Raw genomic sequence first — 129,993 nt, forward strand, 5'->3', positions numbered from 1 at the left:
GAACACATGGTTTTAAAAAGAAGAGACAAGCTATCAGTGATATGTTCAAAATCGTTAGTGTGAAGAAGTTCAAACAAAAACATTTGAGTTATTGTCTTACAGCTGTCAAGTTGGCAAAGATAGAGAACATAGAAAATTACAATCTTAGAGGAGTTGTGGGCAAAACAGGTTCACTAATTCATTGCTGGTGGAGTTGTGATTTGCTCTCACTATTTTGAACGGGGAGAAAGGATTTGATTCACCTCCCCTCCTAAAGCTCAGTTTAAGTAGTCACAGACAGATATGAGGTGTTGATGTGTTAACATAGTTTTAGTACTCAGTGGTTACTTTATGAAGTGTGAGCACCTCTCTCTAAATGAATCAGAAGGGACAACTCAAATAACTAGACTGAAAATTGGCCATGTTCCTAAGGGCTTTAAATAGCTGAGCCCTGGAAATCATTTTGGCAGGAGCTAGCAATAAGAAATGAATCCAGTCCCTGAAAGGAAATTGCTTTGAAGGGGAGGATTTTTTTCTTTTCCCCATTTCCATCAGCCATGGCATCTAGCCACAGAACTACTTGTCTAGAAGGAGACACCTTATTTAGCAGATTGAGGATTTGTCCCTTCAGGAAAATCCAGGCAAGAGACAGAAACTGGTAGTAGAGAGAATTACTCAAGGATGAAAAGCTTCTTAATGGAGTAGGACCCTTGGCAGTAGAGAAGAGAGCTAGCTATGGACTCAAGGGAGGACTAACCCTGCCAATCAAAGTTGGGAGTTTGGTGATAACTCTATGAGGAGAAAAAGGACATTGAATTCCTAAAGTACAAGAGGGGTGAGTTGCTTGTCCTTATGTTTTCTATACATGTGTACCGCTATACTATTGTACTTTAAGTTTGTACCTACTCTTCTCTGTATAATTTTTGATGCCAAGTCATTTCCACTAAGCTTATTATACTAGGCTATATCTATATAAAATTATAGTGGCACTATTAAAAGTAGCAGAAGGTAAGAAACAAACTATTCGTAATGATTGAGGAATGACTAAATCAAATTGTCATATGAATATAATGGAATATTGTTGAATGATAACAAATAATGAAAAATGAAGACTTCTAGGAAAGGAGAGAAGGCTTATGTAAAGCAATGCAGAATGAACAAGGAAGATCCAGATGAAAAACATATTTCACTGAATCTATGATCTTATCAATATGGATATTCCTTCCAATGATATCCATATTGTGTGTACTTGTTGTTTATCTCCAATGGACTATAAGCTTCTTGAGGGAAGGCATAATTTCTTTTTTGTCTTGGTATCCCTTTGTATATGACACATGATAAGCACTTAATAAATGTCTACTGAATAAATGAATGGCTGAATAAGTTAATGGTCTTTCCATATGTCTTCCAGAAGGAGTTCATTCAACATGTTGCAATATTCTCTTGTGGGATACCAATGCAAGGTGCTCTCTGTTTCTCATTTTCACAATACTGGCTAAAACAATGTATAATATCTCATTTCCCCCACCCCTTCATTTTGTACTAGTTCTGTATGAATGGGGTGAGCCCATCAAGGCTTACAGCTGTAAACATATAGGTAGGAGGAAGAATCTTGGCTTTGGAAAAGGAGAAAGGGAATTCATATGACACTTGATGGATGGAGATGCACCTAGGGGAATCAACCAATCAATGAAAAATTATTATTTTCCTTGTAAATGTCAGGCACAGTGTTGGTTGCTGGATATACAAAGACAAGAATCAAAGAAACAAAGAAACAGTCTCTACCTTCAAGGAGCATGGACTTGGGTGCCCATGAATAGGGGGACAACAAAATGACCATTATCAGCATGGAACCAGCTTGCCTCTTGTTCTCCAGTTGCTTCCCTGTGACCTTAACAACAAGCCTGTGTACTCTTTGGACAAGTAGAGAAAGCATGCAGAGAAGAGCTGAGAGTAAAGAGACCGATGGGGTTCTTCATGAGTAGGAATTGATACCTCATCCAGATTTCCAGCAGAGCTGAGCAAGAACCATCTGATGAGATTATTGGCTGGCCTGAATTCCTGAATCACCTCTCCTGGTGAGACCCTTACCTCAGGGGATTTTGTGGTGAGTGGAAAATTCCTGGTGTTGATAGATTCTCCATGGAAGTGACTATGATGAAGAACTGAGTTCTTGTAATTGGTCTTTCCTTGTGACAAAGGAGGCTGGTTACTTGGTTTTCAAAGAAATGCCAATGCTGATTGCCTCAATATATTTGCTTTTATTCCTTTCAATGTTAAGATTCAACAGCTATACTTTTGTGATTGATTTTTAATTAAAATGCAGAAGAAACAGAAAGAAGAACAGAGTTCCTAGTGGGTGGGGGCATCTTGAGTCATGAATCTGACTGCATAGAGTCAAGCCTCAGCTCACTAAATCAGTGGTTTTCAAATTTTATATAGTTATTGTTCTTTTTTGGGGGGAAAAAGATTGGGCCCATCTCATACTTCCATAAAAAAATCTATGAACAGTATTTTCTTAGCTTATATTTTATTAAAATAAAACTATCAATGCTTTGACAACACATGAACATATAATAAAAACACAACAGTTGGTTATTGATAAAATACTTCAGAAATTTCAGTATCTGTAACTTGTACAAATATGACCACTAGGTGGCACTGGCAAGCAAGGCAGGCTGAGCTGTCAATCACCCCCTAGCCCAGATTGCCTGTTTGAGCTCACCCTAGGAATGTGCTCCCCACCCTCTTTGCATGAATGGAGCTTCTCTGGCAGCTCACTCCCCTTCTCTTCTAGGAGATGTGGCTATCTTTTCAAATACAGAGTGCTTTGGAAAATGAATGCCTCACCATACTCCTCAGATTTTAAAAATTAAATATCTCTGTCATGCATTTTTGGGTCAAGTTTGTAAATGTTTATTTATTACTGGTACCCCCAATTTCGCCTAACAGCTTCAGCCCCCAGGTCGGACCTTGTATCTTAAACAGGGGATGCGACCTCTGGAAAAGAGATCCCACCCCCTTCTCTTCTATTTGTAATGGTTGCAAGACTCTGGACTCCCTTTTCCAGAGCAAGCCTGACTACACTGTCCCTTAAGGGTTCTAAGGGTATTCCTGAAGGATAATGTAGTCAGGCTTGCCTGGAAAAAGGTTAACTCTTCTGGAATGCTATTAGTTTGAGCCCCTGTTCCAGAGTGTTCCCCACAGTTAGCCACAAAGGGTCTAAGGGTACCCCTGAGGGGCCAATGGAGTCAGGCTTGCTCTGGGTAGTTTTTCTCTAATTCTCTTGGTTTGAGCTCTCATTCCAGAATATTCTCCTATAGTTAGCCACAAGTAATTAGCACTAAATTTTCACTTAGTCAATGTCAATTAGATTTTTTTAAAAGAATATTTATTGTGAAGATAGAGCAAGCCCAGAATTACAAACATTTCCCTCCAATATCTGTACCAACTTGGGTCCTAGGGAGAGTAGACTCAAACAAATGAAAGTAGTTTTTACATAGCATTGGTCCCATCAAGTTCACTTCCAAATATGGGAAAGCCACTGGATACATCCTTGTCTCAGCTGTTTCTGGTTTGGATTGCTCAGGTCATTTATCAGGGTCTTGCTACTGGGCTCCTCATGGCTTCACTTTGGGGCCGGTTGGCAGAAAAACTAGGCATGGACTCTGGTCCCTGGACATCTGGTCCATTCTGTTTTTTTTTGTTGTTCACTAGGTTGTAGCTGTTTTCCATGCTCTTTAATCTGAGAGCAAGAAAGAACAAAGAGACAAAGAACCAGAACTTGAATTCACAGGCCACATGTTGGTGTCAGATGGAGAGGGCCAGAAGCTTCACTTCTCCCAGCATTGTCTTTTGTGCCCAAACTGTAGCCAAGAAAATCACTCTGCCTGGTGAATACACCCCAGTTCTAGGTCCACAGCCAATCAGAAAGGTTCTTCTTCACCATATGGTCAGTGAAGTGGAAGCACTTATGAATGTTTGTGCATACTCCAAATCAAGGCTCAAGGCCCTTCCATTAGACATTATCATGTCTTCCTGGAAGCAAGCTCCCTAGCCTCTTCCACGTGGGGATTGCATTAACTAAATGCACTATGCTTGCCCATATTCCCTGTTACATTAACATTAAAAAAACCATGATTACAACCTATATCAAACTGCTTGCCTTCTTAATGAGGGGGGAGGGAGAGAATTTTGAATTCAAATTCAAAACTAGGACCAACAATTATCAGTTATCAGAGGCAGATTTAAACTTAATATGAAGTCAATTCTGACAATTAGACCTTTCCAAGAATTAAATGAACTTCCTCACAAAATTAGAGAATTCCTTCCTCTGGAAGTGTTCAAAGATACCACCAGCCAAAGATGTGCAGTGGTTAACCTGCAAGATTATGTCCAACTCTAAGGTTCATAATTATATGATTCTATCACTCAAAGATCCTTTCCTAAAAGATTTTGCCTGTGGGTTGGAGAGGGAGGAAGTAGTAAGACACTGAATGCTTGAAAATGGTGGGGAAAGGCAGAAGGATTTCACTAAGCGCAGCAAGAAAACAGAGACGAAGCTTGGTTTAACACCTTGTCTATTTAATAATTGTGTCTTGGGTCAGGTCTAATGTCAAGTAAATGGTTAAAACTTCTAGCGGTTGTGGACGTCCCTTAAAGTATTAGTAGGTGTGTGGTTTTAAGGGTAGAACGTTGCTCCTCCTTATTACTCTTCTTCTCCCCAACTCAATGCATTGTCTTCTTCCCTTCCTCCAACCTCAATTGAATTTTGGGCAGGATTCATGTTTCCAGCCTTTGGGAATTAGAGAATAATAGATTTAGAACTAAAAGGGACTTGAGGCCATCTGATCCACCCCCTCTTTACCTTTTTAGAAAAGGAAACAACCCCAGAGTGGTTATGTGAATTGTCCAATGTTATATAGATAGCTAACATAAAAGGCTGAAAGTTTTTTTTTAAATTAATCAACACACATTTATTAAATTCTTATGATGCCTTACACTTTAACAAGAACTGAGTATACAAAGAAAGTAAAAAAAAAAAAAGCCCTTGCCTTCATTCATTTCCCTGTTGAGTTGAATATATTTTTACACCATACTCTTTGTATGTATTTATTCTACCCTCCTTTTACTGATTCAAAAGATACTCATGCCCTTTCCCCTTTCCTTTTTATTTATATAGTCCTGAGCACCCAGGTTATATGAGATAGCAAATTCCCCTTTCTTTTCTTCTCCAGTCTATTTTCCCCTTCCTTCTGTTTGTTCTTTTAAAACCCTCAAAACATAACCACACTGGTCTCAGGATCTTTGTACTACTTAGTTCCTTCTATGACTTTTAATGACGTTAAAGTTCTGCAGGGATCTTTGTTTATTCTCTGCCTATTAGAATGTAAACACTCCATCCTTGCATAGTCCTTTCCAAGTGTTCAAATTTATTTACCTTTGTACATTCTTCCCCCCCTCCCCATTCCCATGCTTGCATTTCAATGTTTCTACTTAGCTCTGTCTTGTTTTTGTTTTTTTTTCATCAGGAATACTTGGAAGCCCTCTATTACATTAGCAATTCAGCTGTAGTATTATCCTAATATTGCCTGGGTAAGTTATTCTTGGCTGTAAGCTTGACTATTTTGTCTTTTGAAATACTGTGTTCCAAGATTTCCTATCCTTCATAGTGGTAGTAGCCAGATTTATGATCATAAATATGATACTCCTTGGTACTTGAACTTTTTTCTTTTTGCATACACTTTTAAAATTTGACCTGGTAGCTCTGGATTTTGGCTATGATGCTTTTCTGAGTTTTCATTTTTGAGCTCTTTTGGAAGGTGACGAATATATTCTATTTTTCACTTTGCCCTCTGGTTCCAATAGATCTGAGAAGGTTTTTATACATTATCTTTTCTTTCTTTTTTTTTTTTTTAGTGAGGCAATTGGGGTTAAGTGACTTGCCCAAGGTCACACAGCTAGTAAGTGTTAAGTGTCTGAGGCCGGATTTGAACTCAGGTACTCTCGACTCCAGGGCCAGTGCTCTATCCACTGCGCCACCTAGCTGCTCCATACATTATCTTTTGAAATATATCTATACCTTTTTTTTCCTCCAGCAAGTATAATGATTCTTAAGATTTAAAAAAAAAACATTAATTTCCAGGTCTATTGTTTTTGATATGTCTATCTTCTATTTCTTCTGCTTAATTTTTTTTAACTTTGTTTTTAATATTTCTTGTCATCTCATAGAGTCAACTTCTTTTTGGTACATTCTAATTTTCAGGGAATCCTGTTAAATTGGTGTGGTTTAGTACCTCTTAATCTAATCTCTTAATTTTCTTTCCAAGTTGTTCCTATACCTCCCATTTCTTTTTCAATTCTTCAAGAGATCTCATTTTCATTTATTATATGATTTAAAACTCTAGCTTTATTTCTTCAAGGATTTCTAGTTGATCTTATGACAGGCTGCATTTTGAGGCTTTCTTTGTAGATGTGAAGTGGTTCTCTTCCTCTGGGTTTGTGTTTTGGTTGTCTCTGGTGCTGGCTTCTTATTGTGTCTCTTTTTTTTGCTTACTCATTCATTAGGCCTTACTTTTCACTTTGGAACTGTCATAGGCCTAGTCTCTGTGCACCTCTGGAAGGAATGGTGAAGATTTTTTTTGTCTCAATTGGCATTTTCTGGGTTTTTGCTGCTGCTTCTTATTGGGTATTGTGGTAAAATATGAAAGTTTTTAACAGTCGGTTAGGATACTGAAAGACGCCAGTTTTTCAAGGACCACCCTTTTGGGGAGGAGATGAACAGTCCGCCTGCTTCGCATGTCAGACTGCCTGCCGGGTACAGTCCGCCTGCTGCGCATGTCAGACTGCCTGCCAGGTACAGTCCGCCTGCTGCGCATGTCAGACTGCCTGCCGGGTTTTTTGACTTCCGGGGTGGAGAGAACGAGTAGTAGCCTTTTTGCCTGCTTGGCGGGACTCCTGGCGGCGCGGCACAGACGGTCTCCCTCACTCCAAAGGTGGCCTTTTTGGTTTGGTGAGTTTTTATAAGGAATATAGACTAAGCCTAGATTTAAGACGATTTGTACTGTATTTCTATTTTCCTATCCTTCTAATCAACAACACCTTATATACAATAAAGGCTCTATCTAGAAAACCAGAAGCTTCTTCCATTTACTAGTCTGGGAGATAAATTAAGGGAAAAGTTAAGTAGGGGAGATTTATGATCTAATATCCAATTTTAAATCTCACAGTATCAAGTGCTATTTTTTCAATGATCTCAGAGGCAGTTCAGGCCAGGGAATTGGAAACTTTCAATTTACCCTAAGCAGTATTATCTAGGACAAAGTCTAATTGCTGGCCTACTGATCTGAGCTTTTTAAGCTCCTGACCCAACTGTAGACCTGCCTTGGGTTGGAATTCTAATAGACTGCTTCTGGATCCAGCCCGTCTAGAAGACCCTGCAGCTTCAAAGGGATAGAACTATAGGTACCCTTGGTATGAGCTCCTTGCCCTAGGCCTCAGCCTGGGTCTGTGGGCTGAATCCACAATTCTGACTTAGGGTCAGAGGCACACAGATGTTGATCAGCTTCAGACCAAGTTTGTGCTGGATAGCAAATGCCACCATTAGATACTTTGCCTTGGTCCATAGTTGCAAGCCCCTTTGAGACTTAGCTCAGGGATCAAAGAAACAGCTACAAGCTGATTCTTGTTGCAAAGGGTACATAGCTTCAGGCCCCACTTGTGCTAGATCTGGAACCCCGCTTCTTATTCTGGCACACAGTTCCACAGCCTCCCATAAAGTCCCTGTGCTGGAATTCTATGCCTGGTCCTTCCTGTCTGGAGTCCCTAGTACCTGAATGCCTCTGGCTATTTCTGGATATATGCTGATCTAGGCTGAAAAAATTCCTACACTGGTTTCTCCTTGTATTCCTCAATATTCACTTGGTCTGGTGTTCTTTTATTATTGTTGGAATAGTTGTGGGAGACAGCTAGGTTTTACTGCTTCTTTCTATTCTGCCATTGCCATCAGTCTCATTTATTCTCCTTGTAATTTTTTTCCTTCCCAAACTCTCATTTTATTTTTCATCTTTATTTTTTCCATCTCTCATAATCTTTGCTAAGCCATTTGAAACAAATCTCTTGACGGTCTGTTTGTAGTTATGGGATTTCTCTCTTCTGGGTTTACCTCTCGGATTTCTTTTCATTCATAGTACTAATTGTGTTTGGTGTTTTTTTCTGTTTATTCATGTTTTCAGCGTCAGTTCTTGGTTTAGGATTTTGTTTGGGTCAGTCCTCTCTGGCACACTTGGAAGGGTTGGATAGGACTCGTTTGGCCCTGTCTCCTTTGTAGTCTGCATACTGTAGCTGCTGCCAGTCTAGATGAGGTGGCTGGTATTAGGGCCCTACCACTGTGGCTCCATGCTTCAGTCAAGTCTCCTTCTCTGCACAATACTTAATCGGGAGTTGGTTCTGTCTTCTGCTGAGGATTTTCTAACAATTCTGAATGGTGTGTTGGAGATTGTCCTGCCTCCCATCATGGTTTCCAGTGTGACTGCATTGCCTGGGCCTTGGGCATATAACAGGTGTTTTTATCTCCTACTTGTGTTCTGATAAGACAGGATGGGCATCTGGCTTCTAGCACTTGCTCACTGGAGCTAGTATTGGCTTACAGCATCTCTAAATGGCTGTCATGTCTCTTTGTGGAAGTTTGTACTGGCTTCCCTCCTTTCTCCACCTCTGTTGGGTTCTAGCCAGATTGCTGGGATTTGCTTATGCTTCCCCAGTTTCATCCTCTTCGGTCCCGTCTTGCCCCTTCCTTGTTTACCTTAGCAGGTACCGACTTATCTAGTTTGATCTTTCACCTTTTCCCGATCATCTTTCTGTGCGATTATAGGCTGGAGAGAAGAGTTTATTTTTGTTTCCTTTTGGGTCCCTTTAGCATTGGTCTTTCTGGGGCCACATTCAGATATTTGTTGGAGCTTATATGGCAGAGTTGGGCTTCTCTACAGACCTTCACACCACCACCTTAATCAGAAAGCAGTCATAGTCTTAAAGCTTCCAAGTGATACTTGGGCAAATTGAATTTGGTTTTCATTCCTGCATTTTGTGGATTTGTTGTTTTTTCTTTTTCAACCTCTTGGAAATTTTCTATTTGGTCTTCAGAACTCTAGCAATCAAGTTTTACTTTTGTTGTCACAGAATCCAAAATCTTGTTCCTGGTGTGTAATTTCCTGTGCTCATTCTTTTCCTGCTTTTTGTCATTTTGTACTTTGATTAAATAATGGCTTTTCATTACCAATTATTTTATATTTCCCATCAATACTTAGATTGTTGTTTCTTATCTTTTTGACTAAAATTTCCTTAGCTGCATTCAGTCCCTTATTTCATCTCTTGATACTTTTTTTTTTTTTGCAGGGCAATGAGGTTTAAGTGACTTGCCCAGGGTCACACAGCTAGTAAGTGTCAAGTGTCTGAGGCTGGATTTGAACTCAGGTCCTCCTGAATCCAAGGCCGGTGCTTTATCCACTGCGCCACCTAGCTGCCCCCATTTCTTGATACTTCTGCTAATTATCTCCATTCTTTCTCATATCCATTATCCATGCCCTATGGAATTTGGTTTTTATTTCTGGTACTTCTGTGTTTGAATAATTTTCCTTCTGGTGTTTTTGCTGCCACATTCCATTATATTGGAACTTGTTATTCCTTTTCTTATTTACTTCCTTTCCTCATTTGTTTCTTATGTGTAATAATGTGATGCCAAGCTCTCCTTCAGCCTCTTGCTCTTCTATCTTTCCAGAAGTCCAATAACTCTATTATTTTTAAAAACAAGGTCAGAAAACTTATTAGCATTCATCTTAAAGAATCCACCTTTGTCCTTTAGAAAACTGGCACCACATTTACCCATCTCCAGTCCTGAGGCACTTTGCTTAAGCTGATTTAAAAAAAAAGTTTAATGCTTTTTTTTCTTTTTTTTAATTTTTAATTTTAATTTTAATTTTTTAGTGAGGCAATTGGGGTTAAGTGACTTGCCCAGGGTCACACAGCTAGTAAGTGTTAAGTGTCTGAGGCCGGATTTGAACTCAGGTCCTCCTGACTCCAGGGCTGGTGCTCTATCCACTGTGCCACCTAGCTGCCCCTTTTCTTTTTTTCCCCAAAGACCAGCTAAAGAATCACACACAGATTCTTTCAACTTAGAGGTTACACTTGGGATGTACTATACTAGGATATAACCTTATGTCAAATCCTTCAACAAGGGTTACAGCAGTAAACAATGAAGAGAACAATAGATTTGGAGTTAGAGGACCTAGGTCTGAAATTTGGCTCTGCCAGCTATGATCTCCGTAACCGTGGGCAAATAAGTCTCTTAACCTCCCTGCATCTTAGTATTGTCACATGGACTGGACCTGACCTCTAAGGTCCTTTCCATTTCTAAATCCATGATCCTAAGTATATATTGATGTATTTTTTTATATCTTCTCTGTGCTCAAGTGTATGCTGGGGGCACTGTGGAGGAAACAGATACTGAAGAGGTTCTAAGTCTATTTGAGTAAATGAGACACTTAGAAGCAGGAAACTGAATAAAAATACAAAATCATATGTGCTCACCCAGTGAGTAGAGGGAGAGTTCAGAAGGAAGGAAACAAGTATTTCTATCATGCCCACTATGTTCCAGGCAACATAAACACTTTACAAATATTATTTCATTTGATCCTCACAACATCCTGGGAAGGTAGGTGCTAGTATTGCATCTCCATTTTGCATTTGAAAAAAATAAGGCAGAGGTTAAGTGATTTGTCAAGGGTCAAAAAACTAGTATCTGAGGCTGGATTTGAATTCAGGTCTTCCTGACTTCAAGTCCAGCACTCTACACATTGTGACATGTAGCAGCTTCTAAGGGAGAGAGATCACTGTGGAGTAGAGTGATGAGGTTTCCTGGAGAAGTTTGAACTTGCGATGAACCTTGAAGTGTAGAGAGGAAGAGAAGGCCATTTAATGTTAAAGGAATAGCATGAGGAAAGGAGTGGAGGTAAGAGAAAAATATGCTATCTGAGGAGCACAGGATCTGTTTGGCAGAGCTACGCTAACAGAAAGGAGAGCATGAGGAGATAAACCTGGCTGGGATTGGATTGTACAGGCAAAGGAGTCTGTACCTTATTCTACAGGGGAAGAAGAGCTGCTGACAGCTTTAAGGTAGATTAAAAACAATTAATTTCACCTGTGTCAAAGCATTTAGGTCCATTTTTTGTTTTGTTTTGTTTTTTGTTTTTTTTAGTGAGGCAATTGGGGTTAAGTGACTTGCCCAGGGTCACACAGCTATTAAGTGTTAAGTGTCTGAGGCTGGATTTGAACTCAGGTACTTCTGACTCCAGGGCTGGTGCTCTATCCACTGTGCCATCTAGCTGTCCCCATTTAGGTCCATTTTAAAACAGGTTCTTCTAAGTCCCAACCCCCTAAATGACTTTCAATTTGCTGAACAAGGCCATCTGTCTCTTCAGGGCCAATGACCAAAGGTGTCGCCCTGCAGAGGAGGGGGAGGGTGTAAATCATTCACCAGCTCCCAGCTTACCTTTTGACCCTGCTCAGTCCCTCAGTTCACAAAGAGAACAGGGGATACCTTCAACTTATTCTATCTGACTGGGAAAGGGTTGGAGATAAGATCCAGCAGGGGAGGTAGAAGAGGCAGAAAGCACTAGGTCTGAGGGCCAACTTTGGCACTGAGCTAAATAGCCATTTGGAATCTATTTCATCTGTAAAATGATGCTTATAGGATGAAATAAATTCTCTCCTTAATTTTGTTCTTGGCTATCAGTCCCTTCTCTGTTGAAAGGGCTATTCACATTTGTGACATACTGGACACGAGATGGGTAATTGCGGCTGCGGCTGGTCTTGCTTACATTAAGAATGTGTGCTAGGTGGGGCTGTCCTAACTGAGGTAGATGTCCTGTGGCAGTTGCCCTCTCCACAGCCAAGGCCTGGTTTTTGCCTTAAACTCTTATCCATACTAGGAGTAACGCACAAACTTCCAAAGGGGTAACTTGAAAACAATAGAAACTCTGGGCTTTTCCTTGACTGCTTGATTTGCCAGCCAGCTCCACACTAGAGAGTCAGGGATCACACGCCACTGCCTGGTACCCTACCTGGATGCCCTGGCTGTAGCTGCCACCACTGCCCAACCATGCTTCTGACCTCCGAGGCTCAGGCACACATAAAACACCTGAGTAACAGATGATGGTGTCCTTGGTAAAAGGTGAGGTTCAAGAGGGAGAACCACAATTTTGCTTTATCAACCCAAACTTTGACCTCTCAGTTGGCTTTATGGCTGTTGTTCTTAGTTCATGGAAAGCTGGGCTCCAACAATCACCAGAGAGTAACAAAAGAAGAGAATAGAATCACAATGAATCAATCAACAAACACTCATTGAAACATTGATACCTATTTAGAGAAGCAGCTCAGTGTAATGGAATGACTACTTGACTGGGAGTCGGAAGACCTGGGTTCTAGACCCCAGTTTGCTCACTGAAAAATGGATATCCACGCTAATTGCTTTTTGGGCTGTTACGGGGCTCAAATGAGGTGAACAAAAGTTACATTAAAAATCTGTTATGACTTCTTAAAAGGAGACGACGGGAAATAAAGTCCATTAACTTTAAAATGAGCTTTAATTTCTTTTCCTTAAGTGCATTTATCAATGTAAACAGAGCATGTTAGAGATTCCAGTGAATAGCAGGATACTGTTGATATGTTTGTTTTAATTCAAAAACTATGGAACTATGCCAATGACTTGATTGAGACAGCAGCTTCTAAACAACTTAGTTGTTGACGTTACCTCCAACCTAGTAAACTACTTTCAACTGTACAGGCTCTAAGCTGAAAGCCACTAGCTGTCAAAGAGAACCTAATAATGATAATTAAAAAACAAAACAAACCCCCAACCCCAAACTGCTTTGCTGTTAGGATTTCACATTGGAATGTGTTGTGTGTCACTGTCACACATGGGGGTGGGAATGGAGCCTGTGGAGAGGACACTTTTCTTCCTGCCACAGGCATCTGGAATAAATAGCACAGACTCCCCAATTGTCTGTACCTGCTCTTGGAAATCGAAGACTGAATCACTTCATGGCACTAAGAATTTAAAAAATAAATCTCTGCTAAAAAGGACATCCCATTTGGAGATAAGGGTGACCTGCTGCCTGGCACGGGGCTGTTTGTGTTTGTATACATGAGGAAGACCATGTTTTAGCCACTTGATGTCCCCAACTGGAGGTGGGGGAGGAACATTGGCCATTCTGGTTTTTCAAAGTTAGAGAGGCAACCCTTTCCCCCAAATCCCAGGCAAAGAAGGAAATGGGTAGAAGTCCCTGGGGTGATCCTTGTTTCCTAAGTGACATGAGGATCACCATCAGGAGCTACTTATACCACAGCTGGAAAGGCATTACTTTAGACAGTGAAAGGTCAGAGATCACAGATGCCACTGAGGGGCCTGCAGATAACAAGAAACTTGAATGGATTATGGACAAGAGATGGAAACCCAGGCACCAAAGAGGAGAAAACCAGTATTTCCCCCTTGAAACACTCTCCAAAGAATTCAATAAATTCATGCTTCACTTTGGTTTATTTTTACAAAACATTTAAAAAATGGATTTGATTTGGTAGATTGTCCAGAACTATGAATGTAGCCTTGTGACCGAATAGTAAAGCGTAATTTGGAAAGGCCCAGGTTGGGGCTAACATGTTCCCCACACTCAATAGTCAGCTCTCTGCTGCTTAAATGAGCGACTTTTGCAGTGGGTCCTGAGACGGAAATGTCTGTCAGATAACTGCCTGAATCCATGACTCTGTACAGTGGGTGCATGGGGATCATGTATACAAACACCTTTAATCAGTATTGGCATTTTCAATGCCCTCATGAGGACTTTTGTGACCAGACTGGTTTTCTTGCTGGAGTTTAGACGTGTTCCAGATACAAAAAAAAAAGAAAAAAAAAAAGAAAAGAGACAAAACACACCAAAACACCAAACCACCCTCAGAGACTGAATCCTGTTAGAAAGGTGCTATTGTTGGTCAGTTTTCAACTCTTTCTCTTCACTGGTCATACAACGCTGGAGCCGATATGGCAAACATTACAGGAAAAATAGTAAATTCTTAACTTATTCCATCTCCAAAGTTGGAAAAATCAGACCGTTACTAAAATAAACAATTTCTCAATTTCGTTCCGGCAGCCGGGGTCCCGCAGCAGCCACAGAGCCATGGGGCGGGCGTGTTGGAAAGTGGGAAGTCCACAGATAGAGGAAAACTCACTCGGAACGGGTACAGTCCAGTTCAGCTGAGCATAGGCTCAGGTTAAGGCAGTGTTCCTCACAGAAGAACACATCGGAAAAAGCTGCTTTTCCTTTGTTGGTCGGGGGTGATTTTGACGCCCTGGTTGTTGCCTTGTGGACTATTACCCTCCTGAAAAATAGAAAGGATTTTTCCCACAGTGAAAAAGGTACCTGAATCAGTATAGATAAGAACACATCCCCTAGTACTAACAAACAATTCTTCTGAAACATCCCCATAAACAATTCACTCCCACCTCCCATCTTAGACCAACTCAACCTCCCTCCTCTCTTTGAAATCTCCAGGGGGCACACCAAAATAGAGTCCAACAAGTTGGGTGAGGGGAAGCCATGTTGGTATAGCACAGAGAATAACAAACTAAGCTGAACCAGGAGAAAAAGATAACAGATCAGGGATGGAGAATCAGGCTGAAATGGACCTGAGAGGCCATCCAGACCAGCTGTTCTTATTTTATACAGGAGGAAACTGAGGGCCAGCAAGGCTAAATGCTTTGAATTGGGCAAGCCTTTTCCTTTCTCTTTGCCTCACTTTCTTCATCTATAAAACAAGGGGTTTGGGCCACTGTATGGCTCGGACATCTTGTTTCCCAGCTTTATCATTCTGTGTTCTATATTGTGGGCAAGCAGCCTAGCAAGATGACACCGTATGGCTGAAAGTCAAATGGGAACCTTTTCCTCTGACTTACAGTAGTTGCATATGGAATTCAACACTGTTATTACTTTCAGGTTTCCCTACTAAACACAGCAAATACTAGTCCTAGCCCAGCTTTCCACAAGGACTTGGCAAGCCCCAGTCAACTTTTTAGACAGTAAGGAAACATCTGGCATAAGCAGCACTTTATTGAAGAGGGAATTTGTCCCCAGGGGGCAAATGGGAGGTCTGTCACTATTTTACTGCAAATATACTTCCCATGATTTGGAACGAATCATTACTCACCAATTTTTTGTCCATTTTTGCTTTGATGTCTCTTGCAAGAGTGAAAAATGCCTAGAGTAGGAAAGAAAAGTTACTATCCATATTGCACAAGCAGGAAGTTACAAATGACTTAAATCCCTCTGAAGACCTTCTGGCCAATTAATTAAATATTAACTATGTTCTTCCTTGGAGTGAAGCTTACATTCTTCTGGCAATGCAAAACAATTTGTGATAGTTTAGGGGATGTATATTTACATCCATTTCTTTCTAATCTCCCATCTCCTTACAGGATCAGGCCCAAACTCTCTGGTCTGGCATTCAAGATCCACCACAACTGGAGGCCAAACTAACTCTTTGGTCTTGACTCTTAAGACTCCTTACAATGCTCTGCCAAAACAGTCTCTTTATTAAGTGTGGTACATGAGCTACGATATTTTTCCTCTTTATATCCCCAACACCAAACAGAATATCTTAAATAGTAAGTCATCTGTTGAATTTATTTTCTGCGCTTATGCCTTTGTCTATGCCATTCTCTACAAAACACTGAATTTCTCAGGTCTGTCAGAATGGAAAGACACTCAAAACCCCATACAGTATAAATCATTTGGCTTGGACAAAGCTGGGAAGCAGTTCAATGTCATCTGTATCCACCACAATTTAACAGCTGTATTATTATTATTATTATTTTTTTTTTGGTGAGGCAATTGGGGTTAAGTGACTGGCCTAGGGTCACACAGCTAGTAATTGTTAAGTGCCTGAGGTCAGATTTGAACTCAGGTCCTCCTGAATCCAGGGCTAGTGCTCTATCCACTGCACCACCTAGTTGCCCCATTATTATTATTATTATTATTTAAGGGTGACAACAAAATGTTTTACACAGATTATTGCATTAGATCTCGCAAACGACCTTGAATTTGGTAAGAGGCATTGTCTAAGGGAAGTTAGCTGGCTTACTCAAGATCAGCCAGTTAGTAAGCCAAGTTTCTTCTGAATATCATCAAATATAGTATGTATTTTCTCTCCTAAAACAATGTAAGCTCTTTGAGATCAAGGACTATTTTGTTTTTATAATCCAGCCCCTAGCAGATTACTCAGCACATTATAGGCACTTAATATGTTGCTGATCAAAGTGCCAGAGGCCAGAAATGAAACCAAGTCTCCTACAGTCAAATTCAGGGCTTTTCCCAATATCCCCAAGCTGCCTCATAAGTCAAAGTGTGGAGTATTCCCCTAGAAAAAGACCTAAGGAAACAGGTCAGCTCTCTACCAAATAGTGTCCCAATTGGTGGCCGGAGCAAGGAGCTTTTATATACTTTTTCTGGCCCATAGAGGCAGATACATCCATGGAGATAAGACGGAACTCACTGATTTATCTATGGCTAGGTCAATTTAACTCCTTAACTTAATTTGTGTCATAGGAATAAGAGAATCACCCCATAACTCTATTCTTGACTCTGAAATTTGCTTGCCAGTGAAGAACAGTCTGACAACAAAGCTTGACTTTTGCAAATCCTATCTTCAGCTGATAGTACAGGAAACTGATTTTTGCCAAAACCCTAGGGTAAGCTAAATTCCTTGGCAAGCTCAGGGCCAATCTACAATACTAGCAAAAAGGGAGGGGGGCAGGTCAGGGGAATTGGGGGTGGGGTGACAGAAGATTGATGATAAGTGAAGATCAGGAACAGGGATTGAGCATTACATAACCTGAATTTAATTCCTGAACACATCCACTTAGTAGAAATCTCCTAAAAATATGTTTGTCACTTTTTAAAAAGCTATGATCATTAGTGATTAAAGGGGCTTTAGCTCCAGTGCAGGTGTTTGGGTAAAGTGGGACAAACTGTGGTGGATAGATTAACCTAAAGTATGACTATGTCACATACTTACATTCTCTACATTGATATTAGCCTTTGCGCTGGTCTCCATGAATTTAATTCCGTAATCAAGTGCTAGCTAGAAGAAAGCCACAGAACACAAGACAGGTCAGAAAGCAGTAGCCTATATTTCTATTAATGCTTTAAGATTTTTAGTGCTTTTCTCACAACTTTGTAAAGGATGAGGTACAGGTATTATTCAATACTTCAATTTGAGGTATTACAATATTCCTCATTTAACAGAAGAGAAAACAGAAGCTCTGAGAGGTATATAACAGAGATAGGATTCAAATCTAGGCTATGTGACTGCAGATCTGACTGTCCCTCAACAATGAAAGAAATAGTCTTATATATTAGAAACTAGATGAGAGTCAGTGCAAAATGCAACAAATGGAGTAGAGGGGTTACAACTTGGGCACAGATTTCCACCCCCCATCCCCCATTCTGGGCCATGGAAAGGACTTCAAAAAAGAAAGGGATATTTGGGAAGTGAAAAAAAAAATGGTATCTGAGAACAGGATTTAAACTTCTGATTCACAGTTTAAGATCCTGGCTAGCAATTAAAAGACACTATGTGTGTTCTAGCCAGATCAAGTGTGGCCACTCATTTACCACCTTGTTAAACAGACATTTCTGCTACCACCCAACTAGATATAGTGCTATGTAATTGAGCATGTTCTGGTAACAGACCATTTCTGTTAACCAAGAACCAACTATGTTAAGTGCTCATTGCCAGAAAGCTAGCCGCTAGATAAATTCCTTCTTTTTTTTGGTGAGGCAATTGGGGTTAAATGACTTGCCCAGGGTCACACAGCTAAGTAAGTGTTAAGTGTCTGAGGCCGGATTTGAACTCAGGTTCTCCTGACTCCAGGGCCAGTGCTTTATCCACTGCACCACCTAGCTGCCCCTAGATAAATTCTTTGATCATGGTTATCAAAGAAAAAAAGAGATGGCCTTCAGTCCTTCTTATATGGTCCTCTTCTGACCCTGTACAGCAAGGGTGGTAGAATAGGAAGAAAAGGGAATGCAGAGAGATGGTGCTAAGAATCCAAAGATTTTAGACCATGTATAAACATTAACTGTTGGTAAGTTCTTTAAATGTGAGATCCTTGCACAAAGAGCAATGAGCTGACATACTGACAGAGGAGCTGGATTACATCAATATTAACATTATCACTAAAAATGAAACCAGAAGATATAAGAAGTTGTAGCTACACGGAAGGATGGTTCAGAGGTTCTGCTAAGAGATGTGGCAAGTGAAGGTATTTATAGAACTGCTTTTATTGTGAATCCAAGGGCAACAAGAACTATTTCATGTGACACTTGATTAGCTTGCACTCCATTTCCTGTCTTTGTGTCTCCACACCGGCCAACCTCAGGCTCAGAATGCACCCCTTCTTCTCACCTTGGCCTCAGAGAAACAGTAGCTTCAAGATGCAGCTCAATTACCAACTACCTTCTAAATGAGTGAAGGCTTTTCCTGTTCCCAACTGCTAGTGTTCTACCTCCTTCAAACTATTTCACATTTAACTACCTTACATTTTATTTTGTGTTTGTCAAACACACACACACACACACACTCTCTCTCTCTCTCTCTCTCTCTCCCCCCCTCCCTCCCCCAACAGAATGAAAGCTTCTAGACAGCAAAGATTGGTTCATTCTTTCTTTGTAGCTCCAGCATCTAGCACATTCTGTTGTTGTTCAGTTGTTTTCAGTTGTGTCCAACTCTTTGTGCCCTCATTTTGGGGTTTTATTGGGAAAGATACTGACATTTCCTTTTCCAGCTCAATTTTAAAAATGAGAAAATGGAGGCAAAGAGGCTTAAGTGACTTGTCGGGTAACACAGCTAGTAAGTCTCTAGGCCAGATCTGAATTCATGAAGATGAGTCTCTGACTCTAGGCTTAGCGGTCTATCCTCTGCACCACCTAGCTGCCCGATATCTAGCACACAGTGGGTCCTTAATAAGTGCTGCTTGACTGGTAAATCTCTTTAAATTAAATGATAATTCACAGGATGGTGAAAAAAGTTAGATAATCTGGCTCAAGATCAGGTAAGGAAAAAAGGCCAAAGATTTGTAGACTACACAGAAGATATAAACCTAAACAAGAAAATAAGTAAGGAGGGCAGCCAGATGGCGCAGTGGATAGAGCACCAGCCCTGGAGTCAGGAGCACCTGAGTTCAAATCCGGCCTCAGACACTTAACACTTACTATCTGTGTGACCCTGGGCAAGTCACTTAACCCCAATTGCCTCACCAAAAAACAAAACAAAACAAAAAAACCCAAACAAACAAACAAAAAAGAAAATAAGTAAGGAGGTGCTAGATGGGGCAAGCACCAAATTAGCCCCCCCCCCCCAAAAAAGGGGAAAACCAACTATATCTTAGACAGGGAAAAAATGATTATTGGTGTGATCTCTGAATCTGTGTATTGCCAGATCATGACCTGTTTGATCAAAGATCAAAATTAACATCAAATCAGAAGACTCTGGAATGGAAGACATTAGAGCATGCTATCAAACCAGATCTAACTTGACTGATCTAAACAAGCTACTGACACGGAAAAAATGGGACAAGAATAAAGCATGAGATATGGACTGTCCATGTCTGAACTAAGGAAGTTTAGGCAATGTAAAGCAAAGCCAAAAGAGACTAGAAAGCCCTCTGAACACAATCTTGTCAAGCAGAGAGCTGTGGCAGCCAAAGATAACAATGATTTAAAAAATATAAATTCTTCTGCAAAATCTTATGGAAGATTAGGAAAAAACTGCTCAGACAAACACTGACGTACTAGAGGCTAAATCAAGTGTGCAGAAAACTTAGCATGATCTTCCCCAAAACATTTAAGGATGAAACTGAGAGGACAATATAAACTGATGAAAAATGAAAAAGATCCATCAGCATTTTGATGACAATGATAATTTTCTCCATAGATGGAGACACCATATCTGGATTATTAACTGCGGTCCATGCAGGAGGTGATAATTTTGAGGTTTCTAATCTCAAGGAATCTGAAAGTAGAAACTCTGGGCAACTTCCCCCCAGCCTCCATAGGTATTATTGCTATCAAAAAGGTCACCAAGAAGGCATTGGCAACTACCAATTCACATGTCTGCTTTCTAATTTTTCTTTTTTTTTTTAGTGAGGCAATTGGGGTCAAGTGACTTGCCCAGGGTCACACAGCTAGTAAGTGTTAAGTGTCTGAGGCCGGATTTGAACCCAGGTACTCCTGACTCCAAGGCCGGTGCTCTATCCACTGCGCCACCTAGCTGCCCCTGCTTTCTAATTTTTACATAAGCTTTGTAAGAATAATTTATACAGGTATTTAAGGCATTCTTGATGAAAATATGAGATGAAATTAGAATGAAATTTTATCTTAAAGGCTCTCCTCCAACAAGATGTCTTTCATGCATGTTAAAATCAGATTACTTTCAGGATTCATTGGCTAATTCCAGTAGGAGTAGGGATGGAAATAATGATCATTCAACTGAGAGGGGGTGTCCTGTGCCAGTGCTAACGGTCCTGTTCCACTGGGATCTGGGAAACTATGGGTGGGTGAGGGAGGATAAGGTCCTCCACGGGGATGCATGGTAGAATGCATAGGCTAAAGTGTATTATCAACAAGTAACTGTAAGAAAGAAGTGGTGCAAGATATTCAAGAGTTACATAATCTCCCCTTTTCTAAGGGGCTGGGCAGATAGCATAGAGATACCTTTTGCATAACATCAGGAGCCTTAAGAGTGTGCTTTGTGGACCACTTTGGCAGATTTATGGATGGAAGTTCATGGACAAGAACCGCAGAAGATAAGGAAGCGAGGATGGGCTGTGATCTGTGCCTTTGGTGTGAGATATCACAGTGATCCATTCAAGTACTAAAGATTTGCAAGGCAATGCTAGCCACTTGATATCCTTCCTAGGTCATTTTCTAGGTTGCACTGAAAAGCTTTAGGTATCATCCTTCCAGATGTTAGACTGCTGTTGTTCAGTTGTGTGGCCATGGGGTTTTCTTAGCAAAGATATTGGAGGGGCTTGCCATTTCCTTTCCCAGTGGATTAAGGCAAATAGAAATTAAGTGACTTGCCCAGGGTCACACAACTAGTGAGTGTCTGAGGCCAGGTTTGAACTCAGGTCTTCCTGATTCCAGACCCAGTGCTCTATCCACTGAGTCACCTAGCTGCCTCCAAAGCAAACAGAGGTTGAGTGACTTGCCCAGGGTCACACAGCTAGTCAGTTGTCTGGGGCCACATTTGAACAAGTCTTCTTGACTCCAGGCCCAGCATTTTTTCTACTGAGCTACTTATGCATCTCCTCTTAGGTTAGGTTAATTACCTCCTAATGCAGCAGCCCAGGGCAATGACAAAACTCTAACTTGTTTGGTGCAAGAACATAAACATGTTCAAGATTTTAAAACTGGGCAAAGTCAAAGGTGATTCTTGGGAAAAAGAGGTAATGACCTGAGAAAATACTGGGCAAAATGTGGGCAAAGAATAAGCTTGCGGAAGTTGAGACATAGGGAGAGATGAATGGCCAGGAAATGCCTCAATGCAGCAGGGCAATCCTTTATTTTTCCCCAATTGATTGCTTGGTTTGCTCCCCAAAAAATGCTTCTTTTTAAAATATATTTTTATTTATTTCATTGAATAATTCCCAATTACATTTTAATTTAGTCCAGGATATACTCAAGAATGTGTTTGACAACATAGCCAAACACATAATCTAGTCCGGACAATAGGCATTCTTTTTTTTTAATGTAAGAAACATTTTTATTTATAGTTTGAGGTTCCAATTTTGCCCCAAGGGGGAAGATAAGAGGACTACATAGGAAGCTATGAATCTCTATTAGGTAAGAGCTTAGCTTGCTTTTGAAGTATATAATAAATCCAATATATGACTTTCAAAGTTATCCTGCGCTTCTCTGTGATTCCTCCTTTTCTTCCTTCTGTTCTCTTCCTTTTGGGGGGGGGGGGAGGAGAGGAATTCTATTGCTTTTTTAAATCCCTCTTCCCAGTTTAAAAGAAATGAATATCACCTCACACTTTCCCAAACCTTCTCTTCTCAACCTCTCCTTACCTACATGCCCACAGAAAACCCCCTTTTCTCCTAGCTGAGCATCTCCACTTACTTTACTAAGAAAATTGAAGCTATTGACACATCTCCCCCTTCTATGGAATCACTGCCCCTAGTCTCTGACAATGAGGTGGACTTTATCCTGAGACGGCCAACGCCTCTACATGTGCTCTTGACCCCATCCCTCCCATTTCTTTCAGTAGATTACAACTTTAATCTCCTCCCATTCTTTAATACTCAACAGGTGTGCCTGACTGGTGGTAGAACCTTCTGAGCTTTTATTGTTCTGATCAGCCACAGCTGGACGCACAGTACCCTGACCCCAACATAGTGATGTCATTTTGATCCTCCTGGAGAATAAAGGACAACAACCAAAACTCATTGTCTCCTTCTCTACTGTTTTCTTCTCCATTGCCTTCAAAAATGCCCACATCTCGGGGCGGCTAGGTGGTGCAGTGGATAGAGCACCAGCCCTGGAGTCAGGAGGACCTGAGTTCAAATCTGGCCTCAGACACTTAACACTTACTAGCTGTGTGACCCTGGGCAAGTCACTTAACCCCAATTGTCTCACCAAAAACAAACAAAAAACAAAACAAAAAAAATGCCCAAATCTCCCTCAGCCTTAAAAACCTTCGTTAGGCCTTGCCCAATGTTAAACTATCATCCTCTAACTCCCCTCCCTTCCTGACACAAAACTCAGGAAAAAGCTGTCCACCTTTATTGCTTCCACTTCCTCTCCTCTTACTTGATTCTAAACCCCCAGCAATTTGGATTGTCACCTCATCACTCAACTGAAACTGCTGATTCCAAAGTTACCACTGATTTTTTAATTGCCAAATCTGACTGTCTTCTTTTTTAAAGTCCTCATTTTCCTTGACCCATCTGCTGCATTTGATACTGATGACCACCTTTTCTTCCCTCCTGAATACCATTTCTCAAAATGTCTGGGCTTTTGTGATGATCCACTCTCTTCATTCTTCTAACCACCCCTCATTTTCCTCTGGTTCATCACTCATATCATGTCCACTAAATGTGAGTATTACTCAAAGCTGTCTTAAGCCTCCTACTTTTCTCTTTCTACACATTCTCTTGGTGACCTGAACAGCTCCCATGGGCTAAATTATCATCTCTATGCAGGTGTTTCACAGACTTAAGCATCTAGTCACAGTATCTCCTATAACTTCAAAGTCCACATTACCAACTTCCTATTGTCATTTCAAAGTAGATGTCCTGGAGACATGTCCAAGTCCATGCCCATTATCTCTCTTCCCAAACCCGCATTCCTCTCCTACTACATGTAGGACAGAACTCGGCCTCAAACACATCTGGTAGGTCCATGGAGTATTTATGGTAGGAGATGGAAAAGAATCATACAGCATGTAATGGAGATAGATAACTTTCTATGTATCCAGATTGGCACAGCTAGGCAATTTGTTCAAAATGGAGTTGAAGCCCTAAAATTTTCTAAAGGACCCAACGGATGATAATTGTGAAGGTCAACACAAAGTAAATGGATGGCATTTTTGGGAATCATTTGAAAATGTACAAAATGAGGAAAAACGAAGTGATTTCTGCTTTGAGAGCAAAGGAAAGGGTTGCATTTTTACTTTTCTTTGCAGTTAATAACAATGAATACCATATGCTTGGCAGTACGCAGATGTTTTATCACTTTCAATTTGTCATTTGGGGCTCTTGTGAGGCAGGACAGGTATGAACCACATGTAAAGTACCAAATAAGTGCTGTTATTATTATTGTTATTGTCTTTCTGATCTCCCTTTTCCAAAGGGGGAATCTAAGGCTTAAACAAGTGAAGAAGTTTTTCTGTCTTCACATGGCTACTAAGTGGAGAGGTAGGGCTTGAGCTTAAGTCGGGTGCTTCCCCGACATGACTGCTTTAAAGACACACATGTTTGCACAAATACATGCCTGGACGAACACAAACACTTGGATAAAGCAGCCACCTTGCAAGCTTATGACTGAAGTCAATGGATGAGGACAATTTTTTTTATTTTTAGGAAGTGGAGAAGAAAAAATATCCTTTTAAACACATTTATAAAAAGTTAACACAGATCTACAAGAATGTCATTATTTTAAACATGACAGAACAAACCATCATTCCTACCTTTTCCCCTCGTTCTTTGGAAACTTGTCTTCTTTCATTCACATCACATTTGTTTCCAAGTATCATCTTTTCCACATCTGCAGAGGCATGCTAAAGGACAAAAGAGTCAACAGGATCAGGCAAATAGCAGAAAACTTCTTTCAAGAAGAATTCTAATTCTTCATAAAGGGTAAGCAAATTAGGGGAGTGTGGAATGGTTTACCTGTCAGATCTATGGATAAGGGAAGAATTTATTACCAAATGAGATAGAGAGCATTATGGGATATAAAATGGTTAATTTTGACTATATTAAATTTAAAAGTTTTGCACAAACAAAACCTGTGAAGCCAAGAATAGAAGGAAAATAGAAAACTGGGGAAAACATGTTTATGAGTTTTTCTGATAAAGGTCTCATCTTTCAACTATATAGAGAACTGAATCAAATCTGTAATAATGAGTTATTCAACTGATAAATGGTTAAAGGATATGAGTAAGCAGTTTTCATATGAAGAAATTAAAGCTATGTATAGTCATATGAAAAAGTGCTTTAAATCACTTTTGATAAAAGAAATGCAAATTAAGCAACTCTGAGGTACCACCTCACACCTATCAGATTGGCTAATATGACAGAAAAGGAAAATGACAAATGTTAAAGGGGATATAGGAAAATTGGGGCACTAATACATTGCTGGTAGAGTTGTTGTCCAACCATTCTGGAGAGCAATTTGGAATTTTGCCCAAAGGGCCATAAACCTATGCATACCCTATGATCTAGAATTGCCAATATTAGGTCTGTAACCCAAAAAGATTTTTTTAAAAAGAGGAAAAGGACCTGTATGTACAAAAATATTTATAGCAGTTCTTTTTGTGGTGGCAAAGAATTGGAAATCATGAGGATGCCCATCAATTGGGGAATGGCTAAACAAGCTGTGGTATATAATTGTGGTGGAATACTATTATGCTTTAAGAAATGATGAGCAGAGGGGCAGCTAGGTGGCTCAATGGATAGAGCACCGGCCCTGGAGTCAGGAGTACCTGAGTTCAAATCCGGCCTCAGACACTTAACACTTACTAGCTGTGTGACCCTGGGCAAGTCACTTAACCCCAACTGCCTCAAAAAAAAAAAAAAAAAAAAAAAAAAAAAAGAAATGATGAGCAGGATGCTTTTGGAAAAACCTGGAAAGATTTACATAAACTGATGCAAAGTGAAATGAGCAGAACCTGGAGAACATTGTACACCATAACAGCAATACTGTACAATGATCAACTGTGAATGACCTAGCTATATCCAGCAATACAAATATCCAAGACAATTCTGAAAGACATATTAAAAATGTAATCTATACCCAGAGAAAGAACTGACGGAATCTGAATGCAGATCAAAGTATACTGTTATTTTACTTTCTTCATGTTTCTTGTTTGTGTGTGTGTGTGTTTTCTTTTATAACATGATTATGGAAATATGTTTTGCATCACTGTACATGTATAACCTTTATCAAATTGCTTGCCTTTTCAATGATGGAGATAGGGGTAAAGGAGGGTGGGAGAGAATTTGGACTTCAAAATTGTCAAAAATGAAGGCAAGGGGCAGCTAGGTGGTGCAGTGGAAAGAGTACTGGCCCTGGAGTCAGGAGGACTTGAGTTCAAATCCAGCCTCAGATACTTAACACTTACTGGCTGTGTGACCCTGGGCAAGTCAACCCCAATTGCCTTACCAAAAAAAAAAAAAAAAGAAGAAGGTGAAAGTTTTTACATGTAATTGAGAAAAAAAATAAAATTTTAAAAATAAAAAAAAAAAGAATTCTAACTCTGAAGGGTGCTCCCAAAGCATAACTGACGGGGAAGGAATAAAGCTCTATTTATGTGCTCTTGACTGTATAAAATAGATTTGTAGAATCTAATCATGAACATTTGTCAGATGCTCACCACTAAGCCTAGTAAGTAGTATGCATGAGGTAACAGACAGAATTGGATTAAAACTAATTTTACTCTTGATTTGAATAAAAGGAATAAAAAAAGGAAGTAACTGAGTAATATGGAGGCACCAGACCCATATGAATGAAAGGCTGTTTAATTCAACATTCTATCAACTGGAAATTTCAGCCAACTCTGCTTCATCAGTACAGCGATGGTCAGGATAAAGATCTTGAGGCACTATAATGTAAAATCTCAAATGTATCTCAGCAAAGATAAATTTTGTTTAGTTAGTATTGAGCATATTCTCATTGTTTTAAAGACTGGTAATCCACGGAAGATATCTATGATTATGAAACGGATTGGAAAACTTTCAGAAAGGTGGTAAAAGGAGCCACCACACTTCAATTTGCTGCAACCACAACAGTAGCCTCCAACTATGGTACCAACAAAGAAGAAGAGAGGGGAGCAGGAAGCAGATACTATACCACCTAAATACTGAATCTGTAGAGAAACTTCCAACTCACAAAGTGCTTTCACAAACATTATTAAATTTTACCCTGGCAACCTGGTGAGATTAGGGTAGGAATCATTATCTATATGAGGAAACTTTAGTGCATTAAGAAGTTACTTGTCCAAAATCAAACTATCAGTAAGTGGCAGAAGTAGGATTTGAATCTAGGGGTTCTGATGCTGGGTTCAAGCTTAGTGACAAAACCAAGTACAGAAAATTAGTGCTAGCAACTTCCAAAGGTATCAAAGAATTATAGATTTAGTGATGGCGAGGCTCTCAGAAATCATTTGAGAACAGTCTCATTTTACAGATGATGAAACTGAGGCTCAGGAAGATTAAATTATTTGTCCAAGTTCACATAGAACATTTAATTCTACTCAACAAACACGTATTAAGCACTTGTGTCAGACAAAGTGCTAGGCACTAGGGATACGAGATAAAAACAATAGCTTTGTTCTCAGGAGCTTACAACATATACAAAAATAATACAAAGAGTGTTATATGAGCAAAATGCTCTAAGAAATAATTGAGGGGAGATTATTTTCATTAAGGTGGCAGAACTCAAAGAAGGCTTTAGGGAAGAAGTAGCATCCCAGCGAGACCTTGAAGGAAGAGAACAGGAAGAGCAAGTAGTCCATTTTGACTGGAAGGCAGAGTGTATAAAAGGGAGTAAGGTGAAAGAAGGATGGAGAGGTTAAGTGGAACTTTTAACAAAAGCTACAATAAAAAGTATATGAACAATGAGAAGCGGAGAAAATGGTGGCAGGGGTGGAAGCGGCTGTGGAGGTGGCGGCGACTGAATCCAAAATGGAGGAGGAGAGCGGTGCGCCTGGCATAGTAAGCGGGAACGGGACTCCGACCCCCAAAAGTGAAGGTGAACGATCAAGTCAAAATGAGAAGAGGAAGGAGAAAAATGTGAAAAGAGGAGGGAATCGATTTGAACCCTATGCCAACCCTACTAAAAGATACAGAGCCTTCATTACAAATATACCATTTGATGTGAAATGGCAGTCCCTTAAAGACCTGGTCAAAGAAAAAGTTGGTGAGGTAACATACGTGGAGCTCTTAATGGACGCTGAAGGAAAGTCAAGGGGATGTGCTGTTGTTGAATTCAAGATGGAAGAAAGCATGAAAAAAGCTGCTGAAGTTTTGAACAAGCATAGTCTGAGTGGAAGACCTCTGAAAGTCAAAGAAGATCCCGATGGCGAACATGCCAGGAGAGCAATGCAAAAGGTGATGGCTACAACTGGTGGGATGGGTATGGGACCAGGTGGCCCAGGAATGATTAATATCCCACCCAGTATCCTAAATAATCCTAACATCCCAAATGAGATTATCCATGCATTACAGGCCGGAAGACTTGGAAGCACAGTCTTTGTAGCAAATCTGGATTATAAAGTTGGCTGGAAGAAACTGAAGGAAGTGTTCTGTATGGCTGGCGTAGTGGTTAGAGCAGACATTCTTGAAGATAAAGACGGGAAAAGTCGTGGAATCGGCACTGTTACTTTTGAACAGTCAATTGAAGCAGTTCAGGCTATATCAATGTTCAATGGCCAGCTGCTATTCGACAGACCAATGCATGTGAAGATGGATGAGAGGGCCTTGCCAAAGGGTGACTTTTTCCCTCCTGAGCGCCCCCAACAACTCCCTCATGGACTTGGTGGCATTGGCATGGGGCTAGGACCAGGAGGACAGCCCATTGATGCTAATCATCTAAACAAAGGCATAGGAATGGGCAACATAGGACCTGCAGGAATGGGAATGGAAGGCATGGGATTTGGAATAAACAAAATGGGAGGCATGGAGGGCCCCTTTGGTGGTGGCGGCATGGAAAACATGGGTCGGTTTGGATCTGGCATGAACATGGGCCGAATGAGTGAGATGGATCGAGGAATGGGTGGAGGATTTGAGAGAGACTTTGCTCGGAATGAGATGGGAATGGCTCGGAGTTTTGGAGAACCTCTTGGCCGGGGAATGGGTGGTGGTGGTGGCAGTGTACCAGGAATCGAGAGAATGGGCCCTGGGATTGACCGTATAGGTGGTGCTGGGATGGAAAGAATGGGTTCTGGCCTAGGCCACGGAATGGATAGAGTAGGGTCTGAGATGGAGAGAATGGGCCTTGTCATGGATCGTATGGGGTCAACTGTGGAGAGAATGGGGTCAGGAATAGAACGAATGGGTCCCCTTGGCATAGATCACATGACTACAAGCATTGAAAGGATGGGCCAAACCATGGATAGGATAGGTTCAGGTGTGGAAAGAATGGGGGCTGGCATGGGCTTTGGTATTGAGAGAATGGCTGCTCCTATAGATCGAGTTGGCTCAACTATAGAGAGGATGGGATCAGGTGTAGATCGTATGGGCACCACCATGGATCGCATGGGGTTAAGTATGGATCGTATGGTACCTGCTGGCATGGGAACAGGTATAGATCGCATGGGTCCAGTTATGGATCGAATGTCTACCGGTTTGGACCAAATGGGTGCCAATAACATGGAGCGCATGGGATTGGACCGTATGGGTGTCAATAACATAGAGCACATGGGATTGGACCGTATGGGTGCCAATAACATAGAAAGAATGGGTCCTACTATGGGTCCAGCCCTAGGTTCAGGAATGGAGCATATGGGACTTGCCATGGGAGGTAGCTTTGACAGAGCTATGGAAATGGATAGGGGAAACTTTGGAGGCAGATTTGCAGGGTCTTTTGGAGGTGCTGGTGGCCATGTGCCTGGGGTTGCTCGAAAAGCCTGCCAGATATTTGTGAGAAATCTCCCTTTTGACTTTACATGGAAAATGCTAAAAGACAAATTCAATGAATGTGGCCATGTGTTGTATGCAGACATCAAGATGGAGAATGGCAAATCCAAGGGTTGTGGCGTGGTTAAGTTTGAATCTCCAGAGGTGGCAGAAAGAGCCTGCCGGATGATGAATGGGATAAAACTCAGTGGCAGAGAGATTGATGTGCGAATTGATAGAAATGCTTAAGCAGTTGCCTTTTTTAAACATCAATACCAGACTTCCAAATTTGTATTTTGTTTTCCTTGTTAACCATTTTAATTTGTTGGCTGGATGTATAAAGATGTTAAAATTCAGTTGCTTTCTGGGGTGATTTTAATTACTTTTTTAATGACTGGGATTCCATTTGACTGTTTGCATTGAGATTGCAATGTACGAAATTTTTTTTGTAGTTGTGGCATCTTGTTGACATTATGACTTTGATAATAAATACCAGTTACTGAAAGCCTCTTAAAAAAAAAAAGTATATGAACAATGTAAGAAGTGAAACCGAGGCAGCAGAACCTCAGCAGGGATGCTCAAAGCTACAACAGGTGACTGCAAAACTGGGTTATGGCCAGAACATAAAAACAGATGACAAGTTCTTGAGAGAAATTCAAGAACCTAGAAAATGGAACAAGGAGCTTCAAAATGATTCAGTAAGAGCACCAAAAGATATAGGACACAAATAAACATGGGAAGACATACACGGTGATAAGGGCGAAGAAAACAGGACCAAAAGAATGTATACACTGTCCATAATTATGTAAATAAAAGCAGCAATGAAGTCTGGGAAAAAAATAAACAGTAAAGTTCAAAGGGAACAAACATGATTTTTTGTTATTAATTTATTAAAATTAATTTACTTAAATTAAAATAAACAAACTACAGGGGGCAGCTAGGTGGCACAGTAGATAAAGCACCGACCCTGGATACAGGAGGACCTGAGTTGAAATCCGGCACCAAACACTTGACACTTACTAGCTGTGTGACCCTGGGCAAGTCACTTAAACCCTCATTGCCCCACAAAACCAAAAACGAACAAAAGAAACTACAAATATTGGAGGTTTATAGTTTTTTGTCTAACTTTTTTGTCTGATTCTTATTTGCATATTTATGTCTATTGATTGTGGTCAAATTTAATTTTTAAAAAGGAAAGAAAAAGATGGAAAAGGCTAGCACTGTAGAAACCACACTGTGGGAAATGATTAAAGAACATTTCCCAAAATGTATGGTCGGCCTCAGCTTGAACATGAAGAGGCTCACAGAGTCTTCCTCCATGAACCATCTGCAAAGATAGCGCTCCAGACACTCACCTGGCAAGTTTGCAAACTTTAAGAGACAAAGATGGCATTTTCCAAGCTGCCAAGAAGAAAGGAGAGAACATTTAAGAGATTAGAGGATAAGAAACGACTTGGGACATGCCCCAAAGACCTTCAAGAAGAGAACTGGGGCCAGGGGAGGGAGAGGGAGGAACCCGGAAAGAACAAAAGAGAAATAAGAGTTATCCCACAAGTATAGTGCCATGCCAGAAGACAAAAACAGATGACCCTATTTCAAGCTCATTTTTAGAATCAGAGAATTGCAAGCTGACTTTAGAAACTATTTTAGGACTTTGTGGAAATGAAGGAAATATTTTGTTAAAGTCTCCTATCTGCAAAGATCAATAAGACAAACTATGAAGACCTGAAAAAAAAAAAAGATGAGACATACTCAACACATAAAGAAAGGTAGCTAATGCAAAAAAAAAAAATTACCCAACAGTGTGAAAATGTCAAAGAATAGAAGAGTTGATGAGGGTTAGCTCCCAAAGCTAAATGCTCTATTATCCCTATATAAACCTCAAGGTTTTTCAAGTTAGCAATAAAAAGCAATGGTCAGAAACAAAATGTGTGCAAAATCATTGAGTCAAAAATGTGAGAAAGTGAGCAAAGATTGTTTTGATCTGATTTATGTGAAATAAAGAGTTTAAAATACACTATAGATGGGGCAGCTAGGTGGCGCAGTGGATAGAGCACCGGCCCTGGAGTCAGGAGTACCTGAGTTCAAGTCTGGCCTCTGACACTTAACACTTACTAGCTGTGTGACCCTGGGCAAGTCACTTAACCCCAATTGCCTCACTAAAAAAAAAATAAAAAAAAAAAATAAAATAAAATACACTATAGAAACTGTGTAAAAAGAAGAAAAAGCCCAGAACAATAAATATAAACTTACAGGGTGAGTAGAAACCAAACCTGACAGTAAATGGACTGAATTCCCCTATTAAAATAACAGGCAGGGGGAATTACTGCTAATTGTATTTTGTCTTTAACTTCAATCTGTTGCCTGTGAGAGCAATGGGTTTAGATTCAGAAAAGTTGGGTTTTATTTCTGGCTCAGCTACTCATTTGCTGGGTGACTACAGTCAAATCACTATCCTTTTCAAGGCCTCAGTTTCCTTATCTAAAAATGAGAGGTTTATAGTCAATCTTTTAAGAGCCCTTACAATAAAGGCAGCAAGGGTGACTAACAGGTGAAGTAGACTGCAGAGAAAAAAAAGCACTAAAATATATACTATGTAACCTTACACACTAAAGACCAAGCAATATTGCATCTCTCTGGTCCAGAAGACACAGAACGATAACAATAAACAGTCATGAAAGACTGCACTTTGGACAAAGAAACAGAGAGGAATATATCTGTAACTAGAGACCGTAATATTAACAAATAACTTACCAAGCAAAGAATTAATAAATGATTAAAGATCTGAATAACACAATAAATAAGGTGGAGCTAACTGACATGAGGAAGAGGTGGCTAGGTGAGGGAGTAGAAGGAATGCTGGATTGGCAGTTTGGAGACTTGGGTCCAGACTCTGCCTCTAACTTGCTGTGTGACCTTCAGCAATTACTTCCTTTCCCTTAGGCCTTAATCAGGGAGTTGAACCAGATGTTCTTTAAGGTATCAGCCACTTCTAAATTCTAAGATACTATACTAAGATATAAAAACATGCTTTGTACATGAAAAAAGGGACAGAAATTCTATACATTTGCAGACTACCCTACATTAAAAATAGAAACAACAAAACACACAACAGGTACTCATCCACATGAAAATGTTAAAAGTCTTAATTCCTGGTCAAAAAGCACAGCCAGAAAGGGGCAGCTAGGTGGTGCAGTAGATAAAGCACTGGCCCTGGATTCGGGAGGCCCTGAGTTCAAATCTGACCTCAGACACTTGACACTGGCTGTGTGACCCTGGGCAAATCACTTAACCTACATTGCCCGGGGGGGGGGGGGCACTTGACAAGTCAAAATAAAATAGCAAAGTAAAAATAATAAAACTAGGAACAACAATCTCTGCCCTTCTCTAGCTCTTAATTTTCTCATAGGGTAAAATAAAGGGGTTGGATTAGGCAGACTCTAAAAGAGCAGCAAGGTACAGTGAAAACAGCACTGGATTTGGAGTAAGAATACTTGGGCTCAATTCTCAACTCGGATGCTTCTTAGCTGTTTAGCCATGGCCAAGTCACTTAGTCTCTATGAGCCTTAGCTTCCTTATCGGTAAAATGGATGTCACACTTGCACTACCCACCTCCCAGGGTCCTCTGTAAATAGTAAGATCCAGGCAGCTCTACCAGTCTGGAAATGCTATGAAGAGGAGCACAGCGTTTTGGCCTTTCTTTGCATATCCAGGGCTCAGCATAGTGACTGGCAAATAGTAATTGCTTAAAAAATGCTCACTGACTGACTAAAGAAGCTCATTACCAGTTTGCCTGCAGGATGATAATTTTTTTGTTTTTAGTTTTTGTTTTGGCCACAGCAGTTCTCCAAGACAATCTACTAAGTCCGATATGGAGACTGTCATTAGTTAGTAGAATGTCCCTACCAAAAAAAACCCATAAATTTTTGAAGTAATGAAATACAAATAAAAATACCAATGGAATTTTGAGGGATGAGATTTATATTTTCATCACTACCTGCTTTAAGACTTATAGTCTTAATAATGCCCGGGGCATTTAAAGGTTAAGTGACTTGCACAGAGGCACACTGCCAGGATCTGTCCGAGGTGGCACTTGAACATAGGATTTCCTGACTCTGAAAAGCCAGCTCTCTATCCACTATCCTATGCTGTTTCTCTTTAATGGGTTGCTTCCTAGAATTAGACAGTGATGACAAAATATATACAGAAGAATAAGTGGACAATTAAGGGGACATCTGGGAGGAAAAATGAAGATGGGGGACTTGCACTGCCAGATATTGAATTGTACTAAAAAGTGGTAATTATTTTAAATAAACTATATGCTATTAGATAAAAAGAGAATGGAGAATCTGGAATTAGAACCAAAGGCATATAGAAATATTATATAGTACCTGTAAAATCCAAGGGCACAAAACACTGGGGAAGGATTCTTTACTTAAAAAACAAAGCAAAAGGGGCAGCTAGGTGGCACCGTGGATAAAGCACTGGCCCTGGAGTCAGGAGGACCTGAGTTCAAATCGGGCATCAGACTCTTGACACTAACTACCTGTGTGACCCTGGGCAAATCACTTAACCCTCATTGGCCCATCAAAAAAAAATAATAATAATAAAAAAGGCAAAAAATCAAAACAAAACAAAACAAAACTCCTGGGAAAACTGGATAGCAGTATGGTGAAAAATGGGATTATGCAATATCACAACATATACCAAAAGAAATTTGGAATGGATCAGTAATCTAAATACTAAAAAAATAAGAAAAGTGAATGGTGGTGTCTATTATAATTGTAAAGAGGAGGAAAATTCTTAGCCATTCAACAAATAGGATAAATTACAGGAAACAGAAAAGATGGATTTGATCATATTGATATTCAAACATTTATTAAGTAGCTACCTATGTTTTTATAGAATAAAGAGAAAGGTGTCCAGAATAGGAAGAAAACAAACAGAATGGGGAGAAAAAACCTTGCCATAAATATGGCTGATAAAAATCTGGTATTCCAATTTATAAAAACAAGATTCCTTCTTTAACAGGTCAAAATGCAGAAAAGGGTAGCTCTCCCAGGGAAATCCCCCTCCCCCAATAAATTATCAATAATCACCTGAAAATGCATTCAAATATTCTAATAACTTGAGCAAAGAAAATCTAAACAACTCTGAAATATCACTTTGCTCTTATTAAGTTTTTTTAAAAACTGATAAAAATAGTAAAATTCAGTGTTAGTGGGATTGTGATAGCATGGCTAGAGAGCTGGACTTGGGAATCTGAAGGCCTCCAATAAAATCCCACCTGAGATGTTATTAGTTAATGTATTTAGTGTAATATTAGACCTTGGGCAGTCTCAGTTTCCTCATCTGTAAAATGGAGATATCTATAATAGCACTTATGTCATAGAGCTGTGCTGAGAATAAATGAAACACACATAAAGCACTTTGCAAACCTTTAAGTACTATGTAAATGCCAGTTGTCACTAACAGGCACATGATTACACTGCTGCTGGAGGCTAAGAATTGCCACAGTCTTCTTTGCAAAGCTACAGAGCATTCCACAAAACTGTTTTGTTTATACTCTTGGATCTATTAATATTACGACTGGGACAAAATCTGAAGGAGGTTTTATTTTTACAGGAAGAAATCCTGCAAAACTGTGGAATATGAATGTGACAAAAATACTGTGCTATAAGCGATGATATTAATGAAGAATCCAAAGTAAAACGGGGGTGGGGGGAGTTATAAGACTAAACAGAAGTTTATAGCTTTACAATCTTTTATTATTATTTCTATGTCAAGAATGTTTGTTTTTCTTACTTAGCTTATATTTTTCTTGCTAAATTTAAACTAAAATAAAAAAAGAAATGATTATTTTTTTCTAAGGTCCCTTCCAGCTTTAACATTTTATGTTTCTAGGAAATAAACAAATGGAAAAGACCCCCCCCAATTGAAAAACAGCAACAACCTTAAATCAAAAGTTGATTCTTTGAGAATAAAAACGTAAACACAGCCCAATGAATCATTAGCCAAACTGATGAAGAAAAAGAAGAAAATGCAAATAAAATCAGTACATTATAGCAAAAACAAAAAAAAATTACAAAAATTAGAAAGCAGGATTCCCCCTAAAAACCAGCAACAAGCCAAAGATGTTCCAATTACCATTTGCATTTAATATAGTGGGAACAGCTGTAAGAGGTGAATAATGGGCACAATCTGAGTTAAATTGAAAAATTACTTTTTGCAAATGACTTCATTGTAAAGCTAAAAAAATTGGGGAAAAGTAAGCCAAAAAATGACTAGAAGTCAAAAGTGAGTTCAGCAAAGTTGCAGGGATAAAATAAATACACAAAACTCAGTTCCAATCTGTATTAGTGACATAAAACTAGAAAAATGCAATGAAAATATGAAATTCTACTTAAAAATAATAAAAAAACATTAGGGATGAAAACAATCGAGGACACAAACTTTTTTTTTTTTGGCGGGGCTATGGGGGTTAAGTGACTTGCCCAGGCTCACACAACTAGTAAGTGTCAAGTGTCTGAGACCGGATTTGAACTCAGGTACTCCTGAATCCAGGGCCGGTGCTTTATCCACTGCACCACCTAGTTGCCCCCACAAACTTTTTTATAAATTGGAATACCAGGCAACCTAGTTGCCCCCACAAACTTTTTTTTAAAAGAGAAATTATAATGATAAACAGCTATCAAGTTTTAGGATTATAAGGCACTTTATATACGTTATTTGATTCTCACAGAAATCTTGTGAAAGATATTAAATATTATCTCCATTTTACAGATGAGGAAAACTAAAGCTTAGTTAATGACTTGTCCATGGTGACAATTAGTTGGTTGCAGAGTTGGGATTCTAACTCAGGTTTCCTGACTCAAAGTACTATGCTCTTGCTACTTCCATAGCCTGTTTCTCTTAAAAAACAAAAGCAAAACTATGGAAGACTAACTGAAGAACTAAAAAGGAAGCTATGAATAAAAGGCAGCAGTATGGTCATATGTTCTGAGCTAGAAAGTCTTTGCATATGGGGACTGATGACAAACTGTGTTCTGTTTTCTGAGGACCAGACTAGCCCTACCTGGAGAGGTTCATCACTAGAAAGCCAGGTGATGAATTTCTGTTGGCCCACAACAATGCATGAAGCTGTCTCCTAAGGTGTGGAAGAATTGTCCTTGGTCTGAAGGAAGTACCAACACTAGGATGTGGTAAAGTATTAAAGTGTGAATAAAAGCAACAACACAAATCAGAACACATCATTACTTGGAAAACAGTCTTTACTGTAAATGCTAGGTTATGTTTTATATCTGGAAAGACAGATCTTCTAGTCAGCTTCTCACAGACTTAGATCAGAACCTATTTCATTTCCTGGAGCTACACTTATTCACCTGTCTAGTTTATGGTCTGATTGAGACAGACATAGCGTTATGGCTCATCTACTTTGAATGAATAGACTTTTGAAATTCAACTCTAAGTTAGGAGACATACTACCCCCTGTCTAGCTGCAATGTATTTCAGCAAACTCTGCATCCCATGAGTTTGGAGAAATGAGAATATGGGGGGGAGGGGGGGAGTAGGGGAAGCAGCAAGAATTTTCAGTTTTAAGGCTCTTATCAACACAGATGTAATGATACTTTCCAGTGGCTTTATGACTGACTGAAGTTCTCTTGCTGAACTTTAGGCCTGAAACACCTCCCAGTTAGTCATCAATGCTAGGTGATAGGGCCGTTCCAAGGTCCATTTCGATAGTATCCACAAGGCTTATTGTTCTGGGACACCAAATGAAAAATTCCCAAATTCTAGCTCTCCTTTTTTTGACTATTAAAGTTTTATTAGGAAAAGAAAAAAAGGCATCCTGTGGCTTTCCTCTTCCCAGCCCCACCTACACCAGGTAAGAATGGCAGTTTACATTTTGATAATTCTTTAAAATGTCAAATGCACAAATATTAGCCTCATTGTACAAATGAGGAGACCAAACGTCCAAGAGGTAAAGTGACTTGCTAGCTGGTAGTGGAGCTAGGATCTGAACCCAGATCTTCTTATTTCAAGCCCTGTGCAATTTCCACTATTTGGCGAAGCTTATTTCCTCATGACCACCACATAAAAGTACCAAAGCTAGGATCCTAGCTTAACTAAAATCAGATAAAACTGAATCACGCATTGACTTACAAACATTTAAAAATTTCCAAACAATTTAAATGTACCAGCAGTTAACTAACTACCTCTTCAATGTTCCGAATCCAGTTCCGGATATTATCAAAAGATTTCTCATTGGTGATGTCATAGACCAGCATGATGCCCTATAAAAAGATAAATGAATAAATGCCTCGGTTAAAAAAGCTAAGAAATCTTGAAAGCTGGACCCACATCCCAATGGTATCCCATGACCTCAACCTAGTACTTATAACCCTCACAGCCCTTTTGTAGGTGGCGATGAGAATCAGTGAGAAAAGAATAGTTAATGTGGGAGATCTGCATATTAAACTCAGCTCAAGCTAAAGCAGAAAGGACCAGAAAAACTGGCTGTAATGAAGTAACAGGGGCTTGAAAACAAGTCAAATGGCTGGAATAAATAGGATATGAGCAAGTTCAGCTTGGATTATCTGACACTGTACTTTTATTAAAGAACAAAAGGGGATCTCATCAACTGGGAAAAATCACTGTTTTGAATTGTTTTATTATGAATAAATCAATAATAGATAGGAACAGTAGAGTGTAGTGAAGAGGACAATGGAGTCAGGAGCACCAGGTTCTGGTCCCTGCTCTGTTATCTGTTAACCATATAACCACAGGCAAACCAGAACTAGAAGAGCTCTGAGTTTCCTCCCAGCCAAAAAGCTATGAGCCTATGATTTCTACTGAGATGAGGTTTCTTTCCTTATAAAATGGGAATAATAATTACCAGATATAATTTGCCTAACTTACTAACGGCTTGAATTTTAAATAACTGCTTTGTAGTTTACAAAGTATTTTAATCCTAAAAGCGCCATAAAGTAGATTGCATAAATATCATCACCCTCATGTTACAGATGATGAAACAGGTTCAGAGATAGGAAGTGACTTGTCTATGGTCACACAGTGTCAGAGGCAGGACCAGAATCCATTTCACAAGATCAGGGGTTTAGAGCTGGATGAGACCTTGGAGGCCATCTTGTCAATCCCCCCCCTTTTTCCTTTCTTTTTTTTTTTTATCGAGGCAATTGGGATTAAGTGACTTGCCCAGGGTCACACAGCTAGTAAATGTTAAGTGTCTGAGGCCAGATTTGAACTCAGGTACTCCTGACTCCAGGGCCGGTGCTTTATCCACTGCACCACCTAGCTGCCCCAATCCCCTTTTTAGGAGACGAAGAAACTAAGGCCCAGTGAGGTCCAATGGCTCGCCTGTAGGCAGTGGCTCAGGTGGCATCTGAATCATGGTCCCTCTGACGCTATAAATCCAGCCCTTTTAGTCTTGTACCATTCCAAGTCCAATATTCTTTCCTAATTCTCCTAAAAGTTTCTTTGCAGATTTAAAATGACTATATCCCTTTCAAATTTCTTCAAGGTTCTCTTTGTCAATCATCACCATACTCTTGACAGCACATGGAAAAAAATACCCATAACGCTCCATGGCTACATTATTCAAACAGCCAATTACTGTACAGCCAATTCTTTAGAAAGAGACTTTTCCTCCTAAGTATAAAATACCCTGTGGTTTTAAGGCCTGTACATTCAAAGATAAAGGATAATTACAATTAAAAAAAAATTCATACCATTGCACCTCTGTAGTATGCAGTTGTGATTGTTCGAAACCGTTCCTGACCAGCTGTGTCCCTAAAACAAAAAGATTTGAGTTTTTAAAAATGTACAATTATATTCACGCATATTCATTCAACAAACATCTATTAATGATCTGTCATGTACAGAGAACCATGTTAGTACTGGGAGCAAAAGAAATTTTAGCTAATAGCCCTTGCCCTCTAACAGAGGAATATGACACACAGCTAACTATAACACAAAACAATACAGAGAAGAGGGTGCTAATAAAGGCTAGCTAAGGTCCAAGACGGAAGCTAACATTATCCAGGGAAGGCTGGAAAATATTTTCATAGAGAATGCATTTGAACTGAGCCTTAAAAGACAGGTTGGATTTCAACAGGAAGGGTGGGGAGATGGTGCTTTTAATAAAAAAAAAAGGTGCAAGGCAGGAAAGTGAGGGGTGTGTAAAGGGGCAACAAATTGTCCAGTTTGGCTATGGCAAAGAGTGTGCTGAAGGAACTAGTATGAGGCAATACTGGAAGAGATAAAGCCCTGAATGTCAAGATAAGGAATTTAATCTTTATTTGGCAAAAGGAGAGCTACCAAAGGATTCTGAGGAGAGAAATGACATGACCAGGTCTATGCAGAAGGAAAATTAATCAGGCAAGAATGTGAAGGGCAGATTAGAGGAGAGAGGGAAAAGCTGGTGAAGGGACTGGGCTTGGGATATGAGAACTTTGCTGTCTCACAAGAACAATATATGAGTATTACTTAGTAGTGCAAACTTGAGATTGTCTAGTTAAAAAGACTCAACCATGTGTATCTAGCACAATGCAAATTTTTTTTTTTTAAATCCATTAATTTGAGTCAAACCAACCTGGGCAGTCTAAAACTAAACTTGATCTGTTTGCAGCATCTGTTCAGATGTTAAAATCTGAGTACCATTCCATCATAAATGTCCGTTATTGGCAGCAAAACAAAGTGTAGACATCATAGGTATATGTAAGTATGCCAAGAATTCATCTACAATATTCTTGGGTCCAAGGTTTAGAGTGCTGGCCAATTTGGCCCATTATATTATATTATGGGAATTCACTCCCAATGTCTTGAAAATGAAAACATGTATTGTATTCTAAACAAGACATGTCTGTGCCTAAACTCTGCTTTGGGATTTGGGGAAAACACGCAAAGTAATGTTTTCACTAGTGATATCCCTTTCCTTCGATCTTCAACAAGAGAATAAAGTGGAATATGAAAAAGTCAATCTATTACACACTGATATGATCCAAACACAATGTGAACTAGTGTTACTTCTCCACCCTGGTGAGAGGCAGATATAGGCTTTCCCACAAATTAAATGCAAGTAGACCGGCATGCCAGACCAAGCCCACATGGAAGGAAGGGTATATCTGGCCAGCTCTTGACAATATTGGAATGTTATATGATTACAAAAGTTCAGCTTAAAGAAAACCCAAATGGAGTGCTCAGAACGTCCCAACAACACAAAGCCTATGCCTGAGAGCCAAAAGGAAAATAGCTCCTTTGAGCTGGGTGTGAAACACAAAACTCTTTTGAAGGAAACCTGTTTGTTCAAGTGACTAGCCAGAGTTGTGTAAACAATTAGACATGGTCAGGATATTTAAGGGAGGGGGAGGAGGAAGAGGAGAAGCTTCAGAGTGGGTGCTTCTTCAAATCGATTCACTGTGGAAATCAAAGGTACTAGTAAAATGCCTCAATAAGAATAAGAGAATAGAAAAAACCCACTTCCAGTACAAAGACTCTTACCATATCTGTAGTTTAATTCTTTTGCCATCTAGCTCTATGGTTCTGATTTTGAAGTCAATGCCTGAAAGAAAGAAAAGCAACATTACTAGTTGATTTCAGAAGTTCACTATGGCTTTTGGAATGTGCTTTCATTACAGGGTCCAAGTCCCCTTTTCAGTTCACTGAAATCAACTGCACAGCCCTAACCGTACATTCCAAACTGTACATTCACACACAAGTCCCTATGGGGCTATCTGAAACGGAGCTGGAAGGATGAGAACTGACTCCAAGAGGACAGAGAGCCAAGCTTAAATGAGAAGAGTCTTAAGGATAACCAAAAGCAAGTATATATGGGAACACAATGACAAACAAAACCACAGCAGACGATTAGAGCAAAGCAACAGAAGAGAGGATCACATTAGATTGCTCAAAGCAAACTGCCCTCATACAGCTTGCCTTCCACTATAGTCTAGCTTTTGAATGCTAGATGCTGATTCCAATTAAACTCTTCCCTTTTCTGTGACAAGCATTTAAAGGGACATGTGATCAGAAGTGATGAATTTGTACCGCCCTTAAGGCAACACTTTGTTTCCTACTTTTCTTTGGTTTTGTTAATACCATAAGCTTAATTAAGAAGTATAATTTATGAGGCTTAAGAATCTGGCCAAATTATAAGGTAAAGAGACAAGATGGTGTAGTGGATAGAGCTGACTGTGGAGTCAGAAAGACTTGGGTGTGAGTCCCACCAAGGTTGGCCTGTCCCAGAGCAGCAGTGTGCCCCTGGGCAAGTCATTTAACTTCTTGGTGGCTGTGGCAACTCTCTAAGGCTATAAAATGCAGCATGCAGAGTGCTGAAATACATTGGTAGAAAGCCTTTGCTCTTAGGGAATTCCCCAAAACTCAAGAAATCACAGGTTCAAGTCTCTACTCTCTCCTCTTCCTTGAAATTACAAAGTAACAAACCTTCCTGCCAATACAGAGATTAAGGATGATAAACTAAACTTCATTGAGCTAGGAGTACTAACCAGATTAGTCTCTGTGGGGTCTAGGTTAGGCTTTGCCAATACTCTGAGTAACCTGAGCCTAAAGTTAGTCTCTGGGCTAGTTTTCCATCAATGAAACGAAGGGCTGGAACAAAATTATCTCAAGGCCTACTGCTGCTTGAAAATAATAGGCTTCCTAAATGAAAATCCCAGGGTGGATCTCAGTAGCATTGGTAAGGAGCTGGAAAACTTCTAAGCTGAAATCTTCAGGGAGTAAGTAGACTTGTGGTCTAGCTTAAGCACCAGCTGTGCTACAACCATACACTACTTTCTGATTTGCAGAGAAGTGAAGAAGCTTTAACTTCCACTTCTCCGAGGGTTTGAAAGAAACCAGGATGAATTAGTAAGAAGGAAACCTATGTTCAACGGGGGACAGTCACTAAATCGGCTATTTTGATTCCCTTCGGTAAGGCCTCAGGCCTCTAAGCACGGCAAGTTTCAGAAATTCCAAGAGGGCGGGGATCATTCTGTCATGCAAGCAATGCTTTGGGCTGGAAGGGACCTCAAAGGTCATATAATACAACTAACTCCATCACCTCTTTTGGTATCCATATCCTTTAACACCCAGCTGGCTAGTAGTAGGTGCTTGATATTCACTGAATTCAATGGAACACAGATGAAGAAACCCAGAGAATTAAAGTGACTTCTCCAAGGTCACATAGGTAGTTAAACAATAGAACCAACCCAGTTGTAAAGTCCAGATCACGTGACTCAAAAAGTCAATCTTTCCAGTGCACTACTCTGCCTCTCCCTCCATTCAGCAAATTTTTGAATGGGATCAGCTCTGTCCAAGTTACTCTAAAAGCTAGAAGAGCACTGCCAGCAGCTCAATAAGTACCCGCTATTGAATATCTTTCATATTCACAACTTTATTCAACAAGTCTTATTTAAAGTCAATGCAAGAGCTTTCTAAACCGAAAGTCCCTCTGTGGAGTAACAGCTGTACTTTCTGAGCACGAAGATAGGGAAGTCTGGCTGAAGCTGATTAAGGTGCAGTGGGGCGCCTTTATCTGAGAGTCATCTACTTTTGATGACACAAGGAGAGTACTATCACTTCATCTTTGCTTTGGGACTGCTTTAACCTTATATTAATGAGAGGGCTGGAAACAGGAACTAAGGTTACTAACACTCAACAAAATGTCATAAAACCATAAAGGACTATACAAATGTGAGCTATTATCAGAGACCTGAGAGAATGAACATTTAGTCTGAGCCCCTCATTTTACACATGGGAAAACTGAGGCCCAGAGAGGGGGAAGTAACTTGCTCAAGGTCAGAGTTGGTTACTGGAGAGCCAGAATTAGAATCCAGGTCTTCTGGCATTCTTTCCATTACTGTACATTACTGCTACTTCTAGTGATCTCTCTTGGGAAATGAGGAAGTCAGAAGGGAAAAGTTGGGAAGTGAGAGGGGAAAAGACACTTCAATGGTATTTGATGACCATCTTCTGGGCTTCCAGGTTTCCCCTTCCAGGGCCAAAATACTTAACAGAAACAGAACTGTGATGGGGCCTCGAGTGCTCACATCTGGAGTTCAGTCTGAGACTAGCTACTGACAGAAAGAGCTCTGGACTGAGAATTCGTGCCTTGTAGGTGCTTAAGAAACCTCTAATGAGCGGAATAGAATCAGCAGCCTTCTGTCACTAGTTTCAGCTCTATGACTACCTATGTCTTTGTGACCTTGGGTAAATTATTCCTCCTCTCTGATCCATAAAATAGGGCCCGGTGGTACATTAGTGGGCTAAAGGATATCAGATGCCGCCTTTATCATCCTTGTCAGAGCCAGGGAACCTAAGGTGGAGAGGGCGCAGCACCCCTAGGGGGCACGGGAATGGTGAAGTGTGCCCCTCGCTTCGTGGAGATACTGGAAGGAGAGCCCCAAGGAAAGCAACATAAAGCCCAATGTACGACCCTCCTGTCCCCTCGGCTTGACTGGCCACACTGTCAGCCTTTGAACCTGAGAGAGAGGGACCCGATAGTCCGGCCTCTCCCAGGCACTTGACCCTCCCTGATCCTGTCCCAGCCTTCCCAGGCCCTACCCTTCCACAGCCACGATCCCCCCAACCATGGAAGACGGGTGGGGGGCTGTTCTTCCACCAACATCCTGATTCCGTTGTCCCCTCCATCCCCTGCCGATACTCCCTGTTCTCTCAGTCTCTCCTGAGGTTCCTTCTCGGTTCCCGCTGTGGTTCCCTCAGACACCCATGGCCCCCAATGGTTCCCTTCACAGCCCGCCCCCTACCCAGCCCCGGGCCCCTCTCCGTCACTCCGGACCCCTTGTTTCCCGGTCGTTCCCTCCCTGTCAGCCCTGTTGCCTCAGTTCCCCCCGGCTCTTGTTACCCCGTTTCCTCTCATCCCCCCTGTGGCTCTCCCTCAGTACCCCCTCGCCCCGGGCCCTGCCGGCCGTCCCCGGCCCCGTTCCCTCCCAACCGGCCGGGGCCCCGCCTCTCTGCCCCTTGTCCCGGCCCCGCTACCTATGGTGGAGATGAAGGTGGAGTTGAAGGCGTCCTCGGAGAATCGGAACAGGACACAGGTCTTCCCCACCCCCGAGTCCCCGATCAGCAGTAGCTTGAACAGGTAATCGTAGGTCTTCGCCATATTACACACTATACCTCCTCGACGGGAAGTGCCGGCGGCGCCTCGACACTGGCCGCCGCCCTTGTCAATCTGCGGCGCGCCCGCCCACGATTGGCCGAGATCCCACTGCGCGTCACGGCAGCCGCCGCCCACCCCTCGCCAGCCCCCAGACCCTTCGGCGGGCTCCGGGAAGAAGATGAGGAGACGAAGCAGGAAGCAACGCCAAGCGTGCCTCCCATTGGCTGGGGCCGCGTTCACTTCGACGGGACGGACTCGGGATTGGCCAGAGATAGAGACTCGAGGTTCAAATGGGAACAGGAGTGAGATGGAGGAGGCGGGGACAGAGGAGGGAGGGTGCCGCTAATTCCTCGAGCTGAGCCTAGAGACCCCGCCCTTGCCCTCAGCTGGGCGGGGGAGACTCAGCTCGGCTCCCGCGCCCCGAGGCGAGGCTCCGCCCCTTCTATGGGGCGCGGGAGCAGAGTCACGTGAGAGGAAAGGGTGGGGGCCGGGCGAGGGGCGGGGCGCCGAGTGGGGAGCTCCGGACTTCCCCGGGCAGCCGTTAATCTCTCTCAACCGCCGTTAACTGAAGCTGCCGGCAGGAGGCGGTCGGCTTCTCCTCGGCCTCCGCCAGCGCTGAAAGACGGAGCGAGCAGGTCTTGGCGCTGGCTTGAGGCAGCCGGTCGCAGCCCGAACCTGCGGTCCCCGAGCCGGCCGCCCGACCCCGTAGACCGGGAATCCTCCGCGAGACCCCCGCCCCTTCGAGGGCGTCATTCATATGTCCGTCCGTTCATTCATTCATTCATTCATTCATTCATTCATTCATTCATTCATTCATTCATTCATTCATTCATTCATTCATTTATCGTCCTATCTTTTTTTGCCCATTTTGTTTTCCTTGATCCTTCCACTATGAAGTAGCAGCGTCTTTCTAACTTATCCTTATGAAAGGCACCGAGACGTTCTGTGACCTGCCCAGGGTCACACAGAAAATAGACAATATGTCTGAGGGGGCCACCTGAACTCAGGTCTTCAACAACTTCAAGCCTGGTCCTCTTAATGCAAGGCCAGGCCACATTTACTGATTTTATGTTCATTCCAGTGGAATGTAAGTGCTTTAAAGTCAGATCCATCCTTCCTTCCTTCCTTCCTTCCTTCCTTCCTTCCTTCCTTCCTTCCTTCCTTCCTTCCTTCCTTCCTTCCTTCCTTCCTTCCTTCCTTCCTTCCTTCCTTCCTTCCTTCCTTCCTTCCTTCCTTCCCTTCTCTCCCTGCTTCCTTCTTCCTTTCTCCCTCCCATTTTTCCTTCTTTCCTTTTCCCACCTTCCTTTCTTTTTTCCTCCTTGATACCCACCAGTCTAGCCCTCAATTTTTTCTGACCTTCTGACTAATGGTCTCACCTCCATCCTCAGAGCTTTAACTTCCAGGTTGGATTTTTTTTTAAGGGTCACTTGGGGGGCAGCTAGGTGGTGCAGTGGATAAAACACTGTCCTTCGATTCAGGAGGACCTGAGTTCATATTCAGCCTCAGACACTTGACACTGTATGAGATGATTATGGATTTGAGTCAGATTAAACTCTGAGGATGGGGTCTGGAAGGTACTCAGCCCCGCCCCAGTATAGTTAGTTTTAAAAGTTTATTGCTTGTCAAATTCTCACTGTCTCCTTTAAGTTTTATTGCCAATTAACAGTATTTTTGCTTCTGCTTAGTCTCCCCATTTGTCAACTACATCTTAGTTTTATCTGGAATCCATCATGTATCAGAACCCCAGTCCCTGTTGAGTGGGTCGGGGAGTTTGCCCACCAATTCAATACTCGGGACTCAAGAAGAAAGGGCAGGCGATCACGGAGCTCGGCACAGGATGCGGCAATTAAGTTGAGACCAGATGTTAAGTGACATGTTTCTTTTTCTCAGCGCAGAATCCCCTGGACCCTAGGGTCCCAACAATGGATTATTCTTTTATTCTTTATTCTGTTTCTTTGATTTCCCAACATAGCCGAAGATAAATTTTAAGCCTGTCATTCTTCTAAAATCAACTTGACTACAAAACAATGCTGAAACACCTGAGTGACTCTTCTTGTTATTCAAGTTGAATATCTTTAGAGACAGGGGCCTGGAGAGGGGAGTCAGTGGGAACTGTGAGATCTGAAACATCTGACTGTCACTCCCCTGTTCCCTCTTCCTTTGGTTGACCTTGTTCCCCCTCCCCTTTTCCCCCTTGTTCCTGGAACAGGTATGCATGTCTCCATACATTGATCACGAGCTAAACACGCACCCTGGGTGAGACAGGATTGGATGTTAGATTGTAAGCTCGCCCTAGTGTGTGTGGGGACTTCGCCCCTGACCAACATTCCTATAAAAGGTCAAGGCATGTATTAGCTATTTCGACTCAGTCATTGAGTTTGCCCATTCCTGCAGGAATGTAATAAATCTGTCTCTGCTTGACTTGGTGGTCTCCTCGAGTTATTTGGGTAAACTGAGGCAGTTTGCCCCAAACAACACTTATTAGCTTGAGTGACCCTGGGCAAGTCACTTAAACCTCATTGCCCCACCAAAAAAAAAAAAAGGGTCACTCTCCTCTTCAGCCAGCTTCAATGGATTCCGATTCCCTCCCAGATGACATATATACAAGTTGGCCTTGCAGGCAGGCCCTCTGCAATCTGACTTCCTTGTAACTGGCCACCCTTTTTCAAATCAAAGAAGTTTGGGATGTAGACATATAACTGAAATATGTATAGCATCCCATGAAAAGTGCAATAGAGAGGGGAAAAACAAATTCTTGTGTGAGGGAGACTGTTGCCTGCCCCCTCCCTCCCACTAGGGAAAGCTTCCTAGAAGTGGAATTTGATTCGAAGGTGAAAAGATAAATTGTGTTGTCTCCCTGTTCCCTACTTAATGGGACTTGTGATTTCAATGGTAACTGGGAGGGAGGAAATTCCTATTTGGAGTGGCCAGTCTCTGCCCTTAAGTCTTAGGGAAAGGGCACTGAGAGGTTAAGTGACTTGCCTATGGTAAAGCAGCCAGTTTGAACTTGAGGCTGTAAGTGAACAAAGGTCGTCCTGACTCAGGCTAGCTGTCTACACACTGCAACATTGTCTCTTTCCTTCCTCTCATACACTCTCCCACCATTACCCTGTTTTGTTTTTTTTTTAATCAGACTCTCACAACCTCTAGTTTCACTGACATAAGGAATTCCCAAATGAGGCAACACCCTCTACCAAGCATGTTGCCGCCTTCTCTGTAAGTTAAGTCTTAAGAGAGTTGCTTGAGAACTTGAATAACTTTGTCTAGGCCACATATCAGGCAGCACTTGAATCTGACCTTCCTAGCTCAAAGGCCAGCACTAGCCCATGTCCCCCCCCCCTTCCCTTTTATATCTTGTAATAAATTCAATAAGCATTTACTAGTGCCTACTGAGGCACTGAGATAAAACTCTAGGAATACAAAGTTCACTCCCTCAAGGAGTTTACAATCTAATGGGGAGACAACATGCCAACAAATATGTATAAATAAAATATATACAGGATGAATTGGAGATAATCTTGGAGGGAAGGCAGTACATTAACAGGTGACCAGGAAAGGCTTTTTGTACAAGGTGGGATTTTAGCTAGACCTTTAAGGAAGTTGGGAAAGCCAGAAGGTAGATTTGAGAAGGGAAAGGATTGGAGGCTTGGGGGAAAGCCAGTGAAAATGGATGGAGAGTGATCTCTTGGGATATGGAGGTTGTTTTTTTTTTGAGGAACAGCCAAGGAAGCCTTCACTAGCAAGGAGACCGGTGTCACTGGATCACCTCTTTGAGGGAGTCAAATAAAATAAGACTGGAAAGCTAGGAAGGAATCAGGTGATCAGGTGATGAAACCCAAACAGATGATCTTCTATTTAACCTGGAGATTGAATGAAGTAGAGGGGGGACATGTGACGTGATCAGACCTTCACTTTAGGAAGATCACTTTGATAGATGAGTGAATAGACTGGGGTGTGGAGGGACCTCATTGAGGCAGGACAATCAACCAGAAGGCTATTGCCTCTAACATGAAGTGATTGGGACTTGGATTAGGGGGTGGCAATATCAAAGGAGAGAAGGGGTGTGTGCAAGGTACTCTTCACAGTACTTATTAACAGATTGGAGGTGGGGGGTGAGAATGATATTCATATTCCAAGCCTGGGTGACTGGGAATGATTGGGAAGATAGATGGTGGTGCCCTTGATAGGAGTTTTGGGGGGAGACAGTTTGGGAGAAAGATCATGAATTATATTTTAGACTTGTTGAGTTTAAGGCATCCAGTTCTAGTTGTCCAGTAGGCAGCTGGAGATTTAATGAAAGCCAGGAGAGAAGTTAGGACTGGATAAATCTGAGCATCATCTGCATAAGAGATGATCACAACCCATGGGAGCCAATCACTAAGCAAAATAGTACAGAGTTAGAAGAACCTTGGGGGATGACTTAGGTTTAGTAGGTGTGACATGGACGAAGATCCAGAAAAAGAGATTGAAAAGGAGCAGACAGGAGAAGGACCAGGAGACTAGTGTCATGAAAACAAAGTATCCAGGAGAAAAGGATGATCAATAGCGTCAAAGGCTGCAGAGAGGTCAAGAAGGATGAGGATTGAGAAAAGACCATTCAATTTGACAACTAAGAGAGATGTTGCAGTCAAATGATATGGGAAGCCGGATTACAGAATTATGAAAGTGAGAGGAAAAAAATAGAGGCATTGGTTTTAGATGGCCTTCTCAAGGACTTTAGCCTCAAAAGGGAGGAGATGGGATGAAAGCTACAAGGATGGACAAGGATGCGTTGGTTTGTCTGTTTTTTGAGGATAACTGAGACATGGATGTGTTTGTAGGCATCAGGGAAGTAGCCAATGAATAGGGAAAGATAGATTAGTGAGTGAGGATGATAGAGGCAATCTGCTGGAGAAGGTGAGATGGAATGGACTCACCTGTGCAGGTAGAGGCATTTGCCTTGGCAAGGGCCACCTCTTTATATGAGACAAGAGTAGAGTAGATGGTGGCAGAAGGCATTTGAGTGATGTGAGATGAGGAGGAGAGAGTAGTTTTTTTTTTTTTTTCTTCAGTGGATATGTGGCAAATTCTCAGCTGAGAGGATTGGGGCAGGAAGCCATGAGAGGTTTGAGGAGGGATGAAAAGGTTTGCAAAAGCCACTACAGGGGCAGCTAGGTGGCGCAGTGGTAAAGCACCGGCGCTGGACTCAGGAGTACCTGAGTTCAAATCCAGCCTCAGACACTTGACACTTACTAGCTGTGTGACCCTGGGCAAGTCACTTAACTCCCATTGCCCCCCCAAAAAAACCAAAAACCAAAAACAAAACAAAAAGCCACTATAGTAAGCGACCCTATTAACGAGGTGTAGAAGGCACTAAATGAAAGTTGATTGATTGATAGGAATTCAATGGGCCAAGGAGAAAGTGAGATCATTCCATACTGGGGACAGAGAGAGCAAGGGCATGGAAGTGAGAGAGGGCAGGGCTTTTTAAGTGTTGGGAAGAGGACTGGGAAGAGGCTAGAATAGGTATGCATTTAACAATTAATGCTGCCTTACTTTGTTCAAGGCACTGTGCGAAATGGAGGTGAGGGGAAAATGCTTGTAAAGAAACTGCCCAGAATCCCAGAAACTCAGAGTTTGGAATGGAATTCAGGGATTGCCTAGGCCAGGGCTTCTTAACTTTTCCCACTCTGACCTCTTTGCACCTGAGAAATTGTTACGTGACCCCAGATATAAAGGTATATAAAATAGGTATACAAATCAAACATTTACTACCAAATTTTTTGTGACCACCACATTGTTACGTGACCGTTATAGGGTTGTGACCCACAGTTTAAGAAGCTTTGGTTTACATACTCTTTTGGTTTTGATGCTGTTGTTTTTTTCTATTCTGAGGTTTTTCATCATTGCTCTTTTTCTCTTATAACATGACTAATGCAGAAATAGGATTAATGTTATTATGTGTATATATATATATATAACCTATATCAGATTACCTGCTGTCTAGGGGAGGGGGGAGGGAGGGGAGGGAGGGAGAAAAATCTGAAATTGTAAAGCTTGTATAAACAAAAGTTGAGAACTATCTTTACATGTAATGGGAAAAAATAAAATACTTTATTAATTAAAAAAAAGGAAGAAGCTTTGGTTTAGGGCAGCTAGGTGGTGCAGTGGATAAAGCACTGGCCTTGGATTCAGGAGGACCTGAGTTCAAATTCAGCCTCAGATACATGACACTAGCTGTGTGACCCTGGGCAAGTCACTTAACCCTCATTGCCCTACCAAAAAAAAAAAAAAAAGAAGAAGAAGCTTTGGTTTAGGCCAGCATGGACAGGGTTGGGGTTTTTTGTTTTTGTTTATTTGTTTGTTTTTGCATGTACAACATTGCTAACAAGGGGTAATCCAACTCTTAACATTAAGACTGCAGCCACCGGTGTACCTACCCACCACATTGCCCAAAGCATCCCAATCTAGTTTTGCATAGTTCTCATTGCTAGGAAGTTCTCCTGGTCGGGAAGATCAAGCCCTTCTTGAACTTGAATCTTGTATTTTTTTTTTTTATCTGCCTGCTGGACTTCTAGAAGTCAGGAAAAACCCCTTAACATGTCTATAAACTTTCCCCTTCAACTTACCCGATTCTGTTGAAGTTTGTAATATGAAGTTGTCCTGGACTATTTTTCTCTCCTTCCCCCCACCCCTTCCTTTAGCTTTCTCCAGGCTAAACACCCCATTTTCTTCAACCAGGCTTCTTATGGCATGAATTCAGTCTTTTCATCATGTTACTTTTCTGGAAGGTTTCCAGCTTACCAATGTCCTTTCTAAAATGTGACACCAGAACTGAATGTGGTCTGTCTAGAGCAGAATGCAGCAGGTGTTTAATAATTGTGGATATATATTTTTATTGACATATTGTTTTTACATCACCTACATTTCCCAATATGTCCCTCCATTTTCCTCCCTCCCAGAGAACCATCCCTTAAAATAAAGAATAAAAGATAAAATAAAAAAATGCTAGTCAGCAAAACACATCAATCAAGTGTGACATATGGAATGTTCAACACCCATGTCTCCTATATCCACAAAGAACAGTATTCTTTTTTCTTTTAAGTACTGGTATCTTTAGTTTTCCCACCACCTACACTTCTTAATATTTCACTTTCCACTCCTTTTTCCAGAAAGCCATTTCTTGTAACAATAACAAAGACATTCTGCATTCATTGCTGGGAGAGGGAAGGGGGGACCTCTGTAAAGAAGGGAGGTACATTTTCATATCTCTGCATTGGTGCTGTTTGGCCACTCAGTTTCTTTTAAATGCAGTCCAAGATCACATTAATTTACTGCCATACCACAGTGTTGACTCACGGTGAGCTAGCAGCCCATGAAAAAATATCTAGAGGTCTCTCAGATGAACTGTTGCCTAGCCATGCCTTGTACTTGTTTGTGAAATTGATTTTTTAAAATTGTTAATGGAATATTTTCCACGTAGCCCTATTAAATGTCATCTTACTCGATTTGGCCAGTTTTATAATCCATCAAGATCTTTTTGCCTTGACTGTTGTCATTTGTGTTAGGTATACCTTTCACAGAGCAGGCACATTTTTGTTGAATTGAAATGGAAAGCATTCCCCAGACCACATTACACTCCAGTAAACATTTAGTGGCTCTGCCTGTTTTCATTTTTAAGCCGGTTACATGAAAGATCACAACTGTGTAAGAATTGGAGTCTGACACATCCAATTGAAAGGGTTCTCTCCCTCCTCTGAACCTGTTCTCCCTACCCTTATTTTTATACTTATTACATATTATCTTGTATTACTATTTGTTTCCAGGTTTTTCTTCCCTACCAGAATATAAACTCCATTAGAGACTATGTCTTCTTTGTAGCTTTCTTAGTAACCTACACTTGGTAGGTGTTCCAAAAAAAGTTTGCAGAAGAATATGCATTACTTATATCAATATAAATAATTATATCAATGTGTGCCATTGTGATGTTTTGGTAGTGTATGGAGTAAGAAGACTCTGAATGATGAAGATGAGAGGCAATCTGTTAGTTTACAGGATCTAAATATAAAAAAAGCCATTCTTGGTGTACTTTATTATTAACAGTTTTCAGTGGTTACCTAGTTGAAATGGCTTTTAGATGAGAGAAAGTGGTTATAAATGTTTCCATTTATGAGTATCCATTAATGATTAATGATTTTAAGAATTCCGCTTCTGCCACCCCCCCACACCACCACATTCAAAAACTCAAAATAGTTTATGTAAAAATTTATTTGACCAAAAGCTAGAAAAAGGTGATACTATTACATATGATACATTTGGTAAAGATCTAAATGAAGTACTGGTTTCATTCAGCTTCACATTTCCTAGTGTGTTTTTCGGTAGTGTGATGCTTAATAAATAGGAATCAGGACTGGGATTATACACTAGAAGCAGGGTAATTTTTAATCACAACTGTAAACTTGAGTCTTCATATCTGTTCCACACTGTGGTGGATTAAGGAATGTTTTAGCACTGAGCTGTACACAAGGAAACCGTTAAGCAACAACAAATAGGTACTGTCTGTTTAATTCTCTGAATCCAGTTGAATCAGGAGGTTTTTGGTCTTTATTAAGTTGGTCCCAAAAATAGGGATTAAAATCCCTTTGGAATACCATTTGCCATACCATGGCAATCTAAAACGAACTCAAGACAATTCAAATGTTCTTTCTCCTTTAGTGACAGTGAGGAGCCTTTAGTCTTGTATTTCTAGACAGCAGATTCATGGACACAGAAAGTGGCATGAAAAAGGGCTGGAACCAGTGATGGGAAGCACTACTGTGCTCCGACCATCAGGGAGACAGGCTGCTATCATAGTTTCCACTGATTTGCTGGCTGACTCTGTTACTGATGTTCAACCATACAGAATCAGGGAACAGAACAAACATTGTTCCTTATTTGCAATGAGACTTGCAGTTGCTTTGCAGAAGTCAATTCCTAAATGAGAGAAGTTGGGAAAGTACTAGACTGGTCCAAATATAGGCTTATCTCACCTAAAATACTAAAATGAGATCTCTTTTCAAGGAAAAAAAAAGTCTAGGTATACAGTGAAAGTAACATCAATTATAGGCCACATTGGGGTTTTTATACTGGTCATCTATATTTGGACTAATACAAAAACAGAACCTCAAGTATTCATCCAGAAAAAAAAAATCTAGATGTGGTCGATTATCTTTTAAAAGTATTTTCTCAGTGACTGCTCAGAGGATGTTTGCCCTGCAGTATGGAGTGGGAGGAAGGGCACAATAATTAGGCCATTCTTTGTGGTTTATGACTTCCTAAAACAACCTTTTCACTGTGCATGGAAAGTCCCCACCCATTTTATGAGATGGTCCCTGCCCTTCTGTAGAAAGGCGAAGGGTGACATGGAATGCTTGTGTTCTGAAATCAACCCAGGCATGATCCAGTAGCTCAGTTGGGTTCCCTGCTATTGCCTAGAGTGTAACAGAATGCCCTCAATCTTGGAGATTTTGGCCTAAGTTAAATACCCTGCCTGCCTAAGGAAAAAAAAAAATGCAATTTAAGGATAAAAAAAAAAAAGCCAACTAGAAGCTTTAGTGTGCTGTTTGAAAGGAGGAACTAGATTTAACTGGTGCCCAAAGCCTCTCTGATAACAGATATTGGTCAGGTATTCATAATTTGATTGACATTTCCAGTAAAGAAAAGATGCAATAATAGAAGAAACTTCTTACAAGGGAAGGGGACAACATGAAGTTCTTGAGTTTCTGGCAAACAAAATTCTTCTTTTTTGATTCATATACAGTTAAGTTCGTTTAATGTCTGATCCAGTGTCTGATGTAAGCCCACGTTCTCTTCTTTGGCCTGGGCAAGTTTTTCTAGTCAGGATTAAGAGTGGGGGGAAAAAAAAGTGAAAACACATTAAAAAAAAATTCAAACCCATCCAAGCTTATCAAAAGACCTACTTAAGAAATCATAGCTGCTGTTAACTAGCCTAACAGAAAACTCACAGTCAACTGTATCACCTTCACTGTCAGGCTGAACTTTCATCATGTAACTTTTACTATTTGAGCGATTTCAAACTTGTGTATGGTCCTCCTGGGCACAGTGTTAAACACATTTTTGCAGGCACCTGCAATATTTGTTACTTCTTCTTTTGGTTGAAAAGCACAGTCCTATAATTTATCTTTTTTTCTCCTTTAAGAGTGTTGAAAATGGCCCTAGAGATTCCGATTCTAATTTTTCTTCACTGAACAGATATGCAAATTATATTTTTATTTCTGTGTGTGCTCCTACTGCATCTCTCTATAATCTTCAATGCCGCAAGGATGCATGATTTCATCATTGCAGACATGTCCTCCAACACAACAGTCCCTTCATACTTCAGTATATAGTCTTTGTGAGTTGTTATGGCAAAATTAAAAAAAAAAATCACTTGCTGGCTAGCCATCTGGTGGTAAATGAGCCTTTCCGTGCTTACTGACGCTGGTCATCAGGTGACAGACAGAGTCTCTTACCAGTCCTAAAGCCTTTCCAGCTTGGGAGGACTGGGGTTTCCAGAGTACAATTATTTCTATACCTTAGAAGGTTATTTATTAGAAGGGTTAGCTACTGAACAAACTAAATACAACCCCCTCCTCCCCCCAGCAAGGCAGTACAATGACTTCACTTTTAATTATACCTTAGTCATTTTACTAAACTCCTAATTTGGTGACACAAATAAGAAAGATAGAAAATTCACAGGATTTCCATTTAGTGCTGTGTGAGAATGAGGAGGAAGAGATAAAACAGTGGTTTGAAAGAGAGGACAGAGAAAGAACATGGGCAAGGGAAACTTTGTGATGCCGAAGAATATAGGGACATTGCAGAAAAAAGAAAAAGTCACATCTGACTTAGAAGTTGGGGGAGGAGGGTTTTTTTAATACAATGATTTAGACTTTCAAAAGGCTTTTTGACAAAGCTCTAAACCAAAAGCTATTTAAAAAGTTGAGTCATCACGGATTTGGAGAGCATTGCAGAGGCAGCATAGAGTACTGGAAAAGATTATTGGATTTGAAGTCAATGGAACCAGCTTTTTATCTTGGCTCTGCTCCTTATGATTTGTATGATGCTGGGCATTTCACTTTCCTTACATTTCTCCTATGTAAAAAGAGGGAGCAGAACTCGATGATCTCGAAGGTCCCTTCTAGTTTGAAATATACAACACTACAATGGTGTGTGGGCCCATGGCTTGATATTGCTTTGACAGCTGACTTTGGCAACTGTCTGGAACAGACTGCCTTATTTCCCTGCTTGTATCCTTTCCTCATCTCAGATGCTGCCTCCTCCAAGAAACCTTTCCTGACTTCCCATCTCTAAGTGACCTCTTGATTTCTCTTCAAGTCTCACATCACATTTGCTAACTCCCTGCCTCTTTACTTAATTACTAACTCTTGCACATTGTAGGTGTTTAATAAAGGTTTGCCCAATTGAATTATGCTTTGTATTACAGTAAATTTTGGATAGGTCTTATACACAACTGTAAGCTTCTTGAGGGCAGGTACTGGGCTGTTTTTTATCTCTGTATCCCTAATGCCAAACATAGAACCTTCCATATAGCAAATGTTGGTTGAATTAAGTTGAATATTCTATCTCCTTAAATAACTAACTCTTACCATCTTGTGAGGATGATTGAGGTACTAACACATCTCTTTCATTAGATTAGATTAGAAAGTATTATTTCTGTTTGTGGGAACAAGTTCTGAAATTTGCCATAGGGTTGCAACTGTAGTAGCTTCCCTAAAATATAATTCTTATGAAGGAAGTACTGCCGGATGTTGAATTCTACAAAGTGATTGGCCAGGTGTGGCAGCACAGTTATATTAAAAGGGTAGTTTACAGATATCTGGAAAGATGGAGGACAAATATGTGAGAAAGGCTGGGCTGGTTCTACTTGACTTCATAGAAGATAAAACAGCAACCAAACCCATCCCATTCTTTGGCTCGTCCAAGTAGATATATGTGATGGGAATGGGTAGAAAGAGTTAGAGTAAAAGAAAATGCTAACAAGGAAAAGGCAACTGGAGCAAAGTGGTGTGGGTGGGTTCACTGTAACTTCCATTGCTATAGCACTTTAAGGCTTACAAAACACTTTCCTAAAAACCACCCTGTGAAGCAAGTATATTTATCTTCCTTTTACAGAGGGGGAAACTGGTATTCAGAGTGGGAAAATAGCTTCTGCTACTCAAGCTGGATGGAACCTTGAAGTCTAAGACCTGACAGATGAGGACATTAGCCTGGGGTCACACAGCCAGAATTCAAACTCAGTCCTTCTGACTCCCAAGTCAGGCTCAGAAGATTATCAAAAGAACTAGGGGAGGCCTCTTCAATATTGTAGAGAGAGATTGTAGACAAAAGCCTGGGTTTGAGTCCCATCCCTGTTATGTTACTAGTTGTGTGATGTTAAGTCACATCTCTAAACCTCAGTTTCTCCTTGTGCAAGCTGAGGCTAATTCTCCCTGTGGTCCCTATCTCTTGCAGGTGCTTCGAGTAAAGAACCTTGTAAACCACAAATTACTACAGAAATGGGAACCATCCTTGTTTTATCTAACGACTTCTCTGAATTTAAGGGGCTTAGAAAGCCATGTGACAATCTGATTCCTTAGGAGTCAATAGGAGAAAACCACATTACTTTTCCTGCTTGAGGACCACTGTCATTCCCTAGAAGAATTTCATCCCTTAATTCCCAGCATACTTTTTATTGGCCCCTCCCCATCTTTTCCCTCTAGAGATCAGGGAATGAACAGGTGAATCTCGCTGGAGTCTTAATTTAGGAAGTTCTGCCGTCCTTCAAGACTAAGAGCAGGATTAATACCCCATTACCAATTACGATTTGTGAAGTGCCTTTTCCTAAAAGTTCAACATGAATAAAAGATGAAGAAAAACAAATGAAATGAAACTGAAATGTAGAATTTAGAATATAATCCCTCCACCAGGGAACAGGCTGCCTCCAGGCTTAGAGTCATGCAATGTGAGAGCTGGAAGCAGCCCTAGCCCAAACCTTTCATATAACTGATATGAGAACTGAGACCATCAGAGGAAGTGACATGCTTAGCACAACGGGGATTCAACCCAGGCCCTTAGATTCCCAAAAGGAAGGCTTACTGTACTTTACAAAAGCAATTTTATGCCCAGGGTGTGTGTGTGTGTGTGTGTGTGTGTGTGTGTGTGTGTGTGTGTGTGTGTGTGTGGCCATAAAACATCAATTACCCCTTCACTTGGGGGTGGGAGGTAGAGACCCTAAAATACTGGCCATTGCTAAGAAGAAAATGGTGAGGTTGGGACAGGAAGGGGTACACCAGAGCCAGTGGCAGAGGAAGTACAGGCCACCTGCTAGTTTCCTATTTGAGCTAATTTGCTCTGCTAACTAGGCACTAAATTCAGATTTTGGGTCTTTTTTTTTTTTTTTTAGCTATCCAGGACTACAAATGCTGTCCACTAGATTTTAGGAACCCAAGATAAAAATACAGTTGCCCTGTCTTAGTTACAGCTCTTCAAAACACCATGTGCCCAAGGCCAGAAACTTTTCTGCTTTTGTGGTGTCTGCTGTCTTCCCACTCAGTACATCTGAAGTTATCTAGAGACCTGGGAAAATTATAGCAGATTTTTATTTATTTAAAAAGAAGAGGAAGTACAGAGCAGTGGATAGAGAAGGCCGACCTTGAAGCCAGGAAGACTTTGGCTCAAGCTTCAGCTCTGCCACATCCAGGCTCAGTGACCCTGAACCTGCCTCTTGAGCTCATTGCATTCTAGGGACTCAGTTGCAGGGATGGTAACCACTTGCAATGGCTGAGGGTATTATCTCATGTGGGAGCTCCCTGTACCAGTGAAATTACAGGTCCATTCCCTAATCCTATCCCTAAAAAAAGCTTCCTATAATCTGCTTGTCCTTAAGCAAGTCCTTTCACCACTGGAGCTCAGTTTCCTTATCTGTATACCATGGGGATGATGTCTCCTGAAATCCTGATGTCACAGGGATGGTAATAAGGAAAGCACCATTTCCACTATTAAAGCACTATAGGAATATGCCCTACCATTATAATTACCATCTAACAGTATTGGCCATAACATAACAATAGAACCCCAGTAAAAGTCTGTGCTTGGGGGCTTATGCAAACATGGGCTTAATGAGTATTTTGTCCACAAATCAGGAAAGTGCTCTATAAACTTGAAATTGGTATCTAAATGGGAGCTATTGGGCTTTATTAAATCAACTCTCAGATAAATGCATCTGAAAAGAGTCCTTTTCTCTAGGAGGTAAAATTTCCATGTGTGTGAGCCATGGAGAAAGAGAGCCTGGGGATGGTGCAAAAGTAGCAAGTGGGAAAATGGAAAAGAAAGAAGAAAGCTTAGAGATGTAGACCACTTGTCTTTATTTCAATAGGTCACTTAGAGACATGGTCACTGGAGGATGACGTGAGTGAGTAGAGTGAAGCTGGCAAAGGCCAGAAGCCCCCTAAGAGCCTTGGTCACAGTGAAGAGGCCAAATCCAGGCTAAGTAGGACAGGAGGCAGGGTGGTAGAGACAGAGAGGAAACGCCCTCTAGAGAGAGGTCATGTCGTTGAGTGCGTGGTCCAGCTCCTCACTGATCGCTTTGTATTTCAGTTTCTGGGCGTACAGCTCGTCTGCCGAGCACAAGGAGCGGTGGAGAACGAACAGAGGGAAGGAATGCAAGGGAGAGAATGCAGGGGTTGGAAGGAAGCAATAACAGATTTGCAATGGGAGAAAAAAAAGTGAGGAAAATGTGTAAATGAGAGAAAGTGAAAGAAAAAACCAAAAGTTCACAAAATAATGTCTAAACTACTTAAAGATAGATGGAGGATTTGGTCATTGGAACATTAATACACATGCCTCAAACATTTAGGTCTCTGAAGGGGACAAACGCCACCTGACCAATCATTTTTTACTTCTAATGGCACAATATCATCCAGTTATATTTAAATTATTCTTATATAATATTTACTATAATATAATTTAATATAGTTACATATTTAACAGGTCATCCCCCTTGTCCAACCACACATACATCATCTATCCTCTTATTAGGGGTTTTTTTTTTTTGTACTTATTAGGTTTTAAACTCCCTAAAGATAGGGACTATGTCTTATTCCTTCAGCTGACCTTTTTCTTTCCACCCTCAGATACCAGAGAGTATCATCGTATAATTCTCTAATGCACTTATCATATAATATTACATATTATAGTTATTGGTGTTGGTATCATCTCTCTACTTCTGAGGTGTCAAACTGGAGTATGGCCAGAACCAGATTAAAATGTAATTGGAAAATGCTGAACAAATTAAATAAAAATATGATGCAACATAATGTTAATTTGTGGTTTTCTAAAAAAATTGTGGTTTTCTAAGTCAATATCCATTTCTGTTGTTTGCCAGTACTGCTCTACTAGACTGGGAGTTCCTTGAGAGCCGGGTTGATGTCTTATTTATGTTTGCCAGGACCTAACAGAAGACTTTACATTTTGCTGATTGACTGCAACCCGGTATCTTTTCCCATGCCCTGAATAAAGCAGTCTCTGATAAATATATATAAAAGACCAGTGAATGCTACAGTTGGAAGGGACCTTGAAGATCACCTAGTCCAGTACCTTCATTTTTTAGATGGGGAAACTGAGGTCCCAAGTAATGCAACTGCAAGTTAATGGTAGAGCTACTCTGATTCTTTTATTCTCCATTTAAAGTAAGACCATCACTCTACCCCTTAAATGGAATGGGGGTAACAAGTACTATGAGCTTTAAATAGACATGTAAATTTATATATGTCTATACACACATACATATATTATTATAATATTATAAATAAATACAAAGCACCCCTGAATAATGTATTTATATGCTTAGCAGAGTACTTGGCACACAGTAGGTACTACAGAAATATTAGCTCTAATTATTATTACTGAAAAATCTAAATAAAATTTTCTAAGAAATCTGTTTTCAATTCTGTGATCTCTTTTAGACCTTAGAGCTCATCAAATCCAGGGGTTCTTGACCCAGGGTCCATGAATTTGTTTTAAAATATTTTGGGGGGAAGCTGGGTGGTGCAGTAGATAGAGCACAGGTCCTGGATTCAGGAGGACCTGAGTTCAAATCCGGCCTCAGACACTTGACACTTACTAGCTGTGTGACCTTGGGCAAGTCACTTAACACCCCCCCCCATTTGGTAACTGTATTTCAACATAATTGTGTTTATTTGTAATCTTATGTATTTTTATTTTATTAACTTAAAAGCATTCTATTTTAAAAGGACCCATAGGTTTCACTAGACTGCCTGCCAAAGGGGTCCATGACACAAACAAGGTTAAGAACCCCTAATCTTGTCCATCTCTCATTTGACAGGTGGGGAAACTGAGGATCACAGAAAAGAAATGCTTTGAATATTGTAGGCATTTGACAAATGCCTCTTGAATTAATGAGACTCAACCAGGGTCACACAGGCAGAGCTAGAATTCCTTCTAAGAAATGGTAAATAACCTATTGGTGACGCTTTAGTTTGACAGCAGCCTATTAAGAGTCTTATGAGGAAAATGCCATCCCTCTGAGGAGAAGGGAAGGGACATATTTATACAGGCATGTCATACCTTCCAGGTCATCAATGGTCTTTTCCAGTTTTGCAACAGTTCTTTCTGCAAACTCAGCCCGGGTCTCAGCCTAGGGAAAAGGAGGAAAACAAACCCATTGCAACAAAGGCCAGCACAGGGAGAATCATTAAGTCATCACCACGAGCCAACTTACCTCTTTAAGTTTGTCAGACAGAAGTTTGATTTCTTCTTCATATTTATCCTCTTTTTCAGAATACTGTAAAAACAACAACATCATCACCTTGATGTGATTTTATCCCATGCAGAGACTAGCTTCTGAACCAAGCTGATAGAGAGACCTAGAGCTAAAAGCAGGGACGTGCTGGAGGCAGCTCTAACTGGCTGGGATTGTTACGTTTTTCAACATGTTACATGTTACATTTCATAAATCACTATAATTTAGAGCTTGATTTCTGTTTTGTTGATTTTTTTTAGGTGTAAGAAGTCTGAATAATTAGATTCAACTTAAAAGTACATGCAGACATGTTTTCTCCAGAGAGCCCCATTGTTAAACATTGACCAGCACACCCCTATATTGCTCTATAAACATTGTTTGAGCTCAGCAGGAAGGCCATGGAAGGCTCAAGGAATGAATAAACTACAGACCTGGGGACTGCAGGCTAACAATAATACCAATAACTGGCATTTACATAGTGCTTTAAGATTTGAAAAGTACTATATATCCTTGGATGGAAGGGGAGATCTCAGAAAGTCCAACCCATACCTGAATGTGAATCTCTTCCCCATCCTATCTGAAAAAGAACCATCCAAGGCTCCCTGTGAGACAAGCCTACTACCTCCTGAGGCGGGCTGTTCCACATTGGGACAGCATTCATGGTCAGGAAGTTTTCTCCTTATCAGGTCTAAATTTGCCTCTTAACAATTTCCTCCCATGGCTTTCTTTGATCTAATCTCTCTTCCACATGACACTCCAAAGACTTGAAGAGCCCCGAGTCTTCTCTGGGCTAAACACCCCTGGTTCCTTCAACTAAGCCTCATGTGGTATGAACCCAAGGACCTTTCCCATTCCTGTGACCCCACTTTGGACCCTCTCCACCTTATCAATGTGTACCCACAGTACTGTCATCTGCTTTGTCCTAGGACTGACACCTGGTTTTTTTTTGTTTTGTTTGTTTGTTTTTAGCAAGGCAATTGGGGTTAAGTGACTTGCCCAGGGTCACACAGGTATTAAGTGTTAAGTGTCTGAGGCTGGATTTGAACTCAGGTACTCCTGACTCCAGGGCTGGTGCTCTATCCACTGCGCCACCTAGCTGCCCCCTGACACCTGTTTTAATGCGGCCCAAAGCCACTTTCACCTTCCTGTCTGTCATGTTGACTTGGCTCATAATGAATTTGGAGTCTACTAAATCCTCCAAATTCTTCATTTTTTTTTCAGATGAACTCTGCTTGGGAGGTTGACTTTTTGATTCCCAGTGAATACTTTATATTTTTTCCCTCATAAAATTAATCTTTTCAGATTTGGCCCAGTGTCCAGTGTGTTTGCTATTTCTCCCAGTTTTATGTCATCTGCAAATTTAATAAGCGTGTCACCTGTGTTTAAATGTCTTTCTCCCTAAACCCGTTCTTCTGATTTTATTACTTCTCCCTCTGGCTCCCATGTTTGTAACCTTGGCATCGTCTTTGACTCTTATCTCCCTCCTTCACTTCTATCCAATCAGTTACCAGTCTGCTGTTTCACCTTTGTAATAAGCTCTCAAATCTGTCTCCTCTCTGTCCCCACAGTTTCCACCCTGGCACAAGCTTTCATTGTCATCTGCATGGAGCACCGCATGACCCTTTTAACTAGCTTTCCTGTCTCTACTCTCCCAGTTCCCTGTTGTTGTCCAGTTGTGACCCCTTTTGGGCTTTTCTTGGGGTGGTTTACCATTTCCTTCTACAGTTCATTTGACAGATGAAGAAACTGAGGTAAACAAGGTTGTGTGGCTTGCCCAGGGTCACATAGCTAGTAAGTATCTGAGGTCAAATTTGAACTTAGGTCCTCCTGATTTCAGGTCTGGTACTCTAGTCACTGGGCCACCTAGCTGCCCAACTCTCCCAACCCCCAAACCCATCTAATCCATCCTTCTTCACATGCTTCCAGACTAATTTTTATGCATGAATCTGATCACCTCACTCCTTCACTCAAAAATCTCCAGTGGCTCCCTACTGTCTATGGAGTATAGTTCAAACACCTTTGAATTCAAAGCCCTTCATAATCCAGGGCCAATTTACCCTTTTAGGCTTCTAGAAAACTACTCCCCTCTATTTAAGCTGGGTTATTTTCCATCTCTTGAAAATACTCCCCATTTGCCCAGCTTCATGCCTTTGCTCACATTGTTCTTTAGGCCTGGAATGACTTTCTTCTTTCTTTGCCTTCTGAATTATGACCTGTATTTTAATGCCACCACCTACCTGAAGCTTCACCAATCTTCCCCCGTATCCCCCATTTGCTAAGACCTTCTCTCTTGGACATCATTGAAACATGATCTGTGTCTACTCTACGCATTATGTATTTAGTTCTGTTTCTTATCTACTTGCTAGGCTATAACTTCATGAGGCCAGGAACAAGGTTTCAGCTAAACTTTGTGCTTTGCACAGTGCTCTACACACTTAATAAAAGTCTAATTAACCAGAGAAGAAATATTTTTAGAAGGTAGAATTTCTCTATGAAATAGAGAAGAACATTGAGAGAAGCTCTCTCCAACTTGTCCCTATGAAACTACCCGAGAATTCTGATGGAAAAGGCTTCAGTTGAGAGGTGGGATTTGGTACAGTCCTGGCTTTGTGATTATCTAGCTGTATCCTTGAGAATCACCCATAAACTCTCTGGGCTACAGTTTCCCCATATGGTGAATGGGTATATTAATATATGCCTTGCTCACAGGATTGTCGTAAAGAAATGTGAAAGTGTTCTGCAGATTATAATGTGTTTTATACAAATGTATATACATGCATACACATATATACATATGCAAATAACACACACACACACACACACACACACACACACACACACACACACACACACGGCACAACCTTTTTTTTTTTTTTTTTTGGGCAGGGCAATTGGGGTTAAGTGACTTGCCCAGGGTCACACAGCTAATAAGTGTCAAGTGTCTGAGGCCGGCTTTGAACTCAGGTACTCCTGAATCCAGGGCCAGTGCTTTATCCACTGCGCCACCTAGCCGCCCCTACGGCACAACTTTTAATGATTTTTTTGGTATTGGGGTCATTGGTATTCGGGTCTTCCAAATCCTATTCCTGAGGTCCTTAGACTGCTTGACTCCCAGAATAATTACATCTACGGTAAAACAGAATTTCAAGGGACCCATAGGATTCTATATTCTTCTAAGACCCTTTGGTCTTAGAAAAGAGTGCTCTGTTAACTTCTCTCTTCATTTCAGTTTGCCCATTTGATGGCAATAGCAGATGGTTTAACAAACTCAGACCATGGGAGTTCCAGACTTTGAATGCCTTCTTTTGTAAGGGGTAGAGTGGAGGGGAAAAAATCCCATCAGACCTGGAACCAGAGGCATGCTCAGGGCAAGGTACAATTTCTAAGGTTTTGGACCATTTTGTTTGTTTGTTTGTTTGTTTTTTTTAGTGAGGCAATTGGGGTTAAGTGACTTGCCCAGGATCACACAGCTAGTAAGTGTTAAATGTCTGAGGCCGGATTTGAACTCAGGTACTCCTGACTCCAGGGCCGGTGCTCTATCCACTGCACCACCTAGCTGCCCCCTGCTTGGGACCATTTTTGATCCTAAACGTTGCCATGACCATCAAACAAGGGTGAGTTAACAACCCGCAGGAAAACCAGCCAACCCCTGACCTTCTCAGATGCAGCCTCCAAGGATTTCAGGTTGTTGGTGACGTTCTTCAGCTCCTCTTCCAGATCACCACATTTACTGCACAAAGAGAAGAGCAAATCAGGGGCTCGGAGAAGCACAAACAGATGAGATAATGTAAGCTCCTGTAGGGCAAGATCTCTCTTTTTTGGACTTTGTATCCCACTGCCTAGCTCAATGGCCGGCACATAGTAGGCACTTTATAAATGCTTATTGATTGACTGGTCTATTCAGGGATCTTCCTTAGCCAGGGGAGCACTCTCGTGGCCAGGGCCCTGACAGGCCAGCCAGCCACAAACTCAGCTACTAGCTAGAGGATTTTCTTTCTTTCTTTCTTTTCTCTCTTTCTCTTTTTAAAAAATGGATTTCCTGAGACATATTTGCTACACGCTTATCTACATTGTACCATACCATGCAAAGGCGTGGCGGACCCAGGAGTATTTGCAGGGCTTCCTCCACCCCCTTTTAAGAATTTTTGGGTTCTTGCCAAGGGTGAGGCTGGGAGGCTGCCCAGGCATTGTGAAATCAGGACTGATAAATCCCATCCAATAGTTGGGACTTGAGTGAGAAGCAAGAATGCAAAAGTCCAAGAACCTGGGGGGATATTGGTTAGATTTCTGGATCAGGCGGTTTTGGGAGAAGGCAGAGGATAGTGGGATAAATTAATGAAACCAGATCTCCATTCATTGAAGATCCTGTGCTAAGCAGACATTCTTATCTGAGGCAGGGGGAGGTGGTTTGTTTGTTTTTTTTTGGTTTTTTTTTTTTGAGTTGGCCAGATCTGGATCAAGCTTCCTGCTTCCCTTAGGGACAAGGAGAACAGCAGAAAAGCGAATGCTGCCTATCATAAGCTGGATCTAGATAAGCTGTTCTCCAGAGATTTCTCAGGGAGAAGGTAGAGCTGCCTGGCTGCGGAGTCAAAGGGGGTCTTCCTGAGAGAAATGAGACTCTCTTGGGGGCTAGTTGGTATTCTTTACCCCCGTTTCTCTATCTTTTTCAGCAGAATCAGCACGTAGGGTGAGCCTGACAGGTTAATAAGCACCGACAGCCATGTAGACTACAATTAACAACACACCTCCTGGATCCCAATCTTGATCTTGCGTCATTTCCTAGTAGTACAGGGTTCAGTAAGGGGGTGGGGTGGGGTGAGAGGGACTGGCTGTGCCTTGTGTGACCTCAGCTCAGAACTGGATGAATGTCAGGCATTCGAGCCATTAGGAGCTGAGGGTCATGACCTTGTTCTAGGATATATCTGCTCACTATGGAGAAAGACAGCTTGGTAGGACAACCAAGAAACACCTAGGCCTCAGGTTTGCTCCCATGCTGGTACTCCCAGGGCTCTGGTACTCACAGCTCTGACACCTCAGCGCGCTCTTCTGCTCGCTCCAGCTCGCCCTCAAGGATGACTAACTTACGGGCTACCTGCGAAGAGAAAAACCAAGGGCTTGGTCTTCTCCTCACATACGTCACATCCCCAACATCTGCCCATTTTTTTCCTCTGTACATTTTTATGATCTCCTTAGGTGGCAGAGAAGACAGCAGAGCTTTGTCGGAGTTATCCTTAAAGTACAATTTAAAAAATGTATGGTCCTATTTTATAAGTTAGTCTTAGAGACAGTTGCCTGGGGGGCACTGAGAGTTAAGTGACTTGCCCAGGGTTATAAAGCCAATGTGGTAGGATCTGAACCCAGGCCTCCTGACTCTGAGGCTAACTTTCTATCCACTACACCATGCTGCCTCTCCAAGCACTATACAGATTATTAACATTACCTGCAGAGGGATCACAGACCTAGAAGTGGAAGGCATTTCAGAGGCCACCAAGTATAAAACCCTCATTTTGAGGATGAGGAAACTGAGGCTCAAGGAGATTATGTTACTCACCCAAGGTCACAGAAATAGTGTCAGAGGCAAGATTCGAACCCAGGTCCTCTGACTTCAGAACCAGTGCTCTTTCCACTGGACCAGGTAGGTAAATCCAGCAGAAGCCTGTCAGATCCTTCGCAATATTATACCCCCACACAGACTCTAGGTTTTATCCATAAGATTCTACAAACTGGAAAATGGAATGGACCAATTCTCTGAACACCAGATACCAAAAGGCCACTTGGTGCCTTCACTAGCACTTCCCTAGTTGCCAGCTGCTTTAGCTTTAGTGGAAATGGGCTTCTATCCAAAGAACTATCTCTGGGTAAACAAACATGAAGACAGAAGGGGCCAATCCAACTCACCAAGAGCTTCCTTTAGGAAGGCCCCTTCGGGTTCTTTCTCATTTTCCCCACTTCCTGTGACACTGGCCCCTAGGCCTTACCTCCTCATATTTGCGATCAGCCTCCTCTGCGATATGCTTGGCTTCCTTCAACTGCATCTCCTGAATTTCCATTTTCTCTTCATCCTTCATTGCCCGGTTCTCAATCACCTTCATTCCTCTGTGGAGAGCCAACAGAGACTCCTCTTTGTCCAGGCTTTTTCCTTACATGATCATTTCAAACAATACCCCAGGTCCAGAAATGCACTAACTCGGAACTCAGTTCTAACGGGGTATAGTAGAAATAGCAGAGCCCTTAGAATGCAGTGACGGGGCTGGGAGGGCCCTGAGAACACAGGATATCAGTCTGGGAGGGCCCTTAGACCATAGGGTATCAAAGCTAGGAGGGCCTTTAGGACATGGGATGTCAGGGCTAGGATGGCCCTTAGAACACAGAACATTTGGGTTGGGAGGGACACTGGAATGTAAAACCTAAAATGTTACAGCCATAAGGAACTTGAGAATGTAGAGTTGGGATAGGAGAACATAAGATCTGGAAGGGACGCCATAATAGAATGTTTGAGCCAGAAGGGAGTTGATGACATAGGATCATAAATTTGGCCTCTAGGGTCCCTACCGGCTGTATCTAGCCCAATTTCTATGTCTTTTAGATGAGGGAGATGAGGGGGCTGAGGCTCATGGGGGAAAGTGACTGCCCATGGCTATACAACCAATTAAGTAACAGAGGCAGGATCTGAATTCAGGCTTTCCTTATTTCCAGTTCACTACTCTATCCATGAAAGCCAGAAGAGACCTTTGAATACACAACGAAGAGCTAGAAGTGGCCTTAGAAGCCATCAGTTCCAACATCTATCGTTTTAAAATGGGAGGAGACCAGGTGATGGAGTCCATCTCGTCTATCATTATGCAAATGAGGAAACTGAGGCTCAGGGGGATTCAGTGACTTACCCAAAGTCAGAGGTAGTATCAAAAGCAAGATTTGAACCTAGGTCCACTGACTCCAGAATGGGTGCTCTTTTTTTTTTTTTTTTGGCAGGGCAATGAGGGTTAAGTGACTTGCCCAGGGTCACACAGCTATTAAGTGTCAAGTGTCTGAGGCTGGATTTGAACTCAGGTCCTCCTGAATCCAGGGCTGGTGCTTTATCCACTGCACCACCTAGCTGCCTGTTTTCCAGATATTATTATCCCCATATTACAGATGAGGAAACTGACACTTGTAGAGGCATGGCCCCAGAGACTTGAACCCCTGTCTCCTGGATCCAAGTTGCTGCCATACCTATCTCTACAGAATCTTCCTTATTAGACTAAGTATATTTGGTACCTAATTGTGGGAGCCATTTCCCCCATATCCTTCAAATGGGAAGTGCTTTATCATAGAAAGAGTTTTAGATTAGGAAATCAGGACACTTGGGATGGGCTCCTAGCCCTGCTGTCTGATGTGTGACCCTAGGCATGTCACAACCTCTCTGTACCTCATTCCCCATATCCATAAAATAGGGATAGGGTGGCTAGGTGGTGCAGTAGATAAAGCATGGGCCCTGGAGTCAGGAGTACCTGAGTTCAAATCCAGCCTCAGACACTTGATACTTACTAGCTGTGTGACCGTGGGCAAGTCACTTAACCCCAATTGCCTCACTAAAAAAAAAAAAAAAGAATGTGAGTTCCATAAAATAGGGATGGGTGTGGTTGGCATACATGACCCCTGAGGCCCTTCAAGGTAAAAAAAAAAGTCTTCGGGCAGTTAGGTGGCACAGTGGATAAAGCACTAGCCCTGGATTCAGGAGTACCTGAGTTCAAATCCAGCCTCAGACACTTGATACTTACTAGCTGTGTGACCCTGGGCAAGTCACTTAACCCTCACTGCCCTGGAAAAAAAAAAGTCCCCGCCCCCCCCCCTGCAAAAAAAAAAAAAAAGGTCTGCCTCTGTGATGAGAATTCAGTCTTTGAAGAAGCCACATTCCTGGCATGGGGCCTTGATTTCTCTGGGGATCCAACCTAGGGGGAGCCCTTGAGGAGAACCAATTTGTAATGCTGTTTTGGGACTCTTTATCCCAGCAGAGAAATCAGATGTGAATGTTTTTCAATTTGTCAGGCCTAGTGATGAGAGCCCAAGTGATGAAAGTTTTTCTTTCTGGATTTCAGACCTGAGGCCTCCACAAGGCTCATGTGGTGTGGCTGACAGTCATTACATAAGGAATCCATTGAACATGACCAAGGTTTTTCCTTAAGTGAGTCACACAACACAGTCCAGGCTCAGCCCTTCGACTCCTTGCCAACTGTACAGCAGTGCTGCTGAATGGTGACGGCTGCCCGGCATTGGAAGGAAACAGCAGCTACTTAGACTTTGTCAGATGAGAAATTATTAATGGGAATTAGCACACGTCTTCTCCAATTGGCTGTCATAAATGGCCAAAGGGCTATTAATAACCATTTATGTAGTTTTTCCCCCTAAGTAAAGGAAGAATTAGACTCATTTTGCTTGGCCTTGTTAGAAGTAGGACCCAGAACAAGGAATAGTGGAAAGAATATTGGACTTGAATCAGAATACCTGGGTTTGAGCCTGCCATATTCTAGGTATGTGAATATAGGAGAGACACTGCTTTTCTGGGCTTCAATTTCCTCATTTATAAAATGAGAAGGGTGGATGATGGCACACATGACTGATAGAGTAGGCAGAGGTCAGAACCCTGAATTTGGAGTCAGAGGCCTGGGAATAGGTTCAAATCCTGCTACTACCACTTACTCCCTGTGTGACCTTGAGTAAGTCACTTAACTCCTCTGTAAAATGAGAAGATTCAACAAAGTGGCTTTCAAAGTCCTTTCCAGCTGTATCATTCTGTGATTATATGAATTTTCTAGAAGCTCTTTGGCCAGGTAGATTCAATAATTGTAAGGAAGAACTTCCAAACCTTCAGACCTGTGTCAAAATGGAGTAAGGCCTTGGGAAGTAGTAAGTTCCCCAACAACAGAAATGTTTCCTCTTTGGAGGGAAGGGGGTGAAGATAAGGATTTGGGGTGGGAAGTAGCCATGATGACCTGGGAACCCCCCCCCCCCCCACGCAACTTCATTTCTGTGGCTCTGATATCATCTGCTCTATTCTCCTGCCCCCCACTCCCATAAATCACAATATGTATAAGACTGGGAGCCTTAAGAATTTCAAGAAGAAAAGTGGGTGTCAGGGAACCGTGGAGAATTTTTTTCAGTGAACATTGAATGCTCCATGAATTTTTGGCAGAATGTTTTCAAGTGAATGTTGGCTATAGTTTGCAGTGATGGAGTGAGCCCAACAGCCACATGCCTTCCATTCACTTTTTTTTTTTTTTTGGTTTTTTTTTTTGCAGGCAATGGGGGTTAAGTGACTTGCCCAGGGTCACACAGCTAGTAAGTGTCAAGTGTCTGAGGCCAGATTTGAACTCAGGTACTCCTGAATTCAGGGCCGGTGCTTTAACCACTGCGCCATCTAGCTGCCCCCTTCCATTCACTTTCTTCTCCTCTTTCCCTCTGTGGGGAGCCCCCCCCCCCAGCTTGCTTTCTTTCCTCTAACATGCCTAGAGAGTCCTACCTCTCACTCTCATCGGCTGCCTTTTCTGCCTCTTCCAGTTTCTGCAGGGCTGTGGCCAGACGTTCTTGGGCGCGGTCCAACTCTTCCTCAACTAGCTGGATCCGTCGATTGAGAGCCGCCACATCTCCTTCGGCCTATACAGTAAACACAGGCACCCAGGTTAAAAAAAACCAACAAAAACCCCACCACTGGACTGGAATGCAGTTTCAGCAACCACCTCCCAGCCTCCCCTTTCAGCAAGTCCATCCCTGTTCATGCTGCCCAGACTCCTAGGGGCCTGGCATGAGCCCCAGAGAGAAGGGGTTACCTCCTGGGAGACCACAGAAGTGCTCAGGGATAGGGCACAGGGGGAGTGAGTGGGGTCAAGCCCTGCCCTTCCCATATAGAACGATAGCTCAAAATGAAATTGCATTTCAAGGCTTGCGAGGTCCTTTACATGCATTATCTCATGGTCCTAGAGCAAACAAACATTCCCCTCTGATGATGTTACAGCAGGGAGTCACCAGGTGTGAGGGAATGGACAAGAAAGTCTTGTGCTCTTCTTCCAAAGACCAGCTGTTATCTCTGGGAACTCACAATGGCCAGATCTTCTGGAGACTTCCCTGAAAATCTAAAGTCAGCAATTGTCTCAGGGCCTGCTGCAAGATTCCTCGAGTGCACAAGCATTCTAGGAGCAGGCCCCAAGCCTGATCAGATGGATCTGTGCAGGGCCCTGGATGAGAGTGCCTATTTTGCTGCTTCCTACCTGGAAGCCCACAGATTCCTTGTGCTTATGTCCAAAGGAAACCAAGCTTTCCTCCTCCCCATCCCAATTTGTCTGTGATTCAATTAGATTCAAGAAGCATCTATTAGGCACCCATGCAGCCCAAGTACCATATGAGGGACTCATACAAAGCCCAGAACAAAGCAGGCCTTGCCCGCGTTATACAAAATTTGCAAAGTAATTTTGGTGGGGAAGGGGAGAGACAGTGCTAACTAATAATGTGGTGGTGGGAATTGGGAAAGGCCACACTTGTCAGAAATGACAAAACGTGAGCACCCTTTGCTTTCCCTGCTCCTTGGATTTGGGGCAACAAAGGTACAGGGCCAGAATGGTCCAGTCGAAAAGAACAGGGTTTGGGGGCCAGGAGACCTGAGGCCGATTCCCACTTCTGATGCCTACCACCCGTGTGACAATGAGCAAGTCACTTCATCTCCCTGGGCCTCATCAGTAAAACGAGGGCGTTGGCCCAGATGACCTTTCCTTTCCCAATCTACATCTGTGTTAGGATGGTACAGAATGTGGGGAAAGATCACTGGATCGGAAGTCAGAAGACCTGAGTAAGTTCTTCCACTTACTCCCTCTGTGGTCCTATACAAGTTACTTCCCCTCCCTACGTCTTGGTTTTCTCATCTGTAGAATTCAGGGCCTCTGGGTCCCTCCCAGCTCTAGACCCACGACCCCAGGTCCTGGAGAGGGTTGCACTTTTGTCTGTCAGTGTGGATGCTTGCTCCATGGATGTGGCTTGCAGCCCATTCCAGACTTTCTGAATTGCCCATTGGCTAGCCTTTTGCTGATGAGCCAGTGAGGCTGGGCCTTGGTCTTAAAAGTACTGGGTCTGTTCTTGAAGCTTGGCGAGAGCCAGGGCCATTCCTATGCCCAGATTCCTCAAAACTGAGGCCTGCAGGCTTTTTAAAAGAGTGTTCCACCCTCCCCGCCTCAGCAATGCATTTAACCACCAAAAGGATTCTGGGATGTGATATTGTTGTTCAGTTATTTCCAACTCTCTGTGACCCCAGTTGGGGTTTTCTTGGCAAAGATACTGGAGTGCTTTGCCATTTCTTTTTCCAGTGCATTTTACAGATGAGGAAAGTGAGGCAAATAGGGTTAAAGGATTTACCCAGGGTCACACAGCTAGTAAGTACCTGAGGCTGGATTTGAACTTGGGTCTTCCTGACTCCAGGACACTTAGCTGACCTTTCTGAGATGTAGATAGTATAATACTACCTGATGTTTCTATGGTATTGTCAGGTTTACAAAGTGATTTCCTCCCAGCAGAGGCGAAAGGAATCAGGTACAGTACAAGTATCATTGTCCTCACCAATTTATAGGAAACCAAGGCTTAGAAAGAGAAAGTGTCATTCTCCAAGTCACAAAGTTAGTAAGTGGGAGAACCAGAATATGAACTCCAGTCTGCTGATTCACAGGCTAGTGATCTGCCTGCTATATGTACCCTGTTGTCAGAGTCCATAGCACAGAGAGTTCTTGACCTGAAAGGGACTATGAAATTCTCAGAGCTGGGAAATATCTTAGAATTGAGAATATTAGAGCCAGAAATATGAACTTCTGGACAGGTAGGGCAAGTATTAGCCTCCCCATTTAAACAATAGGGAAACTGAGGCACAGAGTCCAAAAGTGGCTAAGAATCTTGTAGCTTATTAGTATAGACTTTAACCAGTCTATGTGTAGCCCCAGTTCTTTCTTTCTTTCTTTTTTTTTAGTGAGGCAATTGGGGTTAAGTGACTTGCCCAGGGTCACACAGCTAGTAAGTGTTAAGTGTCTGAGGCCAGATTTGAACTCAGGTACTCCTGACTCCAGGGCCGGTGCTCTATCCACTGCACCACCTAGCTGCCCCTAGCCCCAGTTCTTTCAAAAAGGCCCTCCTCTGAGTCTTCCTCACGGGCTCACGGCACTGAAATTACCCCGAGCCCCAGACAGCAATGCCATTGGACTAAAACCTTTCCAAGGACTACCAAGCTGGGTGGGCTTCTGCTACAGGCAGCAATGAAAAACTGGATCAACCTGGCTAAATGTGGCAAGGTTCATCACCAGAAAGTTGGCTCCTGGGTGATAATGTTTTATTTTGTTCGCAGCAATTCATGGAGATCATCACCTAACAACAGAGCCAGGCCTCGAGTCCTGGCCTCTCTGGGCCCAGAGTCCTAGGGATGGATTGAGGTCAATAGGGATTATGCTAGATGTGGGCCTTATATGCATTATTTCATTTGATTCTCACAACAATTCTATAGGATAGGTGCTAGTGATAGTCCTATTTTTCAGATCAGGAAACTGAGGCTGAGAAAAGTTAAGTGAACTGCCCAGGGTCAAACAGCTAATAAATGTCTAAAGCAGGATTTAAATCTAGACTTTCCCAAGTTGGGAGTCCAGCCCTTTAGCCATTCTGCTACTGTTCTTTACATAGAAGAAAAGGTAGGTCAGGGTAGGGTGTGGAAATTCGGGGAAAGAAACTGTTTCAAAAAATAAAACCCAGAGGTATAGGAGACTATTGATGGGAAAGAGTGTGTGTATGCGAGGATGGGTACACATGCACACGCATGGGCAGGGGGTGTCAAGAAGCATTTCTTTTAAAAAAAATTTTTTTTTAGTGAGGCAATTGGGGTTAAGTGACTTGCCCAAGGTCACACAGCTAGTAAGTGTCTGAGGCTGGATTTGAACTCGGGTACTCCTGACTCCAGGGCCGGTGCTCTATCCACTGTGCCACCTAACTGCCCCAAGAAGCATTTCTTAAGCATGGGGCTTGACTGTCCAATAGAGGGAAAACTCAGTCACTGAAAAACAGACAAGGTAGGTGAGGACTCTGTTGCCAGACACAATTCAGAATTAGCAGAGAGGAAGATGATTTGACAGGTCTTTTCTGATTTTCAATTTCTATTAATCATTGATCTGAAGAAAGATTTCACTAAAACCACTCAACAGCGATTTTAAGGAACTGCTTCTGCCCTGTCAAGTGGTGCATGCATTTTGGGGGGGACCAGTCAAGAGCATCAAACTCCTGTCTTTCTAAGTGTAGTTGGGGCTGGGTTCCCCTCTCCCTCTTTCTTTCTTATTATCAAGACTGCTAAAAAACAAATTTTTGCTAGCAGAGGAAATTCCACAGCTGAACTCCTTTTAACAAGCCAGCAATGGACTTTCAGATTTTTTTTGTGGACAAAAAAAAAAAAAATCACCTCCCCCCCCTCCCATCCCATCACTTTTAGTCACTCACTGCTAGTAATTTCTTGGACTCCACCTCTTCCTGCAATCAAAGCCTTCCACATTCTACAGAGGATTTTCCTTATATGGTAAAAGAGGCTCACTAAATCCAAGTGGTAAAGTAACAGGAAGATGTCGGCTAATCACACAAAAATCTAAACGAAACCAGCTGTCTGGATGCAGTGTCTGCAGAATGTTTGACTCTCCACTTTCTTAGTGGATGCCAGAGTGGATTTTTTTTTCCTCCCTGGGGTTCAGCTATATTTTCCCAGAAACCTCCAGGCTTTATCTCCTCCCCACTGTGGGCTGCTTCTGCATGAAGTTTTCAAAAGTCATCAACTTTCCAAAAATATCCTTCCTTCCAACCGAACCTTCCTTCCATCTCTGTCTCTTGGCTTTTAGCAGGCCATTTTCGGCAAAAGTCATCCTTCTAGGGCTGAAGGAATGACTTGCTATGAGATCAGAGGAAACAGGACTCAGGAGATTTAAGATGGTTGAATGTGGGAAAAGTCCAACTCTGCTACTGTTTCAGACTGAAAACATGCTTCTAAGTGTCCCCAGGACATCATAAAGAGGGGTGCCTAACAGTTGAATGCTTTAATTAAGACAAAATGAAAATACTGAAGTAGCCTGATAATTATTCTCATCAAAAAAGCATTTTTGCATTATCATCTCTGTTTTACAGATGAGGGACCCGGATTGGAGGATTTATGGGACAAAGCGACATAGGAGGAAAAGGCATTGGATGGAACTTGGCCGGAGGTCTCATCTAACTCTTCTCTCCCATTTTACAGATGAAGAGACTGAGGGCTAGAAAGGTCCAGTGGCATGCCCAAGGTCACACAGGTAAGTAAGTAGCAGATCCAGGACTTTGAACTCAGGTCCTAAGACCTCAAGTTTATCCACTAAACCATGCTTCTCTCTCCTGGGTTTGGTCTAGTACCCACACCAATGAGATCACAGATTCATTGAAGAATTTATATCAAGTACTTGTACAAACATTTGTGAAAAGGATGAATTTGAGGTGAAAAGGAATGAAGGACCCTGGGTCTGAATCCTAGACCTCCTCTCTCCCAGCCCTGTGTCTGTGTTACCTCACCAATCTACAAAAGACATTCAAAATTTCCCTTTTGGTTTTCCTCTGGGCTTTCTAAGAGTTAATAATGCAATTAACACCTTCCCTGGCAGCTCAGCTACCAGAGGCATCTGTATTCTGGCTCCCACCTGCCTTTCCATTCTCAGCTCACATTACTCCCTGCACTCATTCTAGCCACATATGTGGTCCTCATGCTTGGAAAAGACTCTCTGGCTTATTTCTACTCTTTGAAATTTTTCTGTACCTTCAAGGTCCAGCATATTTGTTCCCTCCTCCATGAAGTCTTCTTTGATTGGCCCTGCTAGGAAGGATTTCCTCCCTCCTTGAATCTCCCAGGTTCTACTTTTGGATTCCCTCCTATCAATTAATCAGCAAGAGTTTCTAAATTGCCTTTTATGGGCTAGGAACTGTTCTAAATTCTTGTGTGCTTAACCATTTCTAATTTGTATGAAAGCTATTTGTGTCAGTATCAAGTACCTTGTTAGATAATTAGCTCCTGAGAACATAGACAATTCCCTTTTCATCTTTGTAGCCTTAGTATGCTGTCTTGAACACTGTACTGAATAAACGTTTGTTGAATGGAATTCATCAAATGCCAAGGTTTTCAAAGACCTCACTTGAAAATAAGGTTAGGAGGAACCCCACTTCCTAGGATTTCCAGATGTTCTCATTATTCCTATCAAATGAATGTTCAAGACTACAGTAACTGGTGGGATCCCTTGAAAAAGATGAGTCGGGGGGCGGCTAGGTGGAGCAGTGGATAGAGCACTGGCCCTGGAGTCAGGGGTACCTGAGTTCAAATCTGGCCTCAGACACTTAACACTTACTAGCTGTGTGACCCTGGGCAAGTCACTTCACCCCAATTGCCTCACTAAAAAAAGAAAAAAAAAGAAAAAGATGACTCAGGAAGTAAGACTCAGAATGTCGAGACTGAAAGGGACCTCATGTATCAAAGATGAAAACATTCTTAGAATCCTACAATCATAGATTTAGAGCGGGAAGGGACCTCAGAGAACATCTCTACAAACTTATTTTGTAAAGGAAGATATTCAAGTCTGTGGTGGTGAAATGACTTTCCCAAGGCCACCTGATTAGAAAAATAACAGAAATAAATTCAGACCCTGATAATCAGAATCCAGATCCCCTCATCCAATTTGGTGGGAAGAACATTGCATATACATTTGACTGGGAATATTAAAGTTGGAAAGGCCTTTGGAGATCATCTAGTCCAAGTCACCCTGGCCTTTTACAGAGAAAGAAACTGAAAGAAGGAAAACTGACTTGCAAGAAGTGATATAGACTGTTGGTGGCACAGCCAGGGCCAGAATCCAGGTCTTCAGGGTCCTAATCCAATGCTCTGCCAAACCTAAAGTGCAGAAATCTCCTGTAGTGATTCTGCCCTGATAAGCTAGGCAACTGCTTAGCAGGGAACTTCTGGCAAATGTTCTTAGAGACAGTGTCCTGGAGGTTGGTTGCAGATAGAGTGAACCTGAAGGTATCAGGAAAGAACAAAGGGTAGTGGGGGGAAGAAAGGGTGGGCAGATCAGAAAAGGAGCCCCCAAGAGAGATCAAGGGTAATGGCTGGGAACAGGGGCTAGGAAGATAAACATCTCCACCACCCAGAAGAGAGTGACGAGACAATCTGGGTGAATACAGTGGAAAAAGACTTGGATTTGGAGTGGGGGGGAAGGGGGACTGGGGTAGAAGCTTGGCTTTGCTGCTTACTACCTATGTGAGGCCCTGGGCAAGTCACTTAAACTGATCTGCAACTAGATCACTTTACTGATCTATAAAACAAGGATGGCCTCTGATCTTTGATTACTTTCTTCCTGTGTGGCCTTGGGAAAGTCATTTAACTTCCCTACATCTCAGTGTTCTCATCTGCTCAAGATTTGCTGGTGATCTTCCGGGCCTTCTAGCTTGACTCTGCTGCAGGTATGCAAAGCCTTAAGTGTTTATCTCCCTATTTCTAGTCTAGTTTGTCTAAAATGAGGAGACATGTTGGGATTTCTGGGTTTTCCCATATGTATTGGGTGGGCTGATGTCTCCCCCCTCCCCACAATATGCATCTGAAACTAACCAGGTAAAACTAGGTGGGTGTCCCATCTGTGGGGAGGAGATCAGTGCTTTGGGGCACACCCAGGACAGATTTGAGTCAGAGGGAAGAATGACAACCCCTGAGTCAACTGCCCTGCATCCGGTGGTGGCACCTGGATTTTCCCAGGTGGTGTCTCACCTCCTGTGTGTGTAGGGGGTGGAGTGCTGTTGGGAAGAAGGAGGGCCCAGAGTTGGATAAGCTTTTTTTTTCCCCCCAGGCAGGTAGAGAGTCAAAGGTACCTGTGGCTTCCCCCCTTAGATCCCAGTACTAATTCATTTCTTTCAAGTTTCCCATAACAACCCTGAGAAGCAGCATTCCCCCCCCCCCCCCATTTACAAAAGAGACAGGTGCAAAAAGTTGAACTGACTTTCCCATAGTTAGGCAGCAAGAAAATGTCAGAAATGGGCCTCTAACCTAAGTCTTCTGACTTGCAAGTACAGAATTTTTCCCAGTCCCCTTTTGCTGCCTGGTATACCCTACTACCTGGGATTCAGTGATCCAGGTGCCTAGAGAGGACACCTGGTCAAGTCCTACTTCTCTTTGTCCATCCCCTCCCCCCTTGGTCCCATTCCCCCTCACCTGGTCAAACCCTACTTCTCTTTGTCCATCTCCTCCCTCCTTGGCCCCATTCACCCTCACCTGGTCAAGCCCTACTCTTTGTCCATCCCCTCCCCCCCAGGCCATATCCCACCCTTCCCTCAGGCATTTAGCTTCTAGGCTAGTTTCTAGTGAGAGCCCTCCTTCCCCACCCCCCTTATCCCACAGGAATTATTAGTTCTGCACATCTCCCGGCTCTGGGATGCTGTATATGTGGGTGGGGGGAGGTGAGTGAGAGGAATGTGCTCAGGGGGTCACTCGGCTTAGTGACCTTACGAATCAGTGGTTAAAACTGCAGTTGGATGTTGAGGGGACCGACTGTGGGTCCTGGGCAGAGGCAGAAGGAAGACCAAAGAGAGACGGAAACAGAACTGGAGAAGGAGCCAGGCAGGCGTCAGACGGGGCTCCCGGGATCCACAGTCCTGGAGGGCAGGCGGGCTCCCTCCCGGCAGGAACCACCTCCAGCCTTCAGAGGGAGCGGGAGAGGAGAGAGAGAGAGAGCGGGAGGAGAGAGCGGGAACGGGAAGGGCGGGGAGAAGGGGGGGAGGCAATTGGGATAAGGGGAGTGAAAGGAAAGAGGGAGACAGGAAGAGGGAGGGAGAGTCAGAGAGGGGAAGAGAGAGGAGGAAGAGGGGGGAGGGAGTACGGGAATAGAATACAGGACAGGAAAATGGAAAGAGGGAGGGAAAAGAGAGGTAGAGGGAGGAAAGGGGGTGGAGAAAGGGAGAGGAGAGACAAGAGAGACATGGAAGGAGGGGAGAAAAGATAGATGGAGGAAGAGAAGAGCAGCGAGAGATGGAGGGAGTGCAAAGAGAGAATGAAGGGGAGGAGAGAAGAAAGATGGAAGGAGAGCAGAGAGATGGAGGGAGAGCAACGAGAGATGGAGGGAGAGGAAAGCAGGGAGAGGAGGGCAGAGAGAAAGGGAGAGCAAAGAGAAATGGAGGGGGAACAGAGAGAGATGGAGGGGGAGAGGACCGAGAAGAAAGGCAAAGTGAAGGAGGAGGGTCTGAAACAGGAAGGGAGGGAGGGAGCAGAGAAAGAATGGAGAGGAGAAGGGGAAAGGAAGGAGGACGGGCAGAGCGGAGAGGCGAGAGCTGGGACTGGGGCGAGGACAGGAGCAGAGGTGGAGGGGTGGGGTTGGGGTAGGGCAGGGGCTGGGGGGGTCTCACTTTCTCCCGCTGCTCTCGCTCGCCGTCCAGCTCCCGCTGCAGGCTCTGGGCTCGGTCCTCCGCCTCATCCGCCTGCTGTTGCAGCGCCTGGATTTTCCTTTTCACCGCCTCCAGGGAGTTGAGGCCGGCCATGGGGACTAGGGGGTTCGGGGCACGGGGCAGGGCGGCCTGGGAGCGCTGGGGCTGGCGGGACTGGCGCCGCTGGTCTGCACTGGGGAGAGGAGCCGCCGCCCTGGTCCCGGAGCCCCCGCCTCCTTCCCACCCCTTGAGCTGCCGGGCGGCTTTACGGTGGGTGGGTGGGGGGAATGGATGAGGTCACCGCGGCTGGGGGCGGTGACGTCAGCACAGCTGGGGGAGGGTCGGTGACGTCAGCACCGCTGGCCGCAGCTGCTTGGAAAATGCCCCTTTTCGGGACTTATTAGGAGAAAGATTGGAGCGGGGCTCCTCCCCCAGCCTCGGAGCCCGCCCTTGGGCGGAGGGGAGCAGGGTGGCCACGGTGAGAGGGGGCGGGGCGAGGTGGGCTGGGGCTGGGGGCGCGGAGGTCTCCGGCCTGCTCCAGACCCGCTGCTCCAACCCCGCTGCCCCAGGACTAGAGGGATGTGGCCACGCCGCCCCTTACCATGGGGCCGGAGGCTGGCCCCGGCGAGGCAGCTTCGGTTCCCCGTCCGCCAGGGGGCAACCCTGGACAGCAAGAGGCTGGGGGAGGGGTCGCGGGGTAGGGGACGCAAGGCAGCACATACGTCGGTAGCTTTCTTGTCTGTCAGCTCTAGTTTCTCCTGGGCGTCCTTAAGGTCTTCAGAGTACTTGTCCAGCTCGTCCTCTGTCCCCTTTAGCTTCTTCTGCAGGATCACCAGCTCCTCTTCCACCTGTGACCAAGGGCAAAACAAGAATGAGTATGCCCAGCGGAGCATCTTTCCTCTCCATGCCCCCATACCTGGCTCCTCTGTCATTCCCATCCCTATCTTCCACACAGAACTCAACTCTTCAGGCCTCACCTGGTGTCCTGTGTCTTTCCATCCCATTCCCATACCCCACCCACACTCCCATCCCTCCGTTCCCCCCACCCCACACATTCCCCAGTCCTTACCTAGTTTCCACCTCTACCACCCTCTGGCCCCTACAGTCCTTCAGTTAGTTGTCCCCTCTATCTAGACTTCATCACCTCTATCTCTCAAACTCCATCCTCCAACTTCACCATCTGTGCCTCACTCCTATAATTACACTTGTCCAGATGTCAGTCACCTTTCTCACCCCTTCTGTCATCCCCAATCCCTCAATTCTCATCTCAATTCTTCAGGCCCCCATCAAGGCTTCATCACTCAGGTTCCCCCCCCCCCCCATCTGAATTCCCCTATCTAGGCTCCCATCTCTTATTCACTCTACTCTTACATTCTACCTCTCCTACATCTTCACTTCTCAACTCTTCTAGATGTGAAGGCAGGTCCCTGACTTGGAAGGGCCCTAGACACAGTCTAAAGCAAAGGTCAGACTAGGAGACTTTACAGACTAGGCTTTTACAGAGACATTCATTCCATTCCAAACTGACCCCAGTACCGCTAACCATTAGGGTCCTGGGATAGGTCTGTACCACTTACATCTCCCTAATCTGTTCTCATAGACCCTTGGAGTGATTATACTTAGAAGAAATTACACAAAAGGGGAGCCCAGATAAATAGAAGGGAGCAAATCCACAGGGAATGCTGTTTGTGCACCTTGGGTGCCCAGCCATGTGCTTATCCCTGTTGGAGGGATGGGAGGAGATACAATTGTTGCCCAAAGAAGCTCACAGTCTCATGGAGGAGTTAAGGTATGCAGGAAAGGGGGAGAGAACAATGTAAGTGCCATTTCCATTAGGAGCCAGGCTGCAGGGAGGCTAGAGGAGAGGGAGATAAGGATGGGTTGGGTTAGTTAGGGAAGGCTTCCTGGTAGAAGTGGCCCTTTAAGGATGAGGGAGCTGCATAATGCGGTGGTAGAGGCACACAGGAGAGCAACCAAGCCTTCTGAGATTTATTCAGTCACAATAACACTGCCTTCCCCTTTAAGAGGGGGCTTTGTCCCTAGGAGGGATATAGTCTGAGCCTGACAGATCTGCCCTGAGCTTTTCAGGGCACAGCTCCCCCACATGTCAAAGCCACTGCCTGGTACTGTAACTTATACATACTCTTCCTGAGACCCACCCTTCCTCCATCCCCCCACAGCCCAGTGCCTTTCTAGCTAAATTCCCATCATGCTCTATATTCTACTCCTCCCTATCCTCCATTCTGTCTTCCCTAATATCCACAATCCAGAGCCTTTCCTTCCTAATCTCTCATATTGTCCCACTAAACACCCACAGTCTCATCCCTCTACTCTCTCTTAGAAACACACATAACCTAACGCAGAACAGCCTGCCCACATTGTCTTCCCAGATAGACAGAATACAAACTCTTTCCTCCCCCAGCCCTTATACCGCCCCTGCTCTTCCCCCTTGCAAACTCACTTCTCATCACCTCTCCTAGATGTGAAGGCAGGTCCCTGGCTGAAAGGGCCCTAGACACAGTCTAAAGCTAAGGTCAGACTAGGAGACCAGGAGGCCTTTACAGAGACATGGGAAGGGCTCTCCCCAGTGCATCGATGTCTCTTCCCGGTCCACTCACATTGCTCCTCCCAAACTCAGACTCTCTCCTTTCTGCTACCATAATGCCTCTCCCCTACAAAAAAGGACCCAGAGCTCAGGCCCTGCTTTCTTTGTCCCTCACCCATATTGTCAGACCTGGGAGAGCCTTGGAACAGAAAATGTTAGACGCGAAAGGCACCTTAGAACATAGAACAGCAGAGTCGGCGGTGTTACCTTTGACATCAGACCTCTGAGGTCTGAGACAAGAATGGACTTGCCTGATCCACCCAGTAAGCAGGAGTTAGCATTCAAACTCAGGTCCTTGGAGTCCAAATCCGGTGTTCTTTAAGACTTGCTCTGGGCTTCCCTGCCTTTACCTTCATTCAATGTTTGTTGAGTAAATGAATGAATGAAAGAAAGAAAGAAAGAATGGAAACAAGCCCATTTCTGCATGGCTGCAGGCCAGGGCAGTTCTCTCCTCCTGGAGCCAACTCAGCTGGCACTAATGGGATCTAAGGTTCTGCTCCTGGGGGGTCTGCCTAGTTTCACCTTGGGTTGTATTCTGCCTTAAGTCTATTTATGTTGCCTTTATGAAAGGGCTGGGTCCTGAGGAATTTCCAGGATCACGTTTGTGTTTGGTTGATAAAGTGGCCTGGCCTTGGTCCTGGCTTTGGCCCAGCAGTTTCAGCTGAGTGCCTTGGTCCTATTCCTACATTCGGCTCTTTGGACAGGGAGTGATTTATCTCAGCCAGAGCATTTGAGACCAAGTAACAGTCCTAATGCAGAATTCGATTTCAGGCAGAAACTTGAGCAACTCACTTAACGTCTGTGGTCCTTAGTTTCCTTATTTGTCATGAGAGAGTTGGACTGGAATTTCTTCCAGCTCTAAATCTTGTAGTGTATTGGGAAGTATACTGGATTGGAAATCAAAGGATCTATACAGACGCATGGGTTGATGGCCAGTATCAGCAGCAGCACTTGAACCCAGATCTGATTTCAAGCACTTTCCAATGCAATGTGAGAATGAGCACTCTGGTGAGTACTTAAGAGCTAGAATGGGCCGTTCTGTATCTAAGTATAATTTGGTGTAGTTTTTTGGCTCCTTAGAGGTAGTGACACGAGTTGAACATTAAAAGATAGACATGGGGGCAGCTAGGTGGCGCAGTGGATAGAGCACCAGTCCTGGAGTCAGGAGGACCTGAGTTCAAATCCGGCCTCAGACACTTAACACTTACTAGCTGTGTGACCCTGGGCAAGTCACTTAACCCCAATTGCCTCCCTAAAAAAAAAAAAAAAAAGATAGACATGATTATAGGCATGGAGAAAGGAAAGGGAAGAACTTCAAGGTAGGTGGGAGAAGAACAGATCATGTCACAGAATGAGAATTCTGGAACTGGCTTCTTGTTGTTTGTCCTTTGTTCTCAAGTAGGACCATGACATTGGGAGGTGATATTATGACTTGCAATGAATTGGATTTAAATAAAGCAGGGCAATGTGAGGTCACCAACTTCACTCTCTTCTCTAGAGCCATCTGGGTCCACTGGCAAGATGTATATCAGGACAACTGAAGATGGCCCTGGATGGTTGAGGCAATTGGGGTTAAGTGACTTGCCCAGGGTCACACAACTAGTAAGTGTCTGAGGTGAGATTTGAACTCAGGTCCTCCTGACCACAGGGCCAGTGTTCTATCCACTGTGTTCCCTAGCTGCCCCTTCTGGGACTGGATATCTGGAACTGGTTAGAACTGGAATGTACCTAAGTCATCTAGTCCAACACACTTGCTTTTCAGATGAGGACACTGAGGCCCAGAGAAGTTAAGTACTTGCCTCAGGTCACTCAATTAGGAAGAAACAGAGGCAGGATTTGAACCTAGGTCCTCTGACTCCACAATCAATGGACCTTTCTCCATACTACAATACTTCCCAAGAAACTCCCCTAATCTTCTTTGTACCTTCTGGATGAAATTTAATATGTTTTCATTTGTATTCTAGTTACTTGTTCATGTGACCTGTCCCTCCTAGGAGATTGTAAGCATCAGTATAATGGGCAGCATGTCTGATTTAAAAAAAAAAAATTCCCTTAAAGGGCTTTTAAAGTGGTAGACGCTTAATAAATGTGGAATGAATGAATGAATGAATGCTAATTTCTCTCTTTGGTACTCAGTTTCCTTCTCTGTAAAATGGGGGTACAATAACAATCACAAAGAATAATAATAAACACTAGCCCTTTAATGTTTGCAAAGCCCTTCATAAATATATTTCATTTTATTATAATCATCACAACGGCTGTCATTTGTATAGCCCTTTAAGGTCTGTACAATGTTTTAAATATGGTATTTCCTTGTATCCCTACATGCCTCCCTCACAGGATCATTGTGAAATAATAAATTGTAGAGTTCCTTAAAACAGTTATTAATTAATAGCCATTAATATGAAGCTATTGCTAGCTATCGGTTATGACTAGCTGAATAATAGTTCACATTTATCTAGTGTTTATTTTCCATTCGTTTATCAATAATAAATCACATCTTGTCTACTCACAATTATGATAGTGTAAACAATATTGTTATTGTCATCCTCCTGTAAGCTCTCTGAAGATAGGGATCATGTTTTCTCCTTTTCTAGTCTTTCCCATCCAGTAGTTGAGCTCAGAGCTAGAAATATGGGTCCTCAGGAAAGAAACTGATTTGATTATGACTCATAAATATTACCCTGATTCTCCCCTGTTGGCACGAGTGTCAAGACTATAATCTGTGAGATCTGGAGCAGATTTAAAGATATACTGAAACTTGACATTCACCTGATGATGTCTTTACTCCATTGGCTTGGAATTACTTGATCACCCAAAAAGGGAACAATCTGGCATATTAATAATAATATATTGAAATCTGCATGACCCAGTGGAAAGAGTCCTGGATTTGGAGTCAGAGGGTTCAGGTTATAATCCTACTCTGTCACTTACTATATGTGCTAGTGTTGTTTTCTTCTCCTTCTCTTCCTCCTCCTCCTCCTCCTTCTTCTTCTTCTCCTTCTCCTTCTCCTTCTCCTTCTCCTTCTCCTTCTCCTTCTCCTTCTCCTCCTCTTCCTCCTCCTCCTCCTTCTTCTTTTTCTTCTTCTTCTTCTTCTTCTCCTCCTCCTTCTCCACCTCCTTTTTCTTCTCCCCCCCATTTTTTTTTTTTTTTGGTGAGGCAGTTGGGGTTAAGTGACTTGCCCAGGGTCACACAGCTAGTAAGTGTTAAGTGTCTGAGGCTGGATTTGAACTCAGGTCCTCCTGACTCCAGGGCCAGTACTCTATCCACTGCACCACCTAGCTGCCCCCCCCCCCCCATTTTATAGTGAAGAAAACTGGATGCCAAAGAGAGGCACTGGCATCCATTCAACATTTGTTAAGCATCTACCACTTAAAAAGTTTAACCTTGGGGAAATCATTTCTCTTTGTTCCTCTATTTCCTCATCTGTAAATTAAGGAAATTAGATTAGATGGCCTCTGAGGTCCCTTCCAGATCTAAGGTTAGGGTTCTAGGATCCACTGACATCCTCCAGTGTCTCAGTGATAAAGCGATTTGTTCTTGGGCTTTGGCAGATGATTCTATCACAGCAAAACTCCAGTAAGTCCTTCCAGGATGGAAAGGCTTAGCGTCCTGGATGGGATATTAGAGGCCATGTGGTTCAACTGCTCATTTTATTTATTCATTTATTTATTTATAATTTATTTATTCATTTGTTTGTTTATCTATCCATCTCTCTATTTGTTTCTTCGTTCATTCATTTGTGTGTTTGTTTATTTTTGTGGGGCAATGAGGGTTAAGTGACTTGCCCAGGGTCACACAGCTAGTAAGTGTCAAGTGTATGAAGCTGGATTTGAACTCAGGTCCTACTGAATCCAGGGCCAGTGCTTTATCCACTGTTCCACCTAGCTGCCCCCTCAAATGCTCATTTTAAAGATAAGAAAACTGAGGCCCACAGAGGTGAAGTGACTTGCCCAAAGTCACAGAAGTAAATAAGTTTGAGTCCAGTGAGAAATTCTGTATTTGTTGACCAATGGCCAACCTAGCTCTGTTCTGAGAGTCTTGTCCCCAGGTTGGCTGCTGCAGGAGAGTGAGTTCTGGGGGCACAGCAACTTAAGAAATTTTCATCTAAATGCAATCACTGTATGTAGGCAGATTTTGTTAATCTGTGTTTATACTGGATGGTACTTTGGGAGTTGTCATTGTATGTTGGGAAGTGATGAGTACAAGAAGAGAAAAATCTTTTGATGAACAAATTGTCTATGAAGGCTAAATGAATGGTCCTTAGTTTTCTTATCTGTAAAATGAAGATAATGATGATGATAATAATAGCTGATATGTATATAGCACCTTGTTGGAAAATATTTTTATCTCTTTTTTTCTTGGGTTTTTTTTTTATCTCATTGGATTTTTCTACTATCAGCTTTAAAAGTTTATTTTAGAGATCAGATGAACTAGTGGATTGTAAAGGGATTTGGAGCTGCCTACATGAGGCAAGCCCTCATATTGGAAGAGGCATTGTTGTATAGTGGCAAGATCACTGACTTTTGAGTCAGAGGGCCTGGGTTCAAATCCTCTTTCTGTGACTTTGGGGGAGTTACCTGTGCCTCACTTTCCTTATCTGTTAAATAAGGGGTTTGGATTAGATGGCTTTTAAGGTCCCTTCCAACTTTAAATTTGGGGTCCAATGGTCACAGGGTTGGTGGGTCATTTGCATAAAGATGACAATTAAAGGGAACCTTCATATTTAGGTAGGGTTTTATAGTTACAAAACCTTTTCTTTTTCCTTATCTTATTCAACCTTCACATTTATGGATGATGTAACTGAAGTTCAGAGGTCTGAGGTCACACTGCTAGTGTGACAGCTGCAATTTGTCCCAGGTTTGCTGGGTTAAATTCAATCCAGTCCAAATCCAATGTGCTTTCCATGACTCCAGGCTATAAAACAATTTCCCTTTGAAATGGATTCCTTCTGGATTCCTCCATGATCCCATTTTAGAAAATAAGGAGGTTGGATAAGATGTTCTTAAAGGTTTCATCTTGCACTACACATTCAGTGTTCTGTGTTCTTTGAAGTTCTTTGGATGACCCAGTTGTCCTGTCAAGCTACCTTTTTTCTTCTTCTTCAGGGCAATGAGGGTTAAGTGACTTGCCCAGGGTCACACAGCTAGTAAGTGTCAAGTGTCTGAGACTGGATTTCAACTCAGGTTCTCCCAAGTCCAGGGCCAGTGCTCTATCCACTGTGCCACCCAGCCGCTCCCTAAACCACCTTTTCTTACTGTTGCCTCCCCTTCAATGCTCTACACAGTAGTCTACACGCGGATCCTACCTGCTCTCCAGCCTGTGCCTCTGTTACTCTCCTAAAATGGACCTTGGAGATCTCAAATGACCTCTTCACTGGCAAATTGAAAGGTCTTTCTTGAGCCCTCATTGTTCTTGCTCTAGGTGCCACTTTTCTTTCTTTTTTTTTTCTTTTCTTTTTTTTTTTTAGTAAGGCAATTGGGGTTAAGTGACTTGCCCAGGGTCACACAGCTAGTAAGTGTTAAGTGTCTGAGGCCGGATTTGAACTCAGGTCCTCCTGAATCCAGGGCCGGTGCTCTATCCACTGTGCCATCTAGCTGCCCCTTGGTGCCACTTTTGATTCTGTTGTTCACTCTCTTCTCCCTGGTACTCTCTTCTGTGATCTCCTAGTTTTCCTTCTACCATTCCAGTCATATTATACATTACTCTCTTTGATCCATACTTCAGGCCTTCATTAAACTGTCTTCCATGCACGTTATGTCATACACTCTCTCCTCAAATCTGACTCTTTCAAATCCCCACTTTCCTTTAGAGTTCACTCGAGTACCACCTTCTCCTGATTCCCCCAACTTTTCCAAGTTGGTGACTTTTCCAAGACCCTGCCTCTGACCTTCTTCTTTCCTTCCTTCTCCTTCCCTCTCCTTTTCTCTCCTCTTCTAATTTAATCCCATGACTTCAATTGTTCCATTTATGCAAATGATTCCCATATAATCTATTTCGACTCCCATAATAATAGTAACTAGCATTTACATAGTGCCTTAAGATTTTTTTACAGCTCTTTGTAAATATTTTTTCTCAACATTTTCTTTCTTTTTTTTTTTTTTCTATGCAACAAACATTTATTTTATTTTTTCCAGTTACACATAAGGGTAGTTTTCAACATTCATTTTCATAAGATTTAGAGTTCCAAATTTTTCTCCCTCACGCCTTCCCCTTCCTCTCCCTCCACAAGACAGCAACCAGGTTATATATGTACAATCCACAAGTGTTCTTTTCATCAGTTCATTCTATGGGGGTGGATAGTAAGCTTTGTTATTCGTCCCTTGGGATTGTCTTGGATCATTGCATTGCTGAGAGTAATTAAATCATTCACAATTGCTCATTGAACAATACGGTGTCACTATACACAATGTCCTCCCAGCTCTGCTCACTTCACTATACATCAGTTCATGAGTCTTTCCAGGTTTTTCTGGGATCATCCTGTTTGTCATTTCTTATAGCACAATACCATTCCACCACAATCATATACCACAGCTTCTTCCGTCATTCCTCAATTGATGGACATTCCCTTGATTCTCAATTCTTAGCCACCACAAAGAGTTGCTATAAATATTTTTGTACAATTCCCCCCCCTTTTCTCTTTTTTCATGATTACTATTGTAAACTGTTTCCCTTCCATCCTATTCCCTTCCCCATGATATTTATTCTATTATCCATCTTTCAACCTATCCCTCTTCAAAAGGGATTTGCTTCTGTCTGTCCCCTGCCCCAATCTGCCCTTCCTTCTTTTGCCCCTCTCTCTTTATTCCCTTCCCCTCATATTTTCCCGCAGGGTTAGAGAGATTACTCTACCCAGTTGAGTCAATTCTAATGAGATTGAGGTCTTTGAGCCAATTCTGATGAGTATTAGGCTCATTTACTGACCAGATTAAATAGATTACTCCACCCAGTTGGGTATGTCTGTTAGTCCCTCCTTGAGGCAGCTCTGATGAGTTTTAGGTCTTTGAGCCTTTTCTGATGAGTGTAAAATTCATTTACTGCCCTGCTCCTCCCCCATCTCTTCCCCCACTCCATAAGCCTTTTCCTGTTTCTTTCATGTAGAATTTCACCTCTGCCTTCCCCCCTCCCCCAGTGCATTCCCTTCACCCCTCAATTTAAGCCTAAAGATGTCATCATGAGGCAGCTAGGTGACACAGTGGACAAAGCATCCACCCTGGACCCAGGGGGATCCCAGCCAAAACCCGGCCTCAGACACAAGACAGTCGCCCACTGCATGACTCCAGGTATGTCCCCCAACTCCAATTTTTTATGGTTCTCTAGGGTCTTGTATTTGAAAGTCAAATTTGCCATTCAGTTCAGGTCTTTTCATCATGAATAGCTGAAAGTCCTCTTTTTCATTAAAGTCACATTTTTTCCTCTGAAAGATTATGTTCAGTTTTGCTGGGTATGTGATTCTTGGTTGTAATCCCAATTCCTTTGCCCTCTGGAATATCATATTCCATGTCCTCTGGTCCTTTAATGTAGAAGCTGCTAGATCTTGTGCTATACTGACTGGGGCTCCACAGTACTTGAATTCTTTCTTTTTGGCAGCTTGACTTTGAGAGCTCTGGAATTTGGCTATAATATTCTTAAGAGTTTTCCTTTTGGGATCTCTTTCTGGAGGTGATTGGTGGATTCTTTCAATTTCTATTTTATCTTCTGCTTCTAGAATATCAGGACAATTTCCCCTAACAATTTCTTTGAAGATGATGTCTAAGCTCTTTCCTTGATCATGGTTTTCAGGTAGATCAATAATTTTCAAATCATCTCTCCTGGACCTATTTTCCAGGTCAGGAGTTTTTTCCCCAGAAGATATTTCACATTGCCCTCTATTTTTTTATTCATTTGGATTTGCTTTATTGTGTCTTGGTTTCTCATAAAGTCACTGGTTTCCATTTGTTCAATCCTAATTCTTAGGCAATTATTTTCATCAGAGAGCTTTTGTACCTCCTTTTCCACTTGGCCAATTTGACTTTTCAAGCTGCTGACTTTTTTCTCATGTCTTTCCTGCATCACCCTTATTTCTCTTTCCATTTTTTCCTCTACCTCTCTAACTTTATCTTCAAAGTCCTTTTTGAGCACCTCTATGGCCTGAGACCAATTCATATTTTTCTTGGAAACTTTAGATATAGGGGCCCTGATGTTGACATCTTCCTCTGAGGGTGCACCTCGATCTTGCTTGTCACTGAAGAAACTTTCTATGGTCCTCACCTTTCTCTGTCTGCTTATCTTGCCTTTCTTTTACTTGACTTTTAGCTCCTTAAAGTGGGACACTGTTTCCAGGATGCGGTATCCCAAGCTTAAGAATTCCCAGGTGGTATGATTTAAGGAGAATTAGGTTCGTCACTTGCCTGGCCTGTTTCCTGGTCCTAGATGACCCCAGACCAACTTGCTAATCAACCAGCTTTGTGTTTTGGGGTTGTCAGCTCTGATGAGCCTGTGCCCCTCCCCCACCTGGGCCACTGCTACTCGAGCCTACCTCCTGGTTCTCAGCAGGGATGAAAAACCCAAGTTCTGCCTCAGCACCAGCATAGACCCCTGTAGTCTCTCCCCTGCCAAGGGCTCAGCCCTCTCACCAGACTGTGAGCTTAGTTCCAGATGACACTGGCGCTTCAGCTGATTTAGAGGTGAGGCCTTCCTGGGACTGGATCTGTGTGAGGGTGACTGTAGGGTTGGGCTCCACTCCTGTCTCAGCATAGCAGCTCCCTCCTTCTGACCTTCCAAGCCATTCTTGGTTAGAAGATGATTTCAGCACATTCTTCTATGGGTTTTGCTGCTCTAGGCATTGTCCTATGGCATTTTTTGGATGTTTTGTGGAGTGATCGTGTCATGAGTTTGAGAGCTCACTGCCTTTCCTCTGCCATCTTGGCTCTACCCCAGAAGTTCGCTCTTTGTAAATATTGTCTTATTTGATTCTTTTTTCCCCCTGGAGTAATATGGATTAAGTGACTTGCCTAGGGTCACACAGCTAGTAAGTGTCAAGTGTCTGAGGCCAGATTTGAACTTAGGTGTTCCTGAATCCAGGGCTGGTGCTTTATCCACTGTGCCAACTAGCTGCCCCATCTTATTTGATTCTTACAACAACCCTGGGAGGTAAGTGCTATTATTATCTTCTTTTTTTTGGGGGGGGGGTTTTGGTTGGGCAATGAGGGTTAAGTGACTTGCCCAAGGTCACACAGCTAGTGTCAAGTGTCTGAGGCTGGATTTGAACTCAGGTCCTCCTGAATCCAGGGCCAGTGCTCTATCCACTGCGCCACCTAGGTGCCCCCTATTATCTTCATTTTATAGGGCAGGAAACTGAGGTAGGCTAAATGATTTGCTCAGGGTTGAATATCAAGTGTCTGAGGTGGGATTTGAACTTAGGTCTATCCTGGCTTCTGGTCTAGCACACTATTCACTGTGCTCCCTAGTTGCCCCCATCATTTCCCAAACTCCAGGCCTACTTTTCTAGCTGCCTGTGCTTTTTTTCTTAGATGTCCCACTGGAGCCTCAAACTTGACATACTCAAAACTGAAGTTATTTTCTTCCCCCTTCAGGTCTGCCCTCTTCCTACCTCTCTGATTCATGCTGAGCCAGTGACCCCCAACTGAAAACCACAGATTTGTATCTGAGTCTTCCTTCAGTCCCCAATACCCCAATGACAAAGTCCTGCCAATGCAAGCTCCAACATATTTTTTGCTCCTCATTTCTACTCATAGGGCCACCAGACTAGTTCAGGCCCTCTCTGATCTGGCCTGGGCTGCTATAAATTGCCTCCTAATTGGTTTTGTTGTCTCAAGTCTCTCTCTCCTTTCCAGTCCTATCTTTCTACAGCTGCCAAAATCAGATACTTAAGGCACAGATCAAACTGTGTAATGCCACCTCCCCATCCCCAACAAAACCAAAAAACCCTTCTGTGGCTGCTTATTGGCTATAGGATAACATATAGATAGACTCCTCTGCTTGACATTGAAGGCCCTTCCCCAGCTGGCCTCAGCCTACCTTTCCAGGCTTATCTTTCACGTCTCCCCTTCCTGCACTCTATGTTCCTGACAAACTGGACAATGAGCTGTTGGCCTGATCTCATGCTGCCTTCTCACACCTCAGTGCATTCCCTCAGGCTGTCACCCTGCCCTGGAATGCAGTGAACTAAGCCCTTTGATTCAAGGCCCAGCTCAGGTGCCATTGACCAAAGCCTCCCTGAACCACCTGAAAGGGCTCTCTTCCTTCTCACATTTCTTACAGCACTTTGTCTGTCCCTCTCCCCCACTCTCGTCACACTATCCTTTGTTGCACTTATTTTGGACACACTATCCTTACTGTTAGGCAGCTAGGTGGCGCAGTGGATGAAGTGAGAGCTGGGCTTAGCTAGAGGCAGGAAGATTCACATCGGACCTCAGACTCTTACTTGACGGTGGGCAAGTCACTTAACCCACTCAGCCTGTTTCCTCATTTGTAAGATGGTGAAAACAATAGTACCTACCTCAGAATTGTGAGAATCAATGAGATGGTTTAATAACAATATCATGTCATATTGTATTATATGTCATTCCATGCCATGTCATACCATATAGCATCATATGTCACGCCACAGTGTGACACAATTAAAAATGAATAATATACTAAATATACTATACTGTGCTAAATATATTTGATATATGACGTGATATAATATTTAGAATTTCTATAGGAAATATGGATTTTATTGATGAGGAATCTGAGGCAGACAGAGGTTATGTGACTTGTCCAGTATCGTTTAGCTCATAAATGTCTGAGGCAGAATTCAAACTCAGGTTATTCTGATTCCAAGTCTAATTCTCTATCCACTGCGCCATCTAGAGGCCTATATGTGATATAGGTAAAGTACTTTGTGAACTTTTAGAGAAGGAGAGGGACTGGATCTATGATTTCATTGGTATTAGGAAATTCTCTTAATGCAGGAAACCCTCACTGCTAACACATGTTGGCACTTTCTCAGCAGGTTAGGAGATTGAGAGGTTAAGTGACTTGTCCTGGGTCACACAGCCAGTATGTATCAGAGGTGGAATTTGAACTCAAGTGTTTCTGGCTTCAGGGCCAGCTCTCTGTTTACTGTACCATGTTGCCTCTCTTAAGCCTTAGAGCTCAAAATAAAAGTTATTTTTATTATTGCTGCCAACTACTTGAAGCCAAGGGCCTGGGTCATCTTTTGTATTCTTCCTGTTTGAGAGGAGCAGCATCATCAACAACAATAATAAATTATTGTTATTTTTGCCAATAAGTATCCCTTCTACCAGTGAGGACTGTAGTCTCTCTGTGACTCAGAGGCTGGGGTGGGTGAGTTGCTTCAGCTGGAAAATTTGTCACTCTGCAGTTAAGCCAGGGATAAGTCTCCCCAGACTTATCTGTGTTGCTCAAGTCAAATGAATTCAGTTCAATTCAATTCAATTCGACTAGAAGCCTGCCCAGCATGATAGGATTTGCTGATGTAGAGTCTTCGTGAACCTAGAGTAACTTCCAAACCATTATGAGAACCTGAATGGAAGCCACACACAGCAAGTGCTTAATGGATATTTATTGAATTGAATTGTATTGAAAGCCTCCTCTGACTCTGCCTCCGACATTCTGTGCCATACTACCATTGTGGGGGCCCGTATTATCATACACACACACGCCACACTTCTCTAGACAAAGTCACAGGTATGTGTATACATGTACACTCGCATGTACATATGTATACTTGTATGTATATACATCCATATATACATACAAACACTCATGTACTCCTAATACCCAAAGTCACAGGCACAAATGAACACACGCAAGTACTCTTTCCCCACATAGGAAGAATTTATTGAGTGCTTACCATATATCAGAACCTGTGTTAAGTCCTGGGGCTACAAAGAAAGGGGAAAAGTCTTTGTTCTCAAGGAGCTCACATTCCAATGAGGGAGATAACATATACATAACCGGGTACATACAAGATTTGTCACCCTTTATCCCAGAGTAGGTGAAAAGTAATCTCCAAGGGGAGAGCACCAGCTGTGTGTGTGTGTGTGTGTGTGTGGTTGAGGTGCGACTAAGAAAGACTTCCTGCAGAAGGTGGGATTTGAGCTGACTTTAAAAAAAAATTTTTTTTTTTTGGTGGGGCAATGAGGGTTAAGTGACTTGCCCAGGGTCACACAGCTAGTAAGTGTCAAGTGTCTGAGGCCAGATTTGAACTCAGGTTCTCCTGAATCCAGGGCCAGTGCTTTATCCACTGCACCACCTAGCTGCCCCCTTGAGCTGACTTGACAGACAACTGAGAAGCCAAAAGGTAGAAGTGAGATAGGAAAGCATATTAGGCACGAGGCAGCAAGGCAGGAGATGGAGTGTTGTGTGTGAAGAACAGAAAGTAGGTCAGCATGGCCTGACCATAGAATGTAGGACAGGGAGTAATATACAAGAATATGAGAAATGTAGGAAGGAGCTGAGGTGTGAAGAACATTAAATGCCAAATAGAAGATTTTATATTTGATCCTGGAGGTCATAGGGAGCCACTAGAGTTTACTGAGTAGTGGGTATGACACAGTTAGACCTCTACTCTGGGAAAATCATTTTGGCTGCTGAATGGAGAATAGAGTGTGGAGAGAATTGAGGCAGCGGGACTAATTAGAAGGTTGGCTATTGAATAGTCCAGGGGAGAGGAGATTAGGGCACACACACACACACACACACACACACACACATATACACCTTTACACAAAGTCACAGGTATACAAACCCATCTTAAATATTTATTCATACACATTCATAGATATATACTTATGCACAACTTTCTTCCTTACAAAAAGTCTAGGGTATGCGCGCGCGCGCGCACACACACACACACACACACACACACACACATGCAGAGATACTCATACTCGCCCAATCCACAAAGTCACAGGCCCACACACAGCACATATATACATATTCTGTACTCAGTATAAACACACACAGGACTCTCTCTATAGCATTATACACAAAGTTCCCAGTATATACAAAGTCGCAGCCTCAAAAACACACATACACAGAGGTGTATGTCTACATACTCCCACACAGTTATACATATAGTCAATCCCTCCTTTTTATATATTCACAGGTTTACATAAATATACTCATACATACACAACACATTCCTAATATACAAGATTGCAGATGCATACATACAAACGCACACATGTACACCCCATACACAAAACCACAGGTTTGTACATACATATACATATATCATCATATAAAAAGCCATGTACAGTAACAAGTATACACTCACCCCCACCCCGACCCCATGTACAAAGTCATGTATACACATTCACATACTCATAACCATGTCTACACAGTCAGTCCTATTACATAAAAATATGAGAAGACAGGATGAGGTCTCATACACACACAACCTTATACACAAAGTCACAGCTGTTAACATAGTCTCATATATACCCATATGTATGCTCTTAGATTCAAGTCTCATGTATATATTCAACCAGTTCCCACCCCCTGTCCCACACAAGCACAAACACATGAACACTTCCTAATGCACAAGGTCACAGGGATGTACACATATACAGTCACAGAGATTTACATACACCTTTACATCCAAAGCAACAATTACACAGTCTCCCACATAGACACATATGTACCCTCACAGGTATATACTCTGATACCAATACACCTATACAGCCAATCACACTTTCACACTCAGTTGTGAACACACACCCAAACTTGTCTACACACATTCACACATATACATACAACATTCAGATTCCCAAGTATACAGCTATATACCATCTTATAACAGTTATGGATACATAAACCCTCACACACACATCCTATTTACAAAGTCACAATATGGTTGCTTAGAGATGTGAGAAAACAGGATGAAATAAAGCCCCTCCTCACAGCCTTTCAAATAGGCATATACAACAAAACCTATATTTTATAGATAAAAACCACGGAAATGCATGCATACCTATTAAAAATAACATGGAAGCGCACACACACATACCTTTCTATAGAAAAGTAATAGGTACATACAAACACATCCAGCTCCCACACACAAAGCTATTGTTATTCACTAGAGTCACAGTTTGCAACACTCACACTTAGGATATTAGGTAAATACTCATATATTCCATCTCCCAGACACATTGTAACAAGCTGATGAGCCTTCCTTTTGCTGCAGTGGATGGCTTAGCTTGAGCTAATTCTCCTTGACAGCACCAGAAAGACCCAAGGACAGAACCTTTATCTGGGGGAGTGGAGGAAGGAAAGGAGGGGGTGGCTATGGAGTCTGTTAGCTGGATTCCCCACCAAGAGGAGAGAATAGTTTAAAACAACAGAATAGAATGTTAGATTCTTAGGGATTATCCAGTGGTTCTCAACCCTTGGGCTAAAGAATGATCTTGTTTTTTGTTCTTAATTTTGATAACTATTTTGGTATAATTGGCTTTCTTTGTATTTGTTTTTATGCATTTATGAAAACAAATCTGAGAAGGGGGCCGCAGGCTACCCCAGAATGACAGCCCAAGGGGTCCGGGACACAGACAAGGTGATGAAGAAGCCATGGACCCCTTCGCCTACCTTACTGAAGAGGAAAGTGAGGCCCAGGGGCTAAGTGACTTTCCCCAAATCATGTAGCAAACCAACATCAGGGGCAGGAGGTGAACTCTGCTCTCCTGGGCCTGTCTACTATGCTCCCTGGGCTACCCGGCCACATGGCTCACCTGCTTACACTTGTCCTCTGCCGCCTTCTTGTCAGCTTCGGCCTGCTCAGCCCGGTCAATGGCATTCTCCTTGTCCAGCTTCAGCATCTGCATCTTCTTCTTAATGGCCTCCATGGTGGTAGGATGAGGTTGGCTGCCTCTGGGTGCAAAGTATCACTGGAGAAGAGAAGCCTGACCGTCTAGCTGCTGGTGTGTTCCAGGAGACCAAGTGCAAGCTGGCAGCAGCAGGAGTGGGTTTTTAACCTCCCAGGCCCCTTCCTGGGAAACCTGGAGGCTGCCCAAGTCCCCAGGGCAAGCAGCTACTTTCCTCCCAGCCTTTCTAAGGAACAAATTGGCCCGGGTTCCCGGGCTGAAGCTTCAGCTGGCTGCCCTCTCCTTATTTGGGTAGTTAGGTTTTCTTAAAGGAAAAAAAAAAAGCCAAACAACTTGTTTCCATTTTTAACCATCTGACAGACTCAGGAGTGTTGACACATGAACACAGAGATGGGAACAAAGCTCATTAGTTACCCATCTATCTCAAGGAACCAGAGAAGGGAGGTTGGCCTGGTCCCAGGTAGGAGAGAGACCTAAGACTCTCCTACCGTCTGAATGGTAGAAGGGAAACTCTTTTTGCTAAACTAGAGGTTTGTAACCTGAGAGCCACAAAGGGTCCATGGATTTGGATTAGAAAAATAAGTAGAGCTTTATTTTCACCAGCCTGTAAATGACATTCTTGACAAGTGACTTTTTAACCTCCATCTGAAGACCTCCAATGACATTTTAATTCATTTCCCCTCAAGGCAGCCCATTATTTGTTGTTGTTGTTGTTCAGTTGGGTCTGACTCTTTGTGACCCCATTTGCAGTTTTCTTGGTAAAGGTACTGGAGTGATTTGCCATCTCCTTCTCCAGCTCATTTTACAGATTAGAAAATTGAGGGGGTGGCTAGGTGGCGCAGTGGATAAAGTACCAGCCCTGGATTCAGGAGTACCTGAGTTCAAATCCGGCCTCAGACACTTGACACTTACTAGCTGTGTGACCCTGGGCAAGTCACTTAACCCCCATTGCCCCACCAAAAAAAAAAAAAGGAAAAAAGAAAATTGAGTCAAACATGGTCAAGTGACTTGCCCAGGTTCACGCAGCTACTAAGTGTCTGAGGGCAGATTTGAACTCAGGAAGATGAGATTTCCTGACTCCAGGCTGAGCACTCTATTCACTGCACCACCTAGCTGCCCCTACATTGTTGTTCAGTCATTTCAGTTTTGTCTGATTCTTCATGACCCTGTGGACCATAGCATGCCATTGCTGTCCATGGGATTTTCTTGACAAAGATACTAGAGGGGTTTGCCATTTCCTTCCCTAATGGATTAAGGCAGACAGAAGTTAAATGACTTTCCCAGTGTCACACAGTTAGTAAGTATATGAGGCCAGATTTGAACTCAGGTCTTCCTGACTCTGTGCCCAGCACTCTCTTGTTCACTGAGCCATCTGTCTGCCTCTAGGTGAAATGCTGCTGTGTGATAGCATAGCAATCACCTGTGTATCCCATGTGTCACTTGTGTAAACAGCCCAAACTCCTGGAATGCTGGGCAGAAATTCATTCCTCTCTCTGGGTCTCAGTCTCTTAGGGTCTCTCTCCTTTTTCTGAGTTTCCTCATCTGTGGGAGTTGGAGAGGGGTGGTGGTTGGTGGTGGAGAGGAAGATGCTACTAGAGGATATTTAGTGTTCAATCCAGCCCTAATGTTCTCTAACCATTTTTTCTGTAACATTTTAGGTGATTTGATTTTGGGTTACTGGTTCTGCTTTGAACCCATGACAAGGTGCTTATTATTTCACCCAGGTTACCTAAATTCATGATTTATTAGAGTTGGGACCCATTCCCTTTACATCTTCTATTCTTCTTGCTGTTCTACTGTGTCATTAATTTTTTTGGGTGGGCAATGAGGGTTAAGTGACTTGCCCAGGGTCACACAGCTAGTAAGTGTCAAGTGTCTGAGGTTGAATTTGAACTCAGGTCCTCCTGAATCCAGGGCCAGTGCTTTACCCACTGCGCCACCTAGCTTCCCCGATTTTTTTAACACCCACATTTTGATACTGTGGTAAGAATGATGGATTTTTGAATCAGAAGACCTGGGTTCAGTTACTTACCAACCATGGGACCTCAAACAAGTCACTACCCTTTGGGATCTCAGTAGCCTCATCTGAAAAATGAGAAAATTGGACTAGATGGTTTCTTAGATACCTTCCAGCTCTAAATCCCAAATGGGAATATGGCCTTGGGTTCTTTGGTGCACCCCAAGCTTTCTGTTTGCTTTGAATCAATGCCACCAGCCACATAGCCTGCCTTTCCCTGCCTTCTCTGCTTGTTTATCTTCTTGAGTTGTCTGAAAACTTCCGAATCTTTCCTAATGCTCCTAGTCTGAGTCCTTCTGCTTGGCACCTCTGCCAGTCTCCCCACAATTCCCTGCTCTACTCTTTTGGCTTAAAATCCATCCTATTCCATCCTTTCCTGGATGATACACTGTCTAGGCAATGTCTAGGCTAGTTTTGCACACTATTTCAGATTTCTGTTTGTTGGAGGTCCTTTGGGACAGGCCCAGATTTCCAACTTCGATGAAAATATCTTCTTGGAAAACTGCTTTTCTCTTTTTTAACCATAGTGTTTAAAAAACCCAACCAAAAAAACCAGGGGGTCTATAATTCTTACCCTTCTGCAGCAGCAGTGAATGATCCCAAGGTTAGACTAGATCAGGGCTTTTTTTTTCCCATATAAATATTTTATTATTTTCCACTTACATTTAGAGATAGTTTTCAACATATGTTTTTTTTTTTTTTGTTTTGTTTTTTAGTGAGGCAATTGGGGTTAAGTGACTTGCCCAGGGTCACACAGCCAGTAAGTGTTAAGTGTCTGAGGCTGGACCTGAACTCAGGTCCTCCTGGCTCCAGAGTCGGTGCTCTATCCACTGCGCCACCTAGTTGCCCCTCAACATATGTTTTTATAAGATTTCTAATTTCACATTTTTCTAAAAATATGGAACGTTTCACAAATTTGCATGTCATCCTTGCGCAGGGGCCATGCTAATCTTCTCTGTATTGTTCTAATTTTAGTATATGTGCTGCTGAAGCAAGCACTAGACCAGGGCTTCTTTTTTTTTTTTTTTTTTGGTGAGGCAATTGGGGTTAAGTGACTTGTCCAGGGTCACACAGCTAGTAAGTATTAAGTGTCTGAGGCTGGATTTGAACTCAGGTCCTCCTGACTCCAGGGCCGGTGCTCTATCCACTGTGCCATCTAGCTGTCCCTAGACCAGGGCTTCTTAACCTTTTTCCACTCCTGATCCCTTTTCACCTAAGAAATTTTTATTTGACCCTAGGCATATAGATATATAAAATAGGTATACATAGCCTTTTACTGTTGACAATTTTTCGCCACCCCTCCCCCACATTCAGTTATGAGATCCTACATGGGATTTATAACCATAGTTTAAGAAGCTTTGTACTAGAACATAAGGAAGACTCAAGGCCAATCGAGACCCTTCCATTCTCAGCTCTGTCACTGATTTATTGGGTGACTTTGGGCAAGTCAATTACCTGCTCTGGGGTTCAGTTATCTATATGAAATTGGGGAAATGTTTGTTAATGCCTACCTTCCTCACAAAGAGCATGTGAAATCTTGTTTGGTTGTAGTATTTTGACTAGAGGGTGGTTCTCCCCCTCTGTCTCTTATCACTCGACACAATATCTTTTTCTTTGACCCAAACCCTGCCATCATGCTTCGGGACTTTAATATACAAGTTGATGTCCGTTCAAGAACCCTAGCTTCCAAGTTCATCAACTTCTTCAACTCCCATGACCTGTACTCCCAGTGCATCTCTCTGATTGGAGAGGGTGGAAGGTGGATATTAGAGAGCTCCTCCCAGTTCTTCCATCATTTAAAGAAGGTGTCCAGGGCATTCACTTCATTATTTTCCTGATTTCTCTCCTGAAACACATGATCTCCAGTAATGCAGCATCTTGCAAGATAACATCAAATCTGAAATGCACACCTCCCCAGTACCTCCTGCCCCTTTCTGCCTCTAATTGGAGAGGGTAGAGGGGGGACATCAGAGATCTTAAGGAGGGTCCCAGGGTATTCACCCCATCATTTCGCATTCTTGCTACAAGACTTCATCATGCCCTCACCCTGGGATCCCTCCCCATTCACCCCGCTTTGTACCTTGTTTTTTTCCCGCTATGTTGTGCCATCCTGAACCCTGACTCTGAGTAGCTATGGCAGCAGAGGAGGCAGGGACTGCAGAAGCTGCTGCCATGTCACCTGTCCACAAGGTAGATTCCCTCCCTAATGGCTAGAGAGGTCAGCATGGATGAAAGGCCTGTGATCTCTGGTGGGGGGAAGGTGTGTGTATACTCCTATTCTCAGAACTCCTGGGGTCATCCACCCATTGGTGGCAGCTGGTCAGAGGTTGGTGCTGGTGGTGCTGGGGGCAGTGGGTGCTGACTCCATTGGGTTTACTTCCCTTGATGATTGCTAGTAAGTGTGTAAAGTCGGATTTGAAACTCAGGTCTTCCTGAATCCAAGTCCAGTGAGTTCTCCATGACACCATACTGCATGGGGCTTGGTCTTTCTTTGGAAGGATGTTTCTTTGATCTTTTTTTCTCCCAACATAGCTTAAAAATACAGGACTAAAACAATCCTTGTGTGATTAATCCTTCTAGTGCTGTCTTTTCCCTCACCTCATTGCATTTAGGGAAGAGGGAATTCAGTACACTCAGTGGTGTTGATGAATATTGAGATAATGGAAAACTAGTAGAATTCCCCTTTTAGGGGAGTGGAACAGAAATGGTGTCAAGAGATACCAAACTTTCCTGGCTATGTGAACTACCCAACATCCTGGAGCTAGGATTGCCTTAACTCTACACCCTGAACCTCCCCTTTGCCTCTCTCAGCAAAATCTACAAGAAGGCCACTGAGCTCTACCAGGTTGATACAGGCTTGATGCGCTCTTCTAAGGCCAATTGTATGTCACCCTTATGCAATCTAGTCACTGCTCCCAGAACACCCCTTGGACCTTCCTGCCTCCTTGCCATTGTTTATCTCTTTCTACCCATACTCCCCAAGGCCTTCTTCACTTTGCAGCCTGTCTGGATCCTCCCACTCTTCTTGGCAGGCTGGGCTTTTTTTCTTGTGTCTTTAATCTCCCTCTTTTCCAATGGCTCCTTCCCCACTGAAAGTCTGGTTTTTACTATCTGAAAAGAATTTTGCCTCAATCTTCCTACTACCCTGAGCTTTTCCTCCTTTTCCCCCTTTATTTTTCCTCCCTTTTGCTACCAAACATTTGGAAAAGGTTGTTTAAAAAAATTTTTTTGGCACCCAATGCTTTCATTTCTTTATCACTAATTTGAACTCTCTCTGTCTCTGTTGTCATGAAACTTCTCTCTTAAAGTCTCCAATGACTTTATGACCACCAAATCCAGTGGCTTTTCCTCAGCCCTCAACATCTCTCTCTCTCTCTCTCTCTCTCTCTCTCTCTCTCTCTCTCTCACACACACACACACACACACACACTTAACATTTTTATTTAAAGTTTTGAATTCCAAATTCCATCCCTGCCTTCTTCCCTCCCCTTCCTCCTCCCTGAGGTGGCAGGCAATCAGCTATAGGTTATACATGTGCTGTTACGTAAAACATTTCCATATTAGTCATTATGTATAAGAAGACTCAAATTTAAGAAAAAAAGAAAGAAAGAAGGTGAAAATAGCATGCTTCAGTCTGTATTTGATCAATATTAGTTCTTTCTTTTGGGGTGGATAATATGCTTCATCATTAGTCCTTTGAGTTTTTCTTGGATCATTGTATTGCTGAGAATAGCTAAGTCATTCACAGTTCTTCATCGTACGTTATTGGTGTTACTGTGTACAACGTTCTGGTTCTGTTCACTTTCCTATACATTAGTTCATGTAAGTCTTTCCATGTTTTTTTTTCTGAAATCATCCTACTTGTTATTTTTTATAACACAATAATATTCCATTACAATCATATACCACAGCTTGTTTAGCCATTCCCCAACTGATGGGCATCACTTTGATTTCTAGTTCTTAGCCACCACAAAAAGTTGTTATCAATATTTTTGTATAAACAGGTCCTTTCTCCCTTTTTTGGATGCTTTTAGGGTATAAACCTAGCAGTGATATTGCTGGATCAGAGGGTATGTACATTTTTATAGCCCATTGTACAAAGTTTCAAATTGCTCTGCAGAATGGTTGGATCAGTTCACAACTCATCCAACAATGCATTAGTGCTTGACCTCTCTTAAACATTTGACACAGAAATTTCTGGATCAGACCTTCAAAAACCTTGTCCCCAGTTCCCTGAATTGATAATCTACTCACCTCTAGAATGTCTGTTTTTGGAGGCTGAGCAGAGTAGATTTTGAAGTGAATGAGTGTAAATTCACACAACCCATTATATCTAGTTGGCCCCAGAGCAAATCATGCTTCATATTCCCTTCATCCATCTACCTGGAATATTTTACCATTTATTTTTACCATTTTACACATTCTTCCCTCTTGCTCTGCGCACAGTAACCAATACTGTCACTGTTTCTGGAAAAGGTCTATTAATTAAAAAATTATAACATCTCTGTGACTTCCTACTCCAAAATTCTCTCCCCTGGTCACCACTCCCTGGTATGTATTGTCTTCTCCATTAGAATGTCAGCTCCTTGAGGACAAGGTCTTTTGTACTTATATTTCCAGGACTTAGAGCATTTTACATTTATTTATATTTACCTTGTGCATTTTATAGTCTTAATAAATGATTGTTCTTTCCTTCCTTCCTTCCTTCATGAAGTCCCTTCTCTTGCATACTTTCTGTTCCCTTGGTTCAAAGACATTTTCTGGGTGTCCTCACTTCTTGAATCACTCCTTAGTTTCCTTGAATCCATAAGGTGAGTGTTGCTCCAGAGTCTTGGTCTACTTCTTTTTCATTCATTGTATTTTTTTTTTTTTGTGAGGCAATTGGGGTTAAGTGACTTTCCCAGGGTCACACAGCTAGTGTTAAGTGTCTGAGACTGGATTTGAACTCAGGTCTTCCTGAATCCAGGGCCGGTGCCCCCCCTACTTCTTTTTCTTACATGATCTCTTGTACACTATTTAACTAGTTTGTATTTATTTTTTATTTAAACTAGGTGCACAAGTGCACTGAGACTTTTGGGACATCCTGCAGTTACTCTGTATATATTTGTATATGTTCATGTTGCCTATATCAAGAATAAGGATTGCATGGGGCAGCTAGGTGGCATAGTGGATAGAGCACAAGCCCTGGAGTCAGGAGGACCTGAGTTCAAATCCGGCCTCAGACACTTGACACTTACTAGCTGTGTGGCCCTGGGCAAGTCACTTAACCCCAATTGCCTCACCCCCCCCCCCAAAAAAAAAGAATAAGGATTGCTTCATTCTTTGTATCCCTATTGCCTAATCTAGTGTTAGACAGCTAGGCAGCTCAGTGGATAGAGTATTTGAGTTCAAATCCTGCCTTAGTCATTTTTTAGCTGCATGACCCTGGGAAAGTCACTTAACCACTGTCTGTCTGAGTTACCTTATCTGTAAAAGGGGAATGATAAATTAGCACTTTCCTCCCAGGATCATTGTGAGGATAAAACGAGATAATATTCATAAAGTGCTTCACAAACCTTAAAGTGTTATATGCTAGTTAATATTATTTCTTCCTTGGCAACCTCATTCACTGTCAAAGCTTCCTGAGCTTGAGTTCCAGACTTCCATCTCTAGCTGCCTAAGTGGCATAAAAAGATCAAGGCATCTTTTGGAGACCCAATGGCTGGCTCTCTGGTCCGTCTGAATGCCAAATGTCTCTGGATGATTGCTTGTCAGGTACATTATAGAGGCAATACCTTGAAACCATGCTTTGGGCTAGATGACCACTGGAAGTTCCTTCCAACTCTTGAAGTTTTATATGGTTCTTCTGTAGAGAAAAGATTTGAGGGGTGGGGGAGGAAGTAGTTGCTGAGAGAGTGGGCATGGGACCTTGGTGCCACCTGGGAAGACTTAATCCTTCTTGGAGAATCTTTTTTTTTTTGGGGGGGAAGGAATGCGATGATATTAGAAGCAGAGTATCCAAGGGATAGAGTACTACATTTGTAGCCATATTCAGGCCTTTCATTACCTGTGGGACCATGGCCAAAAAATTTAACCTTTTTTTAAAAAAAAAAAAATTAGCTTTTTTTTGATCTTTAGTTTCATCATTTGGAAAATGGCAGCTGGGTGGGGAGGAGAGGTTGGAACAGATCCCTTGCAGTTCCAAGTTGTATAAATTTATAATGATGCTCCATGCTGCCCTGGTGAGAAGGGGGATGGGTGGGAATATCTCCCTATGTTCTACTTATCTCACAGGACTGTTGTGAGAAAGGTATTTTGTAAACCACAGGATCCAAGGGTTATAGACTGAGACCTGAAAGGAACCCCAGGGGTCATCTAGTCCAGCCCCTTCATTTTTTTTTTTTTTTTTAGTGAGACAATTGGGGTTAAGTGACTTGCCCAGGGTCACACAGCTAGTAAGTGTTAAGTGTCTGAGGCCAGATTTGAACTCAGGTACTCCTGACTCCAGGGCCGGTGCTCTATCTACTACGCCACCTAGCTGACTCTAGCCCCTTCATTTTTGCAAATAAAGAGACTGACACTTAGGAAAGCTAAGTGACTTGCCTTAAAATACTATGTGGTGATACAGTGTTGAGTGTTGGGTTTTGAGTCAGGAAAGCCTGGGTTTGAATCTCATCTCCGATATTGACTAGCTCTGTGACCTTGGGCAAGTTACTTATCATCTCTGAGCTTCAGTGTCCTAATCTATAAAACAGGTATAATAATCACAGCTCCTGCCTCACAGAGTTGTTGTTAGGATTAAATGAGGTCATGGAATTAAAGTGCTTTGCGAATGTTAAAGCGTGATATCAGTAATAATGATAATAATGATAATTTTTATTATTAATTGTGATTATCTGTGGTCATGAGACCAGAGTTTGAATCCTACTGACTGTGTGACCTTGGGTAAGTCCTTTCTTCTCCTCTGGTCCTTAGTTTCTCCCTATGTAAAATGAGGGACTTTGATTAGATGAACTGAAGGCTCCTTCTAACTCTGAATCCTATTATTCTATATAAATGTGAATTATTGTTATGATGTCCATCATTCCAGTGGAATGATGTTAATGGGGCAGGACTTTTCTCTATGACTCTCCCGTGGTAGTTAGTGGGTGAACTGCTTTCCAGTGCCAAATTTCCTGGGTGGAAGAAAGTTAGTCTCATGCAGGGGCGGCTCAAGAGCTGGCCTCAGTCATTTAGGTAGGTAGATGAGGAGGGTTTTTTTTTTAGTTAAAATGAATGAATGAACCTGTGCCCAGGTATTAACTCATCTCATTAATATAAGAAGTGCAAACATGTTACTCCCAACAATGAATCACAAGCCTTGGAGGGAAGTAGAGCCTGGGCCTAGAACGCCCAAATGTAAACCTGAACAGTACAAAAGCAAACTTATTAGTTATCTGGGAGGGAAAACAGAGTTGGCAGGGTCCTAGACTCTAAAGATCCCTGCTTCTTGATAGAGTTTGAGCATCTGGTGTTTAGGGGAAACTCTGTGGAATGGGAAGAGTCTCAGGGATCAAGGTTTGCTCCCAATCCGACACTAACTGGCTGTTTGATCCCCAGCAAGATGTCTCCCCGCTCTGAGACTGTTTCATTATTAATAGAATGGGGTTTGGGGGGCAGCCAGGTGGTGCAGTGGATAAAACACTGGCCCTGGATTCAGGAGGACCTGAGTTCAAATCCAGCCTCAGACACTAGACACATACTAGCTGTGTGACTCTGGGCAAGTCACTTAACCCTCATTGCTCCCCCCCCCCCGCCCCCCCGCCCCATGGGGTTCAGGTGGCAGATTGGACTAGACATCCCTCCCACCTTTGACATACAATATTCCTTTTTTTTTTTTTTCCAGGCAATGGGGGTTAAGTGACTTGCCCAGGTTCACACAGATAGTAAGTGTCAAGTGTCTGAGGCTGGATTTGAACTCAGGTACTCCTGAATCCAGGGCCGATGCTTTAACCACTGCGCCATCTAGCTGCCCCGACATACAATATTCTAAGGAAGATCTGCAATTGAATCCTGCATCAGACATTTTTTGTTTGTTTGTTTGTTTTAGGCAATGGGGGTTAAGTGACTTGCCCAGGTTCACACCGATAGTAAGTGTCAAGTGTCTGAGGCTGGATTTGAACCCAGGTACTCCTGAATCCAGGGCTGGTGCTCTAACCACTGCGCCACCTAGCTGCCCCACTACATCAGACATTTACAGTGTAACTATTGACAAATCACTTAAGCTCTATGTGCCTATTTTTTCTCATTTTACAGTGAGAGATGGGGGTAGAGTCCTTTCCAGCTTTAAATGCATGATACTATGGTCCCGACCAGTTTTGATTTTCTATCTTCTAAGGCTCCTCTCAGCTGCGATATTCTATGTTCTAAGATTCCTTTCAGCTCTGGTATTCTATGTTCTAAGGTTCCTTTCAGCTATGATATTCCATGTTCTAAGGTTCCTTTCATCTCTGATAGTCTATGTTCTAAGAATCTTCCTAGATCTAGTTAAAACATTTGGTCCCAGGGCCTGTTATCATGGTGATGATGAATTTTAATTATTTAGACATCTAGACATGTAGTGGAGTTGTCTCTGCTAAAAGCAGAACAAAATTGGTAATAACTTCCTGTCTCAACTCAATGGGTATTTCATCAATTAAAAGATGGAGGAATCAAAAAGGGGAAATTCCAATTTTATCTGATTTTCATTAATAAGGAGGGATTGGTTGCTGGGTGCAAAAATGATGGGACCCTTAAGAGAAATTGACCACTTCCTCTTAGAGTTTGTGATGAGCCTCTGGAATGAATTATCTGACCTGCACCCTAGATTTTGAGAGAGCAGATTTCAAAGGGTTTGGAGGAAGAATAGGGAGGATCCCATGAACTAAGATTCTGCAGGGGAAGTCCTGCTAGGAGGAAGAGAAGACTCAGAATGAAATTTTGAACATGCAAAGGGAAACACATTGGAAGACAATGATGTGGATGTGATGAGAAATAAGGAAATACCTTAGATTAAAAAAGATACATATAGAAGATTTCAGCAGTGGTGGGTAATGGAGAATGAAAGGAAAAGTATGACTAGCTACTGCTGTAAGAAGAGTATCAGGGTGGGCAGCTAGGTGGCTCAGTGGATAGAGTACTGTCCCTGGAGTCAGGAGGACCTGAGTTCAAATCTGACCTCAGACATTTGACACTTACTTATTAGCTGTGCGACCCTGGGCAAATCACTTAACCCCAGTTGCCTTGAAAAAAAAAAAAGAATAGTATCAGGTGAACCTAAGTTCTGAAGGAACTGAGGCTGGTGAGGAAAGATAATGATGAGAAGGGTCTCTCTCCCCCTCTCTTCGTTGGATTGGGGAATAAATAGGGATGTCTTGAGCTAGAGTGGAATCCTAGGGGAGGTAAAAAAAGGTAGGGCTTTTGATTATAATAGTACTTTAGAATTGTATAGTGCTTTGCCATTTTATGAGTCTTTCACATTCCTTATCTCATTTGATATTGACCATAGCCTTGTGAGGTTGGCAGGGCAGTGATTATCATCTCCATTTTACCAATGAGAAGGCCAGGAGAAGGGAAGTTGTTTATCCAAGTTTACACAGTCAATTTGTGCTATTGAATACTCTGCAGCCTCCAGGGGTGGGCCGTTGCAGGATGGAGGGTAGCTGTAGGTGGGCTGAAGCCCAAGGGAGGAGGAGGGTGAAAGTGTCAGCAGGGAGGAGGGGGCCACGTCTCCAGGGCTGACTCACTGGCTATCTTGAAACCCAAGTCAGCGAACAGCCTGGGCAGAAATGCACTGGGAATGGTATCCCTCCCACAGGAAATGGCCCAGGTTCACTCTATGGCCTTGTATGGTCAAGCCTGGCTTGGAGAAAGACGAATGTCCAGGGAATTCTCTGAGGTGGTATCTGATTTTCTGATAGAGAGCTAATGAGCTTTGCTGGGGGGGCATGGACCAAGGAAGCTAGAAGTGAAGGCAGAGCCAAGCCGTAGACCTCCCTCTTTCTAGGCCCCTCTTTGGCTGACTTCCACTCCTTGAGCTTGGCTCCCCAACTGAAGAGCCCCAGTTTATTATGAGAGCCCAGCCCTGTAGCTGTGGGGTACCCCCTGTTTCTTCTCACTCTTCACTGTGTCATGGGGCAATGTCTGCAATGGCCAGACAGACTCACAAAGGCATTTCCTAAGGTTCAGATAGTCAGATTCCTCCTCAAAGGTCTCTGGGGACAAGGCCCAGCTGTCCAGTGAAAAAGGGCAAGGTAATGGAAGAACACAGCACACACAGGGAAATATGAGGCACCTAATGGGAATACTGAAGTAGTCAAATTATAATAACTCCTATTTCTGCAGGACTTTAAAATAGCCCTGTGAGGTAATTGGTATAAGAAATACCCCCATTTTACAGATGAGGGAACTGAGGCTCACTGAGAAGCAAGTATCTTGGTGGAGGTCATACGATTTGTCATTGACTGAACATATATTTGAACACAGGTCTCCTGAAACTATTCCTGCCATTAAATCAGTTTTTTTAAAAAGGCAGTTTTAACTCATTGGTCTCCCTTGGGTCTCATCAAGGTATAAGGATGTGATTAATACCTTCCTGGCATCTCTGCCATCAAGGCCATATACACTTTAGCTTCCATCTGCCTTTTCAGTCTCAACTCACAGTACTTTCTTCCACTCATTCTCTGTTCCAGCTAACCTGGACTCCTTGCCACTCCCTGACCCTGTTCTGCCAGCTTCGAAATCTCTATATTTGCACAGACTGATCCCTAATCCGCCCTTGCCTGGAATAGACTCCCTGCCTCATTTCACTGCACTCTTTGAAATCTTTTCTTCCTTCAAGTCCCGGCTTAAGTGCCTTCTCCTCTAAGAAGCCTCCCCTGATTACCCTTGCTAGAATTACCCCTCCCTCCTTGAATCTCTCAGGTGTCTTTGTATTTTACCATGACTAAGCCTATTATATGTATTAGTTATTCATGGACATATCTCACTCCTCCCATTAGACTATAAGTTACTTAAGGGAAGGGGTTGCATATTATTTTATCTTTATATTCTTGGAGCCTACTAAAGAGCTTTGCATGTAATGATTATTTGTTCATTCTAAAATATTTATCAATGCTCAACATATGTTAAATTGAATCATGGTTTTCACAGATGAAGAAATCAAACTGGGAGGGGGTGTTGGATAACCATTTGTCAGGGGATTCTCATTCAGGTAGGGTTGGGGCTAGATCCAAAGCTCTTAACCTGGGGTTCATGGATAGATTTCAGGGGGTCCATGAACTTGGATGGAAGAAACCCACCATGTTCTTATTTTCATTATAACGTCTAACTGAAATTTAGCATTTTCTTCAATTATGAATGCAACAAATATTATTCTGAGAAGGAATTGCCAAAGAGGCCCATGACACAAAAAAGGGTTTAAGAACCTCTTCCCTCCCAGACTGGAAGATCTCTGAAGAGCCCTCATGATTCTATGAAACTGAGACCTAGACATCCCGAGTCCCAAATCCCACAACTAGTGAGTGATTGAGGCACATTTTGAATCTAGGTCATAGAATCTTAGACTGTCAGAGCTAAAAGGGATGTTCAAGATGATCTAGTCTAGTCCCTTCATTTTATAAATTAGGAAACTGAGGCTCAGGAAGATTAACTGATTTTCTCAGGTTCTCATAGGTAGGAAGAATCTGAACACAGGGCTCTTGGTAACTGGTTGGGTGTTTTTTTCATACCACCACTCTGTGTCCTGTACAGGACAGGAGAGGAACAGATTGACTTCATGTGACACTAGAGAAGACTCATTGCCAAGTTTCTCCCCCAGCACTGGGACTGTTGTCTCATATGAGGATGCTCTAGCCCAAGAGGATGTCTCATGGTCACAGAGACAGGCCTGGTTTCCTGGTGAGGAGCATCCTCAGCGCTCCTTTCATGTCCTTGTTCCTTAGGCTGTAGATGAAAGGGTTCATCATGGGGGTGACCACAGTGTACATCACAGCTGAAACTGTGTCCTCTTGGACTGTGTGGGTGGATGTGGGGCTGAAGTACACTCCAATGAGTGTTCCATAGAACAGAGACACCACAGTGAGGTGGGAACCACAGGTGGAGAAAGCTTTCTGCTTCCCGCTGGTGGATGGGATCCTCAGCACCGCCATGATGATGTGTATGTAGGAGATCAGGATGACAATGAATGGGGTGATAATTAGCAGTGTTCCCACTGTGTAGACCATCAGGTCATTGATGAAGGTGTCTGAGCAGGCTAACTTCAGCAGGGGATTCAGGTCACAGAAGAAATGAGGGCTTTCATTGTGGCCACAGAATGAGAGTCGGGTCAGCAAGACAGTATGTGTGAGGGCATTAATGAAGGTTGAGAACCAGGATACCGCAAGCACAAAAGCACAGACCCTTGGTGTCATGACTGTGCTGTAGTGGAGTGGGGCACAGATAGCCACATAGCGGTCATAAGCCATGGTGGTGAGGATGAAACTATCTTTTGCAGCGAACCAGAGGAAGAAGAACACTTGTGTCAGGCACCCAGAATATGGAATCATCTTATTCCCAGATACATGATTTGCCAGCATTTTGGGTACAGTGGTGGATGTAAAGCAGATGTCAACCAGGGACAAGTTGCTAAGGAAGAAGTACATGGGAGTGTGGAGGTGAGAGTCAATTCTGATGGCCAGTATGATGAGCAGGTTCCCCAGCCCTGTGATCAGGTACATGAGCAGGAATACCAGGAACAGGAGTCTCTCCTGTTCTGGCTGGTCTGAAAGGCCCAGGAGGATGAACTCAGAGATTCTAGAATAATTTCCTCCTTCCATTGGTCTATTGGGAAGTACATGTGGGAAGGAGATGAAAAAAGAATTTAAAGTGTTCAACTGAAAAATGTTCTCATGTTTAAAGGGGGAGATTAATGTTCCGTATATCCAATTTTGAATCTCACACATGGATGAGATATCAGTTTTAATTCATTAAGTTTCAATCAAGGGGGCAGCTAGGTGGTGCAGTGGATATAGCACCGGTCCTGGATTTAGGAGGACCTGAGTTCAAATCCAGCCTCAGACACTTGACACTAGCTGTGTGACTCTGGGCAAGTCACTTAACCCTCATTGCCCCACCAAAAAAATAAAATAGAAAAGTTTCAATCAATGAATCAATAAGCCAGGTACTGAGGACACAAAAACAAGAAATGAAAGTGTCTTTGCTGTCAAGGAATTTACATGGTTTTAGGGGAGACAAATTGTTCATAATGTGCATGTATGTTTATGTAGGTGGATAAAAATCAATGTAGGGATTTAATTTAATATAAGGTAGTTTGAGAGGTGGGACTATATAAGTTGGAAGTTCAGTAAATGTTTTGGGTAGAAGGTGTAGAGCAGGGTCTTGAAAGAAGTGAATGATTCTATGAGGCAAAAATAAGGAGCGAGTGCATTCCAGGCTGCTGTGGACACAGAGATGGGAAATTGAGAGCCTTGATGCAGGAGAAGGCCAATTAGGCTGGACTGTTGAAACTAGAAAGGGGAGTAATGTGTGATGATGCTGGAAAGATAGGCTTAGGTCAAGTTGTGAAGGTCTTTGATTGTCAAACAGAAGGTTTATATTTTATCCTAATGTAAGAGGTATGGGGTATGCTCAGTTTGGGAGGTAGCTAGGTAGCTCAAGTGGATGGAACACTGGGCCTGGAGTCAGGAAGACCTGAGTTCAAATCCAGCATCAGATATTCACTAGCTGTGTTACCCTGGGCAATTCACTTAACCTTTGTTTGCCCTAATCCCCTGGAGAAGGAAATGGCAAACCACTCCAGTATCTTTGCCAAGAAAAGCCCATTGGACAGTATCGATGTGCTATGGCCCATGGAGTCATGAAGAGTTAGACATGACTGAACACTAACAATGTTCAGATTTCTCCTTCCTGGGGGGAATGGACATACAAAGCATTTCTGGGTCCAGTCCAATGCATGAAATTTTGGGAGCCAATTTCTGGCTAGGGGTGATGGAAGAACTTGACTTGTGTGATAATAACAAGGTTTTTAATTGGATGCAGATCCAGAAGAACTGATGACTCAGGTATTGCTGAGCCAAAACGGAGTGAGCATACAAAAAGGGCAGCTGTCTCCTATGTCAGTATTTTTTCTTTTTGTCTCCATGTGAGGCAGGAGTACTGTGAGTTGCCTTCCTACAAGGGTGAAGGAATTTCCTGTCTTTTATCTGAGCAGTGTTAGATTTGACTCCCTCTGTCTCTTTTGTGCTTGCTTACTTGAAGTGACTGGGAAAACTGCTTTCAGATAGATGTGCACATACAATGATTTTATGAGAATTTCAAAGTCTTCCAACCCTCTAAGGTATCCAAAGATAAAGGTGGAGGAAAAAGTACCAGCAATCCCATACAATTAGAGCAACCCAGTCCAGCAGAGAAGTGCTCTGGTTCTCCAGAGCTGTACTTGGTCCAGCAGATCAGCCTCCCCCATCAAAAGATTGATCTGTAGGGGCAGCTAGGTGGCGCAGTGGATAAAGCACTGGCCTTGGATTCAGGAGGACCTGAGTTCAAATCCAGCATCAGACACTTGACACTTAACTAGCTGTGTGACCCCTGGGGCAAGTCACTTAACCCTCATTGCCCTGCAAAAAAAAAAAAAAAAAAAGATTGACCTGTCCAATAGAGATGCCATACCCTTTGAGGAGTCAGCCTAGCTGAGCACTGCAGCAACTCATTCATCACTGAAGCCACAAGCCACAGTGAACTTTGTGAGAATTCAAGGGGGAAAAGGGACTTTTAAGATTATTTTCTTTTTTATGCCTCAATACCATTGTACTTCAACTTAATGTCCATTCTCCCTATGGACTTTGTGTATGTGTGTGGGAGAATGTGTCCCATATTTCTAGGGGAAATGTTTTGTACAAGCTATTCTTACTATGTTGTTGCTAAATTGTTTAGTTGTGACCCTGGGCAAGTCACTTAATCCCTATTGCCCCACAAACAAACAAACAAACAAACAAAAAAAAGAGAATGAAGGACAAACAACAACTTAGTAAATACCTTTTCTAAAAACCAATCAACCTACTGACTTTAGTGGAAAATATAGCAGTGAGGGGCTTATATATAACAGTATTAGAAATTCAGCCCTTCAGGATTGCCTGTAGAACCCTGAAAGCAGCCAATTAGGCCTTCTTCTGGGGAGCAGGCCTGCCAATGCAAGTGGGAATGGGGAAATATATCGAAGGAGGGTTATGCTAGAGGAAGTAGACAGCCACTAGGGTTTATCTAGTACCGGACTGACAAACCTGTGCTTCAAGAAAATCAATTTATCAGCTATGTATGGAAGATATATTGGAGTGGGGACAGTTTGAGGCAGAGTCATCAATTAGGAGGCCATTGCAATCATCCAGGCAAGAGATAATGAGGGCTTGACCAAAGATGTGTGAATACTGAGAAGAAGATAGATGAGAGAGATGACGTTATAAGATCCTTATCTCAATTGACCTAGTAGAATGTAAGCTTCTTAAGGTCAAGTACTACTGAATTATTTTTTTCCTCCCCAGAGTCTAGCATAGTAATTGGCCATAGTAGGGGCTTAATAACTGTTTGTTGGATTGGATTGTCTCAGTTGTGTGGTTTGAATCCTAGGGAGTTTATTCCTTTGGAGTTTACCAACCCTATGTTCAAGGCTCTTTATATTAAAACTCACTACTTCTTAGAAGAAGTCACATTGTTGAATCTATTTTGATTTTCCAGGATCATTCCAGAAGAGAGAACTTTTGATGGTGGTAGATTCTTTTTTTTTTTTTTTGTGGGGCAATGGGGGTTAAGTGACTTGCCCAGGGTCACACAGCTAGAATGTGCCAAATGTCTGAGGTTGGATTTGAACTCAGGTCCTCCTGAATCCAGGGCCAGTGCTTTATCCACTGTGCCACTTAGCTGCCCCTAATGGTGGTAGATTCTTTTTGAAAATGGCTATTAGCATTTCCAGTTTCCCTTGAAATCCATGCTGCAAAAATCACAGCCCTGTGTCAATTAAAAGCCCATTGTAGATGCTTAATGAATGCTTGTTTATTAATAAGTGCTCAATTCCTGACAATGGAGCTATATTGACCTAAGCTGAATTTAAAGAATTTATGGCAAGAAGAGTGGTAGATTTGGAGTCAGGGGACTTGACTTTTCTTTAAGACCCTGTATGACTTTGGTTAAGTCTCTGGAACTTATTTTGCTATCATTGAAATTAGGGGTTAAATTAATGACTCCTAAAGACACAGTTTTAAATTTATGATCCCATAATCACCTGATCATTCATGCCTGTCACCCTCAAGCAAACAATCAATCAGACTGATACTTGAAGCAGAAATTCTCCCTATAACATTCTTGACAAGTGACTTTCTAACCTCTATCTGAAGATCTCTAATAATGCATAATTCATTACCTCTCAAGGCAACCCCATTATATGTTTCTTCAACTTGAATTATACAATTTTTTCTTATGTTGAGCAGAAATATGTCTCTTTGCCACTTCTACAAATTCCTCTTTTTAGTTGTTTAAAGTTATTCAGTTATTTCTGACTCTTTGTGACCCCATTTTGGGTTTTCTTTTGTTGTTGTTTTTTGTGAGGCAATTAGGGTTAAGTGACTTACACAGCAGGGTCACACAGCTAGTAAGTGTCAAGTGTCTGAGGCCAGGTTTGAACTCAGGTCCTCCTGACTCCAGGGCCGGTGCTCTTTCCACTGTGCCATCTAGCTGCCCCTATTTTGGGTCTTCTTGGAAAAGATACTGGAGTGGTTTGGTATTTCTTCCTCCAGCTCATTTTATAGATGAGGAAACTGAGGCAAGCAGGGTCAAGTGACTTGCCCAGTGTAACATAGCTAGTAAGTGTCTGAGGCTTGATTTGAACTCAGGCAAAGGAGCCTTCCTGGCTCCAGGGCCAGCACTCCTCCCAGTTCTGCCCTCTAGGACCAGGAAGAACAAGCTTGGTCTTCATCACTCTATAAAACCTTCAAGTATTTGAAGAAAATGATCCTGTTCCATATTGGTCACACAGTCCTGCTTCTTTCTACTTGTCTTTGTATGGCTTGATTTCAACCTACCCTTGATGTGCTGCTCTAATGTGGTAAAAGTCCTCCACACACCCACTGATTTTTGTGAGGATAAATGAACTTAGAAAGCATTGTTTTTTGTTGTTCGGTCACTCAGTTGTGTCCAACTTTTGGTGACCCTGTGGACCATAGCACACCAGTACTGTCCATGGGGTTTCCTTAGCAAAGATACTGGAGTGGCTTGCCATTTCCTCTTCTAGTGTGTTAAGACAAACAGAGGTTAAGTGACTTGCCCAGGGTCACACAGCTGGTGCCTGAGGCCAGATTTGAACTCAGGTCTTCCAGAGTCCAGGCCTAGCTCTCTATCCACTAAGCTACCTAGCTGCCTCCTGGAAGCATTGCTAGGGATCATGAAGTTCTGGGTAAAAAACTGAAGACCTTAATGACACAGGTGGTGTTTTGTGGTTATTGCCTATTTATAGTGAGGTCTAAAAACAGAAAAGTGAACTTGGGATGTGTAACACTGGTGAAGATGGTATCTGCTAATGGGATTTGGATTCCTAAACCAAGGTTATATTTGTTTAGACATGATGAGTTCTTGGCTATGGACACTGTGTACCTAATAACTAGTATAATATATATTTGCTCAGGGTCCCGCAAATCTGATCTAGGTGCTTTAAAATGAAAATGAAAAATGGAATTTGCCTTGGCTAAAGTGTTACACTGATAGTTCATTATGATAGAGAAGTAACCCTGGGTTCCAAAGTTGTTAACCAGGATGGGGTGACCAACACTTTTTCCCAGGATGCCAAATTTTAGAGGGCACTTGAATGAATGGTTAAAATAGAACACTACTAGGCAACTTGTGCTTCTTTTCCTTTGGCTGCCTCACTCCAGTTGAACTTCCCCCAACTCTACATGTTCTAGCCTTTCTTCTTCTTCTTCTTCTTCTTCTTCTTCTTCTTCTTCTTCTTCTTCTTCTTCTTCTTCTTTTTTAAGTGAGGCAATTGGGGTTAAGTGACTTGCCCAGGGTCACACAGCTAGTAAATGTTAAGTGTCTGAGGCCAGATTTGAACTCAGGTCCTCCTGAATCCAGGGCCAGTGCTCTATCCACTGCACCACTTAGCTGCCCCCTGTTCTAGCCTTTCAAATGAATTTATTTCAAAAAGTTTATTTAAAGTTTTTGAATGAATAAAATCAATGGGGCAGCATCTATGGTAGCTAGTTTGTTCAGCTGGGATTTCCTGGGCCTGTTTCTTTTCATACTTCAACTTCTGAATGCCAGGGCTAACTCTCTTAATTCCATAACTAGCTCTCTTTTCTGTCTCCATGGGTTACTCATCTTAGAGCTACCTCTACTGTGTATCTGCCTTTTGGTCCGCTCCCTTATGGATGTGGTGTCCTCATACTGGGTGAGTGGCTTTGCTACAAAGCATCATGACTGATGGGGTAGTGAGGAGGAGAGACAAGGACTACCCTCCCTAGGATCTTCCTGCATTAATAGTTTTCTCCTCTGTTGCCTGGATTCATAGTCATTGAAGCTGCTTCATGTCCTGACATTGTCTCCAGATTTGAGAAGCCAGGTTTTAAAAGTCCAACAGTGCAATGAATCTTCAACTTCAGCCAGAGGAAGCGACTGGAAAATTGCCCTCCTAATTGCATCAAGCTTTAGCGAAGACTTATTCACACCTCATATAAGGGGAACCAAGTTTATAAACCCATCCTGAGATTTCATTAAAAAACTTTAACACTTTTATATCTACCTCCTACTTTCTGTGATTACATCCACTTGGTGGATCTGTGTGTGTATGGATCGATCAATCACTGGTAACCTATTTCCCCTCTCATTTACAAAAGGAATACAAGGTAGCTTTGGAAGGGAAGGCATTGGCAGCTTGAGGAGAACAGGAAAGGTTTCGCACAGAAGGGAGCATTTGAAGGAAACCAGAAGTTAGAAGAGAAGGAAATGAGAAAGGAATGCCTTGCAGACGTGGGGGACAGCTAGTGCAAAAGCATGGAGATGGGAGATAGAACAGCAAGTAGATCAATGTGTCTGGAACACAGAATGTGTGGAAGGTAGTAATGTGTAAGGAATCTGGAAAGTCAGGAAGGGCAAGATTATCAATTTTCTTTTTCTTTCTTTTTTTTTTTCCTGCGGGGCAATGAGGGTTAAGTGACTTGCCCAGGGCCACACAGCTAGTAAGTGTCAAGTATCTGAAGCCGGATTTGAACTCAGCTACTCCTGAATCCAGGGCCAGTGCTTTATCCACTGCACCACCTAGTTGCCCCTAAGATTACGAATTTTCAATGAAAATTTTCACTGATAAAAGTCTGGTATAAAAATATTACACAAATATGTAATACCAAGGATGAATTTTCAATAGCTAAATGGTGAAAGGAAATAAACAGCTCTCTGAAAAACTTTAAACCACAAATGAACACATCAAACATACTCAAATTCATGAATAAGAGAAATACAAATAGAAACAATTCTGAGCTTTCACTTCACACTGTAAGTTGGCAAAAAGGATAATGATAGAGGGGACATGTGAAGATATGCATGCTGATTGGGGAAATGGAAGGAATTCAAACATTCTAGAATTAAAATTGGATTTATGAAAGAAAAATGACTAAACTGTTCTGTTCCTTCAACCTAGAGATTCTTCTACCAGTTATGTTTCCTAAAAAGGTTAAAGAAAAAAGTCCAAATAGATAGCAAAATTATTCATTATATGTAAATAATTTTATACTTATGATTTTAATAATTTTATATTTATTATTCATATATAGTAGCAAGGAACTGGGAAACAAAGGAGGCACATATTGCTTGGGGAATGACTAAAAAATATGGTATGCATGGAATATTATACGATAAGAAATGATCAAGATAAATAGTTCAGAGAAAAGTGGGAAGATTTGTAAAAACTGACATGGAATGAAATGAACAAAACCAAGACAGTTGTAAGGGGCTAAAATTCTAGCTAGTCTGTCTAAAATATCTAATGAATGGTTGCCAATAAATTATAAGCATTAGCAAGAATTTAGACTTTTAAGCATTGATTAAGGAGAATAAGAATTTGGTGAAGAGAGAGAAAGAGGCCTAGATTCAGCTGTCTATCTCAGGGAGCCAGCATCTCCTGCTCCACTGCCCCCTGAGGTCCTCCCAAAAGGGAGTGAGAGAGCAAGCCTTGCCCCTTCTTCATCTCACAAGCCTCCTCTGCAACTGGGAACATCCCATCAACAAGCACACACAACTGCAAGCTAATTGACTGGTAGCCTTGATTGACAGTAGCCATGAGCAAATGTCACTTCCTGACACCAAGGAAAAGCCACATGGCTTGCCCTCAGACACCTTCTCCTCATGGCAGAGCTTTCCTACAGTAACTCTCCAGCAGGTGGCATCACTCCAATCGTTACACAGCAATACACACATACTAAAAGAATGTAAATGAAGGGATCAATAAAAAGGATGTCAAAAGCCGAGTAATGTGAAAACCTATGAAGGTGATGGCATGTTGTGGAAAGATGGTGCTGTGGTAGGCCAGATTGAATATTCTTAAAAGGATAAGCAAGAGCAATGATGAAGAAAACTCATAGATGAAAAAGATATAAGCTTCTTCATTTCATCTAGGACTGAACCAACAGAATGCTGGAATCCCATGGAAGTTCTGAGCAGAGACAAATCGTGGTAGGCAGAAGGTACAGTATATGAGAGGTGTGAACCCAGAGAAGGAGACAAGGTCAGAACAACACCTAGTTAAGACAGGAGGTAGCCTGTACCAGAGTTAGAGCAGGAAGCAGGGCCAGACCAGCACCCAGCAATCCCTGCCCAAGACACAATAAGGGGGGCAGCTAGGTGGCACAGTGGATAGAGCACCGGCCCTGGAGTCAGGAGGACCTGAGTTCAAATCTGGCCTCAGACACTTAACACTTACCAGCTGTGTGACCCTGGGCAAATCACTTAACCCCAACTGCCTCACTAAAAAAAAAAAAAAAAAAAAAAAGACACAACAGGGGATAGAGCCATGCCAGAATCCAGGCCCATCCATGCTCAGGCAGCCTGCATTTGATCCAAAGAAAAAAATGAGGCTGGACAAGCACCTGTCCAGTCCAGTGTCCAGGTAGTTCATAGCCTGAGCTGCAGAGAGAGCCACAGGAGGAGAAAAGGCCAGTGTGACACCTGGAAAGCAAAGTACCTGGTGCTGTAGGAGGCCTGCTACCACCATAAACTATCTCTGGATAGGGCCTGTCAGGCTCATGAGGAAGGATGGAGCAAGATCTGGGTTTGGTGCTGTATAAGAATAAGGAGGGGGCAGCTAGATGGCGCAGTGGTAAAGCACTGGCCCTGGATTCAGGAGTACCTGAGTTCAAATCTGGCCTCAGACACTTGACACTTACTAGCTGTGTGACCCTGGGCAAGTCACTTAATCCTCATTACCCTGCAAAAAAAACCCAAAACAAGAAAATTAAAAAAAAAAAAGAATAAGGAGACAGTAGGGGCTAAGGCCAAAACTTAAGTCAAAAGGAGGGTAAACCCAAATCCAGGAAATTCTTCAAAAGGTGAGGCCTAGTCTTAAGCTATTGCATTCAGGACCAAGTAAGAATTGTTCACGCTTTCCTAGAGTATGGCAAAAAACAGAGCCTGACCCAAGCATAAAGTCCTAATACAGAAACTGAGGCTGGAGATATGAGTAAACACAAGACAATACTGAACGCAGTGAAGAAATACCATGGACTGAGAGAAAAGAATATTCTGGTTGCAAGGACTATAAGAGTACCAGGACATGAATGAATCTATAGATTGTAAAGCTAAATGAAATAATAGCTAGGGATAAAAGAATGGCAAAGAGAATTGATAGTTTAGGAAAGATAGTAGTAAACCTTACCTGAGAATTTAACTCCCTAAAAATCTGAATGGGACAAAAAAATCAATGAATCAATAAGACAGCAAGAAATATTAAAATAAAATCAAATAAAAAACAGAAAAAATGTATATGTTGTCAAAATCAGCTAAGTTAGAAAATGGATCAAAGAGAGAGAATCTATGAATCATTAGACTACCTGAAAATATGACCCAAAAAAGGCTAGGATGCCATCTTTCAAGAAATCATAAATAAAAATTACTTAAATCTATGAGGGCAAAGTGAAGATGGAAAGAATCCACTGATCACCTTCTGAAAAAAAAAAAAACAACAGAGGAAAAGAACTAGGAAGGTCATAGTCAAAAGCCATAGTTCTCTTATCAAAGAAAAAATACTTCAAACTATCCAGAAAGAAGGAGTTCAAGTGCCAAAGACATAACATACAGAAACAAATGAACAGAATAGCGTAATGTTTGATAAATCATGGTCAGAATTGCTCAAGACATGGCAGCTTTTTCTTTAAATGAGAGGAGATCTTGGAACACAGTATTTCAAAAGTCAAAAGAGTTAGGCTTACAACAAAGAATAACTTACGGGGGCAGCTAGATGGTGCAGTGGTTAAAGCATTGGCCCTGGATTCAGGAGTACCTGAGTTCAAATCCAGCCTCAGACACTTAACACTTACTAGCTGTGTGACCCTGGGCAAGTCACTTAACCCCCATTGCCCCGCAAAAAAAACCCCAAAAAACAAAAAAAAAGAATAACTTACCCATCAAAGCAGAATATAACCTTGCAGGAAAAAAATGGATTTTTAATGGAAAAAAGGACTTTCAAACATTTCTGATAAGACTGGAGCTGACTTGGAACTTTGAAATATAAACACAAAGATCCAAGAGAAGGCCAAAAAAGAAAATTTATTTGAACAATTGGAAGGGGCTGTATGATTATGGTAGTACTAACATGTTAATAGAGGAGAAAGAAATGTATTGCTTCAGAATCTTAATGTTTTCTAAAGGTATTGAGGCAGTTAAATAAAAACAAAACAGAGGTCCTGGTGTGTGTGTGTGTGTGTGTATGTGTATTGGTTCTGTTCTAAGGGTTTTAGGAGGGTAAAAAGAATGGAGAATATAAGGAGGAAGACAGGGGTGGAACTTGCTATTTCTGGTAATGGAAGTACATAATAAAAAAGAGTATATAAACATGGAAGAAGGAGTGGGGAAATTGACATCAGATAAACTTCTCTTTTGTCTGAAAGAATTGCAAATTAGTTGGATACTAAGTAATTTACTTCTAAAGAATTGATTTGTCAAAGACAAAATCACAGAAGCAGTAAGAATCTTGATTTAAAAAAAATGACAAGACAATGCACTAAAATTTATTTTATTTTTTTAGCTCGGCAATTGGGGTTAAGTGACTTGCCTAGGGTCACACAGCTAGTAAGTGTTAAGTACCTGAGGCCGGATTTGAACTCAGGTCCTCCTGACCCCAGGGCTGGTGCTCTATCCACTGTGCCACCTAGCTGCCCCTAAAGTAATCCTTATGGGAAAATGTACAGTCTCTAAATGGTTCTATCAACAAAAGTTAAAAAGAAAAGATTAATGAATTGCTCACACTACGAAAAACAAACCTAGAAAAGCCACAAACTCCAAACTCCAACTAAATACCAACATAAACATTCTGAAAATCATAGAAGAGATGAGAGATTTGAAAGCAACAACAAAGAAACCCTATTGAACTGATAAGTAAAAATCAAATCTATTTTTTGCCAGTTGAAATAATGGTTTACCTGGAAAACTAAAAAGTATTAACTAAAAATAACTGAAACAACTAATAACTTCAATAAAATTTCAAGATATTAAAATGCATATAAGTCATTAGTATTTCTGCATAGCACCAACAAAACCCAGCAGGAGAAGTTAGAAAGAGAAATTCCATTAGAAAAACTCTAAAATATGTAAAATATTTAGGGTCTACTTACTGAGACACATACAAGTACTAATCAAATTTTAGAAAACGTTCATCATAGAAATAAAGACAGATATAAGCAATTGGAAAATAGTAGCTATTCATGTGTAGGCCCTGCCAATATAATAAAATTATAATATTACCTAAATTATTTTATCTTTTTAGTGCCATAGCAAACTACCAAAGAATAGCTAGAAAAAAATAACAAAATTAATCTGGAAGAGAAAAGGTTGACACGATAACTGGTTGATTCACATCTATCTACAGTCTACTAAAATTCTGGCATTTTTTTAAAGTAATAAAGTGTTTTTTTTTTTTTTTTTTTTGCGGGGCAATGGGGTTAAGTGACTTGCCCAGGGTCATACAGCTGGTAAGTGTCAAGTGTCTGAGGTCAGATTTGAACTCAGGTACTCCTGAATCCAGGGCCGGTGCTTTATTCACTGCACCACCTAGCTGCCCCTAGTAATAAAGATTTTTATTTATAGTTTTGAGTTCCAATTTCTATCCCTCCTTACCTCCCTCCCCTCTCTCCCTGAGGCAGCAAGCAATCAGATATGGGTTATACATGGATGATTATGTAAAACATTACCATATTAGTCATTTTGTACAAGAAAACTTGAATGAAAGAAAAAAAAGAAAGAAAGTGAAAAATAGCATGCTTCAGTTTGTCTTCCATCAATATCAGTTCTTTCTTTGGTGGTGGGTGGTATATTTCATCAATAGTCCTTTGGGATTATCTTGGATCATGGTATTGTTCAGAATAGTTAAGTCATTTATAGTTCTTCATCAAACAATATTCTAGCATCTTTTAAAGAGGAACAATTGTCTGTACTCCCTTGAGTTTGTTTAGCTGGTTCTTTCGTCTTCCTGAGTTCAAATCTGACCTCAGACACTTAGTAGCTATGTGACCCTGGGCAAAGTGGTGTTGGACACAACTGAGAAATGACTACAATAACAGGCTTTCTTAGAATAGGTGACTACTTATGGATATACTGGACGAAGAGTTTTTTGATTTAGAAATGGGCTGGACTAGATGACCCACTATGTCCCTTCCAGAACTTTAAAACACTATTTATGTCAACTATTGTGATTATGATGATATTATGATTAAAGCACTCTTAGAGCTGGAAGGGACATAGTGGGTCATCTATTAAGTACTCCAAGGCCGGTGCTTTATTGACTACACCACCTAGCTGTCCCTCAGTCTCTCCCTTGTCTCATCCTCTACACAGCTTCCAAAGTGTTAATCCTAAAAATGTACATTTGTCCTCCTCTACTGAAATATCACCTATTACTTCTAGGATAAAATACAAAATCCTCAGCTTGGCATTTAAAACCCTCTACAATATGGATCCCACTTGCTTTTTCTGTCTTATTTCATATTATTCTCCTTTCATATTACTCTTCTGGTCAAACTGATCTTTTGGTTCCCCATCCCTAGGATAGAATTCTGTCTTACCTCTGTCACTTACAAAGCCCTAGGTTGCTTTAATGCACAACTCAGGTTCTACCTCCTGCTTGGTGATATTCTTGATCATCTCTCCTGAAATTACTCTGTATAACCTTATATATACTGGGTACTTACTAATCTGTGTGGGTATTCTTCCTCCCCTCCCCCATAATAGAATATAAATTCATTGCATGTAGGGACTGTATCATTTTTGTCCTTGGAGCCTTGCATAATACTTTGTGCATAGTAGGTGCTTATTGTCTATTTGTGAAATTGAATTTCTCATGGCTATTCAGTGAGAAAGTTTCACTGGATTTGAACCCAAGTCTTTCAAGTTCTAGGTGCAGTACTCTTTTCGCTATAATATGCCAGCTCTAATCTTAAGCTTTGAGTTGGGGAGGCTCCTTTATTGCTCCTCCCAAGGTTACAGTTATGTGACAGTTGATTATATTGCTAATGAGTCTAAGCCTAGTAGAAAGTAAGAAAAGGACCATTTCCCTATTCCATTCCAGAAATTGGATTCCTCTCTAAAAATGTAAGATTTGGGAAACAGAGGAAGCATTATTTAGGGAAAAGAGTATTGGGATGGCATATATTAATTTCTTAATAAATACTAATTGATGGATTGATTACAAAGTCTGTTTTCTGACATTCTGTGTTCCATGTTCCAAGTTTGTTTCTTCCTTTCCTTTCCTTTCCTTTCCTTTCCTTTCCTTTCCTTTCCTTTCCTTTCCTTTCCTTTCCTTTCCTTTCCTTTCCTTTCCTTTCCTTTCCTTTCCTTTCCTTTCCTTTCCTTTCCTTTCCTTTCCTTTCCTTTCCTTTCCTTTCCTTTCCTTTCCTTTCCTTTCCTTTCCTTTCCTTCCTTCCATCTACTGACACTGTGAAACTAGATCTGAAAATGTCCCTCTATCAAAAAATTACTCTCACACATGAGCCAATCAAAGTTTAAGTAAAAGTTTTTATCATTTGGCACAAAGGCATATGGCCTCATGGAGTGTTCAATCTTCCTCCCCCAAAAGGGGAGGTCCTTCAAAAACTGCCTATGGAGAGCTCTCCTTCTGACCTCAGTAGTATATGTAATTTCAGTGTGGGCCAGGTGTGGCCCCTCCCAAATGAGTCAGCTAAAAACTGCAATAGTAATTTTATCACAAATAATTTTTACCACAACTGGCTATAAAAATTGTTTCCCAGTTTTCTGTCTCACTTCTAATTTTGGATGCATTGCTTCTGTTTGTACAAAACCTTTTGAATTTAATGTAATAAAAATCATCCATTTTGCATTTCATAATATTCCCTATCTCTTGTTTGGTCATAAACTGTTCTCCTTTCCAAAGATCTGAAAGGTAAACTATTCTTTCCTCTCCTAATTTACCTGTGGTATCACCTTTTATGTCTAAATCATAAAATACCAATCTTGAAGACAAGATAAGGAGAGACAACTTAAGTATTTTAGATTTCTCAGAAATACATAACAAATTAAAAAGAACCCAATATGATAACATAAGAAATAATAAAATAAAACTGCCTAGAATTTCTGAACACAGATTGAAAGAATCAACAGATCACCTTCAGATTGAAAAAAACAAATCCAAACTTGTGTTTCAAACTCCAAAGTTTAACAGTTCCACTAACAACAACTTCTTCCAGTGACCAGGAGAAAGCATTTCAAATATAAAGGAAAGGAAATTCAAATAACAAAAGACTCTTCTGCACCCACCCAAAACAAGAGGAGAGGATGGAAAAATGTATTCCAAAAAGCAAAGGAGGTGAGGAGCTCAACCTGACTTACCCTATACTTTTGAGCCTAACCATTAGTGAAAAACACAAAAAGACATTCATTAAAAAAAAGATATTAAAAATATTCCAAGAGAGACAGCCAGACCAGAAGAAATTATTTGCTTCTTCAACCCTGCAGACAACAGAAATATAAGAAGAGTAAATAAATGCATCAACCAAGGACATCGATAACAAAACAATAGCAGAGAGACCATTAAGAGATTTATTTTGAAATGCACACAAGAAGATAAGAGTGAAAGCAGAAGTCAAATAGAAATCATGGTGGAGAAATAGTACTGAAACTTCATGAACTAAGCCTCACAACATCTCCCATACATATGAATTAATGATTATTTTTGCAAGACTAAATTACAGAACGAGAGGGTGTATAAGAGAGTGGAGATGTGACAAGTAAAACTAAATGTGTGGTGGCCTTAAATTAGAAGCTTTTAGCATCAGCCTTTGGGCATTAAGCATTTATTAAAACATAGTAAAGAGAGAACACATGGAGGTCAGAAAGTTTAAGAAGAAGCCTATCTACCCTAGGGTTCAGCCTGGCCTCCTTCTTCTCCTTCCCTTCTGCCACAAACGAGGTTCCAGCCACGGGGAAAACCAAACCAAACCAAAACAAAAAAAACCCCAGAGCCAGGGAGCCAGCCTTACTTCCTATTTCCTTCCCCCCTCCCCAGAAGAGGCTGTCTTTCAAGCTGATTGGTTAGATTGGTTCACTGGATTTTGGGGTGGTCTCATTGTTGAATTAAAAGTGCTTAGCTTCTGAGAACTATACCCTATTTAGGGCTGGCCAGGTGTGGTTTTGATTTAATTAATTTTAAGTAGGTTCTCAGTCTCTCAGTCATTCTCACTTCATTCAATCTATTCTAAATCAATCTCCAGGTGGGGCCTTTGGGCATTTGCCAAATCCCATTATTTTCTCACAGAGAGGAGATAGAAGGGAATATGTGATGTACCATCATTGAGTCAAAGGCTTACAATGAAGGTAAAATAGTATTTAATTGAGAGAGAAAAAAGAGAAGAATTAAATAACTAATGAGATAAAAATAGTCAAGAAAAAGAAACTAATAAGAAAACTCCAAAATTAGGGAAAGGAGTAATAAATGGGGCTTAAGGTGAGAAGAAGAGAACTGATGGGAACAAAACAGAATATAGAATAGAACAAGCTAAAATAGCTACAGAGATATAGTACTGTGTTTACAGAAGTAGAGGAAGAATCTTAACTTGGGGAAAAATATTTCAAGCAGATGGAGGAAAACATAAACCTAACACCCATAGCTTTAAATGTGAATGCAATAAACAATCCCATAAAATAAGAAAAGAGTTACATATTGGATTAAAAAAAATCCTACAATCTGTTGTTTATAAAAAAATGCATTAAAAATAAAAATACAGATGGAATGAAAGTTACAAACTAGAGAAAAATTTACTATGCATTAGGTGAACCTAAAAAAGTAAGACTTGCAATCAGATAACAAAAACAAACATTTCAAACATAAAAACTGATAAATAAGGAAATGAAATTATCCTAAAAGGAACCATGAGGACAGAAAATACCAATATTCAACTTATATCCTCCAAATAGCTTACCATCTAAATTCATAAAAGAAATGTGTACTGAGCTACAATAGGGCAAAGAGAATATCAAAATAGTGACTTGAGATTTCTATATCAATATTGACTCATATGTTCCCAATGCCTTAACATCTAAATTCATGAAGGAAATATGAACTGACCTGAAAGAAGACATAGTAATATAATAGTGGCAGGTGATTTCAATCTCATTCTATCAATTTTGGATAAACCCAAATGAACAAAAGGCAATACACAGAACTGAATGATTGCTGGAGCTAATCAACTTATAGCATTTTCTAAAAAGACTACATGTATTTCTCAGCTATATGTGGAACTTTCACTGATCATGTATTGGGGTACAGAGATATTTCAAAGAAATAGATAAAGTCAGAAATAGTAAATACATCTTTTACAGACATAATGCAATAAAATAATAATCAGTTCAGGAAGCACAAACAAAAAACACAGACCTAAGTGAAGCTTTAATGATAAAATGCTAAATAATGAGTGGGTCAAAGAACAAATTAAATAAACAATGATTATATGAAAGAAAATGAAGCTAATATAGTCCTCAGTAGAGAAATCATATTCTTCTGACCACACATCAACAAAAAAGAAAGGATTGGTGAACTGAATATGCATTTAAAAATTAGAAAGACAACAAATGAATAGACTTAAAATAAGCATGAAAGGAAAGATAATAAAAATTAGAGAAGAAATAGACTGGAAAAAACCTATAAAAATGATAGATAAAACTAAAGTTTGGCTCTTGAAAAGACTAATAATAGTAATAAGCCTATTAGAGTAAAAAGAAGAGGGCAGAAAATAAAATCAACAAAATTGGAAATAAACCTAGTGAAATCTCAACACAACCAAAAGAAACAAAAAGCATAATCAGAGCCCATTATTCACAGTTATATGTGAACAAAACTAATAATATAAATAAAATAGAATACTTAAAAATATGAAATATTCAGATTAACAGAAAACTATGTAGAGATCTTAAATAAACTAATTTCAGAAAAAGGAAACAGGTAAAGGAAATACTCAAGGTTAAAAAAACCTGCTTTTGATGAATTTATAAGAAAATTTTATCAAATTTAAACAATAAGTACTAACAATACTACACAAATTATTCTCAAAAATTTAGAAAGAAAGCATCCAACAAAATGAGACAAATACATTTTTAATGCCTAAACCAGAGAAGGATAAAAGAAAGAATGAGAACTATAGACCAGTGTCATTAATGAATATTGATGAAAATTTAAAAAATAAAATCCTATCAAATAGATTACAGTCATTTATCAAAAAAGTCATTCATTATGACTTAGTTGAATTTTTACCAGTGATGCAAGAGTGATTCACCATTAGGAAAATAATCAACATAATTAATCATATTAAGAAAAAACATCCAAAATCATTATCATCTCAACAAATGTGGAAAAAGCCTTTGACATAGCATATAGTTCATTTATGCTAAAAAAACTTTATAAAACATAGATACAGAGAGACTCTTTTAAATATCATACAAAGTATCTATCTGAAACTCAAAGCAAGCATAATATGCAATGAGGCCAAACTAGAACCATAAATACAGGAGTAAATCAAGGATGTTCACTCCTCCCATTATTGTTTGATATAGTTCTGAAAATGCTAACAATAACAAGGGACTAGCAATAAGACAAGGGAAAGAAGTTAATGGCATAAAGATTAAAAGGACATAAAACTGTCAATGATATAGTGGTTTACCTTGAAATTCCTAGGGAATCAGCAATGATACTAATTTGAGACAACAGCTTCAGCTTTTTTATTCACAAAATAAAACTTCAAATATCAATTGCATTTCTATGTAATAATAATAAAATCCAAGAACCTGTAATAGAAAGGGAAATCTCATTCCAAATAACCACAAAATGTATAATGTGTTTCAATATGGGGCTAGTTTTCAGATAAGACATATGGGTTGCTTGAGATGTGTAATTGTGAAAAAACTCCTTGCATCAATTTTTGCATCTGATTAGGTTTCTGACCAGCATAAACTATGTCCTTAGTTAATGGTCTCTAAGCAACAGGTAGAGGTGGTCTAGCTTTCCATTAACTCA

General features: G+C 41.9%; 4 protein-coding genes and 1 non-coding gene across 11 annotated transcripts; 1 reads left to right on the forward strand and 4 right to left on the reverse strand.

Moving 5' to 3' along the window:
• Nucleotides 1-12,598: 12,598 nt before the first annotated feature.
• Nucleotides 12,599-44,788, reverse strand: RAB8A (RAB8A, member RAS oncogene family). Its single transcript, XM_043997107.1, is given in 9 exon segments — nt 12,599-14,406; nt 15,232-15,282; nt 17,098-17,163; nt 24,274-24,363; nt 37,636-37,713; nt 39,166-39,226; nt 40,937-40,997; nt 44,432-44,695; nt 44,698-44,788. Coding segments are annotated over 9 exon segments (840 nt in total). The 5' UTR covers nt 44,774-44,788; the 3' UTR covers nt 12,599-14,313.
• LOC122750357 (heterogeneous nuclear ribonucleoprotein M-like) lies at nt 27,431-29,887 on the forward strand. 4 transcript variants are annotated; one of them, XM_043997076.1, is made up of 2 exons: nt 27,431-27,913; nt 28,031-29,887. In XM_043997076.1, the coding sequence occupies exons 1-2, from the start codon at nt 27,437-27,439 to the stop codon at nt 29,666-29,668; spliced, it is 2,115 nt and encodes a 704-aa protein (XP_043853011.1). In that variant the 5' UTR covers nt 27,431-27,436; the 3' UTR covers nt 29,669-29,887. The 4 variants fall into 4 exon arrangements, with proteins under 4 accessions (XP_043853011.1, XP_043853030.1, XP_043853018.1 ...); XM_043997095.1 differs by having other exon boundaries at nt 27,432-27,548; nt 27,772-29,887; XM_043997083.1 differs by having other exon boundaries at nt 27,437-27,548; nt 27,719-29,887.
• Nucleotides 44,789-52,781: 7,993 nt separating the features above from the next.
• Nucleotides 52,782-97,406, reverse strand: TPM4 (tropomyosin 4). Of its 4 annotated transcripts, none has more exons than XM_043976032.1 (9): nt 97,130-97,399; nt 80,505-80,630; nt 70,832-70,965; nt 67,311-67,428; nt 66,354-66,424; nt 64,987-65,062; nt 61,312-61,374; nt 61,158-61,227; nt 52,782-54,403 (listed from the first exon to the last, which is right to left on the reverse strand). In XM_043976032.1, exons 1-9 carry the CDS (start codon nt 97,241-97,243, stop codon nt 54,321-54,323), a joined length of 855 nt encoding a protein of 284 aa, XP_043831967.1. In that variant the 5' UTR covers nt 97,244-97,399; the 3' UTR covers nt 52,782-54,320. The 4 variants fall into 4 exon arrangements, with proteins under 4 accessions (XP_043831967.1, XP_043831969.1, XP_043831968.1 ...); XM_043976033.1 differs by lacking the exon at nt 52,782-54,403 and adding an exon at nt 58,803-59,188 and having other exon boundaries at nt 97,130-97,406; XM_043976034.1 differs by lacking the exons at nt 80,505-80,630; nt 97,130-97,399 and adding an exon at nt 79,765-80,151.
• A 2,725-nt stretch (nt 97,407-100,131) lies between these two features.
• On the reverse strand, nt 100,132-100,238 carry LOC122737453. The gene has a single exon (XR_006354287.1). It is a non-coding gene; the product is annotated as a U6 spliceosomal RNA (small nuclear RNA).
• A 10,871-nt stretch (nt 100,239-111,109) lies between these two features.
• LOC122735370 (olfactory receptor 1361-like) lies at nt 111,110-112,051 on the reverse strand. The gene has a single exon (XM_043976871.1). It carries the CDS (start codon nt 112,049-112,051, stop codon nt 111,110-111,112), a length of 942 nt encoding a protein of 313 aa, XP_043832806.1.
• Between the last annotated feature and the right edge of the window lie 17,942 nt (nt 112,052-129,993).

Source organism: Dromiciops gliroides, chromosome 1 (assembly GCF_019393635.1).
Source record: "Dromiciops gliroides isolate mDroGli1 chromosome 1, mDroGli1.pri, whole genome shotgun sequence".
NCBI classification, from domain to species: domain Eukaryota; kingdom Metazoa; phylum Chordata; class Mammalia; order Microbiotheria; family Microbiotheriidae; genus Dromiciops; species Dromiciops gliroides.

What these genes read in the sequence shown, in the direction of transcription:
- LOC122735370 (XM_043976871.1), bottom strand. Translation starts at nt 112,051, where the DNA reads ATGGAAGGAGGAAATTATTCTAGAATCTCTGAGTTCATCCTCCTGGGC.
- TPM4 (XM_043976032.1), bottom strand. Translation starts at nt 97,243, where the DNA reads ATGGAGGCCATTAAGAAGAAGATGCAGATGCTGAAGCTGGACAAGGAG. An exon ending in CAGACAAGAAAGCTACCGAC is followed by an intron (nt 70,966 to 80,504) that starts GTATGTGCTGCC and finishes TTTACTGTATAG; the next exon opens with GCCGAAGGAGATGTGGCGGC. An exon ending in TGTCTGACAAACTTAAAGAG is followed by an intron (nt 61,228 to 61,311) that starts GTAAGTTGGCTC and finishes CCTTTTCCCTAG; the next exon opens with GCTGAGACCCGGGCTGAGTT.
- LOC122750357 (XM_043997076.1), top strand. Translation starts at nt 27,437, where the DNA reads ATGGTGGCAGGGGTGGAAGCGGCTGTGGAGGTGGCGGCGACTGAATCC. An exon ending in CCAGGAGAGCAATGCAAAAG is followed by an intron (nt 27,914 to 28,030) that starts GTGATGGCTACA and finishes CATGCATTACAG; the next exon opens with GCCGGAAGACTTGGAAGCAC.